General features: G+C 51.0%; 2 protein-coding genes across 4 annotated transcripts; one reads left to right on the forward strand and one right to left on the reverse strand.

Moving 5' to 3' along the window:
- Nucleotides 1–54,575: 54,575 nt before the first annotated feature.
- On the reverse strand, nucleotides 54,576–108,797 carry LOC122393400 (uncharacterized protein CG43867-like). Of its 3 annotated transcripts, none has more exons than XM_043389357.1 (23): nucleotides 108,675–108,797; nucleotides 106,098–106,193; nucleotides 102,360–102,482; nucleotides 99,597–100,106; nucleotides 98,965–99,090; nucleotides 95,577–95,772; nucleotides 94,051–94,166; nucleotides 92,917–93,030; nucleotides 92,369–92,536; nucleotides 88,865–89,026; nucleotides 88,293–88,463; nucleotides 86,368–86,583; nucleotides 85,200–85,373; nucleotides 82,140–82,378; nucleotides 81,735–81,912; nucleotides 81,254–81,409; nucleotides 80,401–80,640; nucleotides 76,599–76,732; nucleotides 67,749–67,878; nucleotides 62,491–62,579; nucleotides 59,664–59,790; nucleotides 56,999–57,177; nucleotides 54,576–55,147 (listed from the first exon to the last, which is right to left on the reverse strand). In XM_043389357.1, the coding sequence occupies exons 2-23, from the start codon at nucleotides 106,176–106,178 to the stop codon at nucleotides 55,105–55,107; spliced, it is 3,672 nt and encodes a 1,223-aa protein (XP_043245292.1). In that variant the 5' UTR covers nucleotides 106,179–106,193; nucleotides 108,675–108,797; the 3' UTR covers nucleotides 54,576–55,104. The 3 variants fall into 3 exon arrangements, with proteins under 3 accessions (XP_043245292.1, XP_043245290.1, XP_043245291.1); XM_043389355.1 differs by having other exon boundaries at nucleotides 85,164–85,373; XM_043389356.1 differs by lacking the exon at nucleotides 108,675–108,797 and adding an exon at nucleotides 108,566–108,587 and having other exon boundaries at nucleotides 85,164–85,373.
- Nucleotides 108,798–109,633: 836 nt separating this feature from the next.
- On the forward strand, nucleotides 109,634–111,510 carry LOC122393402 (beta-1,3-glucan-binding protein-like). The gene is made up of 2 exons (XM_043389358.1): nucleotides 109,634–109,989; nucleotides 110,420–111,510. Exons 1-2 carry the CDS (start codon nucleotides 109,813–109,815, stop codon nucleotides 111,365–111,367), a joined length of 1,125 nt encoding a protein of 374 aa, XP_043245293.1. The 5' UTR covers nucleotides 109,634–109,812; the 3' UTR covers nucleotides 111,368–111,510.
- Nucleotides 111,511–133,523: the final 22,013 nt, after the last annotated feature.

The raw sequence follows: 133,523 nt of genomic DNA on the forward strand, positions 1-133,523 counted from the left end.
GTCGTCGCCACTCCGGCAGCCTTCAAAAGACGTCGCCGTGAGTCTCTCGCCACTGACGAACAGATGAGACCTGTCGGCGGGTCGATATGGGCCCCATTCACCGGTGCACCCTGGCTCAGATCTGCAGCGTCGCGTGCAGAGGCACGGTGGTCAGACCGCCGGACTACTGATTGATTCAGTCGGACGATCCATTTGAGGCCGGAACACGGCCGGCGCTATGTCAGACGGTCCAACGACCGGCACTGCAGGCCGTCCGTGCAAGCTTCAGCAGCTGAAGCGGTTCGGTTAAGCCGGAGATTCTCCGAATAGCATCAAAGTGCGCTCGGCTGTGGCGATACATTTAAACGGCGGATTCGGACGCTTTGAAGAGAGCTCGCTGAAGCGACGCGCTTTCCGTCGGTGGATCGACCGGAAACAGATTTCGAATGCAGCTCCGCCATTAAGGATTCTTCGACAGCACTAGTCGGCCATTAAGAGATTAGGCCCGCTTACGGCGAACTGTCTCTCAGAAAAGAGACATTGTCATTGTCGGACTGAAGTACCTTTATCTTCCTGAGAACGCGCCGGCGCGGCTCTTCGCTTGTGGCGTGAAGGGGACGACGCCGCTCACCACTCGGAAAAAAGTGGCGCCACTCAGCCTGCTGCCATGACGGGCGTCATCGGCAGGCGCGCGGACGCCATCGGCTGTCAATGGCAGCAGTGGCGGCTGAAGGGACGGCAGCGGCGTCACTCCTGACGCTGCAGTGTCGGCTGTAACGAGTCTACATCTGGTTCCTATACGAGTGTATAGGAACCAGTCGGCGCTGTCACGATTCTCGGCAAGGGAAGCGACACAGCCGCAGCGTCACGTGGACACTTGAGTTATAATGACACAACGTGACGTGAGGTATTTACAGCCTTTCTGAGACCCTCAACCAAAAATGGCTCATCATAAAAGCAGCCATATGTGGCGTTTTATGTGCGGCGAGGAGCCGCGAGGTGTGTGCGTGTTTGTGGTGGGGTTTTACGACGTCTCCACTTGTGCCAGCAGGGAAGGCGACGGAGCGAGGCCGAGGCCTCTCCACCGCAGCCTGACTCCGCCAGCCAACCCACCGCCACCTCCGGACATCGTATTTCTGCCTCTGTCTCGCCCTATTCCGAAAATGTTGTTTGCTGCCTACCGTCGCTCACTCTAAAACCCGTCTGGGCTAATCACGCCGCGGAAAAACGATGCCATTTATCAAAGCCGGACGGCTTTTTCAATTTCCCGCTGTCGCGCCCGCCGATATGTAATTTATAAGGCATTAGCCCGCCGGCTGCCGAGGGCGCGGTGCTCCGGGGCGGCGGCGGAGGCGGGGGCGGGGGGCGGCTGTCCCTCCATCGGGCCTGCTCCGCGGCACGTAATGAGAACAGTCTCCGCCGGTCGGCCGGCCGAGTCTGACCACTCCCGCACATCGACCACTGCGCTGGAGCCATCGGCAGCAGGCCGCGCCTGATTAATGTCGACCGGACTCGGGCGCGGCCGGCGCGGTGAGCTCACAATGCTCGCAGTTGTTACTCGTCGCGCGCCGGCCGTGGGTGACGTGCGACCACAAAGGACCACCTCCTGGCCGGCGGCCTGTAGGTATCTGGCAGCCTGGCGGCAGGGACGGCGGGCGGGGCTGGCCGCCACAGCCCCCCGACCGCCGCCTGCATCCCAATGGACACAGAGAATGGGATAAATGAAGCGTTTTCATGGCTCTGATGGAGCTGTCGGTCGGCCGGCGATAGGCAGCGTTCCGGCCGCGCCCTCCTGTCCAGATAGGCGGCCGAGCGAACCGGATCGGCATTCGGCCAACGGTGTCACCGCGTCCTTATGTGGATTAGCAAACCAAAACAATTCGTATTCATGACAAGCTTTGAAATTAGAAAGACATGAATACCAATGCGGCAACGCAAATCTACCATCCATCACGAGAAATGGCATTAGGGAAAAAGGAAGGGCTAGAATTTATTCCGACATGGCGGGGCGAATAATAACGCAACACTGCTGCGTAGAAAACGCCATTAGCGTGTATGGAAATACCGCCACTTATCGCGGTCTTTCTAAGCGAAAACACCCACACGTAAAACGCTATATACGACGAGGCCCAAAGTGCATAGGTTCAATTTAGCGCCCAATTAGGCGCAGCCCATTAACCGGGAATGATGGCGATTGGTGGCGAGTGTGCGGCGATATTGGCGCCCGTCGGGTCACGTGACGCGTCTCATTTGTGCCAGGGCGCCACATTCACCAGCGGGCGGCGAATTCGGCGCGCCGGGGCTAACAGGGCCCGCCGGCGGAGGTGAAGCTCTTAGCGCCAGTCTCTCAGACTTGCAGTCGCTGCGATGACTGTTAGCGAGGCGGATAGGATGGTCCTCTTGGAAAGAAGGCGAGGACAGCAAGGGGTAGCGAAGCAGCTAGAGCTGGAAAGCAGCGGCACTGGTTCGTCAAGCTGCCCGTTGCAGATTGACCGGTGCAAAAAAAAACGGTTGCCGGAGAGGTGGCACTGAAGCCGCCGACGCGGCGATATTCTCCATTCCATTGATCTATCTATAGTGCATAGGTGAGGTCTAATCCGTCTAATCTACAGAGCTGCTCGGGGTTTGGGGAAGGTATTGAATTTCACTTCTGCTAGAGAGCATCGGTATCCATTTCCGTGATGCATGCCTGTGGCATGTCTATTGTCTATGTGCTCTGAGATGTTCGTTGGCTTGCATAATGTTCAATCGTGCATAGGAGGAAATGCATTTCTGATCATTTCACATTATGCAATGCATTATGTGTTATGGGAGCGAAAAATAAATCTGAAAACCCACGCATGCATCTGGCATGCATCTGCGTGCATGCCAGCAGAAGTTTACTATCTAAATAATAAACATGTTGACATCCCCCACCCCAGCCAAGCTGGATAAAAACCGATCTCATTCTGACCTCATTCTGACCTCATTCTGACCTCATTCTGACCTCATTATGATAAGTTTTCCAGAGATTTTCTCGGGCAGCCGACAGAGATGCTCGTAATATTCGGCAATTCTTTTTTCTGCAGTTCTAGCCGCAGTCCTTCCGGTTGCTTGTCATGTGGCTTCTGTCTGTGATCGCAGCTGTGCAGACCACGTGACTGCAGTCCGCGGTCGGCAATGGGGCAGACCACCATGTCACGTGACTGTAGCTCGTGGTCGGCAGCTGTGCAGACCGATGTATCACGTGACATCCGGTGGCGACCGTGGCCGTCCGGTCAGTCTGGTCTGCTTCCGACCATCTGTCCGCTTTGGCCAGGACGCTGCGGGAGAGAACAGTGGGATCTGTGGTTCCCACTGTGAGTTCTGTGGAGGAAACTGTGGTTGAACCTGTGGTAGTGGTTCCAACTGTGGAATCTGTGGAGGAAGCTGTGGGACTTGGGAGCTGTGGTTCCAACTTCCAAGTTCCAACTTATGTGACAGTTAGATCAGCAGGGTATTTCCCTGTTCATAAAACTGATAAAACCTAAGTGCTCCATTTTTACCCGTTCAACTTCGGCCAGATCCGCCCCGGCCCTGGCACATCTTATAATTTCTGCTGCTCTCCCTGGCCCCTGGCGCGTCCCACATATTCAGCCGTCCACCCCGGCTGATTACAGCAAGATGACCGACAGATGTATTCTGTGCACAGCACAAGCTGCGCAACAAACGGTATAAGTGGCGCAGTTTCATTAAGTCCGACAATAACACAGAGTGAGGCTGTTTTACGTGCGTCTCCGCCCGGACCATTTGGACGAGAGATAAACCGGACTCCGTTGGGCCATGGCTCGCCAAAAGTAATCCCCAGGCAAAGTGCCGATTGTATCTCTTGCACAACTCCCAGCATGCTGCCCGAGTGTAACTCTATACAGTATCGATAAACAAGACTTGCTATCGAAAAACGAAATGGGATAAAGTTTTGCTGTGGCGGCAACCTACGGACGGGGCCCGTCTCTATGGGATAGCTGACAGTATGGCTCGTATAGTCCATCCCTGTCAAACAGCTGACAGTATGGTCCATCCCTGTCGAACACAGCGGCCGCCCGGCCCGTAAAACCAGAGTACCGGCTCGGCGGCGCTGGCCTCCGCCCGTCTCGGCCGTTCCAGCCGGTCCGCTCGCGTCGATCGGTCTTCGGCAATCCAAACTCTCGTCGAAGAGTGTAGCTCGGCTGAAATGAAGCGGAGGCGCACTGCGAATTTACTGCCGCCGTAAAGTTTCATTACAGTCGATGCAATACGTTTTTATTCCCTCCGTAAAGCGATTTGGGATAAGCTTCAGTGTCACATAAAATTTCCAAGAGCAGGTAACAGCGCGAGTGGAATAGGACAATATAGCCCAGAGACAATGGCCCATTATTCTGGCTGCCCCGGGACGGATGGTGAATTTTCTGGTCGGGGAATGACCTGCTTTCGTGAGGAGGTAAATTGCTTGTGACTGGTCGGACAAATTGCACCGAACTAATAAAATTTCTATGGCGTGTGCGGCACGGAGCACGGCGCGGAAATGTCTGTCTAAAAAGTCTTACATTGTTGTCGTGTTTTTGTTGAGAATTCGTTCTGCTCGAAGCTGTCTTGAAGTCGCCCTTTGTTAAAGTTTGCGATGAAGTTTCTAGGAAAAAAGTTCCACCAACTGCAGGCACGGCGCAGAAGACGTGAGCAGCACTTGAAAGTGTCTGCAGCAGAGACGTTTTTACAGCATGTTGAGTGTGTACGAATCGCAAAATCTCTCAAAAGACGTTAATTCCCGCGACGCACAATCTTACATATTCCCCACGCTGCACAGTTCCTAAGTTAAGCACCCCGTCCAAGGCAATTTCAGCTGCATAAAAACCAAATTAATCCTTTTATATTGCGTTAGTTCGTCTGTAACAGCTCAACTAGTACGCCGTCTACGCATCCGTTCACGGAAATCTCGTTACGCCAGCAGTTCATGACTCTTTGGCGTCCGGTCGAAATTAGAAATACCCCATCCATACACACACACACGAATGGGCTGCCCCCCGGGCCGGCTGCCAATTAGTGTAATTCCAATTCAGAGCGGGTGCCGTGCCTGGCCCAGCGGCGTTCAAAGTCAAATTAACCGGCGCCGGCCGGGCCCCGAATACTAAGTCTTCTCCGGCCGACGGGCGGCGCGCACGATTCGTTATAATTCCAATCAAGGCCTGATTGTAGTATTCCTGTAAGGCTTCTCGTTACGGGCGCAGCCGATATTAAATGGCCACAGGGGAGGAACCGGGAGGGCGCGGGGAGTGGTGTACAGGCGCACGCCGCCCCCTCCGGCGAAGGATTGTTGTTTCTGAGCTCAGTTCATTGCAGACGCGGCGCGCCGATCTTGGCGCATCGGCGCGCTATTGTGCGCCACTATTAATCAAAGCTGCGCCGCAGCCGTCGCACTCCATTCTCCGGCGGACAAACGGCAATGAATCACCCACTCACTGCGACATGAAGATAGCAATGGGCAAAATTACAGTGTGAAACACCATTAGTTTTCCCAGATAAGACGAGTAATTACGGGGTAAAAAATTATAAGGTCCGCTCGGAATTACACTGTAAAATGCAGCATCAGCCGGTGGCGTCCCGCGGCGGGCCATTACAAGGCACGCACAGAGCCCGCGCCTAATTACAAAGGGGAGCAGCCGGCGCATTTAAAGCACGGTTCCCGTCGTGTTGCCGACCGCGGCAGGTCCGCTGAGGCGGTCGACTTCAAACCAACCGTGAGCAAACAGGCCCTGTCCGGTCAAACAGAGGTTTGAGGTGCCGACCGGCGAGGCTACGGCCGATCACAAAGGCAGCCGCCGAGATCGGCACGGCCGGCGGAGTGGGCAGAAATCAGACGGAGATCCAACACGGTGACACGTCATTATCGACTGAGTCATTGACTACACGGAGTCGGCGGGTGGTAACAGACACCGAGCGTGGGACCGAGTCAGCAGCTGTTGACAGACCTCTGACTATATGTACAGACGCTGACGCTGGGACGGTGGAGTTCAGACAGCTCCTGGTGAATAATTTGGTTGATGGAATAATGCTAACCATCCGCATAACCAAACCATCCGCATGGTGGATGGTTTGGTTGATGGAATAATGAAACTTTAGGTACTTCAAGCTAGGTTTCCTCCACACTGCTCGGCAAACCTAATCCCAACCGCAATTCCATCAATGCTTGTGACAGAGTTTGGCGTACTATGTTAGCCCACACCTCAATGCTGCACTCCATCTAAATCCCGTCCATCTTCGTCTCCGTCCATCTAAATCCGTCAGCTGGACCAGTCAGCATACCAAGTTCCGTCATCTGGATCCGTCACCTCACCCAGATCCGTCATCTGGATCCGCCAATTCACCATATCCGTCAGCTGGCAATGACGGGTCCGCCGCTCGCGTTCCGCCGCCTCGGCCCGTCATATATGGGGAATATTTGTTTCTGGTCCCTAAAAAGCTGTTTCTGGCACCTAATTGCTGATCAGCCCCAAAATGCTTATTCGGCCCTAATATCTGAATCTGGCACCTAATTGCTTCCACACAGCCTAAAGTTGCCAGATCGTCTAGTTGAACTCCGTATTTGCTGTTTGCTGATTCAGCACCAAAACCAAAACATCCAGCACCTATTTTATTCCAAGTTTGCTTACCTTATTCGCGTAATCTTCCTGATTTTATGTATCCTAACAACATGAACGTTGCATTCGGTGATGTCAAGTGCCATTTTCGCCAGTGGAGATAATGATTAATGCCATTTCTAGCCAAAAGAGAATCACTAGCCAGCTATGGTGCAGCATAGCAAGACGCTCCTATAGCCCGCTATGTAGAGAGACTAGAGATTATCGCACCCTCAGCCATTTTAACGTGAAAAGTTTGGATCCGTCACTTCCAGCCAGGCTCTCAGGTCATAAACTGGAGTAAAGTAAAATGTCAACTCTGAACAGACATGCCACGCAACCGGCCCTCTTTTCAATATTATTAGCTTTCTGCAATCATCGTCTGACTCCATCTCGATCAAACGCAGCATCCGGTTTCTACAGGGGCGTTTGACTGACCGGCCACACAATAACCAAAAACAAAATCAAAGCTTCATGCACACATATGACATAAGTAAGAAACGGATGAAAAAGGCACAACCAAGGCACAACTCTGCGCGGCAAACAACGGACAATGTCCCACGCAAGATCCCGCGTTTCTTCAGCGGCCTTGAACGGAATGAAAACATTACATTTCTTTTTTGGAGCTATTTGATGACGTCAAAAAATACAATACCCGTTTTAATGGTCAAAATCGAGACAATTACTCACAAAAATGTTTCCCTTTAAGCATTACAAATAAATACTTTTAAATATTTAAATGACATTGTTTTTCAAACAAATCAATATTATTTGCTTACTTAAACGTCATATACAATGCTGAGATCACTACGGGGCTGTCTTAGAGTGTAGCTGCACTGGCAACCTTTAGGCTAGACTCCAGGGGTCATTATACCAGAACAACATGATTCTACCAGCCAGTAGTTCATTTTTCTACTAGATTGGTGCTACGCTCAGCATTTAGAATTGAGGCACAACTATTTTCAAAATGTATTTATTTAGCCTCAATATGCCAAGTTGCCTTTAGAAACTCTGGTTCAAATTGAATATTTATAGCTATTTATGAATAGCTATAGGCGCCTATATCAGCCACAATTCCCTGAAAAGGTTTTTAGAACAAGCCTATTACCTTCACTTTGCATATTAGTTTTACAGCGCAGTGGAACCATAATGAAAGACGGGCCTCCATATAGCACAACGAGCTCCATTGTCACGTTATTGCCATAAAGAAGTTCACAAAGCACAAAGAGCGCAGAGATACACAGAATGAAAATGGGCCACCATGTCATTTCAGACTGTCAAACAAATGGACATACTGAAATCCCAGCCCAAGCACGACATGAAACAAAGGATTACCGTGTCATTCAGCCAGTAGAGCAAATGGACAGATATTAAGTAGTTCCAAGATGTTATAGGACGTCAGGCTATGGACTACCTCGGCCCATAACAAAACTAGCCCACTGAACAGATACGGGTATTGCAGAAGTCTTTTGCGAGCACGCGACAGTGACGTGAAGCATGCCATTGTGTAATGGTATTATTTCAGATGCTTCGTTCGCCGCTGCTCATGCGACGTTTATGATTCACCTACAATTGAGTTATTTATTTATTTGATGTGCAGAGACCGGACTAATGTTATTGTGATATTCCCATTGTATCAGACCAAGCTAACTAAGAAACGCTTTTTGTTTGATATAATTAGTACTATACGGTTCATGTTTGTGAAGATGAGTCAATTGCTGTCACTTCTTTACCCGCAATATGCATATATGTTATATGATTTGTTATTCAAGTTGCAATCAGCTGATTCACCTATTGTGCTGGAGGAGTGGAGCCGGTAATTAGCCCAGCATTATCCTGACTCGGAGCAACGCTTGAGATTTTATGCTGTTCAATCATTGCTTTCCGAAGCCATCCTTCCACACCTCTATTTATAACTTCCAGCCTGTAAGTCGCATTAAAAGGCAGGCTTGTGGCTTCCTGTAGCGGCTTAAATGCGCCTTTAGAAAACATTTCGCGTTAATCACGTCAGCTGAATGACTTTGATTGCCTGCTGGGTAGAGTTCTGCACGGCTGCAATTTTCCACAGCCTAGCCGCCCCGAAGCCGTGGCTCCACAGCCACAGCCGCCCACAGCCGTGGCAAACTGTGGGCAGCCAGCCGTCAGCCGGCCGTGGATACTTTCAATGAAATGCAACCAAATAGTATATAATATGTTGTTTTTAGTTGAAACATATAGCCAAAAGCACATTGCAATGGGCTATAGATTCTCAAGCTCATGAAGCATCATAGGTTAAGTGGTTGTGTATCTGGCTTTAGGCCGAAGGCCTGAAGCCTGATGCGCATTGCATGCCTACACAAGCCCTTGCAAGGGGTTAAGAAAGATGGGTAGGTAGGTACCTACATCAACAGAAAACATAAACAACGAACCAGAATAGAAGCACTAGCAGTGTAGACATCTAATGCCAAATCCTGAAGCATGAGTGTGGGACAGAACAACAGACCCTGATGCTTTTCATTATCAATGTTAGGTATGGAAAATGAAACTGAAGTTGATGGACTGTCAAACAGTGATTGTCTAGTCAAAACTCTTGCTTCTTTCTTACCTTGCATATTTTCTGGGGTGTGATATGCCAGGCTTGAAGCAGCCTTCTGAGCAAGTCTCAAACTAATTTGATATGCAAGGCATCAAAACACTAGTGAGCATCCAAGAAAGAAAAACATTCATCTATTTTGATTTTTCCAAATAATGATCTTCGCTCAAATCCCCAAGGACGTCCGAGCCACAATTGCCTCTTTCAATCAAAAATTTTACTTGAGTTTTCAATGACGTCAATAGCAAAGAAGTGGCAATAAATTGTTTTATGTCACTATAAACAGCCATAAAAATTATACTTTATTAAGAATAATAATATACAGTCAAAAACTTGCTCTCAAACAAAGATTAATTATCAAATTTTTACATTTTCAGAAGAAGACGTCATTTTATTAGTAAAGTCAACAGCTCGCGTAAGAAATATTGTGTTCAGGGTTTTCACCGTCATGTGAATTGCGTGTTCAGGGTTTTCACCATCATGTGAATTAACCGTAAGTAAGGTTCATGCTCACTTATAATCTAATTCCATTGGCTTCGTTGATCAGCATTTTCTGTTAGCGGTCACTCACACACCAGTTAGAACATAAAGCGCCAGTTTTATATTATGTAATTGGACTTGCCGAAAATCCAGAAATACATCTAAGAGTTATTTTAGATAATATTTTATGAAGCCTTTACCTGCCTTTACCTAGGCGTGATTTCTTTTTCTATTACCTGAAAGAATTATTGAACGCTCGTCTTCAATAGCTGTAAAGTGCTCTCCTAATGACCAGGTGAGATTGATTTGAGAGGGATGTGACAGTGCAACATGTTGCATTTTCTGAAACTGTCAAGCTCTTGATGATGAAGGAACAATTGGTACCTATAATTAGTATTCTGTACCAGAGTGCAAACTCCCCTACAGCAAATGGTAAAACCATTACAGGTTTTCAAAGGCTTAACCACTTTCAATGTTGCTGGGCATCCTTTGCATGATTTTTACAGGCTAGACTGCTTATCAGAATGTAAGATTAAGGATGTAAAATTTTATATTTGAGTACTTTAGATTGAGCTTGAAATCTCACAGCCGTGGCCACAGCCGTAGCCGTGTTCTTGGAGATATTTGCAGCCGCCCCGGCCCACAGCCGTGGGGCTGCAGCCAGCCGCGGCTGCAGCCGGCCGGTGCAGACCTCTACTGCTGGGGCTGCTCCTCAGTCCCACGACACATAGCAGCGCCTGATAATTACGAAAATTACAGACATTACTCGGGCGGTTCGGCGAAGCGTTGGTGAAATGGTGCTAGCAGGTACTCCGTAGAGAGGTGGCGGATCAAGGGCATACACGTCACGGTGTGAACATGACTCACCAAAGCGGTTCCTGTGTTCACGTGTGTGTTTGTTCGCCTTGTTATTAAACTGCAATTACTTTTAAGTCTTCGCTTGCTCTGCTACCGCCGCACAATAAGTGCTTTTTTATATTAAATACAACTGATATGAAAAAGTATGCTTTGTTTGCTGTGTATGACCTTATTCCTGCAACTTTTTTCGTACATATTTATATGCATCAACTAATGACTTTGGAGTTGTGAGGTTTCGTAAGGCGCGTTTGATGTCAAACGGCAGAGTTTTTAATTAAAACTCTGTGAATGGTACGACGCAGTGCACAGCTGAAAACATGCACAGCTTCGTGTTAGTAGCCTGTGTTTGCTTTCGATGTAAACTTAGATATGCACCTATGCAGTAACACCCGAGTTCTTATGCAATGTGCAGCGTACCTTCTGGACGTCCGTGATTGGAATTGCATTCAATGGCGCATGCACTTAGCCCATTCACACGTAATGTGGCGCATTAAACAACATGCGGAGAATGTTGCATTATCATCACTTGGAGGCGTCATTTCCATTCCTGCGTAGTTCCCTATAGTTTGCCGGCTTCTAGCAATTGCCAACAGCGCATAAAGTCGGTCGGACAGCCCAGTGATGTTGGCTTGCGTTGCTTGCGTTATAAGTAACACGGTATATGTGGGTTACATATTCTGGTATACTGACACTGGCATAGCCCTCGTCAATTCCCTCGGCCGTATACTGCGCCACAAAGCGATACAGTCGCCCTAACGAGCGACCACTGCGTGTGATGTCAACAGCGACCGATACCTGTGATACCATCGGCTGGCGGGATCATATATTCACCGGCAGGTATCACGGCATCTGACCGTACTCCGATTACCGCTGCAAAGAAAGCCTGATGAAATATTCACCGGCATGTTCCTATCTTATCCAGCGCATGCATTGTTCACTTTGAATTAAGAATGGCTCGGACAGGCTGGTAAAAAGCTGCTTACGGTGCCGGTCGGGGCTTAGCAGCTATCAAACGTTGATCCAAATCTGGGCGATAAGCACGACTACACGGTAAAAACGTCGGCCATTTGCAGATCTAGAGCCGGAAGTGACTGAGTGTCGGGCGGTTATCAGGACTGCTTTCTCGTCCAATTAACAAACCGGGCTGATTGGCGGCCCGCTGGCATGGGTTTAAAACATCACGAACGCCTACTTCTCTAGCAGTGCATGCAACTGCAGCTGCCCACTCATTGCACTGTGGACCGTCCACCCAAACTGGCCAACGAGCTGGGTTATCTGGCTGTGGACAATCAGGAGAGCGTCATATTTGTGAATAGTTACTGTAACTGTTTCCACCTACGTATTGTGCCGGGTATCGTAGAGCTTTACTTGGATCGTTTCTTGCTTTTGTATCAGGATTAAGTTAAATTAACGTCCCATCGTTATCAAATATACAATATAATCGTTCTTAGCTAATGCATGTTGACATGGTAAATGTTTATTATCAACACAGTGCTAGTAAGTGCCTGAATTATGGTGAGCAATGGGCGGTATTAGCGCTAAGTGCATCGTCACTCCACGGATTGCGGTTCGGATGTCCTTTCCATCGCGGTTTTTGGCGGAGATGTCGGCTCAGAACTCCGTGAAGTGTTCTCAGGCAAAGTGCAAATATTCCTCCACCCAGCTGTCCGAAGAAGCCTCTCGGGTTTTAGGGCTGGGCGGTCGGCTCCAAAACTTTCCCGTCCGTTGAATCAGAAAAGACCTGCTTATCGTCTTCTGTGCAGCGCTTCATGAAGCCTTTAACCCCGTGGGAGTCTACGAAGCGTTCATGCGTTCCTTGAACAGCCGTCTAGAGCATGCGCGCAGAGTCCGAATAACATCAAAGTCAGTCACGCAACGACTGACTAAGCCCAGCACAATCCCCATATATACTTATCTTTTGACGCCACAGGCAGCCTGTTTATCAGGCGACCTGTTCCGATTATGGGGCGGCTGTAATTCACCGGAGCGAGTGCCGACGGCGGCCGTCCGTTCGCGGCAGTCCGGCTTTCCCGCGGGGCACCGCGTAATCTGACCATCTACACTGGAACGAAATACATATTTGATGAAATCTCCTCGGACGCAGCTAGCCGTTTTTACAAACGGCTGGTTTCCCTTTGATGTGTAGATCAGACAGATGGGATTAATTTCAGAAACATATTATAGCGCTACGGAGCTCATTGTTATTCTGGCCAGGCTGCGAGGCTGTTTGGAATTTCTATTCACCTTTATCTTGTTGACTCAGTGCATGCAAAAGCTATGCTCGTTAAGCCTTTTGTGAGCAACTATCTAAATCAATCTTCAGCGGGAACCCTCATAATTCGGAAAAATGAAATGCGTTTCATTATGAATTATGCTGATTAAGAAGTTGTATAAATCGTGCCACATTTGGCAAACATGTTAAGTAGGTAACACGTTGAATAACATTATGATTACATTCAGCCTCCGCCGGCACACCCCGGTCCGTTCTACCCAGCTGCGTGATAGCGTTATGGTCAGAGGCGGTCGAGGCGCTGCACTGCGCAGCCATAGGAGACCCGTGTGAGAGGGGCCTGCCGGTCTCACAGGGCTCCATTTACCGGCCGACGGAAGGGTAAATAACCGGCACCGCAGGGGGAGGGGGGGCACAGTTGGCGCCGCCCCACGCTGCGACCACGGGGGGCCGGCCGACCAACACGGCTCTCCCCCCCTCTCTCTCTCTCTCTCTCTCTCTCTCTCTCTCTCTCTCTCTCTCTCTCTCTCTCTCTCTCTCTCTCACCCACTCACTCTATTGCTCTACAGTCTACATTGCAGTGGCATGGCCATTGGCCATTGGCCAGTGACAGTTGGTCGCAGGCCCTTACATTTAGGAACGGCTAAGTTGAACGCAATATAGGTAAGCAACGCAGTAGAAGTAGCCGTTTTCGTGGGAACTATCGCCGGCAAAGCAGCATTCAGGGCTGCGTGTCAGGCCAATGTCATTTCCCTTCCAGGAGGCCGGCGGCTGGTTCGGCGCGCCTGCGACGATCGTGACGCGATGGCGGCGACTGTGGCGCGACCCGCGCCATTCGCTACTCACCTCCGAGAACCATGGATTATTCAGTCATCGCCGAGTGCTAATCTGTGTTTGTCATGAGCCATCAGCGCGGCACAGCCGGTCATTTGGACCCTATTATTGAAGTCTCGCATGTTCAGCATGTGGTCCCTGTTCTACGAATGAGAGGTGAAGTAGGTGTGCGCACACTGCCATCTATCGGAGGTCGAATGAAACGGGACAGCACGGATGTCAGGCGCTATCTCAGAAATGCATTCATGCATGGCCATGACACATCACACAGCATCATGGTTACGAATGATCGAGCCACCGGCGCTGGACAATGTTCCTTCCCTAGCTGCCTCACGGAAATCAGACAAGTCTGTCCCTCATATCAGTGATGTAAGATGCACCCCTCCTCGTTCACCTGGCCCACTGACGCAATGATGCATTCGGCCGAACGAGCACACTCGTGTCCCCATATGCCAGTAGGTACAAACTACAGTCCCGCATCAGTGGCAGGCTTATGAAAATTTGTAATGTGATTCAAATGCGATTCATAAGTGCAGTGATTCATAACATCCAATATCTGCCCCTGCTGCTCATGTTATGTTAAAACCACACGTCATACTTTGATGAACCGAAGCTAAAATACTGTCACGGTCGAGTGAGTTAGGATGACGGATGAGTCGTAGCTTTAAAAAAAATCCTCGATCAAAGTCAATGGAATAAGTGATTTAGGAAACTTTGCGACATGGAGGAAACTCAAGCCAGCGCAAAGATGCAGTCAAATGCTGCAATATTGTGAAAACATCTTTTTTATATTTTTCTAGTTATCTGATGGTCTTTCAAATTTAGAGATAATGTGATTTATATTAATTTGTTTTGCTTTATTAAAAAATAATGCTTGCAATTCTTCTTGTAGTCTCTCCCTATCGTAAATTTGTTCTTGTTAGCCTTGTTAGTCTATTGCCTTGCTGTGAGCTGGCAATACCAGCTCCATATCCGGCTGGTAGCACTATATCACCCTGTTTCATGTCCCACCTGGTCCCATTCCCATCCATTCCCACGTCCCACTGTATCGCGTGTCCGCCGATCTGCGGCTTCCACGAACCCTATCGCACCATTCATGTTGAGCAGCTTGCCGGTCGTGCCCGGGTCACAACCCACCGGAAGTCGTGCTTCCCCCTCTCCTCCCCTTCCCTCCCCTGCCCAAAATGTCCCGGAACACCAGTCGTGAGCGGCTCTGATCGAAACGACACGACTATGACAGCCGTGACCCACGGCGACGTGATGTGAGGCCACGGGCTCGGCCGCTCAGGTCTGACGTGAGTGCTGAGTTTCGTTGACACTTGTGGAAGATCGTGACTTGCCGCAGCTCGTGACCTGTCACAGCTGGTGACCTGGGCAGCTGAAGCACCACTTTGGTGATCACTTATCAGTCACTGCTGGTGACCTGTCTAGCCTGATGACCTGTCACAGGTTATGAGTGGTGATTGTCTCACGCCCCTGGCACGCTGAGCAGCGATTGTGGTTGTAACCCTGTTCAGAACCGGACATCTGTTTCTTCCTGACTAGGCCTTGAACGTAGGTACAGCTGCCGGTCCCTCCACTGCAGTGTCGGGTGCCATCCCTCCCTGCCACCACAGCAGCAGTGCGTGCCGGCAGCGCTCCCTCGCAGCAGCTCGCGTGGGCCGACCCATCAGCGCGCAGGAAGTTCTGTCCGGCGCCAGCGTCCGCTGACGGGTCTGTTTCGAGATTAAAACCCCATTATCTGACGTCACAAACAATCCTTGAGGCGCGTCGTTAAGGACCATTTTCGTTGACTAATGACTTCATTTATGAACCTAGTGGGAGTCATTTATCACGATTATGATTTATCCGCGCGTGTGGCGTCGTGTCGGAAGACTGTGGCACGGAGTGAGCCGTGTCTTTGGAACGGAATGACACGGAATGAGCCGTGTCTTTGGAACGGAATGGCACAGAATGAGCAGTGTTTTTGGAATGGAATAGCACGGTGTGAGTTGTGCCTTTAGAACGGAATGGCACAGAATGAGCCGTGTCTTTGAAACTGGCACAGAGTGCGCCGTGAACAGCACGAAGTGAGCCGCATATGAGTATAACATTCAGCATCAGGACCGGTGGCTCGCAGTGAGGAATGAATGCCATCGAAAGGATGGACATTGATTGAATGCTAAATCACCAGTATGAGCCTTCAGCATTGGATGGGGAAGCAAACCTGTCTGCTTTCCTGATATGGATAGACGTTTTTAGCGTTTGGAAGGCTATATCATCCTGATTAGAATACGTCATTTTCATATTCATGATTGGAATCCCATGTCTCAAAATAAATCGCAAATGCATCGAACATGAAAGAATTTAATTTCTCCATGAATATCTCGCTGACATTTATTGCAGTCTCATGACTTGGAAGCCGTTTCGATCTGGCTTCCGATTAGATGTGCAATAAATCTTCAGAGGAAAGAACGCAGCTAGATTCCATATTGCAAATTAAAGTCGTGTCTGATGATAAAGCGACAATATTCTAGGAACTGATGAAACATCTATAAAAAAAAAATCGACAAAGCGCAGCCTCCCATTTATGTTTTGCCTTCATATTCTTTTCCTCTTCTTTTCGTTGAAATGATATAACTTGATACATTCCAATCCTTTCTTATTCTTTTCTTCTCTTCTCCACCTACCGTGCCTCTTTCCTTCCCTCCGTCCCTCCCTCCATCCCTCTCTCTCTCTCTCTCTCTCTCTCTCTCTCTCTCTCTCTCTCTCTCTCTCTCTCTCTCCCTCCCTCCCTCCCTCTCCCCCCACCGATCGATAGCTCGAAAACACTTGCCACGCCCCGGGCACGACCCGGTGAGCCCAGATGGGACGTTAATATTAATCAGCCGCCCGTGCAGCCCGAATGGAGATCAGCTTGTTAGCCGAAACGAAAGTCGTAATGCAATTTTGGCGCGGCGCGCGGCGCGCCACGTGCGCACAAACCATGTCTGAGTAAAGGAGGGAGGGTTAGAGGGAGGGGAGGGAGGGGAGCTCCGACACGACCTGTTTTGTTGGAAGTTAGAACAGACTGCACGGATGAAGCAGTCTGAATTCAGAAACACTGTTTTTTTAGGCTGCGTTGCTAGTAATGTTATGCTTACCGATAGTATTTCAATTCCATAAATACCTAAAAGCATTGTGTACCTATCTATCCGCTAAACGTTGTTAATAAATCATGATTAAAATTAATATAACAACTTTCTTAGAGCGGTACTTGATGCTGATTATTCAGGCCTGGCAAACCGTGCAGCTTTTGATGTCTGTAGGTACCTATATGAAGTTGAGTTTTCCACTTCCTCACGCCAAGCGCATGCTAACGCTTTGTTGCAGCAATAAATTATATAATCACATGCTACGCCTGCTTTCGCTAAGTCGTTTCATCCTTTCGTTAAATATTTCTTCACGTGCAAAGCTGGCTGATTCGTGACGCTTGATTATCAATGCCCAATCTCAACAATGATCTGCTCATAGGCTTCTTGCATGGTGGTAAGAAGTTAATGCTAGCTAATGGAGCGCCTTTCATGGCTTACTGACTAGCGGCTAATGTCTAATGACGGAGGGCGAGTGATGGGGCACTTCTTTCAACCTGCCGAGTCCTAAAACCCAACAGCGACTTTGCGTCACGGTTCATCAGCTGAGCTGAGTCACCTGTCATCGCGTGCCTTAACTCTCACAGCTGTCACCTTGCATACCTTACCACCTCCTAAACATCCCCATTGTCGCAACATCCTCCTTGGTATCCTGCGCCGTGCAGCGGTTGAACGCTCCAACATACTCCAGTCCTGCTCGTGACGTCACCGGTCCCGTTTGTGACGTCACCAGTCCGGTGTCTGTGACGTAACTGGTCCATGCGTGTGACGTCAGCGGTCCCTGACCCTGATACCCAGTCACCTGTAGGACCGGCCGGCCAGACTCGGAAATGGTGACTCATCCGCACCGTCCACGGTCGCGGCTCACTCTCACCTGTTCTGGCGGCGCGGAGGTGGTGAGGGTGGCGCGGCCCGGGGAATTGGTGACGGAAGTGGCGCGGCGCAGGGACGAACGAGACGGAAGTGGCGCAGTTAGACGGAAGAGCTAAATATGGCACGGTCTTGACAACAGGGCAGAAAGACTGGGCGGAGAGTAAGAATTATGAAGTAAGGAAGATGAATAACTTATATCTCTTGTTTCCGGTAGTCAGGCTACAATTATAAAGCACCACTTTCTCACCCCTAAGACATTGCAATTCATTTCTTGCTACCAAATATGCGGGGTTTCGAAGAAGCTTGTCGTAATAATCACATCACCTCATTGTGCAGCACTCCATCCGTCCCGTTTTCTCCGTATCTCGGGGAGCCCCGCTGCGGCGGTCGTCAGTATTCACTGGAACAGCGCCCCTCTATCCGAGAATTGAAAGTTGCAGAGGCCGGTCCGGTTTGGCCGACTGCCCGATGGGCCTCGGGTATACGAACAGCAGGTTATCTATCTAAATGAACAGCAACCCCAGGAGCCGGGGACTCCTAAGTCCTAACCGGGGAACTTGAAGCACAAGCGTACACAACGCGGTACCTGGAGTTCGACGAAGAGGAATGCATACGGTTGATATCACTTGGGTAGTAAACGTTTACGATTCTGAGACTCGATGCAAATAACTTGTGTTGTGCTTCATGCTATACGAAGATATATCGTCATGACAGTTGATATGATTGTCGTGAATCTGTATGATAAAGTAGACATGCGGGTCCCCGTGATATGCCAGTGAGGCCTGCTATTGATCATGTCTACAGTGAAGTCCTTTTTACAGATCGTAGAATCGTAACCGGTTATTGGTCCCACAAATGCAGCCCCGCTTGGTGAATCATCTAGCAGTCAAAGATGACTGCATTTATTGCCTTCCATATACGCTCTTGAATGACGTGCTGCATTTAAGTGTCAGTCAATGATTAAGCTGCTTATTTGATAGAGTTTCGATAGAGTTTTTCGATAGAATTTTGGTTTTTGTTCAAGGATCTAACCTTCATTCCTCGAAACTTTTCACCAGTCTCCCGCAGCCGATACTGACCGCTGCTATGAATACGATAAATTGCAAACATCTGAGGCCTGTTTCACTAACAAATAAAACTTGTATTTACAAAGAAAAAGCTTGAGTTTACAAGAAATAATTGCCAACATTTGAGATTTGGATTTCACGAAACCTTTGAACACGAATTTTGAGTTTAAAATTTGCAAACTTTTTTTACAAGAAAAAGTTTGCTAGAAAACATGGGAATTGCAAACTTTCTGTTTCACGAAGACCAGAAGCTTGAAAGAAAACATCGTAATTACAAACCTGAAATTCCAGTGGTCCTGACGTTCGGAATTTTGATACTTTTTGCGCAATAATGCAAAACAGTCATATATTTAGAACAACTATGCTTTGTTGAGTCGTTTCATGCTCAATTTTTACTTAGCACACACCCTAAGAAGCAAAATAATCGGTATTAAAATATCGTCATGTTTTGTCATTCGCGCGCCATAATTGCATTTAACAGTCTTCTGCTGTTAAATATTTTGCGTGTTATTTTCTTTCAATAATAGGACAATGTGAACTATCATTTATATCTTTTTCCAACAGCATCATTATTTATAATTTAATTAGGCAGCTTTTGACATGAATACTAGACAATATTTGATTTGAAGAAGCAATATCTTTAACATGCTATAGTTCTTGATTAAAAACAATTTTACTGTTTACAAGCTTATTTGCAAACATTTTCTTATCGGAGGTGCCACTGGCGATGAAGCTTAGTGAAATCGGTTTTTACGTAGTTGGTAAAAATCAGGGTAAAAATACTTATGAATCTACTATACTATTTGTGAAATGAAACTCTGTCTGTCTGTGTGTTTGCACCGTGCAGAGGGGTGCTTTGACGCCGTGCGCAGGTCAAACGGTGCGGTCGATGGGGCTGAAATTTTCACAGCGTGTTGATGACGTCACGCGCACGTGCAGTGTCGAGGTTCGAGTCTCGGGGGGTCGATGGTTCGCACGTGGCACGCCCTGGAAAAAGGTGCATTTTCTCCAAATTTGCTCGGTCTTCAAGTCATCGGCAGCCGGGTTCGACGAACTTTGCAACTAAAATGCATGACGATCGGCGGCGGGTGCCTCTCATTTGCAGATTGACAGCTTATTTATTTTGATAAACAGAGGCGAATGAAGATGTTGATTTTCGGTAAATAAAGACAGTTTTCAATGCGCTTACACAAATGCACCGCGTTTGACGCAATGCGCCACATTTGTCACGAGGCGCCATTTTTGTCATAAAACGCACAACTTTATCAAATATGGTCCGATAAACGTGCGATTCGGTGGAAGGATGCATGACAAACGGACAGGAAGAAATGCACCACTTTTGTCGCAATGCGCCACATTTGTCACAAGGCGCCATTTCCACCAAATAGGGCAAAGAATAATGGGGTGACACGAGTAGGAGCAGGGTTAGGAACTCTTTTTTTTAGTTTATCAGTTTATCTGATAGTCTGTGACCTCACATGACCCAGTGGTAGTGGTAGATGTAGTGGTAGTAGTATATGTAGGGGTAGTGGTAGTATTAGGGGTAGTGGTAGGGGTAGTGTTAGGGGTAGTAGGGGTAGTGGTAGGGGTAGTGGTAGGGGTAGTAGTAGAGGTAGTAGTAGGGGTAGTAGTAGGGATAGTGGTAGGGGTAGTGGTAGGGGTAGTAGTAGTGGTAGGGGTAGTAGTAGGGGTAGTGGTAGGGGTAGGGGTAGTGTTAGGGGTAGTGTTAGGGGTAGTGGTAGGGGTAGTGGTAGGGGTAGTGGTAGGGGTAGTGGTAGGGGTAGGGGTAGTGGTAGTGGTAGGGGTAGGTGTAGTGGTAGGGGTAGTGGTACGGGTAGTGGTACGGGTAGGGGTAGGGGTAGTGGTAGGGGTAGGGTAGTGGTAGGGGTAGGGTAGTGGTAGGGGTAGGGTAGTGGTAGGGGTAGGGGTAGTGGTAGAGGTAGTGGTAGGAGTTGTAGTATTGGTAGTGGTAGAGGTAGTGGTAGGAGTAGTGGTAGTGGTAGGGGTAGGGGTAGGGGTAGAAGTAGTAGAAGTGTGGTACAGGCCGATCTAATGTGACGTGGTGACCTATACGACCTGGCCTGACCCAGTGTGACCGGGGATGACCAACTTGACCTGACTTGATCCCGTATGACCCAAATTTCATCCAACTAAGTTATTATGCTCAAAATTTTCCTCTGCACGTTTCCGTGCGTATTTGGAAATTCCGACCTCGACGAGCATCTGTGGTAGAAAACCACCACTTTCGTAGGGGAAACTACTGCTGTCTGCTACCATTTGCACTGCATGTGTCGCTATAGTCGCGACATCTATGCAAATAAACCGCTTATAAACTGCTCACTGCGACATCTGTGTGCGCCGATTCTAGTTAGCGATTAGCTAGGGCACCAGGGTGGGATTCCCGGATGAAAAGTCAAAACGTTAAAAGTAAACGGATCATTTGACTTTTTGTCCGGAACCCCCAGGGTGGATCCATCCAGACTTTCGGTTTGGGGGTGGGGGGACTCATGTCATGGGTCACTCATGGCCGGCCCGATCCCCGGCAGTCAAAGCTGCTGAGCCGTGGGGGGGGGGAAGAGGAAGGTCCAATATGATGCCACAAAAGACATACCTCACGGTCTTGCCTATAGGTATACACGCATGCATTTAGCAGTGTGCCTCCTGAGATGTTAGTGATTTTTATCGATTCATCGAGTTGACGATTTGAGGATACCTTTCTCAAAGTGCCTATCAAGCAAGACAAAAATCAATGAAATGATTTCTACAAAAAATAGACAGGTGGGACTCCTCACTCCTCAAAGACCATTGTAGCTGCAGTTTAATAACTCAGAAGTTAAGTCACGCGTGAAGCCCTATCTAGTCAACTGGAAAGACCCAAAGTAGCCCGCCTAGGGCTCCCAGAGAATGGTGTAGGCCCCCAGGAGCCCGCCAGTGACCCCATGAGTGATAATTGAGGAATACCAAGTGCCTGAAAGTGCTAAACTAAAGAAATTACGCATACCAATTCCTAACATTATTCATATCAATCGCTGAACGTTTCAAGGCGATCGTGCCGTCGGTGTAGCTATGAGCCGAACATTTTAAGTTTTTTTCGAGGTGAGGTCAGTTGGACTGACCTGGTGGCGTGACAATTTTAACCTTGTTAACCTCAATTTCCGGAACCGACTGAGCTGAGCCGGTCCCGTAGCTCAGTCGGTAGAGCGTTGGACTCCGCGAGGTGAGATCTCGCGTCCCGGATAACATAACAGTCCGGGTTTGAAGCGCGAGGGGCACTCGATGTTTATGAGCCTCCTGACAGGTATGGTTGCGGTTGGTGGCAAGCCGTAGCCTGAGCTAATTAAGACAGTGAGGGGACCGGCCGTGCGCGGCTATGTGTACGACTTCGGACTCTAAATTCAGTCATATATCAAGAATTGCGCGATCGGAAGATGGAGGGCAGGGGCCGGCCAACGCAACAAGATCTGCTTAGCTCCTTGTGAATCCTACCATGCAAGAGGCCCGCAGCAGTGGACTAAATTTATAAGAAAACTTGCATATTTTCCGCACATGCTGTTAAAATTTCAGACCCAAGTTCTTAAAGTTAAAAAATAGCGACGCGGAACGCTGCCGTTACTACTTACATCACGTTACGACCTTCCAGACCAGTTGCACCTGAAGTAGTTATATGTACCTACTACCTATATTATCCCTCGCATGTGTAGGGGGGGTCGGATGGACCCCCCCCCATGGTTTTTCGCGAATAACTCGCGTAAAAAGCGGCCGATCGCGACGAAACTTTCAGTACCCTCGCATTGATCAATTTTACACCTACCCTGAAAATTTCATGACCCTGACCCAAATGACCTTTGACCTGTGACCTCTTTTCCGAGACCATGTTTGGCCGGAATCGCGATTTCGCGTATGTCGGCTCGCACTAGCCGCGTGTTTGCAAGCTTTTCGTGGTTTCAAACGTTCAAACATGTGATTTGATGTTACTCCCGTGTGTGTCAAGGTCACCTGAAGGTGAGGTCAGGTCATTGACCTTTGGTGACCTCGGGTGACCTCAGGTCACTTTTTCGAGTTTTACATGTTTCTAGGCTAGTTTTTGGAGCTGAATTCGATTTTAGCAACCATTTGAACATTTACGAAGTAGTTTTGGTGACTTCGTAACATGTTACGAAGCTGTCAGAGGCGGTTGACACGTACTACGAATACCCGTCACGACGCCTACTGGTTGACCTGACCTGACCTGACCCGACCTGGTCTAAATGCTTCAAGACATCATCTGTGATCAAAACTAACACGATATTCGTGATCAGCACCCCGAAAAACCCCTTAGCAGCCACACTTTACGACTTTCTAACAGGTCCCGATTTTCCCGACTTTGGGTCATTGACCTGACCTGGAAGGTCAACCAATGACCTAGGACCTTAAAATTGGGTATCATCGGCTTCCTCTCGTCACGGGCAACACGCTCGTTTTTTCCGCGAAGCTCTAGCTCGATCAGGGGCCAAACGGCAAGGGGGGGTCCAACCGACCCCCCCCCCTACACATTAGAAGCTGGCAAACGCCGCACACATGCGAGGGTTATGTTTATCCTATGATGTGCTATCCATAGATGTCGCAACTGTAGCGACACATGCAGTGCAAATTGTACCAGACAGCAGTAGTTTCCCCTACCAAAGTAGTGGTTTTCTACTACAGACGCTCGTCGAGGTCGGAATTTCCAAATACGCCGTTTCCGTCCATATCTCTGCTTCCAGACGACAGATCAATTTAAATCAAACACCGTTCGAAAGCAAATTGGCTGCTGCCGCATTTTATGGCTACGCCGCGAAGCAAGTGGCGCAGCCGCTTGTCTACTATACTATTTGTGAAATGAAACTCTGTCTGTCTGTGTTTCTGTTTGCACCGTGCAGAGGGGTGCTTTGACGCCGTGCGCAGGTCAAACGGTGCGGTCGATGGGGCTGAAATTTTCACAGCGTGTTGATGACGTCACGCGCACGTGCAGTGTCGAGGTTCGAGTCTCGGGGGGTCGATGGTTCGCACGTGGCACGCCCTGGAAAAAGGTGCATTTTCTCCAAATTTGCTCGGTCTTCAAGTCATCGGCAGCCGGGTTCGACGAACTTTGCAACTAAAATGCATGACGATCGGCGGCGGGTGCCTCTCATTTGCAGATTGACAGCTTATTTATTTTGATAAACAGAGGCGAATGAAGATGTTGATTTTCGGTAAATAAAGACAGTTTTCAATGCGCTTACACAAATGCACCGCGTTTGACGCAATGCGCCACATTTGTCACGAGGCGCCATTTTTGTCACAAAACGCACAACTTTATCAAATATGGTCCGATAAACGTGCGATTCGGTGGAAGGATGCATGACAAACGGACAGGAAGAAATGCACCACTTTTGTCGCAATGCGCCACATTTGTCACAAGGCGCCATTTCCACCAAATAGGGCAAAGAATAATGGGGTGACACGAGTAGGAGCAGGGTTAGGAACTCTTTTTTTTAGTTTATCAGTTTATCTGATAGTCTGTGACCTCACATGACCCAGTGGTAGTAGTAGATGTAGTGGTAGTAGTATATGTAGGGGTAGTGGTAGTATTAGGGGTAGTGGTAGGGGTAGTGTTAGGGGTAGTAGGGGTAGTGGTAGGGGTAGTGGTAGGGGTAGTAGTAGTGGTAGTAGTAGGGGTAGTAGTAGGGATAGTGGTAGGGGTAGTGGTAGGGGTAGTAGTAGTGGTAGGGGTAGTAGTAGGGGTAGTGGTAGGGGTAGGGGTAGTGTTAGGGGTAGTGGTAGGGGTAGGGGTAGTGGTAGGGGTAGTGGTAGGGGTAGTGGTAGGGGTAGGGGTAGTGGTAGGGGTAGGTGTAGTGGTAGGGGTAGTGGTACGGGTAGGGGTAGGGGTAGTGGTAGGGGTAGGGTAGTGGTAGGGGTAGGGGTAGTGGTAGAGGTAGTGGTAGGAGTTGTAGTAGTGGTAGTGGTAGAGGTAGTGGTAGGAGTAGTGGTAGTGGTAGGGGTAGGGGTAGGGGTAGAAGTAGTAGAAGTGTGGTACAGGCCGATCTAATGTGACGTGGTGACCTATACGACCTGGCCTGACCCAGTGTGACCGGGGATGACCAACTTGACCTGACTTGATCCCGTATGACCCAAATTTCATCCAACTAAGTTATTATGCTCAAAATTTTCCTCTGCACGTTTCCGTCCATATCTCTGCTTCCAGACGACAGATCAATTTAAATCAAACACCGTTCGAAAGCAAATTGGCTGCTGCCGCATTTTATGGCTACGCCGCGAAGCAAGTGGCGCAGCCGCTTGTCTATATTACTATTTGAGGAGGGTGCGTCTGTCCGTTACCGAGGTCCCGACTTGGTCGTGCTTTGCGTGGACTACAGGCCAGGCCGTTGCACCTAACCCGGTGAAATTTGCACAACTTATAGATCAAGGATGCGCGACGTGCCTTTGAGGGGTCTCAGCTCGATCGGATTGATAGGGAGCGCGTGGCGCGTGCTCAAAAAGTGCAAATTCGCGTCATAGACTTTACATGTATAAATCGACGTGCGAAATCGGGCGAAAACGGCTAATTTTGGCCGACACGGGTCCAGTTCCCGTGCAATATCTTGGTGACCAGGGGTCCGACCGGCACGGGGAAAACAGCATCGTGTACAGAATTGAACGGGCTATTGAATGGTGTGCAATGCAGAGGATAGCACGCGCCACGTGCACCGGAGAGGGCACTTTTATTTGAAAAATTGCGGTTTTTGAGGGATTTTGGAATTAATTTTATTTTTAGGTGACCGTTAAATGGAGCGAGTTGAATCAACGCCTATTTGCAAGAGAAAGGTACCGCCTCTCATATAAAAATTGTGAAAAGCTGATTGATCCAAATCAAGGTGGTGCAAATCACAGGAGAAAATGGTGTTTGTCAATTTTGTGCCACTTTATTAATCACACGGGGTTTGCTGCATAACCTGATACCTTTGGCAATTGAATATGGTATCATTGGATAGAGCATTCAATTCTGTCCAATATTCACTCTTCATTTTTGCATGATTAGCAACAGTATCCTTAAAAATGTAAATGTTCCAAACCATTAAATTATCATTTTTAGCGAAATTCATCGATGGCCCTCAAAAGACTTCACGCCAGTTTTCGAATCATTCTAAAGTAGAACGCATGATAATACGACACGGGCACCTCAATGCGATGTATCTTTTTGTTTTCTTACAAAATGCTTGGCCGTCAAAAAGCAATCGAACGAAATGGATATCTACCAACCAAATCGACACAGACCAACCCAATACCCACGGGTAAAAAAATCCCCCCTTCGCGTTGCGGAGCACGCGGGTAACCCTAGTTGTAAACTACAAACACTTGTAAATACAAGTTTTTAGTGAAACAGGCCTGGTGAAAGTCGGTGATACCTGGGAAAACCCCTGCTGAAAACTTCCCTAGCTTTGTAGAAGTATCCTTTTCTTTTTAAATTATTATCAATCAATATAAATTATAAATCGATATCAGTTGAATTATCAACGAGTTAAATTAAACCTACTCTATTTATTCGGTGGTGCGACGCTGTGGTCGGAACACCTTAGGCCTTTAAGTGTCGGTCCTCCTCGTCCCCGCACTGCACTGAGATGCCTGTGGCGCAGTGTGAGGCGGACGGACGACTTGATGCATCCTCAGACTCTCAGCGGCTGTCCTCCCTGTGAACACAGCCGGACGCAGTGGTTAGCGGGAGAGGTCTCTCAAGGCGGCCAGGTCCTGCAGCACATCGGGTCCAGTGGAGGTTGGAACAACTCATCAGCTCTCACTCTCAGCAACTCTCAACTCAACTCTCAACTCAGCAACGACTCTCATCCTCCCTATGAGTACAGCCGCGCCCCTGATGACATATCTCCACCTCCAGCCGTTCCGACAACCTCACTCAGCTGTGTGGACACCGACAGCCTCACTCAGCTGTGTGGACACAGCGGGGCGTCAGGGCCTGCGCCCGCCCCTCCCCGCCCCCTCCCCCTCCGTCTGTCAACCGACCACCCCCACTGTCAACAGTTCCGGGCGGCTCCGAAAACAGCGCCCAAGAAAAAACAACAGCGACTTCCACACGGAAAGAAGTGAGAAAATATTTGGGCTCATGATACGAGGAATAACAAACGGTGGATATTTGGAATGATCCGCCGTTGGAGGCTTTTAGCGAGCGTGCCCGTGCATAAAACATCTGTGGGAAGGATCTGTGAATATAAGGTCTATAGCGTTGTGTTAACAATGGATTTTGCTTCCCGTATGATTCAGAATTTGAATAATATTTCCTTAAAGTAGATCCACAATTGAGACTGAAGTTCACTCGTTCACAATGTGATAGGCTGGGACAAAATGAAGTTTGAATATGATGCATTATGCACAGTGCACACTGCACATCCACACACTCACACGACTGATCGAAGCGGGTCGTGATTCAGAGCGACACATATTCAAATTAGAGCCTAAACTAAAAGCAAACTTCCCGAAAATGTAATTTCGACTTACATAACTTCGCACACGCTCCTGCATATAATCATACACAAACATGCATAGCTGGTTTAATAGCCATGGCGCTTTGTCCGAGCCTAGATCCAATTATGTCCCGTCCTATAGCGCCACCCCCTCTCCCCCCCCGCTCCCACGCCCCGCCCCGCCGCAGCTGTTGGGCCGTTCGGGCGATAACACGCTCCGTTTATGACGTCCGTATAAAGTCGTTGGAGCCTTTTGCTGCGAGTGAAATGGCGGCCATTGCCGTTGGCTGGCGGCATTACGGCCCATCGGGTGCTGGGGCCGGGGGTCATTAGTTCCATTACACCATCGGGGACCGTTTGTCTTGGTCATAGGCACAGCGGCAGAGCTGACCGCGCCGGGCGGGTCTACAGGGGCTCACTGCGGGCAACTCTCTGCATTCTGTTCCTGTCCCGCCCTGAGCCCTCTCGGCCTTGTCTTTTAGGACCTTATTATGAGCCTTCTCCGTCCTGTGCTGTCCAACTAGCCACGTTTTTTCCTATCCTGCAGCATAATCTCTTCATTGTCGTCATTTATTCCCACCGTCACCGTCCTGACCCGTCATGTCTTTGTCCCGTCTCATGCTATTTTTGCCCTTTCCTTTTCTCTGCTTACTGCTTGTCCGTCCTCATCCTGTCGCCTTTCTCCTTTCATTATCTTCTAGCTAGGCCGCCCCTATCCCACGTCGCCTGCAGTTGACAGACCACGCTGTTTTTTTAGAGTATGCACCGTTCGAAGCGAACCGGCACTCCGGTGGAAGCGACCGGCAGAGACGGCACCGCTGCTCGGTTCGCTTGTTAACAGTCGGGCTCTGTCTCAAAACGTGCCCTAGAGCTTTGTAACACCGCTTGTCGGCTGTAAGAAAGGCCGTGCGAATAGACAGGCGGCTCTCATTGTGCTGCGCCTATTGATATTCTTCTGCACAAAACAATGTCAGAACGGGGCGCTGGCGCTGCATATGTGAATTTTCCTCCGCTCTTTTCAGGTAAAAGTGAAACGCACCACAATGGCCAACGTGCGCGTAGGCAAATGACCCTCAGCTGCACGACACGTCCGCCCAATGGAAAGGAAATAGTCGACACAATGCGCAGGTGACATAAATATTTCGTTAGGCCACGTTTCTTCCACCGAAACGGGTCGTGTCGACGCCTTTTTACGGCCAATTTAGATGGAACGACAACGCTATCGCTGTATGCTCCATTGGCGTCTAATGCTGCGCACGTGAAACTGGGCCAGGTAAACAGTACGTCGGTGCGGGCCGGGTCGGCCCGGGACGCGGCGTTTCCCGTTCCCACAATGGCCCGTATATGGGGAGCTGCAACGGCCTGCGTTGCCTTGAGCCGCTGTGTGTTGAACATGCGGGTGTGCGGTGGGTGGGTGTCGATTGCGGAATAAAAGCTGGTGGAACGGTATAACGTTTGATGAATATTGTATTACAAGATGCCGTGATATCACTTGACATACACGAATGAGCAGGAATCGCCCATTAGTAAATTGTTTTCAGCACGAATTATTCTAACATTTATGCCGTGCAGCAATTTAAATGCTCGGCCAAAACACATGCCTGAGGGACAACAAAGTCAGTCAGTATTCCTAGCGCTGCACCGTGATGGTTCGGACAGCCACATGTGGTTTCGCAGCTGTGAGGGCACCCCGACAAAGTCTGATGACTACCGCTCTGTCAGAGGGGCCATTCAGGCCAATGACAGAGCTACTGGCGGTGCTGACTTATTGAGTGGTGCCATTCAGGTGTTGGGAGGGGAGCTGGTAAGCCTGAGGAGGGATGGGGACAGAGGCGGCTCTGAAGGCACCACATGGCTCGAGCTAAGCACATGGCTCCTCGCAGGAAGACGACCGGGTCGTGGCGACATACCGGAGCAGTACGGTCGCTGACTGGTAAATGACCAGTGACCGTGCGCTGTTGACCGCAGGCTCTAATCAAGTCACTGACAACTGGTTACTGACTGTTGATTGCTGACTTCAGACTGCTGCCAATTTGAACTCAATACTGGTGGCTTACTGCAGATAGCAAAATTGCTAATGCTGGCCTATTATACCTATCCTGATGAGTGATTTCTGCTGTCTGCTGCCTGTCGATTGCCGACTGCTGACTGCTGCCTTCATTTCGACTCACTGACTACGGCCCAACGACAGCCAGCGGCCGAGACGCTGGCTGTCCTGGCTTCTGAGGCGTGCCGCCCATACCGGGCATTCTCTCGAGTCCCGCCGTCGTCCGCTAACGTACCGTACTTCCCTCCCCGCAGGCACGGCGAGCCGTCACGCCACATCCGTCATCCGTCATCCGTCATCCGTCAACGACCGACGCTGCGTCGACGGGACGACCTCTGGTCACTCCACGGGGCCCTGAGGGCGAGCGTCGGAGGCGGAATCTCGCCCCCTGTGAGTGAGTACCATTTATATGATTTACGTCGAATATAACACCGAGCGACTGAATGTCCATAAATTGTGCGGTATTTACGAGCGGCGTCAGCATGGTTCCCCTGCGCTGAACATCACTGAATGGCGGTCAAATGGGGTAACGTTCTGCGCCGGCGGCGGCTCGAAAGGCGGCCCCGAATAGTCGACATCAAAGGCGCTCCGGTGTCAGCAGTCACCGCGCCGCAGAGCAGGCGGAGACGGGAACAAAAGTTTGTCTCCGTCATCACGGAAGCGGTTGAGACGCGCCGGGCTTTTGTCTCCGCTCTGTGGGGCTGCGTCAGAGTATACAGAGCAAGGGATGCGGGTTTCGTTCTGTTTGACGGCGTCCCTTCAGAAGGGCGGGCCGCCCCATGCTGGCGGGGCGCCGTCGGGGGCGTCCAAAGGGCGCTCTGTGTCGGCGGCCCGGCCCGACGCGACGGGGCCCAGCGGGTCGTCCACCGCCCGTTTGGTATGCACAGGCGGCCGGTATTCGCGTCACCGTATCCTGATTACGGAGAGCCGAGCGGGCCGCCGCCGGCAGCGGCGATCCATTCAGGCTCGACTCGCCTTCATTATCCACCGCCGGCGCTGCAAGCGCAGATTGTATCCCCAGTGAAATATTGTTATGTTTACATTAGTATCAGCGCCACTCTGCCTAAATCTGTTTTTCATGCAGGATGCATACCATTAATAACAGTAATAGGTTTTACGTTACACTTGATCTCAATGGGCCATTCGAAGGCGGCGCATACATGATTGCCGTTCAATTTGGCCGGTCGTGTCTCGATCTTGGGCGATGCTCCTAATAGCCATGAGAACTCGGTGCTTCCACCGGCCAGCTTTCCCATTTCGGTCAGGAAACTCCCATGGAATTCTCTGCTAGATGTGGTGACTAAGCCCGTCTATAGCCCTATCTATTCCCGGAATAGCCACTGCTGGAATAGGTTATTGCCGCCCGTAAATTCGGCTTGCCCGCTCCCCGATGGCTTGTTATTTGAGGTTGGCTGGCCGTAGGCGCGCTGCGATAGCCAGCTCTGCGCAGCGCTCGCCGCCGCTGCATAATAGCTGAAATTTGTCTAATGGCCAACATTCAAGCAAAATACTCGTGAAATATGCGCTTAAAAGTGCCCATTGAGGCGCTATTTTACAAGGCAGAATAACAGTATTTAGGACGACAGAACCGCGGCATTAAACACCAGCATTAAGGTAGTTTATTACGTAAAAGATCTATGAAAAAATGACGAGCTGGATTGGACCATTATGTTCTTTCCTAGCGCTGCCCGCGTATGTAGGTTATGGTCTTCTGGCCGCAATTTCGGCACAAATTGCCCGCTCAGCCAGTGGGTTTGTTGCCGGCTGAGACCCGCATGCGGCATCGTAATACAACCCTGATATTGCACATATGTAGTGTAGCAGAGACCGATCGGAGCAGCGCAGGCTTACGAGAGAAATACCGCCTGCGCCAGCAATGCTTTGGAATTGAAAGTCGCAGCCTGCATCGCGATTAATACTATTCACTCGCTTTGCAACACCATACATTTCCATTAACTTATAGTCACATAACAATTCATCATTTCGTTGCGGTCGATCGACAGAGAAAATGAATGATAAATCTTTCGATGAATGAGAACTAGAAGATATCTTTCACACGCTGCATAAATAAGCCAACAACTTCACGGAACCAGTAGAGAGTCTCTGCGGGTATGCCAGCAAATTACACATAAAGTACACAAACCGTCACCAAACGCATGGGTAATTCTGCCTCAATTAGAGAAACTTAATTAGATTTGTAGACATAACTTAGGCTCGTGCCAAATATTTGTTATTTTAATTTCATGAGCTAGTCCAGCGCCTTGAAACTAACATTACGCAAAGTCAAATTACATAAACTGCTATGGCGAAGCGCAATAAAACAAGCTTAGCATGTTTTATTAGAAGTATGAATAACCTGTTGCTCATTTCTATCAGAAATAGAAAAAATAAACCAATATATATTCGGGCGTGGCCCTTCTTCAGTGGTACAAGATCACAATAAAACAAGAGAGACGTATGTGACACACATGAGGCAAAATACAATATTTTGAATCAAATCACTCACAGATATTTTGCATGCGCTTCCAAGATAGGCGTCGATCTAGATTTAGATAGTAATAAATAGCTAATAAATGGTGGCACAGTACATACATATGGCACATATATACATATATATAGGTACAGTTCAATACGATACAGGTAAGCTCGGTTTGCATAACAACGTTTATATGCCTAGATAGGTCATTTTAACGAATCATCGTCCTGTACATCGGGGCATGATATTCGCCATAGCTTATACTGTCACCATAGCCTATACCAAGAATAGCACTTTGTATAACATTGCTAACTATTCGACATCAGCCTCATCAGACATCAGACAGTATGGTCACTGTTATGTGTTTGTGAGTTCGAGTGCATGAGCGTAAGTGTAGGTGTGTGTGTGGGGGGGGGGGGGGCTATGTTTGTGTATGTGTTAATCGTGGATATGTAAGTGAATATGTAAGTGAAGATTGGGGGATGAATGGGTAAAAGCAAGAAAGAGTAAGGGAATTAGTCCCGACGATGTGTGAGTGAAGGCGTCAAATAATGTGATCTAATCAAAATCTAAGTATGTGTGGCTTGATAGTTTCCTCGCGTTGTGTCTTTTTCTTAATAAACTTAATGACTTAAATGAGAAACAACTAAGAACTTCAAATTCTCTGTCATTTCTGTATTTTCTTAACATTTTCACTGATAAGCCATTTTTATGACTCACGCGTCCTCACTCTGGGGCACCTCTCAGCCACTCACATAAAATAAGTTCATTCACCCGCCACACTTTCAATAAAAACAGTTCTTTTCTCATCAACATTTCCCCCCGACACTGAATGAGCACGTCATTCAGAACACTACGTGCCGGAACATCGACCGGCCATTCATGAGCTCTCAGTTACTTCAGTTGTCTAGCTCCAGTCGCACGATCTTGGTGACCGGTCGTTTGTACACACCCTTCCGCGTGTTCACCTCCACGACGCGGACGAGGCCGTCCTGACCGGGGAACGTTCTGGCGACTCTGCCCAGGGGCCACGAGCCTCGAGGCACCGATGAGTCTGCGATCAGCACCATCTCTCCTTCACGCAGATTGCGTGACATCTCCGTCCACTTCTGTCTTGTCTGAAGACTTGGTAAGTATTCTCTGATCCAGCGCCGCCAGAACTCTGTGTTCAGCTGCTGGAGTCGACGCCACCTTTTTCTGGCGTTCTCGGGCGTGTCAGCGTCTTCAGAGCAGATATCCAGCTGGGTGTGACCGAGCAGGAACGCTGCCGGGGTGAGCGGTGGCGCATCAGACGGGTCAGATGAGACCGCGGTCAGTGGCCTGGTGTTCAGAAGCGCCTCCGCGCGGCAGAACGCGGTCATCAGTTCTTCATCTGTCAGATGGGCGGCTTCTAAAGTTCTTCGTAGTGCCCGCTTCGCACTTTTTACCATCGCCTCGCAGCCACCATTGAAATGAGGCGCTCCCGGAGGAATGAACTTCCAGTCTATGTAGAAGTGAGCGGTTTGTCTCTTGATCACTTCTTGGTCCAGAGCTCCGACTAGCTTCCGTAGCTCGCGACTTGCTCCAACAAAATTCTTCCCGTTGTCGGAGATGATCTCAGACGGCCTCCCTCTTCGAGCGATGAATCTCAGGAATGCTCGCAGAAAACTGTCAGTGTCGAGTCCGCAGGCCATCTCCAGGTGCACCGCTCTACTCTGTAAGCACAGGAAGACGCAGAGGTAGCGTTTCAGCCGAGTCTTCCCTCTTCCCTGTCTGGTCTCGAACGGTCCTGCGAAGTCCAACGCGCAGTGACTGAACGCGCGGCAGGAATACATCACTTCAGCTCCAGTCTTCGGCGCAATCATCTGCTTCTCTGGCTTCTTGGATCTCTTGATGCACTCTGTACAAGATCTGATGCATTTCTTGACTTCTTCTCTGGCACTTATCACCCAGAACCGCTGGCGAAGTTCCGATATGGTGTGCTCAACGCCGAGCTCGTGTTCACCCTGCTCATGCACATGACGTACCAGGAGACGGGTCACTTGATGGCCCTTTGGGAGAAGCACTGGGTGCTTCACATCAAATGGCAAGTCGCTTCTCTGGAGGCGTCCGCCGACTCGCAGTAGTCCATGGTCATCTACAATCGGACACAGTCTGCGGATGCTGCTGCTTTTGAAGACTTGACCCTGTTTGCTTTCACCGGACGGGACTGCGACTTGTGCTTCCAGCTGTCTTCGCTCCTTGGCAAAACATTCCTGAGCTCGCAGGAGCCAGAATGTCTCTGCAGAAGACATCTCCCGCCTGTCCAGTGATGATGATGTGCCGTCGTTGTGTTCATCTGGGCACTCTCCTCTTGTTAGTCTCTTCAGTTTCTCGATAAACCTTAGAACCCACGCCGTCACCCTGACCAGCCTCATCCAGCTTGAGAAGTGACTTGGGTGTAGCCGGAGGTCATCTTGAGTTTCTTTGATCAGAGTGCTGTGTACTGTCTTCGTCTTCTTCATCTCGCTCCTGTCGAATGGCTCTGATTGTAGATCTCTTGGCATTGGCCAGTTTTCTCGCTCTTCCACAAGAAATGCAGGGCCCGACCACCACAGGTCACTGGACTTCAGAACTTCCAGTGTTACGCCTCTGCTGGGAAGATCTGCTGGGTTTTGATTTCCGGGAACATGCTGCCATTGCTCAGGATCTGTCACTTCCCGAATCTCTGATATCCGATGCGCCACGAACGACTGGAACTGCTTGACTTCATTTCTGATCCAACAGAGCACGTTGATGGAGTCAGACCAGAACAGCACATCTGATATCTGGATCCTGAATGCTGCACAGGCCTTCTTCGCCAGTCGCAGACCCAGGAGGGCAGCCATCAGCTCAAGACGAGGGATGCTGACCTTTCTAGAGCGTGGGGTGACTCTGACTCTTGCTAGAGCCAATCTTGCGGCAACGCCATCTTCACTTGTGGTCACGACGTAGACTGCGGCTGCATATGCCTGCTCAGAGGCATCTGAGAAGGCGTGTAGCTTCTGAGCTGTAGCCTTGGAGAAGGGGTGGATGCATCGGGGCACTAATAAAGAGCTCACGCGCTCCAGCTCCGTCACCCATTCCGCCCACTTGCGCTTCATGTCGGCGGGCAGCTCATCGTCCCATTGAAGACCTCGGGACCAAGTTTCCTGGAATAGGATCTTGCTTCGGACGGTAAATGGACTCATCAAGCATAGAGGATCGAAGATGGCTGCGAGCGTCTTGAGACAGATCCTCTTGGTAGGCTTTGGCGTCATGTTCTTCTGAATGGTAGCATTGCTGCTAATGCTCAGCTTGTCTTCATCCGCATTCCAAACGACTCCAAGTGCATTGGCACGAGTTTGAGGGCCATCTTCGATAGTGAAACTTGACTCTTTGGCTCGCTCTTCTTCTGGTATGCTGTCCGTCACTGAGCTGCTACTGCTTCTCCATTTTCTTATCTTCATGCCGGCCAACTGCATCAGCTCTGTGAGTTGCTTTCTGGCTTCCTTCGCTTCATCTTCACTTTCGAATGAGACGAGGGCATCGTCCATGTAGAACGAGTCCTTGATCGTGTTGGAAGCGAGAGGATATCGTGAAGCGTGCTGCTTGGCATTCTCCTTCATCGCGAACTGGGCTGCAAATGGTGCTGCAGCGTTTCCGAACAGCCACCTTTGTGCTTCATAGATATCTGGCTCTCTTCCAGCTTCGCAGTTGCGCCAGAGCACACGATGGAACTTCTGATCACCATCGGGTAGCTTCACCTGGAGAAACATCTCCGCGACGTCTCCAGTCAGAGCGATCGCATGACGGCGAAATCCCAGCAGGACTTCTATCAGGTCGTTACAGATGGATGGTCCAGGATAGAGTTCATCGTTCAGACTTCTCCCTTCAAATTTTGCAGCTGCATCGTACACTACCCGTATCTTCGTCGTGGCGCGATCTTCCTTTACTACCGGGAAGTGGGGCAAGAACCAGCCGTCTAAGGATGCAGCCTCTCTATCTTCAGGTACGATCTTCTTAAGGTATCCTTTAGATACGTAATCTTCAAAATTCGCATTGTACTTTTCTAGAAGAGACCTGTCTTCATTCTTTATCAGGCTCTGCTCAGTTTTTCTTAATCGGCTCACAGCGTATCCGAAGTTTCCACTCAACTCGGGCTGATCACGACGCCAAGGTACTGCTACCTCATATCGCTCGCCGTCGTACTTGAGTGAGTCTTGTGCCTTCTTAAGTGCGGACTTTTCCTCATACGAGAGAATCTTCTCATTCTCGTTTCTCACTCCGAGTAGTTCCAAGTCGGTCATAGCATGGATGGCGTCTATTTCATCCTGATTGTTCACTGATACGTGAGTCCGTAGCGTCTTGCTGAAGTTTTTCTTCTTCGCATCTTCCACAGGCCCGAAGGCTGTCCAGCCGAGCGGGGTTTTCACTCCCACAGGTTCATGTGCTTCGCCTTGTCTTGTCTCCAGAGGAAGGAACAGCGACGTCGTAGAAGCCGTCAGTCCGATCAGCATATCGATCCCCTGTCTTCGTGAAACGTTGGGGAAAGATATGTTCTTCAGATGGTTCCACTTGCTCTTCGTCATGTTCCAGTCAATTTTGGCTGAAGCGCTGGAGAGGTCATTAATGACGTACACGCCAATGCTGGTCTTGAACGGGCCGATTGTGGAACACATTTCCACCTCCGACTTCTTCATGTTCACTTGACTGCTGCCTTCCACTGTTCCCAGCTCAAACTGCTCTGGAACACCCTGGAGACCCAGCTCCTTAGAAGCGGCGTCCGTCAAGAAACTGGCATCCGAGCATGGATCCAGCAGGGCGTTGACGATAAGAGATCGTCCATTCGCCTTCACCTTCACGGGAACTGTCTGAAAAACGACGCGGCCTGAGTTCTGAGTCGCTGAAGCAGCGGTCCGATGAGTTAGCTCCCCTTCATGCTGTTCCTGAACTGGCAGTCTGGCAGTAGTATGACTTTGTGTCATCGCAGGGGTAGAATCACCGCGAGTCGCGTGGAGAAGACTATGATGGCTGCCACCGCATCCTGCCACTTGACATCCTGGGAACTTCCTGCAGCTTAATCCACGATGAGTGCCAGCCAGACAGCGAAAACATATTCGCTTCGTCTTGCAGTAGCTGTACCGGCTGCCGACTGTCCACTTCTGGAACAGTGGGCAATCTGGAAGTTGGTGTTCTTTCTCGCAATAGAGACAGCTTGATGCCCCATGTTGGCTCTGTCTCTCTGTCTTGGTACTCCAGGTCTTCTTCATTTTCCTGGGAGAGTTCGTCTCTTCCTTCTTCATTCGGGAGCTGCTTGACATTTCTAGAGCTTCTTGTTCGTATTGGGCTTCTTCTGTGAGCCAGGTGGCGAACATCTTCAGATTGTCCTTCGCTCTTTGTCCTTGGATCCATCTTCGGTAGTTCTTCAGAAATGTCACATGTAGCTTTTCTTTGACGAGGATGTAGTAGGCGGACACGTCGGCCAAATCGCCTGCTGAGCCATGCTCTTCAAGATTTGTCACCAGGCTTTGAACCCGATCAGCGAGTTCCTCCAAATCTCTCGTAGCGCCCGGACGGACTGGCCTGATGCTCCGAATCTCCTCCAGCTGATGCCTGATCCGTCTGCTGACGCCGCCGTACTTGCGTTCCAGCTCTGCCATGGCCTTCGTGAACCCAATGTCTGACGGTCTGTACCTGTCTACTAGTTTCAGAGCGTCACCTGCGAGACAGTTCTTGAGTTGCATCATTTTAAATTTTCCAGGAACGTTTTCGATGGTTACAAAGGCGTCAAACGTAGCTCGCCAGTCCTCGTATCTGTTTGTCTCGCCTGTAAAGACTGGAAGCTGTGGTCTCTTCAGTCCGTAGTTCGCCCAGTCGACCTTCACTCTCTCGTTATCTCGTGGCGACCGAGTGCTGTGACGTCGACCTTCGACTTCAGGTGAGGCTGCTTGCTCTTCTGGTTGCTGAAGCGCATCAGTTTCTTCAGTGACTGACTGATGCGACTCCGTTTCGTGCCTCAGGGCCTTCGTCTCGTTGCTACGCTTGTCTAGAGCTGCAGAAACTACAGTTCTCACTGATTTATTTGCCAGCCGCAGAGTCTTGGATATTTCTCGCTGAATATCGTCGTATTCTTCCCACGGATCTTCATCCTCCTCTTGTCCACTAGACATCTTGTTGGCCATCTCTTCCACTATGTTCAACAACTCATCGCTTGCCTTGTCTAGCTCAGAACCTATCTGCGAGATCTGCGAGACAGTTAGCTCACTGGTTTCAATCAGTGAATGCAGTCTGTTCTGTCCATCGCGTAGATCCCGAAGTAGTCTCGACTTCTTTCTTCTTAAATTCACTTCAGTTGTCCTCACATGGCTTTCTGTAGAAGTGGTAGTTGACATTGTCCCTTCAGTTCCATCCGTTACTTCTTCTTGATTCTGACTGGTTTCAGCTTCACCTTGCTGCGTCTTCTTGCGCCTGTTACCCATACTTAAATCTCGACTTAATATTACTTTAGAATTACATTACGTTACCTAATATCGTAACTCCGAATATCTGGGTCACTTTGCACTAAAATGTGGCTTGATAGTTTCCTCGCGTTGTGTCTTTTTCTTAATAAACTTAATGACTTAAATGAGAAACAACTAAGAACTTCAAATTCTCTGTCATTTCTGTATTTTCTTAACATTTTCACTGATAAGCCATTTTTATGACTCACGCGTCCTCACTCTGGGGCACCTCTCAGCCACTCACATAAAATAAGTTCATTCACCCGCCACACTTTCAATAAAAACAGTTCTTTTCTCATCAACAGTATGTACTATCTGGCGTGATCACTTAGCATGTTTTGCAAAATTACCGCTGCACGCTTCCAACTAGATGGATGGTTGGTCACAAAGTTACGATTTCAAAGCCAACATCCAGCTCCGGGTAACCTGTGTCTAGCCCGTGTATAGCGTCGGAGTCAGTGCTTAGAGTCGAAACCAAGATAGCCGTAAGTCTGGGGACTGGTGTTGGGTAAGTCGTGTCTTGAAACTAGCGTTTGGTCGCTGGGGGGTTTTGGCTTTCGATGAATAATTTTATCTGCCTAACGTGTTTATGACAATACGTACTTATGTATAGTAGACTATTCTTGCCAACGTTAGAGCAAATGTACCTGGTCCTGAATGCAAATTGCAAACCTCCTATAAACCTCCTATAACCTTATATACCTTATCGAAAATTGGAGTATAACATTTACGACCACCAGTCGCTAGCTTCAACGAAAGATAAAAAATATGGGGTCACGGAGGAAATTAATTGCTGTAAGTTTGGCTTGTAGCCGCAAAAGTTCTGGTACACATGTTTCCTCGTATCAGATTGACAGAAATCGCAAACGAACTGCTAGCCCGCCCCTTCAGCCTTAATGAAGGGAGTGTGTCGATTGAATTACAACCGGTTCTGCCGATGGCTTCCTGTCTTATTTCGATTAAACTAGTTTCGATGTTTTAGTGCTATAAAAAAGGATCTGGCCGGCAATCAGACCTCGGTCCATTGTGTTTTGAGATTGATGTTCGTTCTTCGCTTAACTGGAACCTTTCGTCTGATTAGTAGTTTTCGCTCTAACCTCTGCTGCACCCTAACCTATAGGTATCAGTTTCTAGTTTTCTGATGATTGTCTTTTTGTTAGTTATTGATTATGATTAATTTGTTAGTTTTAGTGTGACTTTCAAAGTGTCGCATCTAACGTAAAGCGAATGCCCTGACTCTATGGCCTGACTTATGTACACAAATGCAATCGAATGTTGTTGATTACCGTGTTGTGTATGTAATTGACTATATGTCTTTAGTATGCTCAAAATCTGTGGTAGGCATTTTACGTAAAAATGCATCCTTTAATCTCACTCGAACGGGCGCTCAAAACGAAGTATTTAAAACAAAGTATAGAAAGTGGTGTTTTGAAGAGGAATCGAATACGGTGCCAATGACACGGAACAATTGGCAGGAATAGCAGCTCATAAATGGATGTCTGAAGTAAAAGGATGTACATACGTAACTGAAGTACATGGATGTCTGTACACATCTGTAAGCATAAAAATGCATTGGTTACACACTTCACCAGATGCTGTTAATCTTGAGGATCAGGCGAAAGGCATGCATATTGCATAATGCATATGTGGGGGTAACCAGCTTATACACTACGCAGCTTATACTCAGACACTTGCTGATTGCATCCTATTAAGCGCTATGTTTGCTTGCGTATTGCATAATGCAGCCAATTAAGGTTGCGGTTAAATTAAATTAATATTTTGTGTCGCTAAAGTGATGCTAACATGACGTGATTAAGCGAAGGCTTTCTATGCGAAGTGAATTGCGCGGTTTCAATCAGCTTTATACCCCCGCAGCGTGGTGCAAAGCCCCAGAATGATAATCGGCTTATGATAAATCATCCTGCATGAATGAGCAGCTTTAACATTCTGATGATCCGAAGAAATGTGAAATATTTCCAGTCACAGTGCTATCCATCTCGCCGCTGCCTCACTATGTTGGCCATTCGCCACGGAGGCACTGGGCGGGTACTAATCGGGAAGCTGCATATCATGAGGTGATCGATGCCGACAGTTGGGTCGGAGACGCTTAAAAAATGTCTGCTGGGTGGGCTTTTATTGAGTGGATATGCATTATGCAGTCAGATTTCAAAGAAAGTAGTTCTTAGTGAATATGTCAATAAATGAAACCAACTGAATCGCTCTGTTTATAAATTATTTATCTGTTGAAATTTTTCAACTGAATGCGACGTGCCACTTAAATTTCTGAAAGGTGAGCCGTTTTTTCAGCTACGAAATGAAATGTTGTCTCCACGCAACGTATAGTGCAATCTAAGCCACCGAATTAGTTGCGCCCACTCGTAGAGCTCCACATGTGGGCCAGCTGGCTGGGAAGTCCATATGGCTGGTTTTCTGTGTCACACTACGGCTGACCGACCGGCCAAAGCTTATCTGCAGAATGGCCTGCTTACCCTCAGCCACCGGCGGCAGGTAGATGGATCACGCGAAATAAGCACGGCTGGGGTTTCCAGCTCAGTTAGGGGCATATTTTTAACGTCACGTATGTTGGAGTCTGCGGGTGTTGCATAATAATGATGAATCTACGGGGAAATCTTAGCTCCCGGTGACGCTGCCTAACCGGTAATGTCGGCTAATGGCCATTTCACCCGGGGACTGTGCGACTGATTGATAATTCATTAACTCTGGATCACGGCCATCCATCTTAACCACGCGATAATATCAACATTTACCAATGCGCCTGACTAAATAAGGTGATTGATGAACGTAAGCGAAAGATATAAAGGTGAAAAATGTCAGTGCCTGAGCGAAGTAGCTTTATATAAACGTTGAGTGCATGTCTCCTGCAGATTATACCCGTTTTCAGTAAAAAGCGTGACGGTATGTAAGAATTACGAAGAATGATAATGATAAAACAGCCTTGGCTAGGCTTTGTGCATACAAGCGTGCCGTATCGTTCAATCATGCTGATGTATTGTATTGTAAGAAAACAGTCATATAACCCACATACCACCGAGACCTTGCGCATGGTCGGTATCCGACGTACATCAGATCTATTCACTGCGTCACAATATCAGTTACTTTCAAGAGAACGATTTCGTGGAAGAGATATATCTACATACAATGCGAATTATTTGCGCAGTATCATGCAGCTGAATAATCCTTATCTGGCACGACATGCATAGATACTCTGAACAGCGAACAACCATTTTATCAGGCACGACTTAACAGTGACATTCATGGCATGTGCCATGGGGTTCGATCAAACGGGACAGAATGGTCGTACAGCAATACAGCTTTTTGGACAACCGAGCAAATCGAACACAGTCCTATCTGGGAGTCCCATTTGCTTAGAAAATTGCAGCATTACGGCCTACATTGTGTTCACATTGAGGTCTCTATTGTTCCGGCCTAAATGCTATGATTTTTTGCGTCCTGTCGCATCTTCAACCGTATACAAGTCGACATAACCAACTCAGGAGATATCTCAGTGATGCTCTCGTGTGTCCGTGCTTGGACTGGACCGGCGCGGCTTGGGCGCGGCGTGGTGCTGGATATTTGCTACTCCGGTGTCCCAGCCCTGCGCGGCCGCCCGACGCAGTCCGACGCAGCTTTCCACCCACTGAACCGTGCAGAAGGAAACGCATTGTACTCGACCCAGTGGAAACGGCCATCTGATTGGCCCACGCACAATACGGTCAATATCGAAAACAGCAGACGCAAGGTGGAATGGAAAGATTGCGAGATATTCACAGGGTGGCCAGTAAATGGCAACGCATCATCCCTGCAGTGATTATCCCCGTGGATAGAACAAAACCAGCGCAGTAGAGACGAGCGTCTTATCACCCCAGTCCATTCCATACACTGCTGACGAAGGTTTGAATAATTCCACATTGCCAGCGATGCACCGCACAGTTCAAGCGATGCATCGCTCTGTGCATTTGTATGCATATTAAAGTAACCCAGCACCCTTGTGTGGAGTATGAGTACCTGTGTGGGTGTAGGGCGCTGTGTAACTTCGTGACTGCGCGCCGTCGCTCTCATCTTTAGTCGTTTATTTTCCTCCCTTCGGACCCTGCATCTAAAGTCTCATCGCATCTTCAGCATCATCAATCTCCTGTTGGACCCTTCCCATCCTCTGCCGTCCACCTCCTCCCTCTCTCCAGCCAGGCCACCCACCCTGCAGCGGTGACCTGTGGCGCCCTGCCACCCGAGCCTTGCCCCGTCCCGTCCCGTGTAACTAATTACAGGACAGGTTGCGCCGTCTGTCTCGAAAGGAGACACTTTCAGTGGGGGACAACATGCTGGCGGTGACTGGACGCCGCTAGTGATGGACGGACGGCGTGGATACAGCACGGACACAGCGAATACAAGGAGGTACGAACACACAGACAGACGGATGGATGGACGGGAGGACAAACGGGGAATAAATATACGCTGTCTCCACAACCGCGGCCAGCACTTAGTTGTGCCGCGGCCGCAGGGAATCCTTTGTGACTCTCTTCCGACTCGTCATTAAACATAAGCGTTTCCCGCAGACTGCGTTTGGGTTTGTGAGATAACGAGGGACAGAGCCCATTTTTAGCTCGACTTGAATGCGTTCCCACACACATAAGTGGACACTGGACTGGCCTGAAGTTGGACCAGGGTAAAACTAGCGGCTAGAATAGTCGCAAGAATAACGACTAGAATACAGTGCCCGTTTGTTAGGAGCCGAGAACGATGCCGCATCGTGGTCAGAGTCGGCAGTCGGAACGATTTGTCCGGTGGCTGGTATGGCGCCAAAACCCTCAAGTGACTAATGAGTTTGCATGCTGAGAGATCAATGGTATGGAGGTGAATGAAAAGTGGGACGTCCGAGTCTGGATAGTCGTGATCTCAGCACGGCCCATGACGAGCTTTTGAGTCATGATCATGACGCAGGATGATATTTAATTCCGGCTCTGGCTACGACCTAATGAAGCCCCCCCCCCCCCCACCGCCCGTTCCACCGCCGCCGCCGCCGCCGCCGCCTATATGCGACCGCCCGTGGTCCGGCGGGCGGCAGCAGCAGCTCTGTTTTCCTTTCATTAGCAGTGGCCGGCGCGCCCCGGGACATTTTTTGCTCCAAACAGCGTGCGTGTCTCCCGGGTGGGTGTTTACCGACGTCGGGCCGGCGACCACCCCGAAATATTTTCATTGCGGTCTCGAGGGGCCTGTTTGTTTTAAATTCGCCGCCATCCTGTATTGGGTTACGCAGCACGCCGCGCGGCGGGGGCGCCGGCTCGCGGCGGCTGTGGGGGCGGGGCGGACAAACGCACCAGTCATGTCTGCCGGCTGTAGAAAAGGAAGCGTCAACACTGAACAGGCGGCCCAGTCAGCACAGCGGTCACACATGTTCCGCGGGCGGTTCTGGTGTTCGGTCCGCGGCAGCCGCGCCCAGTCAGCTCGCAGGCCACACTCCTGTGCCTGGGCTCCCGTTCCCGCACCCCACCCATCCCTCCGACAGGCGTTGACTCAGCCGGCCCACTCCCCACTTCCTGTGATGTCTTTCGAGCCTCTTCAGACTCCCCTAGAGCCTCTCCGGCAGCTGAGGGGTCTCCAGTTGACACGTTCAGCACCCCTCCCCGCTCTCCAGCAGCTGCTATCGTCACGTCGCGCCCAGTCACGGCCGCTTTGTGAGGGGACACTGCCTTCCGCCCGTGACAGTCACGACTCACGGCAGACGTTACTGGGAGGAGGCGTCACGGACCTCACCGTGACGAGCGCAGAGGAAGAGCCCTAATAGATGCTAATTTTGACGGGCCCGCAGAAGAAAGGCTTCAAAGAGCAGGGATTCTTCCCCGTCACGTACCCTCAGAATGTTGCCCGTTACGGTTGCCGTCGCCCTGCCACCAGCTGCCTTCATTCCTTGACAGGGCCTGCTAATATAGGTACCGCAGCGGCAGAAAGCTAGCTGCTAGCCGCGTCAATTAGTTGTCGAGCAGCTAGCTCTTGGCGCAAATCTCAGCGGAGTTTTATATTTGTAGTAGAAATGCTGACGCAAAATGCCTCTCGAATTGTCGAAGGCCTTGACAAAGTCTCTATACTTTCGTAGACAGAAGCTGCCTGAAGCTTCCAGGCCTGGGGGCTACTGTGCGGCGCCACGCCAGCCACATCAAACTTTATTTTCTCCAGAACCAATCCGTCGGAGCGAATGCAAACTTCCGTAATCCAATTTTCGTCTCAGCTCGTATATGGCACAGAGCTTCCGACGGCTCCGCTGGGGCCGACGGCCAGCATGTCGAAAACAGGCGGCACCACTGCGCGGCCCGTCACTGCCAGCGCCACAGCCGTCCTGAACGCGCCGCTGGCGTCTGTACCCGTCCGTCTGACCCCCGCCGCCGCACCTCCGCGCCGAGCCGCCCCCCCCCCCCCCCCCCAGCCACAGCTAGTTAAGGATCATGAAAAAATCCGGTGCCGCTAATTAGGCCCAGTGGGGGATATACGCAGTATTCTGGCGGACAGCAGTGGCCATCATAAATTACCACCGGCCATCACGACTCTAATCAGCGCTCCTTTCCTCACAGCAGCCGCCCGCCGCCCCAGAAACAAATGGTAATGAATAGTAAAAATATGAATATTCAACCGGACCATGAGTGTTCCGAGCGTGGCGAGTGATTGCTTCCCGAGACAGCCTTCCTCCTGAGAAACATAGTCTGAATAGCAATTGTTCGACGTGGTATTCACGGCTGTTTTTCATCTGAGCAGATTGTCTGCGTTTGGGCTCGGAGGCCCCATGTGGCGGGCGGCTCCTCAGAGCAGGATTAAACGAAGGCGGGGAGCGTGTCTGGGTATGGGCGGAAATTAATGTAACGAGTGGAGCATGAACGCGCCCGAGAAAAAGAGGAAACACGAGAGATACGAGATGCCGTGTGATAAAGGAACTGATGGAAAACTGATGGTGAAGTGATGAAAAACAAAACAAAAGACAGGCTGTTTGGAATTGGAAAAAACATGGAGCCTCTGAAAATAGATCCAAGAAAAGGACCAAAGCACTGTCCGTCGGAAACTTTTGCACTGCACTTAGTAGGTATCACTTATGACCAATATGCTGTCAGACCTGAGATTAGACGGCGTTGGAATGGGGGGGGGGGGCAGGACCGGTGGCGCGGCTTTGCGGCTGAGAGAACTGAGTGGGGCTGGGACTCATCATCTCCCTAATTAAAGTCATTAAGAACGGGGTGGTCTCTGGCGTGACAGCTGCCCGGAGGGAGGGGCGGGAGTGACTGATGATGGGATGATTGGTGAGTGATCGATGGGAGACGACGAGACACGCATTGATGCGATATTGAACTGCTTGAAATTGGCTTGGGATGAAGGTAAGCTGACGGATGGTATAGACGGAAGCGACCAGTCGTTCGACAGTTTCAGGTCTTAGCAGGAAGCCGCGGTAGACGGTAGAACCTATCTCTCTCTCTCGTAAGACTTCAGCCTCCTTTCACCACCTAAATTCGCATGTTGACGAGCCTACGCACGCCCGCATATACCCACCATTCCGCCTTTAGCCCGCGCACCCGGCCATGACCCAGCCGTTTTGGAGGGCGTCGTCTACTCAGAGGCTGATCCTCATTTCCGTTCACCGGAATATAACAGGATTAAACCCGGCGCTCTCAGCCCTTTGATGCTGCAGGCGCACGGACTCTCTGACGTTCCTAATCCCTTTTCTAAGTAGCTGGCACGACAAATGAGTGATGAGAGCGTAAGCCCTGGAGCGCGTACCCACTGTGCTATTATATTACCTGGAACGGTAATTTTAGTGCACATGAGCGGTGGGTAGAATTTCTCCCTGAGTTTGTGCGTCACCGGAGACCCTCCCCCCTTACCCCCCCTCCCCCCTCCCCCTGGGAGCTCCACCACCGACGCCCACTATCACATTCCCTGTGAAATGTTTTCCGAGCCGGCGCGGTGGGCTGGGCGCAGGGTGTTACCGCACTAGTATCGTGTTATGACAGGCGTGTGGTGGTGATCCTACGGCCGCGGCACGGCCCACACCGTCCGTACGGACGTATCACCCTGCATACGGTCCGTGCCGACAGCCGGCGGGGGCGGGGGCGGGGGCGGCGGCGGCGGCGGCGGCGGGTCGGGTAGCCAGCCCGAATTCCTGCGGTGGGCGGGCGGCAGGCGGGCATAACATTTCACGGGGGCCGCCCCACGCCGACTAGTCTCAAGTTCAGGAAGCTTGTGTACCTTGCTGAACAATTTGCTAATTTGAAAGTTAACTTATAATTCAGAGGACAATTCTCTGACCTCATTAGCGTACCTACGTGGCTAAACCATAAACCTATACATTTGAATATCAAGAGAAATGCTACTAGGCTATTTCATTATTTTATTCCACAAATCTGAAACTTCCTGGGCCCTGCATACATGAAACAGTTCTGATTTTATCCAACCCTTTGAGCTTTTGCGTCACATCCTTCGCCTAGAAATAGCCAGCATTCTAGCCCGGATGTATAACGACATGATCTATTTTAACGTCAATCTTCGTCAACCAACATCACCTCACGCCAGCTTCCCCAAATAACTCTCTTTGAGTCGCTATTCCTGCCCGCCTGTCCCGCTCTCCGCTCGTCCTATATCAGTCCCGTGCCTCCATCTCCATACGTGGGCCGGAGGCGCGGCAGCCCGGCCCTGTCGAACACCGCTGTGGCGCAGGCAGATATACGGTATCAGCCCCCATTACCGGCCGGTGGTGGTCCGCCCCGGGCGTGTTCCGATGGTCCGGCGCGGTCCGACACGGCGCCCGGCGGTCCGTTCGGTCCTGTAGGCGGTCGTCTCAGCCGTACTGATTCGGTCTGTCCTGTTTATAAGGCGCTGAGCGGGCGGCTGCGGCGGCCGAGTGCCGGAACAGCGCATAACTAGACGCTGCAGTATGTGAACCGCTCTCCATCTTCGGTACAAGTGCGCGTGCAGGCGTGCATGCAGCAGCGAACTTATACCGCCGGGTCGTGAAATTTGGTCAGAGCAGCGTCTGTCGATTTCATCTCGGCATGTTGCGAGCGTGTACGATTCTGTAAGTATGTACACTCGAGACCTGCAGCAGCGTCGTCTGTTGAATTTTCAATGTCCACTTCTAACGCCGCTGAAGCTGCGATTTTCCGTCTATTTAAAGTTCCGAATGGCTTGTAATGTCTAGAGATGTTTGTTCAGCGAAACCCGAGTTCCTACTCTGCGATTCAGCCAATCCCATTAGACCGTAATGGCCTGAGTGCAAGTTCCATCCCTCAGAAAAGTGGCGAGGTGAGTGGCGGCTCTCGGCTGGCTGCAACCCTTCGCCGGCACACACACTCACACAATTTAGTTTTAGAGTGTGGGGAGCACTGCGCGGCTGCCTGCGGCACTGCCACTCCCTCGAGTGGTAAATAAATTAACCGCAGTTCCTGAAGCCAACTTCTTTGAAGAGCGCAACACAGAAAAACACTTTCCGCCTCATACTGACATGCTCTGAGCGCTACATTTCACTTCAATGGGAGCGCGGAAAACGGTTATTAGCTTGTTTCGCATTTGCCGACGTCCGAAACATCATACAAGTGCCATAGCGACCGGCGCGATGGGCTTTAGAGTCATCATCTGAATCAGCGCCAGCGGCTGTTCAGGCCACTCAAACGGAACTGAACAAACTTGAGCTCGATTTACCGAAATGTACGGCGCTCACTCTGTCCACAGACGGCGGGACGTGCGGGCCGGCCGTGTGTCGTGAGGCGCCAGGCTTTATCCGTGCCCATTTCTCGGAACGCCGCCGTCCGGACTGTGTGTCCAATCGGGTTGGCATATTGGCTCTGTCGACTGCAGAGTATCGATGGATCGACCTCCGGCTGACGTCCGGTGCCGCTGATCGCGGAGATATCGGAGTCTGCCCGACCCGTCGGAACCCATGTGATGACCTCTGAGACGACCCGGTGACCACGCGGTGACCCGCCGGTTGCAATGGGACAGGCGAGGAGGAGCGGTGACTTGGTGACGCCGATAAATGGCAGCGAGGATAATACGAGTATGTTAGCGCTTTGGTTGCCGATGGTTGATGTGATTCGTCACATCATTCACATTATTCCAAATAAGGCTAATTTGGAGAAAGGCTTTGGTTTCATGCGCCCTTTGGATCGGCTGCTGCTAGCGTGCATGAAAACAAGTTTATTCCCAATACGGATGCCAAAAGTTCCCTATTTGTATTATATGATACAGTGACGTGTATTTGAGCATCAATTTCAAAGCTAACAGAGCGTTTCGTATTTTGTTGCGTGTTGTCAAAGGCCTGCGTGTACGCATTGTGTCTGATATCATCAGTGGTACCATTACCGGACGCCCTGGATATTTATACGACACGATGCTATCTTTTCCGTACATAACTTATGGCACACTACCAACGGCGCTGCGTCTCGGCTGAAAGCCATTTTCATAAATAGCCTTCTCACTGCTCGTGAAGGCCCATAGATGTTAGCGTCATAGTTCAGCGATAACGCCCTCACTGAATATTCGATTCGCGCCACCCCGGACCGACGGAGACTAATGCGCCAATAAAACATCCAACGCGCAAACAAATACACATTCCGGGCACAGAGGGAGTGGCGAGACTGGAAGCCTTCCGACGGAGTGGGGTTCTCTCCCATGGAGAGGCGGAAGGGGGGGGGGGCCTTATCTTCTGACCCGGCCGAGGTCAGCCTCCGCGTGCCGAATCTGCTGCCCCGGGGGTTGGCGCGATGCCAGCGGCGTCTTTGTGGCCAGTTGGGTAAATCGCTGACGGCATGGCTGGTCATCCCCTGACCCAAATCTTCTGCCCCTGTCCCTCGGCACGGGCCCGGCGGAACAGAGCTGAACCGAACCGTGCCGTGCTGAGCACGCAGACTGAGTCCGTGGGCAGGGCTGGGCCGGCAAAAACCGCACCGTCAGTTTTTCCCGTCATCGCTGAGTGCGACGAATGGGCGCTGGCAGTGAGCGCGGATGAGCCCGTGCAAGCCTGAAAGCCGAAATGGCGTGTCTTTGTGGTCAGAATTCCGGCGTGCGCAGTACTGTGATTATGACGGTGATTTATCACGGGGCCGTGACGCCACGGTCCGCGTGTGAACCGCACCCTAAGCAGAGACATACGTCACTGCCGGCAGACAAAACGCCACTCGCCACAAAACTCGCCAATCGCAACGAATGTTCACCAACAAAAGACAGTAATTTATGATCCAATGGCCTCGGGGGTTTTCCGGGCTTTTATGTTTTGAAACTAATGCCAGAATTTATAGCGTGTAATTTATTCGCCGCGTTGTTTTGGATTACGAGCTTGTCTCGATTCATCGTGACATTCTGCCCCACGGCCTGAAAATGGGCGACCACAGAGGGAAGACAAATCGCCTCTCACATTATCATTGTGAAAGCATGATGCTATCGTGACAATGCGTGGTTGAAAATTCCACCAGAGCACATTGGAGCTCTTATACCTGCTCTCCTGTATGTCTGTTCTGTCTGTCTGTCTGTCTGTCTGTCTGTCTGTCTGTCTGTCTCTTGTATCTGATGCATGTCTATCGGCCTCTCTCTCTCTCTCTCTCTCTCTCTCTCTCTCTCTCTCTCTCTCTCTCTCTCTCTCTCTCTCTCTCCCTCTCTCTCTCTCCCTCTCCCATGTGAACATCCTCCCCCTCGCTGTGTCCCTCGTCGTTCTGAAAAGCCGCCTGTTATCTCGTCTCCCAGCCACCTGCATCTTGTCGCTCTGTCCGGTCCACTGACAGTCTCCGCTCCATTCGATCGTACCCAGCTCTGTCTGAAACGATCTATCCACCCGACTCCGCGGGAGATCCCACCCCGCGGGGAACCTCTTCGTTCTCTGATGAGCGACCACCAACGGGCGGGCGTGGCGGCTGGTTTCTCAGGGATGTAATCACGCTTCTCTTACGAGCCGACCGGGGAGAGACAGACTCAGCGTGTCTCCGGGAGACGGTGAGAGACACACGAGGTGTGTCTCCGAGGATACGACGCTGTATCGTGGATAACATTCACCTTATTACGTGTCCTATTCCTGTCAGTATACGGGACGGGACATATGAAACCGGATTTGAGAAGGGGACGGGATGGGACAGAAAGGGGGACTGCACACGGGAGGAGAAAAGATGAGACCAGAGGCTGCACGGACTGAGACATAACGAGACATGATTAGATGGGGATTGGAACGGGAGGAGACGGGACAATACCTACAGACTAACCACTTGAGCTGAGCTAGAGCGGGTACAGATCTGGACGTGATGGGATAGACTGTAGCCGACCCACCCGCCGCCTAACGAGGCGAATATCGGTCCCCCGCCGACTGATGACGCCCGGTCACGTGACCGACCGCCGGCCGGGATTAGAGGGATCGGCGCCGCCACTGGCGGGCTCGTTAGCCGACCGACCGTCATCAGCAGCGGCGTGATCAGCGTCATCAGCGCCGGGATCAGCGTGACAGGCGTCATCAGCTCAGCAGGCTGCCGGCACGAATTAGCGTCAGCGGCAGCAGCGCAGCAGAGGATGGCGGAGACATGGGCTCGACGCCGCTGTGTAGGCGTTGCAGAGAAGATGACATATCAGAGGATGTCATCAGGGTCAGAGCCCGACCCGCATCTCATCATGACAGTCCATCGGTCGAGCCCGACAGACGGACGAGGGGCTTCATCACAGCCTGCTGCACATCAGTGACATCATGTCCCAGATCAGACCCACCCCGTGCTGCGTTTCTCTGAACGTGTTCGAACGTCACGTCACGCCGTCACGTAACGGCCGAGTGCCCTCCGACAGAGACCGTCACACACAGGGGAATACAGCTGCTGACCAGCCGAGCACAACATACCCCACCCGGGGCATTCCTAACTCACAGATACCGCTCCTGGCTCCAACACCGCGCTACTGGCATTTGGGGCGACATGGCCCAGGGGACCGAGACCGGAACCCCTGCCCCCCCCCCCCCCGGCGAGGTGACGAGTCACAGGTCCGGTGTCACAGCGGTCCATCACCGCCGGCTCCCCGCTGTTTTCCATTTCCGGTGCCACAGCCGACGTGTGTGTGGGGACCTGGTTCTTCCCTGTACCCCCGGAGTGATGCGCTCACATAAACCAGCCTCCCCTCACCAGTGGCCCAGGCTGGACTGATGAGACATTGGGGACTAGCCTGGTCGTCCATTGACCCAAATCGACGCTGCTCTCGGCACGAGCACGGCAGGGGAGAGCAATAAAGATCGCCCCCGAGACAAGGAAGCCATGAAGTCGAATCCATTGATTCTAATACAAACTTGAAGTCTGCTGCCGGCTTCGATCGCGTTCTTTTCAGCACCCAGTGATTTCATAGTCTGCGGTTTGGTCAAATGTCAAATGATGCTCCATTACTGAGAGAGCGATTTCTTGTTGAAATTATGCCTTAACCCTCGCCGGCACAGGCCATTTTGAGTCCTTCGACGGCACAAGGGGGGGGGGGGGTTGGTACGACCCCCCCCTCGCGTTTGGCCCCTGATCGAGCTAGAGCTTCGCGGAAAAAACGAGCGTGTTGCCCGTCACGAGAGGAAGCCGATGATACTCAATTTTAAGGTCCTAGGTCATCGGGTGACCTTCCAGGTCAGGTCAATGACCCGAAAACCGGGAAAATCGGGACCTGTTAGAAAGTCGTAAAGTGTGGCTGCCATGTGGTTTTCCGGGGTGCTGATCACGAATATCGTGTTAGTTTTGATTAAGCATTTAGACCAGGTCGGGTCAGGTCAGGTCAGGTCAACCGGTAGGGGTTGTGACGGGTATTCGTAATACGTGTCAACCGCCTCGGACAGCTTCGTAACATGTTACGAAGGCACCAAAACTACTTCGTAAATGTTCAAATGGTTGCTAAATTCGAATTCAGCTCCAAAAACTAGCCTAGAAACATGTAAAACTCGAAAAAGTGAACCGAGGTCACCCGAGGTCACCAAAGGTCAATGACCTGACCTGACCTTCAGGTGACCTTGACACCCACCCTAATGCATGGGAGCAACATCAAATCACATGTTTGAACGTTTGAAACCACGAAAAGCTTGCAAACGCGCGGCTAATGCGAGCCGACATGCGCCGAACCGCGATTTCGGCCAAACATGGTCACATAAAAGAGGTCACAGGTCAAAGGTCATTGGGGTCAGGGTCATGAAATTTTCAGGGTAGGTGTACAATTGATCAATGCGAAGGTACTGAAAGTTTCGTCGCGATCGGCCGCTTTTTACGCGAGTTATTCGCGAAAAACCTTAGGGGCGGGGGGTTGCATCAACCCCCCTGTGCCGGCGAGGGATAAACTGGGATTGAAATGAATGGTAAAGTCACGAATTCATTAAAAAATCAACTTTAATCCAGCCTTAGCCGTTCTGGTCGAATCAAACACGAACCGGCACCGTAAAGAACACACTCCATAACCAGCAAACATAACGGCCCGCAGCCTTTATCACGATTTAATCGGGCCCACGCTCTACAAAACCGTTACCCGTATCGACACCGTCTGTTTCCATACTAATGGAACAAGCCGTACCATCATCGATGACGAAACACGCGATACACGATCGCGCCAGCGCCGCGTATCCATTGTTAACCAGCTCGATAGAACCGCTAAAGGTGGCCAGGGTTCCAACAAGCCTGGGACTGCTAGCAGGTGCTCACAGATGCGAACAGTCGTTTGCCAATGCCCGGTCCTGTTCGATTCTCCATAAGGGTTAGATGAGATACGGGCTACAAATCACTCACTGGTGAATAAGTCGGATGTCAGCTAGCCTGCCGAGTGATGTGTTGACGGTGTTCAATAAAATAGGCAGACGACGTTCTCGCTGGAAGACTCATGTATGCCGACTACAGATGCCTTCTATGTGTCCCAAGTCTCCTTTTACTGAACGGTATGACGTCAATCGACTACCGCTGCCTACTGTCATCTCTAACGTTTCTCGGCGGCTAACCGTCCAAGTTCCCTTCCTGAACAACTCGCCACAGAAGTTCGACCCGCTCGCCTGCTAACTTTGTAACGACACGTGCACCGTTGTTCACGGCGTGACTCACGACTAAGCTTGACGAGTTGACGCCGTCAACCACAGCGGGTGACTCAGAGGTCAGGAAGGGTTACGGGGGTCGGGAATGGGTCGGCAGGGCCTAAGACAGTGTGGCAGTGACCAGGGAAGGACCGGAGGGTATAGGGAGGGGCCTCAAGCGCAGGGGTCGCAGAAGGAATAGAGAAGTCGTTGGGCTCAGGGGAGGGTTTCGGGGGTCGGTTGAATCACGGAGGGCGGGAAGGTGTCGTATGGGTCATGGCCACCCCTGCTGGCCACCTGCGCTGCCATGTTGTGCACTTCAAGATGCGCCCAGTGCTGGCTCAAATGGGACTTGAATACCGGTTAGCACCGCGTTTTGTGCCCAGCGCTAAACCTTTACGAGTGAAAACTCCGCGCGATCGGAGTCCTCGAGCCTTACAGCGGCGGCTCTCTCTGCGCTTTGTCCGCCCGTCTCAGCAGCGCGCGTTAGCAGCTCATTACCGAGGCGCCAACAGCCGCTGGCAAACGACGGGCGCCAACAGGCCGCGTCGGACAAGTGTCGTTAGCGATGCGACGACGAAATTCGGCTCACGATCCTGCCGAGTGTCCGGCGAGAAGTCTCGTCGTCCGCACCTGCCCGCTAAACTAATTAGGCGCATGGGACGGCCGCCGGAGGCCCTCGGAGTTCAGCGGGTCCCGTCCGTTACAGGCGAGCTATCCAGTCACCCGCCGCACCGCTGGAGGTTTTTGTACGGCGCGATGGTATCGCGGCGTTTTAAATGAGCTGCCCGCCTCTTTCATTCGCTGTCCGGTGCCGGCAAATCAGTCATGTCGGCTGTCGAGCGCAATTTATGTCGGCTGTAGCCGGCGAGGTGTGCCGATGTCGGGATATGTCCCGCTGTGGTCCGTCTCTGCGGTCTGAGCGCCCGCCGAGGCAGCCGTAAGAAGGTGCAGCCCCTCAGAGTCGCAGAGCTAGGTTGGACGGCGTGTTCCAGATGCAGTGAGGTTTCCCCAGCACCAGGAAGACGCACCGTCCGCACGTCTCGACCGACACAGAGTCGCGTCCATCCGGCCGGCGGAGACCGTAATGGAGGCGCCTTGTCGGCTTCCGTGCAGCGCTGTTCCGGGTCTGTCCGAGCCCTCCCCGGCCCCTACCCCTCCCCCGCACGCCATCCGCGTCCCCGGGCGCCCTCCCGAGATCCAGTTAGCTGTAATCCCCCTCCCAGTCCCCTGCAGTGCGCGCGAGCGCGGCCCAAATCCACCACGACAGCCATTAGTTGGGCAGAACCGCTCCCCGTGTGCCACTAAATTCCCGCCCATTTTATACCTCTATCTGCGGCACCAATCTACTTCGCCCCGGATCAGCTGTAGACCATAAACCGTCACATAAATAACCGACAGACGGGGCATCCATCTTTTTTACCTCGTCCCGGCTCGCCCACTGAAATACTCACGGCGGCATTAATACAAATTTTATTCCATCTCTGCAAAAGCTCTTTGGCCGTCGATCAGGCCATACAAAAGCGGCCATGCAGTCGAACGTCGTTAATACATACAGCAGGCGCGGCTGGTTACAGCAGCGGCATTCAGACGAGCCAGCAACACTGCCGACGGCGGACACCCACTGGGCACACACAGACACACACACACACGCGGCGCGGCAGGTCGACATACGTACACAGTACACAGAGTCACCGGCCGGCCGTCACGGGCCACCGTCACGGCCGTTACAGACCGACCGTCACATCGGCGGATAGAGATCAGACGGGCTGAGATCATACGGAGCGGCCCGCGGGCGGCCGTCGCCTACCACATGGAAGACCTACACGGACTGGTACACCGGCGCTGACACCCACCCACTCACACACAGACACAGTCACATCCTTAGGAGCGGCACACTGTGGTGACAATTGGCCTAGATCACAGGGAACGGAGCTATACGAGGGCTCGAGGAGGAGGCTGCGGCGGCTGCGGCAGCGGCAGCGACTAGACAGCCTCGTGACTGGTACGGATCTTGGTGCCCCCATTCCTGAAACGACAGACACGCGTCGTTCAGTTGCCAGTCGGCCAGAAGGCAGGCGGTTATGAGTGATATGAGGCGGGAGAGATGCCAGGGCTGGGAGCGTAGCAGCTGAAGCGGCGTAGCGCAAACTGCTTCAGAACAGGGCCAGAGAGCCAGTTGAGGCGGACAACGCCGGGCGGTTCATGTACTTTTTTGATATGTAGGAGCAGAGCTTCGTGTATCAGGCAGAACTAAAAACCCAAAGAACGACACCTACCCTCAAGAAAACATTTAACGGTCCGGTGTGGTATTTTACACACCTCCACAACAGACGATATTCATGAGAGGGTAAAATGACTGTACACAGCTGGATCGCGCGGCCAAGAAACGTCTTCTTCCCAGCCAACAGACGCCCATATGGAGTCCTCAGTTTGGTTAGTCTCAGCCTCAAACAATCTGGAACATGTTCCAGACCGGCCAACAACTTACATGAACCGGGATTCCGGAGACGGGTCTCAGTCTACCCCGACGCAGTCCAGATCCCGCCTGACCCGACTCGACACAGTCCAGCCAGATCATAGCTGACCCAAAGTGACCCCAGCTGAACAGCAGCCTGTGATGACATGCAGTGACTCTTAGTGACCTGAGGTCACATCTCCTCTATGCTAACAAACTGCCAGGAGGCGTCCATTAAAGATTACCGGTGTTCTTGGGGAGATGGTTATGCCCGATCGAAGTCGATTTTCTCATTCACCAGTAAATCTCCCTCAAGGAGACCAGCCATTACCGCAAACCAGAGAAATATCATCGTTAACAACCACACACCAAACTACAGAACCTAACCAAACCCCGTGCAGTTGAAGCCCTGACAAGCAGCTTACCGTCAACAATCTGCCATTTCGGACCATACTGGTGGCATTCGAGCGGACGTCGTAAAAACGGCGTGATAAGCGCCAACTAAATCCCCGCGCCGGTAATAGCCCGATAAAGCTGGCAACCAGCTGCGAGCCACGAATGTTTTCGATAAGAGCGGCTTTTGTTTGGCGCTTTTTGCGCCCGGCACTAGATACAGGTGGTCGGGGAATTTCGGCCGCAGCCGCTCGGAACCGTTGTTTTGTTGGAGGTGGTTTGTTACTCAGTTTGGGACCGTTGTTTTGTTGAAGGCGCCCTGTCAATTTGTCCAAAACTGAGCGGCCCAGACAATAGTCCTCGAGTAAACCACCACGCAGCTGCGCCCCCGCTATTTTAGAAGGTCGTCAATGGTTGCAGGAGCGGACGGAAATGCCGTCCTGGCTTGCCTTCATCGTATTTCAAAGTTTTCATTACGTAACTTTAAGTTGCCATGGCTAACTTTTCACCATCATCCTTTCGCTTACAACTCACTGGCATCCTTTATTGCCATCAATGCATGAGTAGAAACAGCTGGTGAGAACAACCAATCTTCCATTTTCGGTGGTCAATCAGTGGATAATTGTCATTCACTGCCATTCGTACCCCATCAGTGGGTATTAGTCAGTAATCACCAGCAATCACCAGCATCAGCTGTTAGGATATTGTCGCAACGCGACAGTGCAGTCCCCACCCCTAAGGAATTGCCACATAAATTTGTTTTCTGATATCGTTCCTATCGGAGGAGACCCAAGCAGCCCAAAGCTTCCCATCCCAGGGCCTGTGCCTCAGAACAACTATAACAGAAGAACACTACGTCACCGCCGCGATTAACCGGGCCAGCTTACACCTCTGTGACTCACCTGATTACAGCTTACCACACCACAACTCATCTAAGCACAACTCACAATCTGACTCTCCAACTCACCTGAGCAGCTCACCCCGACTCTCCAACTCACCTCAGCAGCTCACCCCGACTCTCCAACACACCTGAGTAGCTCGGCGCCCGCCTCGGAGCCCACACTGGGCATCCTGGTCCGCAGTCTCTCCGGCCGGGAGGCGTGGACCGAGCCGACCCTGGTCAGTGTGCCCATCTGAGGCGGACCGCCAGCCTGCATCCGACCCAGGGCGTTCATGTAGTCGGCGATCAGCAGTGTCAGCTCCAGAATCTGACGACAGGGGAGGGGTTACAGAGATGAGTGGGGAGGGGCGGGGTTGATGGGAGAATAAGAGTGATAGCGAATATAAATAGATGTGGGGCTGAGGTGTGGGTTAAAAGAGACAATATATGGGTGGACGATGGCGTATGGATTACGGATACGATGAAGGGTCGGCTACAGATTGGGTGAGCGAATGATAATGTCGAGAAGCAAGAGGATGGCAGGCTAGGACGATAAATCGAAAATCAAGCGATTATTCCAGAAAACGAGAGGGACGCAGTACAAGACTTCTGGTTTATCGCAGCTACTGAGAAATAATAATTTGAACGAAGGGGAGACGGAAGAAAAAGTGCCGATATCAGGAGCAGAGACAGAGACAGAGAAGACGCCCGACACAGAGGATTGTATCAGACCCTGACAACCGCGAGAGATGGCATGATGACAGAACGATGAGGGTTGTCGGTCTGGGACCTGAGCATACGCCGATTACTGGATATGTATCAGCACGGCGACCGAGGATAACCACACCGGAACAACTATGTAGACAGGACACTGCCACCGGCTCGGTTGGCCAGCATCCATGCAGATCCAAAAGCAGGCTAGCCCAGACCCGGCCATGTCGGCCGGGACAGGAGTGGGCCGTGGCCCGTGATAACATGTACCCGTGGCAGACAGCCCAGCGGCTGGCCGGCCCAAGCGAGAATCGTTAGTCCGCCGACCTCACCTCATTTATCAGACAGACATTTTAATGAGCTCGTGCACTAATTAAGCGTACAGACCAGGCGTGGAAGTTACCCCATAAAAACACATCAGATTTCGGGGAGCTCTGGGGCAACATCAGCCTGATGGACGGACAACAGGATCAGTGGGGGGAATCACGCAGATGCTATGTTACATGGAGGGTAATATCAGACCAGCGGAATAAGGGCGCCCCGGGGTGCCGCGTCATTAAGGGACGGACGGAACCACGATAGCAGAGCGCTACACAGACACATAGAATGAAAATACAGACACCGGGGTACTAAACCCACAGATACAGACCAGTGTACGGGTTGCTCAGCAAGTCGTGCCAACCATTTACTCGGGTCTCGGTAAGTGCGTCGAGCCGTGATGGGAAGATTGTGATTATCCAGTATAAAGAGCGATCGGAACCGTTCCGCGCCGATCCACCTATCATAGATTGGACCCTGGCCTGCCGGCCGGCTAAATGGGATTATAACGAGCGCCCGCGTGGGTATCAGCCGCGCCGGAATGGGTGGACCGGGAGTGTTTGATCAGCTTGGAGCGCGTTCCGCCGGCGCGGCTGATGGCGACCAGCGGTCTATAATCGGCCCATATCATTACCGTCAGGGGCGCGGTCCGTCTAACCATTAACTACGGACGCCGGCGGCGCTGTGGAATGATGGAATTCCGATGGGTTCTTGTCATTCAAACCGCTCTGCGGATGACTGAATAGAACTCTCCGAGCCAAGAGTACAACTGGAGCGTATAATAAAGGAGGACACAGAGCCCAATCTATCGGCACACAAGAAACACATCAATCCTCATGCTATCTATCGCACTTAACGAGCACATAAAAATCCCATCAAGCCGGGATAGGGCGGGCTGAGCGGGGAGAGTTCTCTCCCTAGCCCTCCGTTGTCATCTCCCCCTCCCCTCCCTCCCCCGCTAATGACACAAAGCCGGCCGTCCGGCGGAGGTTCGTCAGTGTGCCGGACGCGTGCCGGGCGCGGCGGTAGCGGTCCCTCGGACACCTGTTCCCCCACATACGGTCCACAGGGGCGGCGGCACCTGACGCCTGACGCCACGGGGTGCCATGGGAGAGGGGCGAAGGAAGGGGAAGGGAAGGATGGACGAATACGCCGTGGGTTGCAAAGTAGAATTGCAGTGCGTTTAGCGGGCACTGGTGTGAAACTATCGAGAGAATAAAACACGGAATAATGACGGGGTGGACGGATAAGATACCGATAAATACACAAGAATGCATGGATGGATGCATAAGCGAATGGTGCCAGATGAGCACCCAGGACACAGTCAGACCCGCAGCAACACACAGTTAAAAGCGGATATACTGCCGCCACAGGGCCGCGACATCGGCATCCTGGCGTGACGCTTCTCCGGGGGCAACACCTCACGTGTATCGGCCGTCTCCCGACCTTTTCACAGACGGAAACAGACGGACAGACTGCCGGCGACCGGACGATGAGGTGCTCCGACCCCGGTAGTGGCGGGGTCCGGCGACCTCTTCAAGGGTACCCACGATGCCCGGTCATTGCCCGACGGGCGGCTGACCACCTCGGGCCATGTGAGGAAGGGATTAGAGAAGGATAGGGTGGAACAGAGATAATGAATTGAGAAGAAAAATAGAATAAGAAATTGATAAGAGAAAACAACAAATATTTCCGAGGAAAAGGACAATAACGAAGATACTTATGCACGGATAAGTTAAACAAACAGAAAGCAGTTTTCTTGCTGCTGTGACCCGCGTTACTCACCTTGGGTTTGGGCATGTTGAAGAGCAGCTTCTGGGTGGTGGCCGCGTCTGAGCTGCCGTTCTCCGAGACGACCAGCATGAAGTCGTCCTGGCAGCCGCCGAACGTCACCACGCTGGTGTACTGGTACCTGAAGAGGGGGGAGACGTGGTTACTGACGTGGTTTCTGACGTTATCACATTATTACGTACGTGATTAGTGACTATTGACGTGTGGACATGAAAGGGTGTTGTGGCAAGTAGCGTTGTTAATGATGTGGTTACTGAAAAATGTCGAGGGTTGACGCGGTTACTGAAGAAATGACGTTAATAATGCCGTAGTTACTGACTAATAACGTATATACTAAAGCATCTACCGAGAAAGATAACTACAGCGTTTTAATGGCAGCTGCTAAGGAGTGACGTGATTGCCGATCACGTAGTTCGTCATAACTGCCGAGTGCTGGGCGTTGTAAAAGTAACGCCATCAATGACGTATATCAATCCAGGAAAGGATTGACAGAGATGACATGGATTAGTACCCGCCAAGCCACTAACATTGTGTAACCTGAATGATTCACAATTCCGGTAGCATGTATCTTGCAGACGGTCCGACCACAATCTGCACTATTCAGCCACTTGACAATTCCCGGCGCCTGCATTTTAACCCATCGCATGCTTGAATGACTGCAAATGGGAGTGTGAGTCAGGATGAATGTCGGATTGTCGGGCCCTTTCCTGCCGCATGACACGGCACATCGCAGCGCCTGGCGCCGCGAGTCGGATGTGGATGATAGTTACTTAATCCAGTGTCACAGTGTACCGCTGCCGGAACTGCGGCCAGTACCGGTCCATGACCTGCCTCCCGGTCATCTCCGGAATGGGGTGAGCTTTGACATGGATGCAGGCACACGGATACGGACACGGGAGAGGAAACGGATCTGGTGCTGGCCAAAATGCCAGAAAAGCATCCAAACATAGCGACACCCAGCTATGGCTTGGCCGAACATAAGTGCATTCACTATCTAACCATTCAAATAACAGCCCCCGAACACAAGCGCATTCTGGCCAGTCAACCTCAGCTGAATTAAACCATCCCCGCTCGTCTCGAAAACAGCTAAGGTATGACCCAAGGAGCCTACAGTTAACAAATTCCGGGCAGAGCTATTGCTCTAGACAAATGCCCGGGTTGTTGCGCTGGGCAAAGACCCCGTGCCTCACGACACCATCGTCCATAGGCATACAGCGGCGCACTTTGTACCCGATGACGTCATTGCCGGCGCTGGGCACTGCTCGCCAATGACAATACCGAACTAATTGAATTAGTCTATTGATTTTTCGAGCAGCCCCGTATTGACCGAGCAAATTTGCGGTCGGTGCTCGGAATACGGAGCGGTGTGCTGTTGGAAGTTGACACCCGGTATGCACTCAGCAAAGAGCCGCCCAAGAATGGGGGACCAAACTCCCTGGGTAAATACTGATGTTATACGTCGGACGAAGTGGAAAGGTCAGTGACACGGCATACGCTCCGAGGGCAGAGCGAGGGGCGACAGTTCGGGTGGCAATGACGATTCTTCACCACCACGATCGACCTATACGCCTTGAAAGGACGCATGTCGCGCAAGTATTGCTCCAGCCCGTCGCGGTCAGGGAAGTCTGCCACAACTTCAACCTTTAACTATACCTAACAGCGACTTCGGTCTAAGTCACCTCCCCGGGAAGGGTCAACATACCAACGTTCCGCGTGGACCCAGACCGCGGGCCAAGCCCACTCAGGCCCCAAACACTCTCCGAGCAGACAGCTGGTCTGTGCAATATACAAACCCCGCCGGCCAGCTGCGGTGTTAACATTGCACGCCTGCCGACGGTATATACAGTTACGCCGCCTGGCATGCAATTATGGTCAGAAGGTTATTAATCTTATGCTCGGCACTTCATCACTCAAAATGCATCAAATATTTTATGGAATGTAGCTGCATAATTGAACATGAGATCAGATGTTAACAGTCACTACACATCTCAAAAGTGTCCAAAAACTTCACAGACTTCACAAAATATCACATTTCAGGATATTGGTTAGATCCTATCCCTAATCATTAACATTATCCCAATAAGTGAAGCACATGACCAAATACCACAGGCGGTCATTACGGAGAGCATCTGCCGGGTGGATTCCCGTGTCAATTAACATAAAAATTAGCATCTTCTTCCAGCACACCGCTGGTAAATGATACCAGAGCACGGCACAGGCGGAGACACCTGACCTCAGCCGGCGGCCAAATCGCGGTTCCTTCTACCCGTATGAATGGCTGCAGCGCCGGGTATCGCATTGCCCATTAGACATAGAAGCCCGCCGTGCGAGAGGCAGGAGAAATCCCAGCTGGGAGTCCCGGAATAGCCACCTAATCAGAGCGGCGGCCCGTGCGGGAGCGACTGGGAAGGAGAGGTCAGAGCGGCAATCCTACGGCTCGTAATGCTGTATCATGGGGTATCTGGACTTGTTTACTTTCAAACTGTGCACTGTAAATCGTACCACATGCAGTTCTGTATCCTTCAGCACATTTTTCTGTGCCTTCTGTGGGCTGGTTCTGATCAGACTCTGACCGATTTCTGTCCCTTACCTAGAACTGTCCCTGAGTCTGACACAACCGCATCATTGTTCGTACTCCCTTGGTTGATCCTACCATGTCCCTCCCAGTTCCTCACCTAGCCGTTTCCTGCAGCGTTTTTACATTGAGCACACACAGCTCGCTCCCATCTTGGCTGACCATCCATGCCCCTCGCCGTCCCTTCCCTGTCCCTTGCCTGGCCATCCCTAGCTCTCCCTGTCCCTCCCTGTCTCTGTTCCTTACCTGGCCGTTTCCTGCAGGGTGTTGACGTTGAGCACACAGAGCGCTCCCTCTCCCGCCGCCAGGAACACGGACGTGCCCTCGCCAGATAGCTGAAAACAGACAGCGGAACTCAGGTCAGGTAAGTTCAGATACGGGACAGAGCAGCGGCTCAGTTGAGCTCGGAACTGACAGTTCAGCCAGTTTTGAGCACGGACCGGTCAGGGTCTGCCAGGGAAATTCACAAAGCGTTCACAAACAGCTCATTGCCGAGCGGTCCACGCATTACCTACCCTCTTTGTGCCGGGAAACGGTTGGTAGTTCGTGCCTGGCTCATGCGCCAGCGACAGAGGTGTACCAAGAGCAGAAACTAGCTTGTCCCCTAACTCGATGGAGCCGGTGATGAAATGCGATGACATGATTGCCTGATTATCGATAAGCGAGCTAAATTGTGGAGCCATCATATCATTGCAACCACAATTTGGAAGAATTCGGCCTTTGCAAAAATGACGGAATCATACTCACTCTAACTAGCTACGCTCTATGAACAGTTACGTACAGCGAAATATCAATACGGATTATTGCTAAGAACAGTTATTTTCCAAAAATGTCAATCTTTACTTGATGAGCAATTAGACGAATTAGCTAATTATCTTAATGGAACCGCGAATGACGTGGCGATTACAGGGAATAACAGGCGATAAAATCTGAGAGTATTATGAACCACGCTGGAATATCCATAATTATCCCATGATCACCGACCAGAATAACTATCCGCATGTTGGAAATGAACTGCGTTTAGTAAAGTTTTAACTATTTGCTTGCTCATTAGGTGCTCATGAGCTATAATAACTGTTTTTTCGATATAAGACAGCTAGTATCCAAAATACCTCTAAAATCATACCTTTAAGCGACTCTCCGGTCTATTTTTAATATTGCATCAGGCGCCTGCCGCCTGTGACCACCGGCGCCACGCAGCCGATACACCACTCTGCCCACTCCCCGGCCCGCGGCGGTCGGTCGCAGGAAGCACAGAATCAGCGGCGCGTGGCCGAGCCGCACCCCTTCCAGCTACACTCCCCTACCCGTCCATAAGTCTGACCGAGCCAATATCCGGCGGCTGAGGACCCTTCAGGGGCGTGCCCCCAGCGCCGCTCCCCACTCACACTGACCGGGACTGAGCCTCCCGACGGTCAGCCCGACTGGGGTCAGCTGGCGCCTGACTATGGCGGCCGCGGCGCGCGACGCTCCGTGTTTTTCTGGTGTTTTTCGCGTTTTGGCCGGGTGCTGAGCGCTGAACGAGTGCAGAGACCGAGTGAGAGACTGTTTTTACCGAGTGAAGTGACTTTTACCCATCGATCATTAGTATTTTAGCCATATCAATGTTTGTTTACATTGTCGCCCGGCACTGGATATGGGCCGCGAACCCTGGCCGGCCGCGCCACATTCTACCGGTCTGGGAAGAGGTGGAAAGACTGACCGCCAATCAGTGCGGCACAACACCCTTCACCGTATTCTACCGGACCTGGTCTGTGGTCAAGGCCACCCGCCCCTCTGGCTGGGGCCGCAGCGCCCGATCAGGGGCGATGCCAGGCCGTGGGCCTGGGGTGCGGCCGGGCCGGGGAGAGCGGCCGCCGTTCGCCGCCGTCCTGAGACCGCCGGTGGGCGGCGAGCTGGCCGCCGCCGCGGGGCCCGAGCTGGCCGCCGGGTGCAGGAGCGGCGGAGCAGGGGGAGACGTGACCCCAGCCGGACTGACGGCTCCGCGGGCTCCCGTGCACACTGTCCGTGTCCGGTCTCGCCCGCTCGCCTGACGGCCCAGCACTACCGCTGCCTCTCCTGCCCACCGCGACTCTCGGTGAAACAGACGGAGCGGGCCGGCAGACGGCCGTTGAACTCAGCGGCGGTTGACAGCAGATCCAACGCTGGCCAGCCCATCCGGTCACCACTGAAGATAGCACACCTCAACGTGCGCTCGCTAATATGCCATCCATAGATGATGTGAACTGCACTCTGCAAACGATGTCTATCGATATTCTGGGTCTTGTTGAAACATGGCTAAACGAGAATATCGACAGCAGCTTTTTGATCTTCCCTGGCTATAAGGTGCTGCGGTGTGACCGCCCTGCGCCCTCCGGTCGTGCGAGAGGAGGGGGAGTCTGTGTGGTCTACCGGGACTCGCTGCGAGTCGAGACATTATCGACACCGACCGGTGACTCCCAGCTTGAGTCTCTGTGGGTCAGTGTGCGCGGCGTCACCACGGTGGTGGTCGGAGTCATTTACCGCCCACCGAGTGTCCCAGTGACCGCCGCTATTGAGGACCTCCAGACCCAGCTGGCGCACGCTATTTGCACCGGAAAGCCTGTTTTCGTGCTCGGAGACACCAATTTCGACACACTCAAACCCGACAAGGCTGATGTTCATCGCTACCTGCAGATGATCAGCGCCATGGACATGAAGCAGCTGGTCAGCTGTCCAACTCGACCGGCTAGCGGAAGTCTGATCGACCACGTCCTAGTGCGGCAATCTGATGACATCACGGCGACCAGAGTGGAGCCGTGCAGCTGGTCGGATCACGATCTGGTGATCGCTGAGACCACCCTCCAGCGGGAGCGCCGCCGTCCCGCGGAGGTCACCATCAGGTCCACGCGAGACCTGGTGCCGGACGCTCTCTGTTTGGAGCTGCTAGTATCCGACTGGTCGGCCGTGTACAGCGCCACTGATCCTGCCGACAAGTGGAAGGCATGGCTGGCGGTGTGGTCGCCGGTCATTGACCGACACATGCCTGAGAAGAAGATCAGACCGAGACACTCGCCGGCGCCATGGATCACCGAAAACGACGAGCTGCAGACCATGATGAGAGAGCGTGACTTGGCCGACGCTGAGAGACGTGCTCAGCCGGCTGACGAGCAAGCGGCCCAGCGGTACAGACTCTGTCGGAACCGAGTGAAGAGCGCCCAGATCAGCGCCAAGTCAGACTTCTTTCTGACATCTTACCGCCGGTCGCGCCGTACCACGTGGAAGGACATCAGACGCTTCCTCATCTCACCTAGAGCCGGAGCGTCTTCTGCGTCTTCATCTCCGAGTGGCCCTCGCTGGGCTGACAGACTAAACGAGTACTTCGCGTCGGTCGGCCCGAGCGTGGCCGCCGCGCTGGAGGAGGCGCAGCGCGTGACCGAGCCGCTGCCGCCGCGGCCGCCTCGCGTGGTCAGCGGCGCTTTCCGCGTCCACCCCGTGACACTGTCAGAGCTGTCAGCTGCCGTGAAACGTATGTCAGCGTCTAATGCGAGTGGTGGTGACGGTATCACGATAGGTATGCTGCGCATGACTTTCCCAGTGATAGGCCCGCATCTGTTAAAGGTCATTAACTCGTCGCTGGTGTCTGGAAAGTTACCCGCCGACTGGAAAGTGGCTCATGTCATACCGTTGCACAAGTCTGGCTCGATGGATGACCCGTCTAACTATCGTCCGCTGTCGCTCCTGTCAACTGTTGCTAAGGTCGCTGAGAGTGTTGTTTGCGGTCAGCTGATGACTTACCTGCTCACGCACAATATTCTCTCCGAGGTGCAGCACGGCTTCCGGCCCGGCCGATCCACGGAGTCGGCGATGCTGGATACTGTCAGTTTTCTCATGGATGGTCTGGATGATGGTCTCATCGGTTCTCTCACGACCGCCGACACTAGCAAGGCTTTTGACAGTGTCCAGCATCCCCGGCTCCTGGAAAAGCTGGGCTGGTACGGTATTAGCGCACACTGGTTCCGTGACTGGCTGAGTGACAGGTGCCAGATGGTGCGGGGTGGTGAGGAGATGAAGCCAATCACCCACGGCGTGATACAGGGATCACTTTTGGGACCGATCTTATTTTTGCTGTTTTCAAACGAGCTTGCGTCCTATGTCGACTCCAAAATAGTGATGTACGCCGATGACGTTCAGTTTTTACATCTAGCATCATTGAAGCGAATTTTAGAGCTCAAGACAGATACCGAATGTACTTTAGACATTGCGAGTCATTGGTTTGTTCAAAACTGCCTAAAAATCAACCCCAAAAAGACCGAACTGTTAGTTGTAAAATCACGTAGGAGGCAGCTTGACTTTGATTTTAATGTACTGTTTGGAGATGATGTTATTCAAACTTCCGCTAGCATTAAGGTATTGGGTGTAATTGTCGACTCTGGCTTGACCTTTGAGCCACATGTGACGGAGGTGATTCGCCGATGCTACGCCACATTAGGAGGACTGTGTAAATCTTCGCGATGCTTACCGAAAGAAGTGAAGAAACTGATCGTTGAGATGCTGATCTTCCCCCACATCCGCTACTGTTTGTCGGTCTGGTCGGGCTGTGGCGTTGTTCAGCGTCGCCGCGTGCAGCGAGTTATTAATCACTGCGCACAGGTGGTTATGGGAGCGCGCCGCTCAGCACACGTGACTCCGCTGTTGGAGGAGCTCGGGTGGCCCCAGATAGACGAGCTTGTGGCGGAGAGTGACTGCGGTGTTGTTCACTACTTGGTTAACAATACCAGTGCGCCGAGGTGTCTCTCGGAGCGGCTCGAGCGCCGCAGTGACGTCTCTAGTAGGGAGACTCGTGCCACTGAGAGCGACCTGCTCCAGCTGCCGAAACCCCGCACCGAGCAGGCGCGGCGGTTCTTCCGGTACCGCGCCGTTGCACGCTGGAACTCACTGGCCCTGGATGTGCGTGACAGTAAAACGTCTGCTGGGTGTCGCAGGCGCTTTAGGAGGGCGCTTTAGGCTCTTATAATGTGTGATACCACGTCATACGTGCTGTACTTTTTTTCCTTTAACATCTTTACCATTCAGCGTATATGTATTTATGTATTGACACTTGGACAGAATAGCCGTGAATATGGAGTTCCAAACGAAATAAATGATGATGATGATGATGATGACTCCAGTGGCCTCTTGAGACGGGCCAGAGGCTATATCCGCCAACCGCGCTCACTCGAATACACACCAGATCAGAGAGAACCTGAGCCCTCTTATACACAAGATGGAACACGAAAATACTTACCGCGCTGCCTCTTATACAACTCACCGTCAAAAGTAAGAGCTATGCAAAGTAGTAGGAGCTCTCTCCCCCCTCTCTCTCTCTCTCTTTTCTCTCTCTCTTCCTTCCCTCCCTTCCATCCCATCCCATCCCATCCCATCCCATCCCATCCCATCCCATCCCATCCCATCCCATCCCTTCCCTTCCCTTCCCTCCCTCCCTCCCTCCGGTAGAATCACGCCAAACATTGTTCAAAACCAGACCAAGCTTTTAGCTTTCTCACCTTGGCTTTGAAGAGCGCCGACCCGAAGTGGGGCCACTTCCTGGTGCATGTTAGGTAGATGCGAACACAGTCGTGCGTGCTGCGGCCACGGAGGGAGCTCCACTTCTCAACGAGAGCGCCACTCAGCTGCCTGTAAATGAGACGGATACGAGTCAGACTTGGGGTCAAAGGGAGTGGGGTGCAGTCAGGCTCGTGAGGTCAGACTAGGTCAGACTAACGACTATCCTCTGGCTATATATCTCGAGGTCAGACTGGCGTACTACAAAGGTCACTGACAAGCGGTCAGTTGTCACTGGCTGACGCTTGCACTTTGCCGCTGACAAGCTCAGAAGCTGGCAGTGACAGATCAGAGGCCAGTTTTACCAACAGAAAAATAGCCGCCTGCTGGAATTTTTTGCATAAAGACCGCTTCACATACGGAGAGTATACGGTAAAGCCCTATCCGCTTACATGTCCATTGCGTTTACGCTCCGTATGTGAAGCGGTCTTTAGGCAAAAAATTCCCGCAGGCGGCTATTTTTTCTGTTGGTAAAACTGGCCTCAGGACCAAGTACGAGTATGGTCGCGGATCCCTCCCCCTTTAGATGCTTCAGAGGTAGCAAATTCCTCAAAGCCATCTCACAAAAATCGCCGCAACATGACCCACTTCTGTGCTGCGTCTCTTATACACCGCGCCCGTGCCGCATCCAAAAACGCCCCTCGGTATGTCGCGGGTCAGCGATTTCCAACAGAGACGCCGCGCTATCAGCACCATTGCCGGGCCTTCCGCCCGCTGAGATGCAGTAAAGACGCTGATGCGACTATAATTGCGCCGAGAATGCGTGCAAAAATGGTCACAAAAACGGGAAACGAGCTTTACGCCTCGCTGACTGCCGCATCTTTCTGCGGACAAAGAGCGAGCCGAGATGGGAGGAGGCCACAAAGCGGCGGTGATTGGAAAGGAGAATGGGATGGGCGCGGTGCGCGGTATACAGCTGAGAGCCGGCAGCGGGAGTTTTAGGGGATCAGATGAGCCTGGACAGGATGGCTCGCTGCGCTTAGTGTACACGGCGGCCTGCCAGCCGCTACGCAAAGCTAACTTTACTTCAAAAGCGGCCTGTCGTACCGCAGGCGACACATATTTGAAAGGCAGTTAGTTTGCCGGATCCGACTATGCACATTACACATACTTCAACGATGGACTGCCAGCGGTGCCGGGTACAGACTTCAATCGGCCGTGCCTCGACCTATATCCGACAGACAATCTCAGGCTTTATGTTGAAGTGCAGATAACAGTTTTCAATCTCTTCCAGATCTCGCCGGATAACAACAGGATATTGTGCGATGGAGCAACAAAAGCTTCCATAAAACTTCTCTGGCTTATCGAGAACTGGAAATTGAAGATCAAACCTTGCAATTCACGCATCATTGCGATGCAAACAAATCTTGGATCACATTTCAAAACATGGCGATACTGCGAGCGATGTTTGATTACAGCATGATCTCTGGATGTTTCAGCTCTATCAGTCATCCATGTTTGACAGAACCATTGTATGCCTACTCGGAAGGGATTATCTGACACGACATTGCCCGGTTCCGGCACGTTGTTGGGTCCGTCTGCCCATCTCCCCCTCTCACGTCTGTCGCTCAATGCCGCTTCTAACATACGAAATCCCAGTTTATCTTGTAGCAGCACAACCCCGGCGTAAATCCCAGCCGTCCTTCCATGTACCGACTCCGACACACGGGCACACCCCGTGTCCCGGTCCGCCGCCCCTGTCCCGACGCGCTGCAACCCGTGACAAGACTGCTGTGAGCGCACCGCGCCTCAGACTAAGCCCTGCCGCTCGGCCGCTCAGCCGCGATGCCCAGTCTCGTGTCGGCCTGTGCCCAAAGTCGACACAAACACCGACACACACCGACGCACACAGTCCTAGCCGGCTGGCGAGGCTCAGACTCCTTATCTGTGCGGCACACAGCCGCCGCGCCAGCCGGACGTGCTGATTATCACCAGAGCACCCCGCAGAACAACACAGCGAGCGCACGGCGGGGCGGCAGGACGGCCCAAAGCACCGGATTCTCCCCAACGGCGGACGTCAGAGAGGAGTGAGCACCGTACACAGCGCCGTCTTACGACACAAAGTCGCAGACAAACGGCCGTCTTACTTGCGCCGGAGCATTCCAGCGATGTTGAGCGGATCAGCAGCGAGCATAAAACGTGCTTAGTAAACGGACAGCGGTGAATGTGCTTATGATGCGGACTTATCCGTAACTAATGACTGCCGGCGGCAGCATCAGATAAGGCATCGTCCCACTGAGGATAATTGGAAAGCGCTGATAAGACGGATTGTCAAGAATGCCATGTGAGCTCAGGGATTTCTGAAGTCTCGATAGCAGCGACCTCATTGAATTCCTTTTAATTACCGAGGAAATCGTGACATTGCTTCGGCATGAAGTGCGCAATTCAATTTTTCCAGTTCCACTTTTTGTTGGTTTGTACAAAATACGTAAATGCGCTCGGCGCATCGCGTGATTTTTCGTCACAGTCTGCGGTGGCGACTCCGCGGAAGGCGAACGCTGATGGCAATCTAAACGAGTTCGTCAAACCTGTCGGGACATCGCTCGAAAAACTCCCGTCTTTCGCAGTAAAGTACGGCGCGACCGCAGGCGCGTCGCTGATGAAGTCACTGGGGCACCCCGTTCCGACATCCCGCCAGTGCTGCAGCCCATTCGTCTGTCCAATAACAGCGTCTTTGCGGTCTCATAGCTCGCGGATCATCGACCGAGTCACACGGACACGGCAGGGCAGCAGTTGCCGTTTTTACCCACCAGTAAACCCCGCCGTCAATCCGACATGACACATTCCCAGAGAGCCGAGAGCGCACAGAGTTCTCATCACATGGATCGGAGAAAAATCCGAGCACGTTCGAAGAACGCCAAACGACGCCCAGCCGACGGCGGTCACCGGCAGAGACTTTCTAATCCCGGCAATCGTCTGATGCCGTGTGCCTCGTACCGCAATCGTAAACCCAAGCTTTACCCCGACGCCAATCCCGGCTTTCACCGGATCGGCTCGATCGTCGATGCGGTCCTAATTGCGGTGGAATCTCGCCAATCCGCCTCTGTTTGATGTGGGAGTTGGAGGCGGTATTCCTAGAGGCGTGCAGCCTCTCCAATGCACTCAACACGGGGCGAATCTGCACCATCACCGGTCCAAACGGAGCTTGTTAGCGAGTCGACCACAGCACGAGTGGAGCCACTGGAGGCCAATCGCCGGCTCAATCACACCACTTGTCCAGTAGCCGACCGCAGAGCTGTTCTGTGAATCAACTCGTGCACGCCGCGGCCAGTCGGCACGCTCAGAGCCGCCGACATAATCGGCGTCACGAAGGAGGGTATACCCGCAGCGCCGCGTCAGTCGGACCAGCGCCGCCCGCTTATCACATGCAGCTCGGTATATCACCGTACATTGGAAACACGACACGCAAAGTAGCGCATACCATGTCGACAGGTCATTATACATAAACATTTATATCGTACATCTGCAGACCTTCTTGGGAAGCTGCTGATATCAGCCCAGCGCTACCAGTGTATTACACATTGCACAACTCTCCGGGGAATGGTCAATGCGAGTCCCGTCCGCCCCGAACATTTCCAGTGAGTCGTGTCTGGATGGCCGGCACGAGGAGGGAATGGGGCACGATTCCGGCCGGATGAGGGCAACTGCAGACGTGATTTAGACGAGCCTAACTAGGCCTGATACCGAATCTGAACACGACTGAAACACAGTCGAGGCCGGATGAGCTCAGTAAACAACAAGATGGCTGGAAAGTCGGGATCAAAAGAGGGGAATTGAACACGAAACAACCAAAGTTTAACAATGGGAAAACAGTATACTAGCCACAAAAGTTGGGCGGAAAAGGCAAAACAGCGAAAAAAACGACAGCGAGTCTTATCACCGGTCGCGTTATCTCCCTCGCGGTTTGTCATGTTTATCATCCTCCGGGCGCGGCAGACACGGCGCAGGACCGACAGATCCGGCGCAGCGCGGCGCCGGATGCGCAGTGCATCCCCCGGGGGAAACTGGGCCTGTCCGCCAGCTGGGTAGTGTCAGCACCGCTCAGATAGCCGGATAGCGCCCGTCGCCGGTCTGGACAGCCGTCCGAGGCGCCCCGCGCCCGCCGCCGGCTGCAGAGCGCCGATATGCGATCGGTGGGCAAATAGTGTCGGGCTACCGCCGCCGGCGCCGGCTGGAGAGGCTCCCAGAGCCACACCCGGCCCGCCCGGGGCACATCGAACGCAGCATATGACCGGAAGCAGGCAGGGAACGAACTAAGAGCAGCGCCCGGTCAATCAGCCAATGCACAGAGTGTGACGGACCGCAATGTCTGGGAGCATGTGTAGCTTAAAACAAACCGCTAATTCATGCAGTTGAAATCAGACTCGACACAAACCCATGACCGTGAGCAAGACGGAACAAAGTAGCTCTCTGGGTCGTGCAGGTATCCCATTCAGACTAGTTCCACTTTCTTACCCACCACTCGAACCACCAGAACCAGTAAAATCACCACCACTACCCCCCATGTCTCCCAAAGCCCGTTCTAAACCGACCCCAAATCACCGCCGGAACAATCTAACTCGACCACCTCCTCAACCGCGACAGCCATCGGCCATCCACGGCCAGAATACCTTCCCAGACCGCCTCTCGGCCCGGGGCACGCCCCTCCCAGGCGGCGGCGACCCCGGCAGACCGACGAGCGCCGTCGGCCGCCACAAAAACACCCACTAATGACGTCATTATAGTCCGAGAGGCCGGCGGCGTGCTATCGCACGGTGCCGTGACGACGCACGCAGCACGCACCGGACGCTCGCTGTGCAGGGGCACGCGGCGCCCGCTAATGCAGGGGAGGGTGGTGACATGAGGGCGCCTCTATTATTGCTCCGGTCCGTATTATTGGAGGCTGCCGAATGTCGATAGCAGGCGACACGCAATCAGCAATCGATTGAAACTATTTAGCAAACTAAGAACAACCAAATCGCAGATAATTTAGGTCAACACCCTCAAGGCAAGCTAGACCATCAGCAAACTAAACAAGAGATGACAGTTTCGTTCGGAGTTTCCAGGAAATCCATCGAGTTCCGGCTGCTGTTTGTTGAAACATATATTCAAAGTCATTCATCATGGAGATCCGACGTCGGTCCATTATTCAGATGCTACACTGTCGGACCCCATAGCCGAGCCATCACTACTCCATTGCAAATGCCCCGTACATCGTCGGCCGGGCGCTGCAGCATTCATAGCCCGCAGCGCGGACCGGGGCCGGCCCTTTGATATGGACAGCCTACGACACGGGACGGGTCTCTGTAGTACAGGGCCCGGCGGGACCGTCCCCACCCCCGACCCGTCACCGCCGGACCGCGAACGGGGGAGATGGGTGGATTGGAGACCGTCCAATGGCCATTCTCAGGGAATGGGAACATCAGAAACAGAGCGTGATAGTCGAGGGACACGAGAGGCGGGCCGAGATTACTGTGATGTATGTACGCGTTGCCAACCTTTCTACAGTGGAGCCTTTAAACGAGAAGGAACCCACTGTCACTAAAACAGCCGTTTCATTGTGCTCACAGCGCTAACTACGACTGAACACGACGCTGTGGTTTGTCCCTAACATCCTGCATAAGTGCATACTGCATAGTGTATAACCCGCTGGGTTCCGCCCCACACACAGGCATTCGTATTCACATTCACAGACAAGCACAAACGGATGCCCAGGGCGCACACAGCCAATGTTCTCTATGCAGCGGCAAAACAGGGCCCAATTACAGCCCACAAAGGCCCAACCAGAGACTGAGGGACGCAAACTGCATTGCAACAACGGCTGCACTGGCTTCATTGTCGCAGAATAGAGTCGGCAACAAAGGATTTAGTGCTAATGTGAGCGGACAGGACGGTGTGGCGGACAGAACTCAGGCAGACAGGCGGACACACGGGCTGGCATCAGAGGCAGCACCGTGAAAGGCACCGTAGGGTAAGAAAGAACTCTGAACATCTGCCTCTGAACATCTGAACAAGACACATTTACCGTGTGTCATGGCAACTAATGTTTCCATCCTGCTCTATCCAAATGTTCTTCAGCTTGTCCATCAACTTGTATTGGAGAAAAGTCACGTTTATCAAGCTGCATAAAAGTTATGGAATGTAGCAAGCCTACTATTTCTGCCAAAACTTCAGCGAAGCATGGCATCAGTCAACCATCCAACAAACGATAAATTACTGCTATCTCAGTTGCAGGCAGACGTTCATCAATTCAGCATTAGGAAAGCCCAGAGATGAGATGTCTGATGTGGCAGTCAGCTCGTCCCGGCGAGGTCGAGAAAAATCAACATACGTCATCCGTTCGCAAACAAGACAGTGGTCTCATCAAACCATCACTTTTATACGGCTGGGGGATGCACATGATAAGTCTCCCCTGGGCCCTGGAGCGCCTGCAGTCTCCCCTCCGCCTGACCCGACCGCCGGGGTCACCGCCACTTCCGACCATCACCGGTTGTGTGCCGCATCTCAAGACGATGTTTCGTCATTGTCATGGCCACATCCCAGGAAATTCCCAGCTCTAACATGCCACACACACCACATCAGCCTGCAAACGAGCATCTCAGAGCCGGCAGGCCCCCCGGATTCCAGTGGGGTGGAGTTTTATACACAGCTTTCCAATCGGTTTACATATGTGGCCAGGGCGGGTGACGGGGCAGTGGGGTCGGATCGACTGACAGGGCCTCGGGGATGATTGGCGATCGGTGTAAAATTAGCCGATAAGGTGCGGCTTAGCTTCCAGGAAAGATGACTGGTACAGCATAATTTGACGGCTACAGAAGCCACTGGGAGCTCTCGGATTACCGCGAATCCCGGCACAGCGGCTTAATAACAATCGGATAAGAGCCGATGGAATGGTAATGCCACCTGCTTAGAGCTGAGTGGGCTGGCCGTAAGAGCTGAAATCCAATCCCCAATAGCGATCAGAGTGCCTGCCTAGGGGCAGAATAGTAAACGATGACCGAAATTTAATATCACAATAAATGTGGCATATGCTATATTTTTGTGTCGTAGGTACCAAAGTTGCCGTACCCAAGTTGCTTAAAACGTGCACTTAACCTCCGCTGTAGAAACGTGCGTGTTGTATGTACGTACACAAAGTCTCATAAATGCAAAACAGCCTTACCACTGCAAGTTTCTTAGCTATTACGACGTCATAGCAAGTATTAATTCTTTGAATTGCTGGACAACAAACCGCACAATCCAATAATAAATGCCGCATTGTTCTGCCTATGTTCAGCATGACTGTAGCATACTGCGTCCATTATATAAGCATGTCTGAGGCATGTAACAGAGGGTTAGCCATATATCACCTCACCACGAACATAACAATTCGGCATATGATTGCAGGAAGAACAATCCTCGCTCCACCGCAACTCCTTATCCGCCGGCAAGGCAGTCGACATTCCAATCGCAAACGGATGTCGTCATTAATTGACACTGCCCCTATCGCGGCTGAAGGCGACTTAGCCGCAGCAATACCGCACGTGCAAAAACTCCGTATCTGGAAGAACCGATCACCATCCATACGCTCCCCACTTTGACTCGCTCGAACTCACCCTTCTGACCCATCAGCGACTCTTCCTTAGTCCCCTATGAGTGACCTTTCTGACCCTTCCCACTGTGACTCGTTACCTATCATCACACAGTGACCAACTTGGTTTCGGCTGACACTAAAATGGATCAGACCAAACCAAAAATGACCCGTCTAACCCTACCGTGACCCGTTTGACCCTACCATGACCCCTATACGACCCTTAACCCTATTCCTGGCGGGCTCCGCCGGGACAAGAAACTGGCGGGGGGGGGGCCGATTCGGCCCCCCCCCCAGAGATCTCGAGAACGAAGCAAGATAGCGACAAGCGGTAAACGGCATCGGATACGCACGGCCAAGATCTACAATTTTTACTAAGGTCATTTTCAGGTCAGGTCAAAGATGACGTCACAGGGGTCGAAAAAGTCAAAATGGCGGCACTAGATATGGAGAGAGTTTTTCTCGAATAACTTTCGAATTAGTCAAGATAGGAACAAACTAAGGGCATCATCGTGATCCTCTCGTCAATCCGCATCGAATGATATATATGTTGACCTCGAAAGGTCAAGGTCAAAGGTTGACCTCAGGTCACGTGACCTCGAGGTCATCATGTATATCATTCGATGCGTCTTGACGAGCTGAACACAATGAGACCATCCACGCGTCTGTATCTTGTTCCTGTACGGAGTTATTGGCCAAAAACCTTTGGTGACCTTTGATGACGTCACATGACCTCACAGCTGCCCAACAGCAAAACAGACCTCAAGGTAGTGAAGGTTGATCGTATATGAAGTCATGTATGGTATATGGGGCCATTCCGACCCGCTTTAGTGGTAAAAACAGGGAGTTGATTTTTCCCCCATTGACTTATAATGGGCAGGTCGCGAAATTGACCTGACCTTAGGTCACCGATATCAAAATTCCGAGATATACAAATTGCACATAATGGTACCCTAACTAAACCCTGAAGAGAAGAAATTGATCGGTCAAAAACTCTAGCTCTGGCGTGATTGCAAACTTTTCTGAGGTAGCGTCACCAAACCGCCTCTGGTGACCTGACCTGAGGTCAGATCAACTCAAAATTTTCAGACATGTTGCGTAGAAGCCTTTTAGGAAAAGTCAGAAAATTTGAGCTTCCTAGCTCAACGCGTTTGGGAGATATAACCAAAAAACCTCAGGGGGGGGGCTCCTGAGGCCCCCCCGCCAGGAATAGGGTTAAGTGACCCCACTGTTGGCGACTGACCTGCGCTCGTCCTGGCTGCACCTCTCGCGGTACCGATGCGGGAAGAATCTCTCCAGGCACCTCTCCACCTGGTGATGGTTGACCGAGGCTGCCGAGCCGCGGGCGCGCTCAGCCGTGTAGTCGCCCAGGTCAATCTGAAAACAGAGGATTAAATGTTAGCCTGAGGGTTAGTCAGGGGGATGATAGATTGATCTGGGTTACAGGAAGCTGTGAATACTGAAGAGTCATGGGTGAAACAAAAAAGGACACGATAACCCGTCATTACATGCTTTTTCCTGTGCTCGCGAAATTCTGCCGATGAATATGAGGTCATAGTACTCAGAAACCAGAAGCGGTAAAAACAACGGATGCTTCTCAAACCGAGACAAAGTCAGATAAACGGAGGATACGAATACTCGGTCCGTAACCCAACATCTCCAAACCAGAAACAGGCCGTCTGGTTCCGGCCAGAAAACCGCACACAATACTCCGCTCACCGGCACACAATGCACAGTTGGTCTCACAATGCGGGCGGCTGTAAACAATACTCCATTCAGGGGGTCTGTCTCGGCCGCATACAGCGGGTGGACACGGTCGCTAAAGGAGCCATCGGAGCCAATCGGGCGGAACAGTTCCACAATTGATCGACGGGTAGGAATGAGTGATCGCTGGGGAAAACGCGTCCATCACTCCTTCGCCGAATGTATAATGAATAATCATCCAGCGACGTACGGAAAATGAGCGGCCGATTGGAACAAGGCACGCCCAAGGGCAGCTTTACCGAACAGGCAGCCGGGGGTTCCAGATAAACATTGATTTACCTCGCAGCTGATTAACATAGACCGACGTTTTTGGGGAGGAGAGTTCCTCGACGACTGAATAATGGCCACCAACACGACCACAATGGCTCATTATCATCAGCATAAAGACATTCGCATCACTCACTTTTAAAATAAGAATATCTTTGTCAATTAAGGAAGAGGAACAGACATCACAATAGCTATCTTTGTATCTATTCTTATCAGCCACACAAAACAAAATTAAGCATAAAAATTGGAAAAATATCCCTCAAGACAATCATCGCTTCCAGCTGCGAAAAGTTCTTCTCCGTATCCAGCGCTGTGTTTACTGTCTATAATAGCGTCGTTAGTTCGGCATAGTTCCCTTCACATACTCACGCGACACGCAGTCACGTTTTCGGACACGCACGAAAAAAAAAAAACGCGAAGCCCCACGGTGGCCACAATCGGCTTTGGCCACCACAAGGGGGCGAGCGAAGCCCAGCCGGGTGCGGGAACAGGCTGCCTAAGCCGACGGGGCCTCAGGGGCGGTCCGCGGGCGGTGTTTTGAAGCCCCACCACCGCAAGCCGCCGTCACTGTGACTCCCGATAAAAAGAAAAAAAAAAGAAGAAGAAAACACCAACAAGCTGCGTCTGTAGATTAGATTAGTCACAAATTAGTCACCATCTTCCGTAATTAAGACCTGTGTATTCAGCGCCCCTCACAATGCATAATGGAACAGGGAGAATCCCCTGACCTTCCTTGAAGCGCATATTTTGACAGATGCCAAAACTTATCAACCTTAATCACCTGCTCTATCAGCCGGCGGCAGAGTCTGTTTTCCCATGTATTGTTCCGATAACACAAACACACAAAAACGATGCCAATCGCCTCAGACACCAGTCGTTTACGGAAACATGAATTATCACTCAGGCACACGTACAATTCTTTTGGCTCTGTTCAGAAGAAAGAGCGATTGTTGTTTGATTGAATGCCCAGAGAGGAAGGTGAATGGGAAGAGGAAGAGAACGAACAGCAAATTTCCTCGGCCAATCAGGTGAGCCATGTCCTATGAATGGCTTCGTATAGCGCCCAGGAACAATGTGTCATTATTGTAGCACAAACCCGCGTGTGAAACGGACGACTCGGGAGGGGGGGGGGGGGGGGAATCACGTGACTCATAGAGCCAACCTACCTCATCAAGTGACCTCATGGTCCTCTGTTAATCCCCACCTTGACCTGACCCTGACCTGGCCCATAATTCGCACTGCCAACGAGGTAAAGATGAGCTTAACTCATCACCAACCACCCAATGCTGACATGAAGTCATGATTACCCTCGTTTCAACTGTAACGCAATGGGCGCAGTACCGATACAACCATCCCGCCCCGCCCCGGAACGCACAGTATACCGCCCCACTGACTGGCCCGGTTATAGGTGGGTCAGGTTCACGCTTCAGTCCCTGTCACAGCCGCGTCCCCGGAACCAGCGAGCGTGTGAAACCGGACGGGAGCGATCAGTGGCAGCCGACCACTGTGTCAGCCTAATTGACGCAGATCACTGAGCCGGTTCCCATGAATCGGCTAAGGTCGCTAGCGTCAGGGACGGGTTAGCGTTTAGCGCTGTTTTTGTCATTAACGGCCATAAAACAATTATAATACAAGGCAATGATATCAGCACAGAATGCCCGTTTTCTGAGAACCGAACGCATTACTAATTGCCATTACAAGGAAGATGACACGGATAACCGTAGAAGTGCTGTTAGTTGTATGTACGATGTACAATATACAATGTATAATGTACATGAATGTTAGCATCACCCTGCATATTACCGGCAACATGTGTCTGGTATACGCAGCGGCATTGTAAAAACATAATCCACTTCCGCCGCTGAAATCTAACCTATCACCAAACCGTTTACTGAAGGATAGGAAGAACATAGTCAAATTGTTGACGAGACAGCTGGACAGCTCTTGCTGATCCGTTCATGAGGGAATAGAAAGGACACCACCGAACCGCTCGCCAGAGGGCAGGGAGGGTCTAGACGAACACTAATTCGGCACCAAGGGATAAAACCAGCCACCTACACCAGCTCAGATCCCCAGTGCACGCCATTTCTTACTTCAACTGACATCCATTTCCAGGGAAGAGCCTTGGGAATTCGACCTCCCACCTCGCCTGCTCTCATGGCAGCGCGCAGTTTCCACTAGCGAACGCTGTCAACTACGTTGGAACCGGGGGAACCGGTCACTACTACCTACATCAGGGTCGGATAACCGAGGTTCACCGCAGTGTCAACCTTCGTACCTCATTACACGGGCTATAGAGCAATGCGATACTAACTTTAAAAAAAAAAACGACATTGACCTGAATAGAGCGGACAATAGACGGAGTGAAATTATCTGTAAGCGAATGTTTAATCACCGGGAAGTTTTATACCATACCATTTGCCACATTTGCTGTAAATCCACGCCGTGACTGTGTCAAACTGTGATAAACGCCCGCAAAAGACCTGTACTTACTCCCATTCCCAGACTGGGTGACGTTAGCTTTTCCTGCCACACCCTACTAACTTCTACCGCTGCCGAGTCCGCAATCGCTTCCGCCATTCCCACCTCCCCTCTCGCTGCCTCGTACCCCTTAACTGGGCCAAGAAAATATCAAGCTTCAAGTCCCTTTCCCTCTCATTTCCTCTACAGGGTAACCACTAATGGCCAGCTCCCCCTCCCATACTCTACCTTACATCATGAGGGTCACTCCCCTACTCTCATTCCCCCTTTTTGTGCCTGGACACTGAGAACGATCTGCTCCCCTTTCCTATCCCTCCCCTGTCTACCTAAGTCACAAGGGCGGTCAGCTCCCCATTGCTCTCCTCCCTCCCATCTCCTTTCCAGTCATGGGGTCCGCAAGCTCCCTCCCATCCTCTCCCCTCCCATCCCCCTACCTGAGCCATGAGGGCGGCCAGCTCCCCACCCCTTCCCTCCCCTTACCTGAGCCATGAGGGCGGCCAGCACCCTTGCTCTCCCCTCCCTCGACCCCTTACCTGAGCCATGAGGGCGGCCAGCTCCAGCGCCAGTTCGGTGGTCAGCGGGAACAGACCGCTGGAGACCATCTGACTGGTCTGGTAGACGTGCAGCAGACGCTCCCGGTCCGTCTCCCCCTTCACTGACTGACGCCAGTACAGCCGAGACCGGTAGGACAGCTGGATCACCCGGGTGTTCTCGAACTTTCCGGAGCCCTTCTCGCGCAGGGCTGTCTCCCAGCGAGATATGACGTCACAGAGCTGTCGAGGAGGGGGGGGGGGGGGGTCAGTGTAGAAGCTAAGGTGCTCTATTTTCAATCGGTTGGATACCAGAACATGGGAGCTGAAAGTCGCGGCTGTAGCTTATGACAACTAGCAATGGCATTTCTTTTTTTAACTAACAAGAGCTCAAAGAGCTGGGTCGTCACTTGGCCAAATGAGCTTCCGTTACATGTTAAACTTGAGGAAAACACATGAGCACTGAGGAACAGAAAAAGTACATGCGATAGATAGCGCGGCCTGTCCAAAGCGAAGTAGCTAATAAACTAGCTTGACATTAGCTCGATTTTGGACCTAGGTGGCGCCATAAATACCGAAAGGTGGCAAACTGTGTGCCTACTCCCTGCTTAGCACTACAAATACACAAACCACGATTCAGAACCTAAAATCAGCGCTGCACAAACAAGAGAAACACAATATTCCTTATACCATTCAGTGAATCAGCTCAAACCATCTGACTACGCCATGAATGTCACTCCATTTGAGTGTCTGGCGCCCGAGTGCCCGACAGACACCGAGTGGCCATCGAGACTGTTCAGTAGACGCGAATACCCAGTGAACAGCGTTCGGCAGTCCCACTGCCCGGTGTCCGCACCTTGGCATCTGTCTGCAGGAGGTGTCGCTGATCAGGCTGAAACGGATCGTCCGAGTAGAGCGCCATACCCGACTGGGACACGTCCCGGCAGCCGATCTCTTGGTTCAGCGTCTGGACGAACTCGCCGACCGTCGTCGAGCCGTCGAAACCCACCACCTGGCGGCGGGGGAGGGAAGTAGTGGTTAAAGGGTGGCGCTGAGGTCGAACTCAAATGAAACTTGATGCTAGTGCTAAGATCACCACAAATGTAGTGCCATTGATGCGTAAACTCAAGTTTCTTTCACTGGAGATAAGCACGACAATGGTGAACTGGCCTGGCTAGCCATAAAGTCAAATTTTATGTAAAACATTCCTAAATTTGACACTGCTTTACTGACATACACGGTCTCTACAGTCCCACCGCACGCCCTCGCATTATCACAACTCACCACTCCACTCAACATGCATTCCCTCTACTCCCTTTCGCCACCGGGTCAGTCACCTGGTACGTGTTGTTGAGGAAGTGCACCGGGATGGCGTGCGGCAGCGAGTGGTGGTACGGGTTCTTCAGCAGTATCGACAGCACCTCCATGCGACTGGGCCGCGCCTGCCGGCCGCCCTTCTCTAAGGACCGCTCCAGTGCCCGCTGACAGTAGGCGGCGTACTTGCCCGTCTCGGTCCTGTAGAAAAGTCAGGCGGGTAAGCAAAACGTAACATGTCGAGGTCAAGGTCAATATACGTCAGTGAGACATGACCTGTAGTCAGAATCAGAAGAAGTTCGCGAAGGTCAGCATACAACTCGAGCTACCACTTTCAGACAACATGACGGAATGCATCGACAAGAAGGAGGCGTAAAAGCTGTGGCGAAAATTATATAACCAGCATGTATCTTCTCTCCCCGACTCACTTTGGATCGGCGTGCCGCTGCAGATGCAGTTTCAGATACCAGAGCAGTTTGTTGTTTTTGGGCACGAACAGGCTGACGGCCAGCGCCAGGAGCTGCCACGTCTGTACGAAGACGTGCGGCGCAGGGTTGGACTTGCTGTCAGCCGCCGCCAGCATGGCGGCCTGGGTCTGGGCCGCCGACGGCTTGCCGCCCGACGAGTCGCACAGGAACAGAGACTGGGTGGCGCACAGCAGCAGGTTCTGTGTAAACGGGGAGAGATAGAGTGAGAGATGAGGAGGGAAAGTGTTGACGCCGAACTTTAGACGAGAGCCCCCTATAATTATTTCTGGCCACAGCACAAGACGAATGGATAAACATCCGCAAGAGGAAGCACGGACACGTGACGCCGGAGTCCCGGACACTACATAATCCAGAGGAATGATGAAACCTAATACCTAACGTCCTTCCTGAAGTGCAGAATAGCTACACGGCAGTACTTTTGGCCCTACAGGTCAATTCTTAAAACACAAAACCGCACACGGCTCCGTCTTACATCAAACCACACTCACCCAAATGAATCGCCATTGTCAGCTCCCCTGTCCCCGAAACGAGTACATACAGCTCGTCTGAGGACTGAACACTGACCAGGGAGGGTCAGCATCCAGTCCCGTCCATTGAACCGACCGAGTCCCCAGACGCTGGCTCAATTGATGATGGACCGGCCAACGACTGTCCACTAACGTTCATAACAGTGGCTATCCAATTTCCGTGTGTTTTATGAATGTGACAATTTGGCACGACACTCAAGGCTGTCAAACTGTGTGTGTGTGTCTAGAAGTTCGCATTGCCCGTTGTGTTACAGTACTCGATAACCTGTACTAAACTGGATTATTGGCACCAGTTGTTCTGAACTATGAAGTACTGTGTTATCGTGACCTGTGTGTTACCGTGTTCGATACTGTCCAGTCAGGACGAGACGACAGTCTCCACCAAACCCGGGCAGCAGCAGTGGTCTGTAGGTCTGAGAGGTACAGCTGAACGACCTCTATATACATACAGCGCAGCCCAACCGCAGCATAGAGCACATCTATAGCACATATCGCGCACATACGGAGCAGCACATACAGGGTGGCAGCGCAATCCGCAACTACCGACTGCTAAACATCGGCCCAAGAGCGAACAAAGGAAACATTGAGCTGAGGCAAATCATACCATTTCACATAGCAATGGTAAAAAGGCGACTGGAGACTTTTCTGGAGAAAATAAGCGACAAACCCATTGATTAGGCAGCCATAAATATATCTCAATTTTAGGATGTACATATATTTGCGAATGAAAATGTCTCCAGTCGCCTAAACACAGAAAAGGGGCGCCAATCGTCGAGAAATGAGTGCAAAATTGCAGAGGGAACAAGCATACTGTAGCTGAGAAATGAAACCAAATATAACGCCCCATCAACTACATTCAACATTCAGCATTACATAGAAGCCCAAGGCGACAACAATGAGGGGAAATCTAGAAATGAGAGCACTGACTGTCGGGTATTCAAACAGTCTGTGCATCACAATACAATGGGAGAGCTTCGTAAATAACTGTAAAGCTGCTATGCGGTCGGTGTATATGCCATTGCACACCTGCAGCTACGAGACATGAAAATGAGGCAGGGCCTTGGGCTGGGCAGCACAGCTAAATAACAAAACAGCTGTGATGCAAAGAAAATAAAATACATCTACCTGGGTCGTACTTCTATCGCCAGTCTAACCTCGCATGCACGATAACTGATAAGAGCGATAGAAAGCAGAAGAATAAAAGTATTCAAACGATGAAATGGCTGAATGAGAGCATATTTGTATTTCGACCCGGGTATTCTCGAATGAATTAACCCTCGCCCGCACATGGGGGGGGGGGGTGGTTGCCACCCCCCCCAGGCAGTCTTTCTGCTCTGCACTCAACATTTTTAGAGCTAGAAGGCTGATTTTTCGTATAGCTGCTCGTCTATCCTTTCTTGATGTCCACTGAAAATTTCAAGTTTCTGTGATTTTTGGTTTCGGAGATATGACCTTGTTTTTCAGGTCATGTCATGACCCAAATGGCCAATTCTCAACATCTTGCGTTTGCCATGGGCCTTGTGAGCTTTTGACACCCTGATTTCGGCCTTTTTTGCCAGTCTTACCTCCCACCTATCATGGAACATGTTGTTCGACGATGTACAGGGGTCAAGGTCAGGGTCAAGGTCAACCTAGGTCATCTAAGATAATTGCGTTTTAGGCAAGCTAAATTTACTTTTTGTGAAGTTTTTTGACTGCATTTTTGGTAAAAGCTTCTCAGATCATGATTTCATGTGATATGAACCCAAAAACAATCGGTGCACACATCAGTATACACACAGACACACACAGACATACAAACACATATAATTGACCTTGACCTAACTTGACCTGAAATGACCTCAGCAGCAAAATTATGGTCGGATAGTGTGTCAAAGAGATTCTAGCTGGCTTGGCACCAGAAAACAGCATCGTCATCGGTATTTGATACGCAGCGCACTTGATATCCAACAATGACCCAAAACAGCAACATTTTTTAGTTTGACCTGACCTGGAAGGTCAATGACTGACCTGAGAAGGTAAAACTGGGTATCATTGGATTCGTCTCTTCCCAAAGAATCTTTTTGGTCTTTACTGCTAAGCTCTATCTCCAACAGGAACGAAATGGCGCGGGGGGGGGGGGGGTGGCAACCACCCCCCCCCCCCATGTGCGTTCTAGGATGGGAAAATGGCATGTGCGGGCGAGGGTTAAAGTTTATATAACTATAGGCGGTATTTTTGGATAGGCAATGCATTAAAAACGTAATAGGTCAAAATTCAGTCACGTTGTTTTGGAGTGAGCAAAAGTCGACATGGGCAGTAGGCACTGACCATGATGAGGCAGCGTTCAGTACGGTTAAGTGCTTAGACTCCGCCAATTTCGACGGTGTCACCCCATCCTCCCCCGGGCCCAGTTCGACGATTGGCGCCCCGGCTCTCCACCCTCCCCCACACTTACGCTCGAGTGTTTTATCTTGGTGACGGCGCGTCCTACCTGCACGCCCAGTCGCTGGTGGACGTGACGTGCCGTCTGCCGGGCCAGCACTGCCAGCAGCTCGTCCTGCAGCTCCGTGCGCTCGCAGCAGAGCTGCAGGGCGTTCTGCGCCAGCGCCACGTGGTAGTCGATACCGGCCGAGTCGACCAGCACAGAGGCAAACAGCTGAACAGACTGTGGAGACAAGGGGAGGGCGTTAGGTGTTTAAAGAGGCACTGCCACTGACTGACGAGACAAGGGGAGGGCGTGAGGTGTTAGATGAGACATTGGCTGTCGAGAGCGAGATAATAGAAAGGGAAGGTTATGTAGCATTAACACCGACTGCCTGGACAGGCCGGGGGAGGTCTCCTAGAGGGTAGACTCAGCTCAGACTGTCGGAGGGATCAGAGAAGCTGGCAAAAACGGCGCAACATTGTGGTAGCGACACACATGTGGCTATCAGTTTCGCTGACAATGGGCCAGAGCTGACACGAACAGTTTCAGACTGTTGATTATTTTGGCAAATGGGTGTTGATCTATGTGAGCATGGGTGGCTTTTTAAACCAACCGGAGATTTTCGACGAAAACAGTGGCTTCCATAAGAAACTATAAGAAATATCTCATAGAAATGATGACCGTCATACCAGCCCGTCAGAAATATCTCACAAAATTAATGACAGCAATGTCCTAAATCGCATTTCGCGCCCCGCAGTACTGTGCTCGAAGTTCTGTTGACGCCAGTAGGGTCTGGTCGCCACTAACTCAGCAGACAAAGTCGGTCTGGTCAGTCGGCCCCAAGTTGGCACCAACAAAGTAGCAAGTTAGACACAAATGTTACTCTGCACACCACTCCCACAACGCAGAAAGAACGTAAAAACAGCGCCGCCAAAACGTAAACAAGAAATTAGCGATGAAGTTTGGTAAAAAAGAACAAGACACTATGTGGTCGAAATACTAAGCTCTACGAAAAAAGCGTGGTAAGAACATCGCGGGTTGAACTTAGCTATCTTTCTGCGGAATCTAACAAAAAGAGTAAATAGGACATTAACAAGGCCACTGATGCACTCAATCATATCGAGCTTCTAATTGATTTCGTAAACAGTAAACTTGATCGAAACCCTACCTAATCATTTTTCATCAGCAACCATCCAATACTCCAAGCGGGCATCAGACTCGCGACACCTCCTACCTTGAACAGTTTGGCGGCCTCGGCGTGCAGCGCCTCCGGCATGGTGGTGTGTGGCTGCTGGGGCGGCTCCTTGGCGTGTAGCAGCAGCGGGTGTCGCCACAGCACACACTCCGAGTCCCCGTCCAGCTCCATCAGCCGCTGAACCATCTGTTCGAACTGGGTACCGGCCGCGCCTCCGCCGCCCGAGACCACGGTCAGGTGGTACAGCCACTGGTCCTGTAACAGGGGGACGGGGGTTAGGGTGGTGGGTACTGCTACCCTCCGCCGCCCGAGACCACGGTCAGGTGGTACATACAGCCACTGGTCCTGTAACAGGGGGACGGGGGTTAGGGTAGTGGGTACTTCTACCCTCCGCCGCCCGAAGCTACCGTCAGATGGTACAGCCACTGGTCCTGTAATAAGGGGGACGGGGGTTAGGGTAGTGGGTACTTCTACCCTCCGCCGCCCGAAGCTACCGTCAGGTGGTACAGCCACTGGTCCTGTAATAAGGGGGACGGGGGTTAGGGTGGTGGGTACTACTACCCTCCGCCACCCGATACCACAGTGAGGTGGTACAGCCACTGGTCCTGTAATAGAGAAACGGTGAGAACATGGCGGTAGATGGGGACGAAAGACAGCCACTAGTCCTACTGCGGGAGGGACAGAGAAGTCACTGATAGTGGCGGGGAACAGCTGCTAGTCAAGTACAGCTAGACGAGGGCATGAGAGAGGTGAGGTACACTTAGACAGTTTAACTTGACAGTAAACACAAAGCAGAAGATATTGCAAGACCGCTGATTCTAAGGTGTCTAAGGATCCTGAAACAACTCTGAGACACGTCTTCAGACACAGCCCGAGACACCCCGGTCCACACAATATTCCACGGAGGAACCCAGCAGACACTGCAGGGAAAGCCCGGCTCTGCGGCGGGAGAGCCATCACTCTCCGATGGAGACTATTAAGGCCGCCGTCCACTGTGCGGAACGCGTGCGGTCCGTACGGAATTTAACACAGAACCCTATGGGCGCATCCGGTCCGTACGGAAATCGTGTGCGCTCCGTCCGGACCGCATCCGAACGGCAATCAGCTGTTGATTTTCCGTCAGCTCTCCGCATGCGTTTCGGATGCGGTTGCTACGGAGACGGAAGAGTGATGTCCGACGCGTTGAACTTTTCTGCGGAAAACGCATCCGGAACGTCCGGAACAGACGTGGTTTGGGGCCGTATCGGAGTCAAACATTGTGAATTGTACGAAGAATTGGAACTCGATCATCATGAAGTTAGTGAACATTATTTCCTTAGAATGGCAAGAGTATTCGCTGCTGGTTACTTGCAATATTTTATTTGGTAATGAGTGATAGGAAACATTTATTAGCTCTCCGCATCCGGACCGCATCCGGACCGGATGCGGCCAGCGTGCGGCGACATTCCGGACGGACTCCGGACGGAATTCCGTCGCAGTGGACGGCGGCCTTTACGGGTCGGCGGGAGGGAGGGAGTGTCGTCACACGTTCCGCAGGCCGGGAGACGGAGAGATGAGATGATGTAACCACACTGAGAGAGACGTAGGAGCACGGCGGCGAGTATGAACTACCGCTCCTGCTGGAGGTGTTCAGCTGTTCACAACACTGCTAGATGACACGCACGGACATGCCGAGAGCAGTTCACAAGACCGTTGAGCATACTGGGGTGACTGTTGACCGTTGACAGGGTGACCGTTGAGCATACTGTAAGCGTTAGCGTCTAGACTTACTCTGAAAAAATCACAAACAAAAACCTGTTTCAGTACAATATTCTTGAACGATTTGCAATGCAATTGTAGGCCTAATCCACTGGTTTGGTTGGTTCTAAAAGTACTTCCCTTATCAATCCAAATCCAGTACCAGACCAAGGAAGTGTTCCACGACAACTCCTCATACCGACCTCCGTCCCCCGTCGATGACTTGCCTTGTCTCCCTTGTTGGCCATGATGAAGTAGGTGGGACTCTGGTGGCTGGGGAACACGCCCACAGTCAGGTCAGCAGTCTGCGGCGGCGTGTCAGAGTCTTCGTCCGAGTCGGTGATGTGAGACACCTCCTCAACGCGGCAGTCGCGCATGTTGATCTGGCCGGACGCCACCTGAGAGTGGGGAGAGGTCGGAGCTCAAGGTAAGATGTAGCTGCGCGACTGAGGTCACACAGTCAGGCCGGGTCACAGAGGTCGCGTTATACCTAATGGTTAAATGATCACATAATCGCTAAGCGGATACTACTTCAATCAAATTTCAATTAAAGCTTGAGCTAAGTCAAACTTCCATTTTGCAAATGCAAAGCCCTTTCTCTGCACATTTGTGATGCTAAACATAGCATAGACAATAAGTAAAAGAGAACACTCTGACAAACTATCGATGATCATATCATATGGAGAAGAGGACACCTGCAGCCCAACCCTAAACCACCCACGTCTCGGTCTCCAATCAATAAATAGAACATTCTATGTAATCGGTATTCCAGCCGGCACAAATTTCGCTCGATTCTCACCGTGTCGTTGGGAGTTTTGAAGTAGAGCAGCATCTTTCCCACGAGGACGCACCAGCAGCGCTTAGAGTGGCCGTTTTTCACCTTTGTCAGCCAGCCTTGGATTGTAGAGCTGCAGTCTTCGCGGCTGAGCAGCAGATGAGCGGCGTTTCGGCGCAGGACGTTCTGGAGACACGAGTACAGCGGGAGGTCACAGTCAGGTCAGGTCACGCCGCGAAGCGTATCTACGGGTGAAGCATGTTGAGCATGACATATTTAAGGTAGGATATCGCTTACTAGCCCATGTGGGAATCATATTGCATATCAATGCCTAACAGAGATAACCGAATATCTATTATGTCGGTATCCATAATACAAATTCGGTAATCCCTGATTGAGAGTGATTATCGCATTAATGGAACCCATCCGGAAAACACCTGAATCCTAATGCGATTTCAGCCAAACACCATCTCCGTTTGCCATCGATTAATGTCATCGATTGGTATACCTAGCAGAGCCATTATTGGAATTCAGCAACAGCGTTTAGTTTCGACTCGCGGCAAATAGCACTTGACGGAAACCAATACAAGTGATATTTCCCAGGCCCATTCTCTTCGGGACAAACATGTCGACTTCAGTTTTGTGACGAATGCTGCTAGGCCTGCTACCCAGCCCGCAAAAAATGACGTGTTCAGATAAATGTTCCTTTCCAAGTTCCTTCCAGCGAGACACTGAGAAATTCAACATGTGCAGCTGCTTGGCAATCAATTATGCTGTAAAATGTACTTAACTACGCTAATCAACTCTTCAAATTGCATCATTTTTATATGGCTTTCATTTGACAACCAATAACCGAAGGCTTAGAGCATCAATCTAAGACAGTTTTCATTTCCGCTGGTTTCCAAGATACAACATGCAACCATTTCACGATGGTCCATACATCTAATTCGTACCGAAAAACTAGGTGACACATAGCAAACATAGCCCAACTTAGCAACCGATAATGTTAGATCTTGAAACATTCCCACCGATTACGAAATGCCAGCATCCGTTTGACTCAAAAGCACGGGACATGACCATCTGTGGAAAACTACTTGACAAGCACAGCAACATAATTCACATAATGAACGTGGGTTAGCAGTCACTTTCCCAGCAGAGGTCTCCTTGGCCCTCTCGAAACATCAGGAAACGTACGAAACTGACGGCACATCAGCTGCTGCTAACCAGTGAAGACCTGACGCAGATATCAATGACGTAATATCAGCTGCTGGTAACTCGCCGACATCAGTTGACGTGATCGTCCTACGTCACATACCAGCTGTATTGGAGGCCCGTGGGCGTAACGACACGACACGACCACGCCGATCGATCATCTCAATGCATCGGAGAGGGTGGAGAAAGCGAGGGCGAGGAGAGGGGGAAGGACAAGCCGGAAGGGGAGGAGGGCATGGGAGAGGAAGCGATGGGATGGGATGGGTGGGAACGCGAGGAGAGGCGATGGGAGAAGAGGGGAGTGAGCACGGAAGTGAGATATCTTTTCCTAATCTTCTAGCCAAAAAAAAAAAAACAACTGATGTCATGGCATCGGTGACCGAAGCCGAGACGTTCTCACTAAACATCTTAAATCGATCTGATGAAGCTGAGAACGAGAATAGCCATTCAGCGAAAGGACTCAAATGCGGAGAATAGCGCCATTCAGCGAGAAGATGCCACATGAAGCCCGTCAATAGACTAATGAGCCAAATGGAATTGGAAGGTGACTAATGAGCACACCCGACAAAAGTCAGAGACGCCATCGCCGCCGGACGTGGACTCCGATATGGTGCCAGATGAAAGTTTGAGTAGGCGGTGCTCAGATGCGGGGAATGGGAACAAAAAATGTGCCAAAGATTTGCAACTGAATCGCAAGCGATGCCAAATGAGACCAACGAAGTGACGTAAAAGATGCTTGTCTAAAAATACGAGCACCACTCATAGCAGCCTCTCAAAGTTTCTTTGACAGACTTCTGCAACTTTGCAAGTCCAGAAATACACCGGAGCTTTCACAGGAACATCAAGTTCCTCATATGGATTATGTTTGCCAGAAACCTTACTAACAACTCCGGAACTTCCCACAACTTCCTACCTCTTCCAGTACTCAGATCGGCTCTGAGGACCCTCACCGGTCGGATCGTGCCGAGGCGAGAAAGAGGAAACGTTGTAGTATTTCTGTGGCGCCTCTCGACACAGCATCAGTACCATCATAATCACCAACATCAGCACCATCATGTTAAGCACCAACAGGGCCATCACCAGTGGCAGCTTTAGAGAAGTCCGGACAGCGACAGAGTCGGCGGCCAGCCGGCGGGAATATTAACAGCGCTGCAGCGCCGCTGAACATATGGGCCCGTTCCGACGACGGCCGGCCCAAACCGAATGTCATGAATACAAATGTGTCATTTGTCATGGGGCGGCGGCGCCGCCTCCCACCCCCACGGCCACCCGTCCGCAGCCGGCAGGGCTGAGGAAGCCATGGTGCTTTACCATGGTGAGTCGCGGACTTGAGGTAGGGAGACTAGACAACTAAATCCGAGATAAGAAGCCTGCAGATATCAGAAGGAGAAACTCCTATGGATATCGGAATAGCAAACTATAGCCCCCTTGGATAGGGAAGACACTACTGAAACCTCTCCATCAAGCTGTCCCACAGATTGGAGACACTCTACAGCCACTCTTTAACTAAGGTAGACTCTGTAACCCCTCCACAGTCGCTGACGAGCCAGTAGCGGCATCCAGTCTGATTTGATGGCTCCATTCGACGATCGACCCATTGGGGCCATAACGCTTACGCGAGGCTCAGCCAGCGCCATACCGGTCGCCGCTCGATAACCCGTTATTGACGCCTATGAGCGCGCGACCATTCATTTCGAGCAACTAGTGACCCATCCGACCAGACTGCGGCGGTTTGAATTGCGGCAGAATTAGTGGTCTTGTGGTGCTTACAGTGCATGCAATGTTAGGATGGATATAATATGGCACAGGGACATGCGCCCAAGGATAGGAAGGTACTAGCTGAACATAACCCTGTATGTGGCCGTCCAGCAAAAGCAGGTCACGGCACATAAGCTGCGAGGAAAAGCACTCACGATCGAACAATCGCAATGGGAATAAAGCAGGCAATGGGCATGAATGTCAAGTTATCCTAGCACTTCAAATACGTTCTTCCGCCGCCAAGCAACTATTTGGTTGCGTTGTTTACCATTCGCTATTCCATCACTTATTTCTTTTTTATCCACAAAACTTATTTGCACACCTTCAATCCATCAGCCATCGAGTTCAGACGTCATAACTAGACTCAGCACAGGTGGCAGACCATTCTCACTGTCTCTAAACTTTGAGCAGAGCACCCTCCTGCCCACAATATCACCTTCCCAGGCGCCCCCCCCCCCCTAGCATCCATGCCACTCCCAACATATCGGCAGCACTCTTCCCACCCTATCCCCCCACCCAGCACCCATTCTGCACCCATGCTGCACCCGTGAATCTCACCTGCAGCACCCGCACCCATTCGTCCACTGTACTCGTGTTGTCCGCCGTCAGGTAGATGGTCTTTTTGGCCGTGCCGACCTCGAAGGTGTGCGCTCCCTCCTGGCGGGTGACGCGACACCGCTCGTCCAGGCTGATCTCGCCCTGCGGAGCCTTACGAGACACGTCGTGCTGGCGGCGGGGGTCATGGGTTAAGAACTGGGAGACAGTGTCAGAAGTAAGAAATCAGAAATCCTATGGTTCATAGATCCGTTAAAGTAGGGAAGCTTTTGCTAACAAAGTAAGATTAAAATGGCAAGCGAAGTGTTAAATGGAAGATTTATGATTTGTTGATGAGTTTAGCAAGCAAAATAGACAGCATTGTGATCTATAGAAATGTTGACCTGTCGGTCTATTTTAGATGGAGTGTGCTTTTAGTTTTCCATTTCAGGTCACCACATGGGAGCTGCAGAACCAATAACAGCACCGACCGAGACATTGATACGCTGAGCAAAACACAGGTAAAGCTAAGCGGAAGGCCACAGCCGAAGATCACAGCACACTGAGCTTGCCTTGGACTTCCAGTACATCAGGCTGCCGTCCTTAAGGACGAACCAGCGCTTCCGCCACGTCTTCAGCTTGCCGCTGAGCTTCGTCAGGTAGCCGGAACGCTCCAGAGCCTTGGCCTGGTGGAAAAGAGAAGCAGTTAGTGTTGTAAGAAGAGACCGTTGAAGCTGACAGTGGGGGAGGGGCGAGTCGAGACGATTTTATGAAAAGGGACGAGACACCTATGGGCGATTTGATTCCAAAAGAAAAACAGCTGCAAAATGAAAAAGGAAAAAGCTGACAAAATGGCAACAGAACGAAGTTCTGCTCATCGAGTCATGGAATTGTTTTTTTTTTTTCAAGCATGCCTACAAATCCAGCCTTCATTCCTACAACCCAGGCCAGGACGAAGCATTCAAAGTGATGCGCCTCCTGAACTGCTAAGCACCAAAAGCATGGCTCGACACCACTAAGTAGATGTAAATTAACGATCCCTCATTAACTGGAAGCGCCCTAATCTTCATACGTAAGCAGCCTCGTAACTAAAAGTCAGCCCTGCGTTCTCACGAATATCAACGGTACTTTGCATTCCGCCACGCATAAATCGGATTAAGACAGACAAAATGATCATGATTTTCGCCAAACCCATCCAAATCATCGCTAATTCTAATGAAATTAATTTCGATTTTTAATAACACTGGCAAGAATCGTGTCTCTCTCGCATAAATTGCTTCCCACGTCGATCTTGCCTGTTAAGCATAGCGCTGGGCGCATAAATTGTTGAACAGTTCCCTAGGGTGGCATTATCTGGGTCGCCAGGCGAACATCAGCCCAGATGGAGCACACGCTGAGGCTCGTCCGTCAGAGCGGAGGTCCATTAGAGCAAACGGCGCCTACGTTACCGTTAACACAGAACACAGCGGGCCTAAGCAGCTTACTAAACGTATTTAACCAAGCTCGCCCACCACAAACAGGATAGCACTTGATGGCTCGAAGGATTTCATATAACGAAACTCACCCGGCCGTCCTACCGACAGGCCTTAGTCTCATCACCAACAACACTGAGCAGAGCGCGCGGAGCTTCCGAACAACACACCTAACCCGCCTACCCCGCGTAACAACCACCCAGTCCTTAGCCTCGCCAGTCCTTCACAACTAACCTTCTTGAGTGAGCCGGCTGCGTACGAGCCTCTTGTCATGGCAGAGTCCACACTAGCGGCGTCGGCGTCCGGGGGCAGCGCGTAGTCGGCCGTGGTGTCTGCCTCGACACTGTGTTCTGTAGGAGGAGAGGTAAATGTGGGGTCAGTAGGGGGTCATCTGGGGCCGAAGGGGTCACCCAGGGGTCAGGGGTGTAAATGACACGTTGCACGGTGCACAAGAGGATGAAAAGGGAAAACCACTCATAGTATCTAGAAGAAAAGCCGTCCTAGAAACAAGCTGAAAAATGTGCCAGCAAAGGCCAGGGAAGTTCGCAATGCTGGTAGTTTAAAATGCATGGTCATTGCACAAAATTGCAGATGAAATGCCACAAACACAATAAGCCAAGAAGGTCAGCACGACATTCTCAGAAACGACAATGGGCGAAGGAAACAGAATATGCCGATCGTCTCGTATCAACCAAGAAGGTCGTTGGCTATCTCCAGTCCTGCCACATTATGAGACAGAGCACAATTGTGAGGCACAAAGCGACAATAGCACAATGGCCACAACTGACAATGGTGATAATCCGATGTTATTACAGAACGCCGCCCCATGGGAAACCAATGTGCGCCCCAGAGTATCCGTCCTGTAGAAAAGGGGACGTGGACATTGGGCATTGGGGCAACTAGCCAGACGACAACAAACAGTAGACTGTAGGACTTGGGAGGGAAACAAATGTTCACAATCTACTCGTCATATCAACCAGCGAGCAAAAAGTGAGCATCCCAGCATCCCAGCAAGTGACCACAGCAACCATCGACTGATCCAACAGGCCTGGGAATCAAACCCACCAGCGACTGAAAATTGCCCATATCGCCACACACACCACCGCACCCCCGGTGGCAGTGCGCACTCCCGGACCGATCATTATCGACGTAAGCGGCGCCGCCGCCGCACCGCCGCAACATCGGTCATTGCAAACAGCTGCTCGCGACGGGGGGAGTGGGAGGAAGGAGGGGGTAAGCAATATGGAAAGAAGTCGCCGTGCGTGCAAGCCAGAACTCTCGAATATTGAGCAAAGCGGAGAGAACAGGAAGAGTGAACTCGAACCAGAGTCATAATCCGACAGGCAAAGCCTAACGGCGCATTAAATACCATAACACCCTGGGCATTGTGGTAGAGTGAAGCTGGAAATGAGCTTGAACGCTCAGTATAAACAAGTCGATTCGAGTGGTACGCACTATAATCGACTGGTGTTTTGGACTAACGCGGCTAATGCAATGTCAGGCGCTACCATAGTAATTGAGGGACGGTGTTTTCACGCAGGCTCAAAACAGCATCAAGCTCAATAATGGGATTAGGTACATAATATTGCCTATAATACGATCTGTGACTGTGCCAATTATTCGAGCTAGGGCGAGCAGCAGAATTTTGACACAAGTATTCACCTAAAAATAACGATGGTAAATTAGCGACAACATTGAAGGTAAGACCCAACTAGTACCGAAAACATCTAAGAAGTTAATTACTTCTGTTCGACGCTCACCTCTGCGTGGGCTGCGTGACGGGCTGACGGTTTTGGCCGGACTGGACTTGGACTTTGAGGGCGAGCTGACGGTATCGTCCGAGGACCCGGTGTGGCTGTGTCGACCGGCACGTGCCGCTCCGACCGGCTCCTCCTCGCCCTCCGAGCTGTCAGAGCTGTCCCCGGTGAACGGCACAGAGCGGATCTGAGAGGCGCGCTGAAACAGAGAGTAAGGGGAAGATAACACGCAGAGCGGATCTGAGAGGCGCGCTGAAACATACAGAGGGGGCACGGTGAACCAGGGTAATGTCTTGTGAACGACACAGAGTGGATCTGAGAGACGCGCTGAAACGGACAGAGGTGGCGCGGTGAACGACATAGAGCGGATCTGAGAGGCGCGCTGAAACAGACAGAGGTGGCACGTTAAACCAGGGTAATAATGGTAAACGGTACAGAGCGGATCTGAGAACCGCTATGACAGAGTGTATATAGAGGAGGTACAGTGAACGGCACAGAGCAAATCTGAGAGGCGCGCTGAAAAATACATACAGAAATGAGGCAAGGCAACGTGAGGCACGGAGCGGAGTGAGGCGGAGGAAGAGACAAGTGGAATAATAATCAATATACAACTTTACCACACGGTATCCATGCGTAGCAATATTCATTCACGAATTGCCAATGCAGGTGCACCATCTGAACTATTCTGTAATATGCTTTATATCCAAGAGCTTTTTTATCGGGGCTTTACGGCGCTCCGACACCAATAGCCATTTTCAGCCCATTGTCTATCTCTTGCTGTCACACTGAAAACAGTTTAACCCAGGGCCGGCGAGTAAACCGGTGTTTCGCGGGTACCCCTATCCGCAACCATTTTTAACCACCCTCCCAGGAGTACATACTAAGGTCCCATTGCAGTGTAGCCGTATCTGCCTCAGCGGTTATATCCGCTCAGAGCAGGTATGACTAAAAGGGGTTACCCTCCACGCCTACCCTTCGCTGACCAAGTCACGAGGTCCAAAAAAACTCCCACGCTTGACCATATTTGAGGGAAATCATCGATATCATGACAATCTCGCACCTAGAAAACATCGGTGAGAAAGTTTCACGTCGGTGGGAACGGTCATATCGAATTCCCATAGAAAATTCGACATGACCCATGGTCACCGGTATAGTCGTACAGACCGCCCGAGATCAAGAAGATATCTCGCGACTGCTTTCGTGTTCTTTATAAGAATCAAAATGGTCTCACTTGGTAGTTTCGGAAGAAAAGGCGTTGCCAATCGTCCCGTGATGAATATTGCAGAGGTTTTATAGATGCATCCTAACAATTGTGCTTTCGCCCCCACTTGAAACCGCCAAACAATGTGCCAATATATCATTGGTGCAAAAAAGTTAAAAAATTGCTGTAATTCAAAACTGTATGAGACAACGCCATCTAGTTGTGCCAGTAGATCCAACTCCTTCAGGGCAGGTTATGTGAAGGTTCGCCATCCATGGATACGCGTTTACGATATCTCGAGTAGTTCCAACTCTTTCAGTGAGGGCTATGCCAATGACTCGACACCCGCGGGGACAATATCTTAGTAGCTACCTTACTGCAGACTGTTGGTACGGTGCATATTTACGAGTAATAAGGCAGGCAAGTCTGCTTACCCTCTAGCTAGAATCTGGACATGGCGAGTTAATACACATATACCACCCGCAGAGCAACGCTTAATTCGCCAGCTTCGGGTAAAATTGCTTTCAGTGCACCCAGTTTCCTTTGGAAACCGACCGCAGCCCAAACTTGTCTCCTTTCAGTATTGTCTACTCCTCTTCGTCTCCCAGAGTCTAGATATACGAGTGTCTCGGTCCGCCCAATAGCCACCATTCTCTCCAATCTTTCTCCCTCCGTAATCCACCGATGCTTCCCGCCTTCGCGTCGCAGCGGTCTGCGGCAGGGATAGAAGCCAGACGGGTACGATACTGGACACTTCAGGATACTATAGGTGTCTCGATTAAACACTAACCAAAACACACGGTCTGTTAGGACCTTGACACATTGGAGAGCCGCACAGTTACGGGCTCCATTTCGGAGAGTAATCAGTAGCCGGGCCTATCTGGCATCCCAGACGGCTCGGCGCTGCGCCGACCATCGCTCATCCGGCCGCCGACGGCAACCATAGCCGCCGGCGTTCCGGGCCGGGTCGTTCGGCAACCGTCACAAATATCCAATCAATAAAACTACGAGCTTGTGATTCAACTCCAAGCAATGCGACTAACCATAAAAGTAGCTAGAAGTTGACTGATGTTCATCTGTGTCAAGATTCCTCGCCTCTGCTGGCCCGTATACTGGAAGCCCACACATCAAAAAAATCGATATAGAAATTTGAGACGTCCATGGATCCGTAAAATGCGTGAATATACGGGGACCCGTCCATAGATGCGGCTCCAGATATGTGCGTAGAAGCCTTGATTCAGTAATATGACACCTTCCCGTGGAAAGGGTGCCCGGTCATCCGATCGACAGAAGACGAAGCTTTTCCCGGCGGCGGCCGGCCGTCCGGCGTCCTCCGTCTTGGCTACCATTGGACACAGCCGGAGCCGCCTCAATAATGTACCAGCCCATCCACACCCAGACCGACAGCGTCGAACTCGATATCTGCCGAGCTGAGCCAATAAGAGACGGGAGAGTGGACAGGATGGGAGGTACGGGATATGACAGAGCGAGTGGAAACGGGACGGAGAGGAGCGGGATGTGACCGGACGGGACAGGGCAGGGAGGATTGTGACAGGACAGAACAGGACAGGACAGGAAGAAAAGAAGCAGTCATGGCCGGAGAGGGTCAGGACAGAGCCGGTCGAGTCGAGATGAGGAGGGCACGCCGGGATAAAACGGGAGTCGAGACAAATTATGACGGGCTGGGGCGGGCAGGGCGGGACGAAGCGCATTTGGACGGAGCGGGTCAGGCAGTGTTATGGGCCTGACAGTTGAGGCCCGATCGAGGGGCGGGCGGCCGGCAGAGATATAGGTCTCCATCTGACTGAAGGGGCGGGAGCCGGGGCAGGATTTAACTAAGAGGGAGGGCTGGAAATCGGGCCTGGTCCACGTGATAAAGAGTGGACGGATTTCTTAGAAGCGATTCCGATGTCCCTTGCCTCCATGAATAAGAAAATGAGATTAGGCTATCATTGATTGATCACTATAATTTAAGGAATCCCTGAAAATGACCTTCCGTTTAGACCGTCCTTGGTGTGCATCTGCTTCTTGGTAATTGGGCTTCAAGCATGCCTACAGAACTGGGTAATAAGTCCCATAGCAGTCACTAATCGAAGGTTACACAATGACAGCAGGCGTTTGTCCTTCCGGTACTCAGCATTCGGGCCTTTTACCCTTTGACTGTGGCGTAGATGGGTACTCAGCACTTACCCCTTTGACGGTGGCGTAGACTGGCACTGATACGTCCGAGTAGTTGGAAACGGTGGAAAGTCGCGAGCCAGCGCCATTGGTGGTCGTCCCCAGTGCCGCTGGCGATGCGATGCCCTTCTGGGCCACCTGGAGACACAAGTTGGGAGTCAGGGTCAGCCAGAGAAGTGAAGAGAATGATACAGTGAGGTGAGGTGAGACAGACGCTTTTATTTTGTACCATCTTTACCTCAGATAGGGAACCTAACAGATTAAGAGCTCCTAACAGATTAAGAGCTGAGAGCAGATATAAGTCTAATGGGGCTGTTGAGCCTCGATTCCAGAGAGCGGAATCGGTCTAATCCATTCCACTTACGCAGTGCCACCGGGAAGCACTTCAACACGGGTACATTCTCGGTACATGCTACCGTTCCAGTTAACTGTCCAACAGGTCCGCTCTCATTTCCCGGTACATGGTCTCATTCCAGCCTTACTGCCCCCCCCCCCCCCCCTGTGGCCAGTGACATCGCGTCTCGTCGGTCCCATTTGGGGCGGCTCCGCTCGAAAGACCGTCCGCCACTCGTCGGTACTACTCCACCGGCTACCCACCTTTCCACGAATGCCCCACCCCCAGCCCGCCCCGCGCAGTCGCTCACCTGGTAGATCTTGGCCTCCCACGACGGAAACCGGTGCAGCGGCGGGGTGGGCGGCTTGCTGTCTCCGCCCGCCCCCTCCTCCCGCAGCCATCGGTAGCCGTCAGCGCTCGGTGTGTAGATCTCACTGTAGTCGTGCATCTCATCCTCGGCGGCTGTGGGCGGCGGCGGCCGGCCGCGAGGCGGAGGAGCCGGCGCCAGCTCCGGAGGAGTGTTCGGTGACAGGTCGTGCGGCGTCTCCAGATCCACCGAGCCAGAGTCGACGCGAGAGTCGCGTGACGCCCGCATACCGCCGCCGCTGCCGGCAGCGTCACTCGGCGCGTAGCGTTTGCGCTCCACGGTCAGTGGCGGTGGCCCGGCAGGTGGAGGCGCGGCGCGACCCTTCCGCGACCGGTCTACCTCTGCGTAGAGTGCGTGGGGGTCGAGAGGTGGCACGCGTCGTGCAGGGAGCTCCGGCGGGATGCTCTCGTCACTGCCGGGTCGGTCACCTTCGTAGCTGCCGCGTGATGAGTCCTGCCGGCAAAAGAGAGCAGCGTTAGAGACGAGGGAACCGTCCCCTGACAACGTAACTGTTACTCCATTCGTAACATCTACAGCGTATAATGCCAGTCATAATATAGGTATTAGGTAGTCCAACTGTGAATCATCGGTTTGTTTTCACGCTTGAGGATTGCTCGCCCCGTGGGCTTTTACTGTATATCTCCATGTGGATGGCCCGCTCATGGGCCTCCATTGTGTCCCCGAGTATAGTCGACCCGCCCAGCCCGCGACCTTCTATTGTCCCCGGCGGGTGGACCTCCCTGGGGAGACGGCGGCCGCCTCGCGGCCGGCCGCCGTCTGTAGACCTCCCTGGGGATGTGACCCGGTCACCGCGGTCTGCCACTCGGTAATGGGATGAGAGGCGGTCGGCCCGCGGGTCGATCACACCACAGCGACCACCGACAGCCACCGACGGCTGGTGACCGGCCGGCGGGCCACGAGGAGCGGCGGTACCAACGGCGATAACGACCGGCACACTCGGCGGGCGTTCGGACTGTGTGAATGCTGGCTTACTCGGTAGTGTATCGGGTTGGTGTCTTGATTTAGCTCCAAACGTAGTCTAGCTGCTTATTTTTAGAACATATTACAAGACGCTTATGATTTATACCGTCCAGCACGATCAGCTAGATTTATATCGAACTTCCCAATTCAAAGGTTAGCTATATTCTCGTGACACTCACGCGACACCGATAGCTCGCCTTAAAACCACGCAAAGTTGCTCGCAGCGAGCCATCCATATGCAATATGTCCCCCGCCTGTCCTATAACAGACCTGCGTGGCGCACCGGTCATCTATTCTGAAACTGACCGCAGCAGACTCGGCTGCACCAGCTTATGAGAAGCTTCAATCTCAACTCGACGAAACATATTTTAGCCAAATATAAGCAGGAAAACAGCGTTCAATTCTTTCAACCCACTCTGGACTGACGGAGCTATCTCACTCGGCTGACTCTGCCAACTAGGCCCGGTACCCGACTTCTAAATCACCCGGACACAATTCAGCACACGTCAGCTGCTCAATAAAGGCGACCACCGCGGCGCGTCCGCCGCCCGCGCACCACGTCTGCCGCCCCCGCGCCACGTTCGGGCCAAGTCCGCCTCCCACGCATGGCATTGCCGTCCAGCGCTTTATGCAGCAAAGGGAACGCCGGTGTGAGGATTGAACTCAGTGTAGCGGTGTGGTGAGATCAAACAGAACAGGCGCCGCCGGGTAATGAGTAGCACGGAGCAAGAGCGTTTCATCCTGCGGCTGAACACTTCCGTGTTGGGTTACGCGACAGAAGTAACTACAGACAAACAATGTCATTACCTGGTGTCTGCTCTGCAGCAAAAACAGCACGCCTTTACACGCAAAAAAGGAGCCAACAGACATCACCACTGAGCAAAGGGTTAGCAAAAACGCCTTAGCGAGGGCACGTCAAACAAAAGAAGCAAACTAATTGTATGGGTGAACCTTACTTATTATTTCCCAAAGGAGGGTTCCGGGTACCTATATGATAAACAGTTCACATTATCAAGCTACAAAGAAGCTTGAACGTTTTGCTAGAAGCGAGTGTTCACAATTCCACTTCACATCGGCTTTGGCCTTGTTTTGGGTCAAGTAAGACCGCACCCGAGAAATAATTGTCGTGGATCCTTACACAGAGCCCGCCGCTGTCTGTCCTACGGCGTAAAACCCGAAATTGGCTTATCGCCTGCGCAGTACCTACCCCCAGTCCGACCGAGCGCACCGACCGAGCACCGCACCACGGCGAGACCCCAAACATTTGACCCAACTACCGCAGTGCAGTATCAGCGTACAAAACTAACGACGGCTCATTCAATAGAGCGAAATCAGAGTGAGTGCCGTGACAGCACCCGGGCATTAGTCGACCCCGGCGCAGTTGTCGCGACAAATTGAATTAGGGCAAACTACCGCTTTGGTTCGCGCATTGCGCGACAACGTCCAGTGACGTCAGAAAGGGCCAATGACGTCACTAATGCCCGTTCCGAAACCGACAACACATCAGCCAACGGGCAATGCTCGACATAGTGGGGACATTCCACAGTCAAGTATGTAAGAGCAATTGCAAGTTATTACCATCCACACCAAGCATCTATATGTTGCGCGACAAAACTAAAAGACAAAGCGAAAGAGATCCTCGGAGACAAAAAAAAAAAAACACAAACACACACAATACCACACACGCGCACACAGGTCACAGCAGCGGCGCCTATGTATCCTTACCTCTGTGCTGGCTCGCTGTTTGGCCTTGAACTCGTTGAGCTGGGTGAGCCGGTTCCGAAGAAGCTGCAGCTGCTCGTTACACCGCTGATTCTGCTCCCGGAGGTACTGGTTCTGCTCCTCCAGCTGTTGAACAATACAGAGAGCACATCGTAAGCGGGTGTATGACTGAGAGGCGATCGTGGACTGGAGGACGATGACTTTATCCACATACTCGTATACCAGTGAAAAAAGGCTGAATCGTTTTGAGAAACGTCGAAATGAAGAGTAATTATTTTCTAAAAGCAAATTAGTTCAAGAATGTAACATTTTTAATCTACCGGCCAATGGCCATCGAAAAGGACAATGTATTAGATCTTTTCGAATTAAGGAACGGTATATGACAGTATGTCTTAAACACAGTGATCTTACTCCGAAGCATTTAAAACGAAGGAATCAATGTCTCCAAAAACAAATCATTCCTACGCATTCGTCAGCGTATTCATCAAACAAACATCCATTCTGTCAGATCTCCCAGTATTTCACTGGGACAGAAGGGCGTCCCTCCGTCCTCTCATTCCAACATCAAACAGAGACAAAAGAATACGGGGCCCTCATTTGCAGTGCACACAGTAACCGAGGAAGCCGGTCGCGGCGACCAGCGAATCGTGCTGACGCATAACAAAGAGCCAACCCCCGGGCCCGACGGTAGCTCCCTACAGAAGCGGATCGTGCCTGGTTCACATCGAGGTCACCCGGCCGCAGGGAGGTAGCGCTGGGTCTCTGAGGTCATTCGTTCGTCGCCCCAGGGCACACCGTTTAACTCGCAGCAGGGTGCGCACTACACGAGCCGGTGACAAATTAACGGCCTCGTTAAGGACAGGCCGGCGGCCATTAGTGGCGACAATGGTGTTAGGACGGTCCGGAAACGGCGGCGGTTGTACGTGATCGTGGTAAGACGCGCTCCGCCTGGGGGTAGGGAGGGGGCAGGCTACCCACGGCGGGAGGTTTTGGTGTGCAGAATGTAATTGCACCCAAAGGGCAATACCGGAGGCTGTGGACTGTTGGTTGTGAAGTAGGTATGATAAATAAACGGACCCACAGGGTTAGGTTAGGAAGGGAAACTGCGGTGTGATTGATACGCAAGAGCAAGAGAGCTAACGGGCCAGAATGGAAGACAGAATGGCGCGACGGTCCCCAAAACCCGCTCGGAAACTCGCCTAGTGAGAGATTCCGCTGCGGCGTAACGTACGGTCTCATTAGACCCGATAATTAATGTTCATAAGTGGAATGGTCGGCCCGGCTTTGTCGAATACAACGGCCGATGATTAATGGTAGGCCATTATTCAACGACCTCATTTCCTCCGTGTGGCAGCTTTCAATGCCGCTGTTTGACGACCCCTTTCAAGGACCGCGGCAGCTAGGCCAAACGTCCGACCGCACGCGGCCGAGCGCCGCGCGGGCGCGGGCGACTGAGCTATGCGGCACAGCCTAACTGCAGGCGTTCACCATCACTGCCATCTATCGGCGAGATTGGTAACTCGTCTGAAAGCTGGAAGCGTTGCAGCTTTTTGGGAAATTCAGCAAATTAAAATGATAGTTTTCTATGGTATCAAAAGAAGCACAATGAACTAAATGAAAGCACTGAAGAATGCGATAAGCATAACGACATTTTTCAAAAACCGCAGGGCGACTATTATAGGCAATCATAAGACATCGACAGCACCGTATCTATGAATTTCTCGCTAACGTAATGCCGATGCACAGCCATCTCCACGTAAAAGTCAGACAGAGAAGGAACAGCATTTAAATAAGCCCCGATCTTTCTGAATCCACCCCAGACTGAGCCTATTCAATCACACGTACCGTGAACCGAGATTTGTTCTGAATATGATGATCCTAGAAGTCCACATAAAACTCAGAGACCGCGGGCTGTTCAGTTAGCATTCAAGACGAGAACGCCATTTTGATGGCATAAATGAAACGAGGGCGTTAAATTTTGAAATAGAATAGCCTCTGACTAATTTCTTGCCAAACTGGCAGTTCATAAGCCATTCATATTGCATTATTGCAGCAGTTACTGGAAAAATAATAATTCAAAGTCAGCATAAGGTTTATTGTCCAGAACAAGCTTATACAATTACATTGTACATTTTGTCTCAATAGTGGCCAGCAGACCAGTTTTCATGTCTGCAAATTTACCCTCTAGCTAGCCCCAGTGAGCTTTCGTATCACTTCCCAGCCAATCTTCGCGGCTCTCCAATAATCGGGGATGATTGGCTGACACCTAGCCGCTCCCCGCGCGGCCGGCCGGACCCATCGTGCCCCCGGGCGGTGGCCGGCCAAAGGTCACGGATCGCCGGATTACCAGCCAATCAGGAGCCGGGCAGCGCCGGAGAGCTATGGCGCCGCGATAACTGTGATAGCCGGCTCCGGGAGGTGAAGGAGGAGCGAGCTGTCTGAGCTGGAAGGTAGTTGCAGACTGGGCCAGGAGAGAGAGGCTGTTCTGTGTCTAAAGGCAAAGACCGAGGAGAAGGCCATTCGATATCCAAGGGTACGAAAGGGGGAAATAAGTTAGATATTTTATGGTACGGGAAGGGGAGGAGAGCTGCCCGATTCCTAAAGTACGAGGAAATAGGGACAACTTTTCTTTTTATGTTTTAAAATAGTTGGTTAAGGCTTCTTGGTATAATACGTAAAAAAGGCAGTAAAACAAGACAGTGAAAGCCAAAAGTGGAGCTATCACCTTAGGGCTTGTCTTGGCGCTTGCGCCTAGCCATTGGGTTTGTAAACGCGAACTCAACCACAAGCGTGAAACGATAAATTCGACACACAAAATAGAAATTTCCTACCATATCTCAGGAAAAAAGGGAGGACAACATTATGATGGTGATGATGATTATGACGAACCACATCGCCCATGAAAGGTAACAACTTCAGGCGCAGGCCTGACAGCCGCGACACTTTGACAGAGAAGAGCAGAGGTATGTAGTTAAAAGGACGAGGGAAAGCCGGAGCACGTGTCGTTTAAAGGGACTATCCCACCTTTAACATGGGGTTTGAGTTGAGATAGCCAAGTTTGCGGCGAGGTTCAGAAACCACTATCTATCTAGGTTGCAACCCCCGCGGCCTCTTGGTGTTGAAGAAATTCGTTCCCTTCATTTGAAAATGGGCCTTGTACAAGGCCCTATCTTCAACATGGAGCGACCGTTAGTGTGACGTCACCTCGTTTAGTCATTCTGATTTAAATGGGTTTGTTCATTGAAAAATCGCATAAAACTTGGTCTGAACTTTGTTGTGGTGCCTACAGAGTAAAAAGAATCAGCTTTATGACAGTAATGTGGCCTGGGGAAGGAGGTAATTTTGGGCTGTGACGTCACATATTTGAAAGTTTGTGTTTAGAATATGGGAAGCCTAAGATGTTTAATGAAAAATAAATGCCAGAACCGTGTTCCTGGTCATCCAATCTATAAAGTCGGGCACAATTTAACTGGTTTTAACAACATTTTAGAAGGTGGGATAGTCCCTTTAACGCTTTATCGCTTAGAGTAAAAACATGTCGGCCATTACGGCGAGAAGAGACCGACTCTGAAAGGTCCCCAGAGGCGCCATCATGTCACGCAAAATAAAACGGAAGAGTACGCCGAAACGTGCCGCAGTGGCGCAGAACAATGCCATCGCGCTGTCTCCTTTGTTCAGCGCCCCGGGCTGTCCTACGCTGTAGAGAGGGCAGCGTTAGGAGCTGTGCCACGCTGTACTCACGTCTCTCAGTTTGTTGGTGACCCAGTCTTTGATTCGGGCTGCCTTGGCCTCAACTTGCTTGGCCTCGTTCAGTCGCAACATGCGCTGCTCTTCCACCTGTGAGAAGGAACAAGAGGGTTAATGACATATGACAAGCACTGCACAGTGCCACTAACACCTTGGATCAGCGGTAAATTGTACAAGGTCACGGTCACTGGCACCTTGATCAGCGGAATTTAGTCACTGGCAACCAGTATCACTGATAAACCATCACAGACACCTTGGAATATGTATATTGTACATCATATATGTTTGGTCAGTGGTCACTGCACATTTTCAACTAACACAAGATTGGATCATTTACCCGAAGTGGAAGAGAAGAGTGATCTATGGCAAATGTGCCTGAGGACTGAAGCCGACGAGGTCAGCGTTTGGTCAATCAGGATTCAGGGATACGCGCACATAATTGACAGCTGCGATCCGTACGCGATCTATGAAAGGTTTCGTGCGCATAGGTGCTTCCAGCTCTGATCATTCAATGTCCACTGTTCAGCCTACCTCGAGTTTCAATTTAATCGAGCGGCGATAATCCACCAAATGCCTGCGAGCTCCACAGGCCGAACGCTACGATCAATTACATCACCTCCCTTCCGCCGCTCTCCATCAGAATTCGCAAACGATGTTACAATAGTTACTGTCAAATTAAATTTGTCAAGAAAGTACGTACTTATGTCAGGTCAACCATATCACGACATTCGATTGTTACCGTTATCCGTTCTCTTCTCCCTATCATTTTCCGCACCATTATCCATCTTCCGCCCACTTCCCGCCTAGTTCACTATCTCGCCCTTCTCCCCACCCATTCTGTTCCCCACTCCCGTCCTTCACTCCATCATGCTCTCCATCTTCGGTGCCGCTCGCCGGCCTGTCCTCCGTCCGTCCCGTTCTGGTGTGCGGCGCCGTGGAGGCTGCCTCCGGCCGTCCCAGGCGGTGGCGGCACGCAGACGGGACACACTCGACCATCGATCGACCAGCGGTGGTGGCAGCGGCACGACAGATCACCCCGTCCCGGGAACACCGCGCTGGGTGCAAACACCCGCAAAAATACCGCGGATGTGGAATGTGTGGTATTGAGAGAAAATCTAGTGATTTTAGATGCTGCGTAGTGGTTGGTATTTTTAGATGTTCGCATGCTGCACACTCAAGGTTGAAAATCATCTGATTACGTAAGACAGCTTGGGAAAATATCATCCTGACGCTTGCCGTGCTATGAGAAACTCGCATTTTTTCTTCAAAATTTATTATTTTTGCCCGTAACTACAGTCATTGCCTAACATCTAACACTAAAACATCTAGAAAAGCTTGCAGCGGCGTCTAACCGTTCCTCTTTGCTATCCCTCCTCAACCAGCTCACTCGTCGGCCTACCCCGTTGTTGACTGACATTATGTCGCCACGCTACTGACGCCACTCTTCTCGATTGATTTATTCCACTATCGACCAACCAATCCCACTATGAATGATTTCTCGAATTGGCCCGATTCTAGCCGCTGTCAGCCCTCTAGCTGTTCCCTCTCATACGTGAACAGCTGTCGTTCAGCGTCACGGCCTGCGACGCCATTGAGCCAATCAGACACGCGAATGAATATCGCCGAGCAGCGAAGGACAGTCTCCCAGAAAATTGCGCAGATTTCCCGGAGGGGCCGTAACCGAACCAGAGGTGGTAGTGTTCGATCGGAGAGAAAAGTACACGAGCAGACCTAGACACGCGGCGGAGAACGCAGTGAGAGCTCCGCGGAAACCAGACACTTGTCTTGGAGACAGGATGAACAGGGACGCCTCAGCAATGCGACGATCAGCTCAAATGGTGCAAGTTAGAACAGCGAGCGAGACATGTTCAAGTTAGTGCAAGTTAGTCGCAAGTTAGTGCAAGCGAGTGCAAGTTAAAAAATGCCCGAGTTATCCGGTGCAATTAATAACCACGGCCGTCACGAGGATGTGTGTTAGGACCACGACCACTTCGAGACTTCTGAGGGCATTCGTGACTTGTGAGTGTGCGAGTAAAGACGTCATCATTATGAATAAAGATACTACGCGTCGGCAGTTAGGCGCCCGCGGGCGACAGACAGTCGTGAGAAGGCCGACTACGACGCGCTGAGAAGATGAACGAGCTGCTCGCACGCATAAGGGAAAAGACTTCAGGTTCAGGTGGTTTAAATGGAGAGATAGCAGAGATCAACAGAGCACACCGGATCATCACTGAAATCTACGAAAAGTAACAACGAAACTTTACGAAAATATTCAACAGTCTTTGGAAACATTTTGAAACCGCCAAAGAGCCATTTCTATGGTCAATGGTCATGTGTACTGTGTAATGGGATACACAACAGCAGATCAGACATTCTATAAGCGATTAACATCGAGCGCTTGAACGGTTATCATGGCCATTGGCAGCTGCTCCAATTGGGCCTCTTTTTCTATGAATAGTTACCTGAGACTGGAGCTGGGTGATGGCGCTGCCCCAGATGGGGAAAAGTGAGACGGTCTAGTGCCATTCTACATACCAGGTACTGCAGCCTAATAATTTGTGTCCCACATACCTGCGACTGGAGCTGGGTGATGGCGCTGTCGCGCTCGTCCACCGTGGTCCGCAGGGCGTTAAGCCGCTCCGTGTTCTCACTCGGCGTCCAACCCACGTCCGATAACCTCTGCTCCAGGAGACGCGCCTGCAACGGACAGAACAGGGGCACGGCGTCAGTCAACACCGTTAGTTACTTCTATGTACGAGTAATAGCGGTAGACGTATCGTTTTATCTGCATGTGAACTTGGACATAAACTATGATAGGGAGATCGTAGCGATCTGTCGAAGCTAACCCCGAAGCTCCCCGAAATTAGTCGCACTAGGGAGCTAAGCCGGGAAGTTATTTAAACATAAAAGACATTTATGGTCTCTTGATGAGCCATAAATTTCCCGGAAAGCTTCAATAAAAGTCTGAATAGCCAACTGTCACCCAATCGTCATTATTGTGCTGGTGGAGTTCTGACTGACACTTCAGTCTTTTGACCGACACCTCTATCTCAAAGACACTTCCCAACAACAACAAAAGCACGAACAATGCAAATGAGACCGCTGATCATTAAGTACAAGCGTAGTGAGCTCAGGAGGAATAAAAAATAGTGAAAGATAACGCTAGCACATGTGATGACTTATCAGGCACGGATCAATGTTTTACACAAAAACATTCAACGAAAATCAGTGTGAATTGCAGCATAGTCGAATTTGGACGCGGTACAAACAGCTCAAATGATGAAAGGATGTGCTTGATAATTGTCCATGTCACGATGAATCATGTCCGAGGACCGAGAATATTCTGACAACTGACGATGACTCGGTATTCATCTAAGCAGCAAATACCGTCCCCGAGTCACCCCACCTCACTTCTTCCAATCGTGCACCAATGTCACGCGAGGTGTGCAGTGGGCCGCGAATTGCGAGTCAGCTTGCCGTTCCCACGGTGGTCCGTCTGCTCCCGTCACTGTTCCCGTCACGCTCCCGTCACTGTCCCGTCACAGCGACAACAGACACCTGGACCGCGCGCCGGACAGACGTCCGTTCCCACCGGCCGCGAGACCGTATCGCGACGATACAGAGTATAAAATAGCGGGGAGGTGGACACTCGACCACAACCACCCATCGCGACAGGTCAGCGGACAAGAGCTCCAGATCGCCTGCCGAGATGTTTGCCGCACTGTTGCTGAGTGCGGGGCTCGCCGCGACAGTCTCATCTGAGCTGAGCGTCACCACCTACAACGGAGGGAAGACGGCCGCGGCCGGCGAGCTCATCTTCGAGGACAACTTCGACGAGCTCGACCTGGTCACCTGGCAGCATGAGCTCACACTCTGGGGCGGCGGCGTAAGTAAAGTGCAGAGGAAGAGAGACATGGGGGATCCAAAAGCTTGGAATGGTATGAGGAAAAGGAGGATGAATAAGCTACCGAGTGCTTTGTTTTGTCGGGGAGTCCATGTACTCAAAAAGAAGTATAAATACTAGGTATCTCGCGGGCTCCCTACTAACATTCACAGCTCTCCATGATGTATTGCAGTAGAACCAATGGTACGTGATTTGCAATGTCTTTGACTAAATCTTGAAAAAGCTCGTCCTCGATTGTTCGCAAGAATTTAAGGACAGTTGAAAATTGAAACACAGAATAGATGTTTGACATTACATACATATATAGTTCTTTTTCCTATTAAAATTAATGCATTCTAAATGTCCCAGCGCTACACATCAATAATAGTGGTCTCGACTAAAATATGCAACAATGTCTTTCCACTGCCCTCAGAACAACGAGTTCGAGGGTTACAACAACAACCGAACCAACAGCTACATCCGCGACGGCGTCCTGTACCTGAGGCCAACCCTGACGGCCGAGCGCTACGGCGAGGACTACCTCTACACGGGCACCCTGGACATGAACGGCGGCGCGCCCTACGACCAGTGCACGTGCCCGCTCAACTACGGCTGCGTCCGCCAGGGCAACTCCGAGAACATCCTGAACCCCATCATGTCGGCGGCCATGCGCACGCCGCTCTCGTTCAGCTTCAAGTACGGCCGCGTGGAGGCGCGCGCCAAGATGCCTGCCGGCGACTGGATCTGGCCCGCCATCTGGATGATGCCCGTGAGGGAGGTGTACGGCAACTGGCCCACCTCCGGAGAGATCGACATCGTCGAGAGCCGCGGCAACCGCGACCTGCTGCGGCCCTCCGACAACGTGCAGGTCGGTGTCAAGCAGGTGGCCTCCACGATGCACTGGGGAGCCGACTTCCCCTCGAACCAGTGGCCGCGCACCCACTACGAGCTCAACGACGAGGCCGGCTTCGACGCCGACTTCCACGTGTACGGCGTCGAGTGGACGCCCGAGGGCATCACCTTCAGCGTCGACGGCGCCGACATCGGTAACGTCACTCCGCCGGAGGGCGGCTTCTGGGAGCTGGGCGAGTTTGACCAGGACACCTGGAGGGACAACCCGTGGCAGGGGCGCTCCAAGATGGCGCCCTTCGACCAGGAGTTCTACCTGAAACTGAACGTGGCCGTCGGCGGTACTGGTGTGGCCGGCTCCGGCACCTTCTTCGAGGACTCCTACATCAACGGCAACGGCGCCAAGCCGTGGAACAACACCTCGCCGACGGCTTTCCGCGACTTCTGGGAGGGTCGCGACCAGTGGCTGCCCTCCTGGACCGGCGACGACACCGCCATGCAGGTGGACTATGTGCGCGTCTACGCTCTCTAGAGTACGGTCTGTAGTCACAGTGATGTCAGACGCAGCGGCCTGCGGCCGTGGCGACCTGCTGATATCAAAAGTCGTAGGATATGAGGAAATGGTGATCTGTTTCAGTTGGGAGCAGGGAATACATACTTTAGTACTCATAAATACTGATGACAGATGAATGGTTTATTATAGCCTATTAGAAAGCATACAACATATAATTTAAATCACGACCACAAAAAGACGGACCTAGCCAGGCCGGATGGTTCGATCTTTCACAGGACATAACTATCATCGAGATAAGTGTAGGAATTGGCTGCGACGGTATATACCTCCATACATACACTGACAGCCAACTTTCACAGACTCGTCTGCCGAAACCAACAACCACTAAGGTCGCGCAGAAAACCACAGCTAGCCGCCTCACTGCGACCTCACGGCCAGCCCGGACGGGCCATCAGCTCAGTCCATCACACACCCGGCCAATCAGCTCAACCCATCCTGAGCACGTCCCACACTCGACCAATCAGCTTAGTCCATCCTAGATGACACATCCCTGTCTGGCCAATCAGCTCAGCCGGCGTTAAACATGTCCCTTGTCAGGCCAGTCAGCTCAGTCCGCTATGGACATACCTATCCCTCAGCCCTTCGAAGTTCTGGCTTCAGTGGAGGGGTTCAAGGGGCTATGCTTGATTCAGCTCATCGGCCGAGTGGATTGGAGCAGCAGCATCCCAACAGCAGTAGTCCGACAGCCCCCTCCTTCCACAAACACACTAGCCGTGGTCACACCGATTAGCCGCTGTGATCACTCAATGCTCAACGACAGCCGGCTCGTCACAGTCACACAGCACCAGACACCCATCAGTACGTCACGTAACGCCTGCAATCCGTCACGGGTCGAAATCACTACACATCTATCGGTCCGTCACGTCACCCCTCCAATCCGTCACGACCCGACAGCACCGGGCGCCTATCACCGACAGTGATGGACGACATATCTACATCAATACATCGCAAAAAATGACGGTTAACAGGCAATCACGCATAACGATGTAGACATCCATTACAATCAGCGTTTAATAATCCATCGCGCCCGACCGGCGATTGGCCAACGTGTATACGGATGGCCGTGAACAAATAGCAGACAGAGCGAGCGGTGATATCGTCAGCGGAGGTACGACAGAGCGGGGGGAATAATATCAGTGAGTCCCATATCACATTACGGTGATTACCGTGGCTACTTATATGGCGTGGCGGTTAGGTCACATATTACCAAATAATGTCAAAACACGAGTACGGGTGCACAGCGGACACCACTGCTCAGGCACGTGTATTGTGCAGTCTTTACAACCGGGTCATGACCTTACGACCGCCCCCCTACCACCCACCACGTCATATGCAGCTGAATGGAAGTTATTTATGGGACTCCTTGCAGTATTGCCGCCGCAAATTTACTGGAAAACCGGTACGGCGCTGCACTCTAATTAATCATATGCCGCAGTAAGGACCTACGATGTGACAAAGGCGCACGACGAAGGAGGCAGGAGCGCTACGAAATGGGCACGAGGGAACGCAGCAGGTGGTGTCTGGAACGCAGGGAGGCGCCACTTGAGTGTAGACGGGGTGAGAGCGTAGCGGAAAGCCGGGGCTGAGCTCGCAGTGCGAGGGAGAAGGAGAAGACGAACGATCAAACGTGATACAAACTGCTGCGTTCCCTGCAGGATCATACAAATGATATTCGTACATTCGTTCGCTCATTCAACGTTAAAAATTTATCAGCAACGTACATCATTGCGAATTACTTTCCAAGCAAATTTTGTAACATTGTTCGTACATGTACGGCTTTCTATGAGCGTAGGTTTAAACAAGAAATGCCAATAGCTGGCGTCACGAGTTTGACCTCATGACAGTTCGCAACAACAATTTGCAAGTTCATATGAGTTCGACATAACCTAGAATACCGACATCACTCCGATTCTAATAACATGCCTTTCGTGGCAGCAATCAGCGAGAGCCCATCAGGCTGTCTATTTGACGCGGCTGACCTTAGCATGGCCCCAGCACGACTCAGTTGACAGGGCACGTCCAACTGTCTCAGAAAGCACTATGGTTTCGCCGACATGTCCCGCGCGAATGACAACATGACATCGAGCTTCCAACGTTCCTAAATACACCACCAGTCCAACAAATCCTTTTATATTCCATCCAATCACATACGGATCGTATCGCTCCGCCCAATTCCTTCTCATATCAACCGGGCCCATCCATATCTATCCCGCTTCACCATATCACATCCGACATATCCCGCATTCCTTCGCCCCGTTATACCCCATGTCAACGCGTCCCCTTCCAAACCCGTAACATTCCATCTCATCCCGTATCATTCCCGTCTTATTTCGCCCCATACCGTCCTATATCCTGTCCCATTCTGTCCCATCCCATCTCGTTCACCTGTGACCGACCGAGCCCTTCAATCGATGTCTACCTCCTCTCGCAGAGGTCTGACGCCCCGGGTGGGCCTGGGCCGGCCTCCCGGGCAGAGGGGCAGAGCGGCGGCCGGCGGGAGGACCGGAGGTTCCGGCGGTGAGTCACCGCGGCCGGGTCGGTCGATGGCGGTCGGCCCGGCCCGAGGGGACGGTGGGGACGGGGGGGGGGTCAGCACGGCAGTCACCGGTCGCCACACCGTCGCAGCGGAGGTGTGGAGGGGTGTCCGCCCATCGGAGACAGAAACGACACGCACATAGGACACGGACAGGACAGTACAGCGGACAGGACCGTGGCGAACACGCACGCGAGGACAGCCGGGCTTCGGAAGCAGTAACAAAAAGGAACAGGTAGTGTATTGGGAAATTGTCTTAGGGATTGATGGTTGATTGGGGGCAATAAGACATTGGGATATTTTATCTGTCTGTTTTATCGAGCAGTGTCGCGAAATATTTGAATGGCATTGCTTGGTGTCATCAAACAAAGCTAACCTTGGGGCAATTTAGTCAGGCAATGAAAGGAATTAATGAGCCATTCTGGGTCACTGCCAGAGAAAAGACAGCAGAGCCTTGAATTAAGCAGGGCTTTCTCAATTCGGCCAGCCTGCTAAGTAAGAAAATCCCACAAATTTGTGTCTAGGATGTGTTACGTCAGTATTTATTCAGCAGCATGGGACTACCTCAATGACTCTATTGCCCATATATCAAAGAAGAACTCGTTTCGGGGACAAATGACCTCCCTTGCTGAAGCTACTCAGTAGAAGTATCTTTAACCCGGCAGTTGCTGGGGTATTTCGCCACCCACCGTTTGCTGGGGAGGGGCGTTAAACGCCCCCAGCCGATAACTCGAGAACCAATAGGCGCAGCGAAACGCACGAGGCGGCAAACGAAAGAACGCGACGAGACGCTTCAGATGAGTACTTTAAAGTTGAATTTTGAGGTCACAGGTCGGGTCAAGGTCAGGTCAAACACCTGAAATCGGGCTTTCAGTAGCATGGACTTCAGGACTTCGCAATGGGCGCACTCAAAACTTTTTTACTACCTCCTGGAGAGTTCATTTTCATCAAACCCGCAAGATAATAGTATATTGAAAGGGTAACTCGCTGCTACCATTATGTGCATAGTAACGGTACGTGGTTAATATGAACTTATTCGCCAGCGAAGAGTATTATTACCATGTAAATATCAATATTACTCTCGCGATCCAGAACATCACGAAAACTCTTTCCTCCTGGGTATCGTGACTCGGGTACAGATAGTCGTTTCATGCGTGGATCTTGTTTACCCTCGTGAAGATGATATTTGAAATGGAAACAATCAGCCAATCAGAAACGAGATCGGCCGTTTGCGGTTTGAAGGCCGCGCGCATCTGTCAGTTTTCGGCCGTTGGTCTCCGAGAGCGGATGTGAGCAGTGCATCGGTGCCGCGCGGCGTGGCCGTTGGTGATTGTGCTTGTGTGTTGTTCATCGCCTATAGAGCCTCTGTGGACATTTTATTGTAAGTACCGATGTGCTAGAGCATTGCGTGCCGTTGAGTGGTGCTAATTTGACCTGGTTAACAGGACCCCGTGCACGGCCACGTGGCCTAGTGTTGTGAGTACGTACATTAATTTTGTTGTGATGCTACAAGTTTATGCATTTTGTTGGTGACTTTGAAAAAGCCTTGCACTGTAGTGATCCAGTCTCATTATCTCACGCAGACGGGCGACCACCCAGGAACGCCGTCGCTCACTTCAAATATTGTGCGCTCTGCCTAATCCAATATGAGGGCGCTGAATGTCTTGTATTCATATTCAAATTGCATTCAAGTTGTATCGTGGTGTTTGTAACAGCTGGAAGCTGTGACATTTTTTTCTCCGTACATCAAAAAGGACATCTCTCACACTCTATACGTAAGGACGATCGCACTGCCTGCCGCGGCGCCGAGCCAGCGTGGGGAGGGAGTCGACTATACGATCCCCCGACCCGTCGGCCGGTCACCATTAGCGAAGATCAAAGGCTCGCCGAAGGGTGGAGTACAAACACACCCATCCGGGCCGGCGCAGTGGCCGCCGAAAAACGCAACGCAGCCGGAAAACACCTGCTCCCGGTGCTGGACCAGCCTCCCGACGCCTGGCGCCACGCACATCCTGCCGACGCAGCTGACAGGAAGATGGGAGGATGTCGTTGCGGTCAGCCGTCCGGCACAGGCAGGGACCGACATCCGGCGAAAATCGAGTGTGAAAACGTCATCCGGCAGGAGACAGCTGAGACGGATGAGCCGAGCAAGTGAGGATGACGTCACGTTCCGGCGGAATGGAGGAGGAGGGCGACGGTCTCGACTCCGGATGCGAGACGGGATGTCGCCAATTTTCTGCCCCGGTCAGGGAGGCCCGCCGACGCCCGGAACCTCCGGCCCGGAAATCACGGGAGAACAAAACTCAATGCAGAAGGAGAGAGGGGGACAGACTACGGGATCAGACCACGAGATTCAGACAGACCCGAGACCGACCACCGGAGGCCGACCACCAGAGACAGAACGCCCCGGGACTCGGCGCGGGACACCGCCCCGCCCGGCTTCGGCCGGAGCGGCCTCTCTGCTGATCGGATCATCACTGCACCGGACCTCAGCTGGAGTGGACAGCAATCATCAAACACTGTCAAGTGAGTCATCTCATCTGTCCGCCTCATCAAGACTGCCTCCCCGTCATGGACAATTCACCTCCCATTTACCCGTCGGATGTCTCTGATCTGGATTACAATTGCCACTCCCTGGGGTCTAACCTGAGCCACCATTAGAGGGTAATGGATTTAACATCGTGGGAGTGTTATTCGGCAGGGAAGGGAGGGCAGATGGTCGCTACATTCCGCTCCCGACCGAGCAGCGCGGCAGTGGTGCGTCTGTTTGTAAAGGCGGGAAGGGGCTAATGGGCCTGACTGGTCCGGCCTTGTCTATGGGATAGACAGAGGGGTTAGAGGGACAGCCGGGGCGGGTCAGTAATGGTCAGTGTAGGCTAATGGCTCACCATTACATTGGTGTTGGGGGGAGCGCTATCTGTCGGCCATCACGCGCGCGGTCCGGCCGCAGTGAGGTGTGGGATTCGAGGGGAGGGGTACAGGTCAGATGGTGTCACTTTGGGGGCGCTGGTCACTATTGACGCGTCAAACTACGTCAGATGACGTCATGACGGTTCAATTCGCGATGTTTTGTAAATATTTTTGCGGTTAGGGCGTTAGGATTAGGTTTAAGGTTAAGTTTGTATCAAGAATGGCGAGTTGAATATCTCGATCGCGCTACAACGGTGACAATGACCAGTATTGTATCGTCCGTTTGTAAATATAGCGTGAAAATTTAACAATCTGTCTGGGAAAGAAGGGGAGGGTTACTTCAGATATGTTGTTGATTCGGATTCACAGAGACCGCTAACGTAATTATCATTGAGTCGTCATCGTCGATCACACGGTCTCACGCCGGCCTAACAACACCACAGGTTCACCGGAGTTGAACTAGACTACGCCACGGCCGTCTGATCATCAATCAACGGAAATGCAATGATCACCCCTCACGACGCGACCATCACAGATACATTTTTTTTTGTTCGAAGCTAGTAGGTCAGCATAAGTTGTTTCATAATCTAACTAGTTTGAACTTGGTAGGCCAGCGTATCAATCCATTGTCAATCTAGTGTTAATTCCAAGTCTGTCAATCGATTCTTAATTCTTACAAGTACTATTCGAGATAAATCGACGGTCAGCGTAGGATCGCCACATTCCTGGGGCAGATTCATCATTTGGATAAGGTTTGATTCGAAGGCGGCCCAAGAAGTCGTAACGTGTTCAGTTACATTCGGATAGGGAGAGTAAACATTGTAAACGTCAAACATTATTCTGCTCCTTCGGCAGCTCAGCGCCAGAACAAGTTGAATTGCCTTCCGGGTTGTTATTAAATCAGTATTGAGTCGTTTCGTGATTCGCGTTCATATAACTGATACAAATCTGAATCACCATTTCAATCGTTTTAAATTTTTCGCTGTTCGTAACCTGTCAATCAATTCCCTTTCTCTCCTAGCATTATCAGTACCTAACTGATATTGATGCTAGCTCCCCCGTCGAGGTATATCAAAGATTAACGTAGAAATGTTACGGTTGTTAAATTGATGCATCATTTGAGACAATTAATCATAAACCTCAAGCGAGTTACCGTTCAATGTGACGTGAAAATGTCACCCTGTTTGTATACAACTAGAGTTGGTTACGGAGGGAAGCGAGAAATTATCACCGCCCATTAATCACCATTCAGGTATGATAAGGACCGTTTTGTTCAGATCGGATTACTGAGTAGTCTGCAGACCCCAATTAATTGACAGGAACCATGTAACGTGCACGGTCACACCACGCATTATGCCGCCGGGCAGCATTTGCCTACACTTCCAGCCCACTCAAGTTAGTTAACACCGGGATCGTGAACGTGACCACGCCCACCCGTTCCTTGAAGTAATTTGTGATTAATTTTGGGAGTATGTTGGGCCCCGTGAGTTTTACTAAAAACTGAGCGATTGTAGTCCGCGCGAAATGAAAAATGTATGACCCTTGACCTTAAACATGACCTTAAACAATTAACAGGTCAATTGACGCACCAACGGTAGCACCACTAGCGCCACCTTCAAGGTCCAATGCCTTCGGTGCAAACTCCGACAGCGCTCAGATGCAGCTGACAGTACTAGCAGTGCCGCCTAGCGTGAAATAGACCAAGCTGGTTCCCTAAACTGCCGCAAGAGGTCCCTCGTGTCGGCACGCAATTGCGTGTGACTGACTGAAATGAGTGGGTGAGTGAGAGGGCGAATGTGAATGATCCTAGTGAGAGAGAGAGAGAGAGTGAGCGAGAGAGAGAGAGAGAGAGAGAGAGAGAGAGAGAGAGAGAGAGAGAGAGAGAGAGAGAGAGAGAGAGAGAGCGAGAAGGTGAGTAAGCGAGAGAGTGAGTTAGCGAGAGAGAGAGAGAGAGAGAGAGAGAGAGAGAGAGAGAGAGAGAGAGAGAGAGAGAGAGAGAGAGAGAGAGAGAGAGAGAGAGAGAGAGAGAGAGAGAGAGAGAGAGAGAGAGAGAGAGAGAGAGAGAGAGAGAAAGAGGGAGGAGGATGTCGAAGCAAAACGTTTTAATTCAGTCTTTACAAAGATCGACCCCATAAATGAAAGGTTTTGGTACAAAGTAGATGCGTAGCACTCTACTGCCACCTAGCCAGTGTAGCCTACAACTACATCCACTAGGCGGCGCCAAAAGCGTCGATGAGTCGACGCTCGATGAGTCGATGAGTCGAGAATGGTCGCCGGTCAGGTGTGGAACAAGGTCATGTCCCCGCTAAGCTCATAATTACAAGCATTTAAGGATGCTTATCACCTAACCCTCCACGTTGGCTTAATTTACAAATCTTGTAATATGTAGATTCGATGAAATATCTTTTGTTTAAAGGACTCAGACCAACAACAAACCAAAGGTCTGAGTTTCAACTTCGTTTCAACAGCTAAACAAATGACTGAATCAAACAAAGATGGCTTTTGATCACAGGGCACCTTCTCAAATGATCTAAATAACATTTAGTGATCATTGCATTGGAATACGTTCAATTTGTCGAAACCTTTCAAGTAAGGCGTGATAACTCATTTAACCAGCAGGCAAAAGTGACCGTCGCGCTAATTCAACCCAGTTAGGCAAACGGCGAGGACAGTTGAACCTCACGAGTAGGTATGACCCGGTCCCTCGCCGCTGGATCGGAAAGAGCGCTGGTCACCGGCCCTCAGCTGCACCGCGAACAATGCACCGATATGGGCCTGCTGGGAGAACAAATTATCTGTTAAAGACAGCTGGACGAACCCTTCTTTCAACGATTGACCCATGCTGACTTTAGTAGAAAAGACGGACAAATTTGCGGGTGGTCAAAAGGGGGAGAAATAGACAGCAGTCGCATATCATCAAATTTTAGCAAATCTTGGTGAACAACTCTACGGTTTAATTCTGGGAGAAACTGGCTACCTTTGTCAGTTGAAACCAAACTCTACATCGTGAGGCATGCCACCAAATCAGATTAGCAGACAATTATAGGCTAAAAGGCAGGAATGGAGAATAACTTGTGTTATGATTGAGCGCACATCACTAAACTTAGAAATTGACAGAAAGAGGCCACGGCTGAGTCAGATGATACTAGATTATTGAGCCGCACTAGGGACTTATGAGGAAATTACACCCACCCCAGTCACATTTCTAGTGTCATTCCCTAACAAACATGTACAACAAAAGGTCAAAGATCATTGCCACCCCAAGCTAGGATGACATTCAATCTCATGTCATGCGCGGCGTGAAAAGCCACTGACAACTATACTTACAGAGTTTCGGAGGGATACGTTAAAATTAAGGAATGCAAAGATGATACCTACGAAGTTGTGGCAGATCACCTCATGGACCCAAATTACGGTTTGATACCAACATTTTGTTTTAAAGAATATATTTTTGCCTAAGTGTCAGTTAAGAAACAAGGTCGCATGACCCTTGAGTACTCACTGGCCAGTGGATTATGCCAGTTAATAAATTCAGATGATAAATCAGTAGCATGCATCAATTCGAGTCAGATTATTCCCAGTAACATCCAAGGTTATTTGACCCCTTTCTATTGACATGATCTGTTGAACATGGAATTTCAATGTCAATGATCATTGACCTCTCAAGTCACAACTGATCTCATATCTGGCCTTGGATGCTAGCACAACAGTTTCAGACCAGTGCAGTTTCACTTAACATCCTGGAATTGAAAATTTATAAGGCATCATTGAACATGACAAACTTTGTCAGGTGACGGAACAGATACAACGATGATTACACCAGTCTTTGCCGAGCCATCAATTTAGCTTGAATTAGTACCATTCTCCAATGGTTCGTTCCCCATTAGCTTATTGTAATTTACAGCCCCCCCCCTGATTTGATATAACCATTTCTCATTGCTAATGTTCCCACTCAATAATTGGATATCACATTTGCCAAAATTTGTATACCTTCAACAACATAGCAATCGGTAAACCGAGCTTCTTTAAATTAGAACACCACAAGTCGATTGTCAATTGCAATTGAATTGCAAGTTAAATAAATCATCTGGTCGAGTATGTCAATAAAAACCTGCATTATAAAATTGACTCTCATAAATTGGTTCAGTAAGATAACGTGAAATCACATGAGTTGGATTGTTTTTTTTTTTAATCGAAATGCCAAATTGAGACTAATCCGGCGCACTACCTTAGAATTCCCTTGATGCAAATACTTACGACCCCAGAGAAATTTGCGACAGCGCGGGGAGGGACGCCAGACAGCAATCCACAAATAAAATATTCATGATCACAAATGATTGGGCACTACCGAGAATTACTTCATTAAATCACAGGCCACACTCAGAATAATCAAGTTGAAATTCCGATCAAAGTTGGCGTGTCCAAGGTTAGACGATGAGAAGTCAGGATGCACCAAGGACCAACCCGCAGACGACACGATCTTATGACGTCATTACTGATCAACAAGCGTAAACACAGTCTGTTTCCTGGAATATGACGTCACTGAGTGAATATAGCAAGCTGCGGTGGAGACGTTTCGGCTGGTAGGCGTAAATATCGTGTAGATGAAAGGAGTAGTAGATGGTCTGAGTATTTGGCGGCGCAGATTTCTTTATCCAATGATTTTTTTTTTCATGTCGCGGGTAACAATTGACTCGTACCGCGCAGTGGTGCGCACATGGACTGAAGGGAATCTACGGATCAGACAGGTAAGGAGATACAGAAGGAGTGACTCTGAAGTGGTCGATAGATATTGAAACCGGAATTACACAAGGAGGAAAAGATCTAAGGATGGATGCTAGCCGAAGAGGAGGTATGTTGCAACACTTTCATGTGTTTTTGACTCTGTTGATACGTCTAAGTCTTCTAGGATTGGACTGTCTCACGTTACGGAGTAAGTAAGTAAATATGTTAGGCAGATATCAGAACAAAGAACGCCATAAGACGCCCAAGCTGAGAGGTGAGTCAGAGAGACAGGACGAGGGAGAACTCCGCCGAAGGTGAGTGACAAAATACGAAGGTGATAGATTGAGGCGAAGGGGTAATTCCGCCAGGATGAGGTGAGGTAAGTCCACCGTCGGAAAGGATCGCAGCATGTATCACTCATGACGCTAACGCGCTTGAACACACATCTGCAGGACAGGATTCCACGGCGTCGGATAAAATTGTAGGATAGATTCAGTCATGGAGTCTTCGAGTCACACCGGTCAATGATTCAAAGGCGCCACTTGCGGGTGCCATGACTGCATGAGAGTACGGAGTAGGTACCTGTCTATGAGCCCAGTGAGACTGCGGTCGCCGGGCAGCAGGATTGTGTCCACCGGTTCGTTAGGTGAAAACGCGTAAGACGGTCTCTCACAGAAGGGCTGCAAGGGTCAGTAACCAACGTCCGGCCGCGGGGTTTTAGTAGGGAAACAGAGATGTGCCGTGAGCGGCAGAGGTTGACGGACCAATCATAAGCCACTGAGGAACGCTAATAACTGACGCTACCCGCGTCGATCTTTAGACAAGTAATCGGGGTCAAATGATGTAGGTGTTCGAAGAGAGTGGGCCGGCAGAGATTGATTGAACCAATCACATCCATCGACGAACGCTAATAATGTAATCGCTACCTGCGTTGCACCTTTAGACAAGTAATCAGGGTCAGGTGATGTAGGTGTTCGAGGATATTGGGCCAGGGAGCCCAAGAGGTGCTAGGAAGAGCACACACGATTCCAATGCTGGAATGGGGCGCGATAAGTCGTTGGGAGGTAAGAGTAAGCTTAGATGAAATTTACACTAATCACGGAGTCTATTGAACAAATTGCGTTTATTGTCCCTGATATGTACCGCTGGAGGGAGTTAGAACAATTGCTGGGAGGGACTGAGAGGTCGACGCGGGATCAAATTTATTGTAGTGGGATGAGAGAGGTATGACAAAGAGCGTGAGTCTGAGGGAGATTGAGGTATGCGTCATATAGTGTAAGGACCAGCGGGAGATCTAATCTCAGCATTGAGGGCGACATTAAATGGGGATGTACTCGATTATCTTTGGGATGATAGGCATTAGAAAGGGAGAGAATGGTGGGTAGCTATCAGGTATCAGATGGTGGCTTCAGGTTATGTCCTCAAGGGAGGCATCAAAATTATATGCTTTGGGGAGACATCCGTGTCCTAAATTCCTTATGAGACAGATACCATCCTAGGCAGTGAAGACTATATGTTGACAAGCGACAAGCCAGCCTCATTATAAATATTGTTTGTGACGAGCCCCAGGCGCAAGGAACGGTGGCAGAAAGGAATCGGTCAGCTTGAAACCAACGGACCGATCAGCAATTGGAAATGGGTGTGTAAATTACGTTTGAACAGGAGAGAAATCAAACAGCAAGAAAATCAACTCATTAATCAACCATTTGAGGATCTACCAGCCGAAAACACTCACCTGAGGTCGTTCCAGAGCACGGCGCAGGTCGGCAACCATCTCGGACAGAAAACACCCCCGATGAACGAAATTTTATTAAACAATATTTTTTTTTGAAAACATACTCCCCACCGCTTCCGGACCCCAGGGGGGCATCATCACACTCTGGCGCCCAACGTGGGGCCATGGCTTTGTTGCATGCAACATGAAATCAGCAGAGTTGCACATACCCGAACCCAAAGAAAAAAAAAATCAAGTTCGAAGACTGGAGGAGCTATGGAGAGCAAACACGTTGTATCCACTAGCTATGAAGACGGGATATAATCCAGCAGTCCTGAGGAGTTACAGTCCAGAGGAGTTGCAGTCCAGTTGCATGCAACATGCAATCAGCAGAGTTGCGCATACCAGAGCCCAAGAAGAAAATAAGATCGACGACTGGAGGAGCTGCGGAGAAGAGACACGTTGTATCCACTGGCTATGAGACCAGGATGCCATCAACAGCCCAGAGGAGTTGCAGCCCAGTTGCATGCAACATGCAATCAGCAGAGTTGCACATACCCGAACCCAAGAAAAAAAAATCAAGACCGAAGACTGAACGAGCAATAGAGAAGAAACAGGTTGTACTCACTGACAGGACAGGACATCATCAAACAGTCCAGAGGAGGAAGAGGAGTTGCAGCCCAGTTGCATGCAACATGCAATCAGCAGAGTTGCACATACCCGAACCCAAGAAAAAAAAATCAAGACCGAAGACTGAACGAGCAATAGAGAAGAAACAGGTTGTACTCACTGACAGGACAGGACATCATCAAACAGTCCAGAGGAGGAAGAGGAGTTGCAGTCTAGTTGCATGCAACATGAAATCAGCAGAGTTGCGCATACCAGAGCCCAAGAAGAAAAATACGATCGACAAACTGGAGGAGCTACGGAGAAGAGACACGTTGTATCCACTGGCTATGAAAACAGGATGTCATCAACAGCCCAGAGGAGTTGCAACTCAGTTGCATGCAACATACAATCAGCCGAGTTGCACATATCCGAGCCCGAGAAAAACAGGATCGAAGACCGGAGGAGCTACGGAGAAGAACCACGTATCAACTGGGGCCATGGCTATGAACACAGGATATAACCCAACAGTACAGAGAAGTTGCAATCCGGTTGCACACAACGTGAAAATCAGCCATGTTGCACATACAGGGACCAATAAGAACGAAACCAAACGCTAGAAATCAAGGAGGATACCAAGCTACATTCAAGAACACTATTCAAGGAGGTGATAGTCAAGATGTCCGAAAGTACTTCAGCTGTTTCGAGGCGTTGCAAGTTCCGTTGCATGCAACACAATTTAGCAATGTGGCACATACCCGAAGCCAGAAACAGGACCGAAGACAGAAGAAATTCAAGAATACTTCATAACATCCAAGAAGGTCGAGGTTAAGAGGACACAATTGAATCCGGCTATCGAGAAAGGTTGCAGTTCTGTCGCATGCAATCAGTGAAGTTACGCATAGCCAAACCCAGAAGAACGAGGTCAAAACTTGAAATTTTAAGGAGGAACATTAACAATTACGGAGTTAGTGGTCAAGGAGACAGAAGCAGGTCCAGCTGTTCAGAGGCATTGCAATGCGGTTGCATGCAACACGGAACCAGCAATGTTGCACAAATCCAAATCCAGAAGAACGAGACCGAAGACCGGAGAAGTAAAAAGAAGTATTGGCGTTGGGTCCAAGAAATCTGCGGGCAAGAAGGAAAGACGGATCCAGTCGTACGGTGGCGTTGCAGTTCTATTGCATGCAACAGCAACATGGACTCAGCAATGTTGCACAAAATCCAAATCAAGGAAAGCGAAATCTAAGACGGGTAAAATTAAGAAAAGCATTGACGTTGCGTTCCAGGCATTGATAATCAAGAATGAAGAATCGTACCCAGCTGTTCAGATGCGTTTCAGTTATGTTGCACGGAACCTACAATCAACAGTGCTTCACCTAACCGAGCCAGGAAGGGGAGAAAGAAGACTGAAGAAGATGAAGAACCACCATGACATCTCAAGAAGTTTGCGATCAAAGGGACAAATTTGAACCCAGTTATTCAAAGGGAACTGCAGTCACAAAATGCAACATGCAATCAGCAGAGTCGCACCTATCGAGAAGCCGCCCAGAAAGAAACAAGATCGACGGTAAAGGAGATTAGAGGAGACACTGCACTACGAAGAAACAAAGACAAGATAACATCTAGAGGTTCGAGAGGAGCAGCAATCTGATCACAAGGATCCAACTCGTACATGCGCAAGCATATGTTACTGGTTTAGCCCAGATCACAACAAGATCAAGATCAAGAGTGCAGGAAATGCAAGACATTTGACAATAAAGTGAAATGGCAGATGAAGAAGAAGCAGTGGGAGCCAGCCACCGGGAAGGGGAGGTCCTGAGCTGCTACACAAGAAGGTTCCCGAATCCGCAGCAACAAGTAGTCGGAAAGATCGTGGCAGTTTTTTCCAAACGCGGGAGGAGGAACCTGAGAAGAAGCCTGCGCCGTCGGGACGACTGGAACGCGAAGAGCAAAGCCTGCCTCCAGCGAGCAACGGGAAAATCTGAGGGGGAATCAAGAGGAGCGGGAGGAAAACCAGCCATGCTACGCTAATCTTGCGGTTCCAAACTCCACAACAAAAACTGACCTGGCGTTGAGTACGGTAAAGGGAGAAGTCTACGTGCCAAGAGCAAGTCGATCAGAGCAAAGCCAAGCAATCGGACAGGAATGGCGACGTACCGGACCTCAAGACCGCAGGGGTTCAACAAATACGACAACCAAGCCAGGCGAGAGAGGGACTTACTCTGAAGTGCTACAATTACCACCACCCCCGCGCCCGAGCTTTCGAATGCCTCCCGAGAGATCAACAGCATCAGGGAAACTGACATCATCGTTCGCATGGGGATCAGCGTGACGAATGGACGCAACTTTCCTTCAACTTCCACAGGAAACAACACCAGGATCTACGGGAATCTCAATCAGAGATGATCGAAGACAGCCTGAGAAAAAACAGCTAACCTGGTCACGAAAGCCCACCACCTCGCTACAACATCAACATCATGAGACACCGACGTATAAAGTGTTCTCGTCGAAAGGAGGTCCAAAGGAAACCAGCACTGATTTTTGCGTCACTCGTCAGACATCATCAACAGCAAGCCTCCCAAGTCGCGGACGTGGCTCTTCGGTCCGCCTCAGGTCATGCGATAACCGGTTACCTGAGAAACAGCAGTAAAATTCCAGTTAGGAGTACAGAAGAAGACATGACGCCTCCCACACGCCGAATTTCACCGTGACGCCATCATCGGAGTTAGTTTCGTCCGAAAAAAAACAGCATCATCGTCGAGCGGTCAAAAGAAAGCTTTGAATCTCTGTAGCCAACAAAATCATCCTGGAGAACGGAAGGAGGCGACACTCTAAAAGAAAGCGGCGGCCTCTACCTAACCGGTGTCGGAGAAGGAGAGACCAAGATGGATTATTCCAGGAGGAAACATCACTCCGAGAAGTGGAGAAGTCGACCAAGCAGTAACGAAGGAATATCCAACCGAGCCTGAAGAGAAAACCAGCCGATCAGCAACGCCATCAGCATCTGAGTCGAGACAAGCCGTGGAAAAAGTCACCCACCAGCAGAAGACTCCCCTAAACTACCCACCCCAAGGAGGAGACGCCGAAGACCAAATATCAAGACCACCAACTGTTACGAAGTCAAGAAGTCGTGGTGTCAGCGAACAAAACACTCAGATGTCTGGCTAAGCGGGAAAGAGGATGAAGAAATATGGATCCGAAGATTCTGGGTACCAAGACGCTCGATTCGGATCAGAAGAAACAGCTGCAATACACATCGATGAACATCAAGAGCGCCTTCATGGACCTGAGGACGTGATGTCATTGAACCATCGAACATCGTGTTGAGCTGACCTGCAACAAACCAATTCGAAGACCGGTATAAGTCGCACTAACACCGAAAGGAATTCATGGAAACCAGAAGTTCGAGGCATGCGGGGCAGCTGAGTGAGTCGAACGAATGGGAACGCACAGAGCAGCTGGTGAAACAGAACAGGCCGCCCAGATAACTGCAATACAGAAACAAAGGCATGGTCACCAAGGAGAGGTACGGAGAGTTGATGTGCTCCATGGAGGACGAACAACAGACCCCAGTAAAACAATCCTGCTCAATACCATCCCAAACTCCATCCTACCCACTCCAAGGGTCATGTCCAACCACCTTATACTTTCCTTCTTCCCCCCTTCGACCCAAGAAGCATCCTCCCCCTTCTCTTTGTTCCAGGTACCAGAGCAAGCAACGTTACCACGGTGGCGTTGGGGCGTGCAGCTCCAGAGCACCCTCGCAGGTTACCGCCACCGGACTTCACGACAACAGCGCCCAACCATGGCAGCCAGATCGATCAGGGTGCTGGCAGAGGCGTTGCTCAAAGACCCAATGCCCTGGCGCCAACAAACCGGACTTCACGACAACAGCGCCCAACCATGGAGGGAACCAGATCGACAAGGCGTTGGCAGAGGCGTTGCTCTAAAAGCGCCCGATGCCCTAGCGCCAACAAAGCGGACTACACGACTACGACGACCGACCCCGGCCTGGACACGAGCAACCAAGGGGGTCACGCCAGGCGGCGATCGGTGGGAAGGCCCAAGACCTCTCATCCAAGTGGCTACCAAGGAGCCACCACGGGCCGTCGTACCAACATGGAGCGACGTATGTACCGATGTGACAATATGCGCGCGGTGTGTCATTAGGTTTTATGTAGGGGTAGATATCTGATGGTGTGTAGTACTTAAAACAGATGTGTTATACTTACTGGTTACTCGGCTTGTCAGGCAACCACCTTACGAATGTGGGGGGAAAACGATTAGGACATGAACTGCTGTAGTTAACTCGGGGGATGGAATACCGAAAGGGGGAGTGTCACTAATGGGATGGTTAGGGTGTAAGCTAGGTTAGGGCAAATGGTGGCAAGGGAACTGACCTCGGGGGGATGGCTACACCACAACCAGCTGTCGGAGGATCGAGGAGACGTTACCCATGGAGTCCAGAAACAGCACCCTCGCATCGCAGGGAGGCAGAGGACGTCAACGTCCTAGCCAAGGCAGACGAAGAAGGCCAGCCGACTACCATGCAGAACAAGCCCATCCTTAATTGTGGGGGCACAATTAAAAGAAGAAGCCTGAAAATGTAACAGCTGGAAGCTGTGACATTTTTTTCTCCGTACATCAAAAAGGACATCTCTCACACTCTATACGTAAGGACGATCGCACTGCCTGCCGCGGCGCCGAGCCGGCGTGGGGAGGGAGTCGACTATACGATCCCCCGACCCGTCGGCCGGTCACCATTAGCGAAGATCAAAGGCTCGCCGAAGGGTGGAGTACAAACACACCCATCCGGGCCGGCGCAGTGGCCGCCGAAAACGCAACGCAGCCGGAAAACCTGCTCCCGGTGCTGGACCAGCCTCCCGACGCCTGGCGCCACGCACATCCTGCCGACGCAGCTGACAGGAAGATGGGAGGATGTCGTTGCGGTCAGCCGTCCGGCACAGGCAGGGACCGACATCCGGCGAAAATCGAGTGTGAAAACGTCATCCGGCAGGAGACAGCTGAGACGGATGAGCCGAGCAAGTGAGGATGACGTCACGTTCCGGCGGAATGGAGGAGGAGGGCGACGGTCTCGACTCCGGATGCGAGACGGGATGTCGCCAATTTTCTGCCCCGGTCGGAGGCCCGCGACGCCCGGAACCTCCGGCCCGGAAATCACGGCGAACAAAACTCAGCGGAAGGAGAGAGGAGACTCGGGATCAGACCACGAGACAGACAGACCCGAGACCGACCACCGGGGCCGACCACCAGAGACAGAACGCCTCGGGACTCGGCGCGGGACACCGCCCCGCCCGGCTTCGGCCGAGCGGCCTCTCTGCTGATCGGATCATCACTGCACCGGACCTCAGCTGGAGTGGACAGCAATCATCAAACACTGTCAAGTGAGTCATCTCATCTGTCCGCCTCATCAAGACTGCCTCCCCGTCATGGACAATTCACCTCCCATTTACCCGTCGGATGTCTCTGATCTGGATTACAATTGCCACTCCCTGGGGTCTAACCTGAGCCACCATTAGAGGGTAATGGATTTAACATCGTGGGAGTGTTATTCGGCAGGGAAGGGAGGGCAGATGGTCGCTACATTCCGCTCCCGACCGAGCAGCGCGGCAGTGGTGCGTCTGTTTGTAAAGGCGGGAAGGGGCTAATGGGCCTGACTGGTCCGGCCTTGTCTATGGGATAGACAGAGGGGTTAGAGGGACAGCCGGGCGGGTCAGTAATGGTCAGTGTAGGCTAATGGCTCACCATTACATTGGTGTTGGGGGAGCGCTATCTGTCGGCCATCACGCGCGCGGTCCGGCCGCAGTGAGGTGTGGATTCGAGGGGAGGGGTACAGGTCAGATGGTGTCACTTTGGGGGCGCTGGTCACTATTGACGCGTCAAACTACGTCAGATGACGTCATGACGGTTCAATTCGCGATGTTTTGTAAATATTTTTGCGGTTAGGGCGTTAGGATTAGGTTTAGGTTAAGTTTGTATCAGAATGGCGAGTTGAATATCTCGATCGCGCTACAACGGTGACAATGACCAGTATTGTATCGTCCGTTTGTAAATATAGCGTGAAAATTTAACAATCTGTCTGGGAAAGAAGGGGAGGGTTACTTCAGATATGTTGTTGATTCGGATTCACAGAGACCGCTAACGTAATTATCATTGAGTCGTCATCGTCGATCACACGGTCTCACGCCGGCCTAACAACACCACAGGTTCACCGGAGTTGAACTAGACTACGCCACGGCCGTCTGATCATCAATCAACGGAAATGCAATGATCACCCCTCACGACGCGACCATCACAGATACATTTTTTTTTGTTCGAAGCTAGTAGGTCAGCATAAGTTGTTTCATAATCTAACTAGTTTGAACTTGGTAGGCCAGCGTATCAATCCATTGTCAATCTAGTGTTAATTCCAAGTCTGTCAATCGATTCTTAATTCTTACAAGTACTATTCGAGATAAATCGACGGTCAGCGTAGGATCGCCACATTCCTGGGGCAGATTCATCATTTGGATAAGGTTTGATTCGAAGGCGGCCCAAGAAGTCGTAACGTGTTCAGTTACATTCGGATAGGGAGAGTAAACATTGTAAACGTCAAACATTATTCTGCTCCTTCGGCAGCTCAGCGCCAGAACAAGTTGAATTGCCTTCCGGGTTGTTATTAAATCAGTATTGAGTCGTTTCGTGATTCGCGTTCATATAACTGATACAAATCTGAATCACCATTTCAATCGTTTTAAATTTTTCGCTGTTCGTAACCTGTCAATCAATTCCCTTTCTCTCCTAGCATTATCAGTACCTAACTGATATTGATGCTAGCTCCCCCGTCGAGGTATATCAAAGATTAACGTAGAAATGTTACGGTTGTTAAATTGATGCATCATTTGAACAATTAATCATAAACGTCAAGCGAGTTACCGTTCAATGTGACGTGAAAATGTCACCCTGTTTGTATACAACTAGAGTTGGTTACGGAGGGAAGCGAGAAATTATCACCGCCCATTAATCACCATTCAGGTATGATAAGGACCGTTTTGTTCAGATCGGATTACTGAGTAGTCTGCAGACCCCAATTAATTGACAGGAACCATGTAACGTGCACGGTCACACCACGCATTATGCCGCCGGGCAGCATTTGCCTACACTTCCAGCCCACTCAAGTTAGTTAACACCGGGATCGTGAACGTGACCACGCCCACCCGTTCCTTGAAGTAATTTGTGATTAATTTTGGGAGTATGTTGGGCCCCGTGAGTTTTACTAAAAACTGAGCGATTGTAGTCCGCGCGAAATGAAAAATGTATGACCCTTGACCTTAAACATGACCTTAAACAATTAACAGGTCAATTGACGCACCAACGGTAGCACCACTAGCGCCACCTTCAAGGTCCAATGCCTTCGGTGCAAACTCCGACAGCGCTCAGATGCAGCTGACAGTACTAGCAGTGCCGCCTAGCGTGAAATAGACCAAGCTGGTTCCCTAAACTGCCGCAAGAGGTCCCTCGTGTCGGCACGCAATTGCGTGTGACTGACTGAAATGAGTGGGTGAGTGAGAGGGCGAATGTGAATGATCCTAGTGAGAGAGAGAGAGAGTGAGCGAGAGAGAGAGAGAGAGAGAGAGAGAGAGAGAGAGAGAGAGAGAGAGAGAGAGAGAGAGAGAGCGAGAAGTGAGTACGAGAGAGTGAAGCGAGAGAGAGAGAGAGAGAGAGAGAAGAGAGAGAGAGAGAGAGAGAGAGAGAGAGAGAGAGAAGAGAGAGAGAGAGAGAGAGAGAGGAGAGAGAGAGAGAGAAGAGAGAGAGAGAGAGAGAGAGAGAGAGAGAGAGAGAGAGAGAGAGAGAGAGAGAGAAAGAGGGAGGAGGATGTCGAAGCAAAACGTTTTAATTCAGTCTTTACAAAGATCGACCCCATAAATGAAAGGTTTTGGTACAAAGTAGATGCGTAGCACTCTACTGCCACCTAGCCAGTGTAGCCTACAACTACATCCACTAGGCGGCGCCAAAAGCGTCGATGAGTCGACGCTCGATGAGTCGATGAGTCGAGAATGGTCGCCGGTCAGGTGTGGAACAAGGTCATGTCCCCGCTAAGCTCATAATTACAAGCATTTAAGGATGCTTATCACCTAACCCTCCACGTTGGCTTAATTTACAAATCTTGTAATATGTAGATTCGATGAAATATCTTTTGTTTAAAGGACTCAGACCAACAACAAACCAAAGGTCTGAGTTTCAACTTCGTTTCAACAGCTAAACAAATGACTGAATCAAACAAAGATGGCTTTTGATCACAGGGCACCTTCTCAAATGATCTAAATAACATTTAGTGATCATTGCATTGGAATACGTTCAATTTGTCGAAACCTTTCAAGTAAGGCGTGATAACTCATTTAACCAGCAGGCAAAAGTGACCGTCGCGCTAATTCAACCCAGTTAGGCAAACGGCGAGGACAGTTGAACCTCACGAGTAGGTATGACCCGGTCCCTCGCCGCTGGATCGGAAAGAGCGCTGGTCACCGGCCCTCAGCTGCACCGCGAACAATGCACCGATATGGGCCTGCTGGAGAACAAATTATCTGTTAAAGACAGCTGGACGAACCCTTCTTTCAACGATTGACCCATGCTGACTTTAGTAGAAAAGACGGACAAATTTGCGGGTGGTCAAAAGGGGGAGAAATAGACAGCAGTCGCATATCATCAAATTTTAGCAAATCTTGGTGAACAACTCTACGGTTTAATTCTGGGAGAAACTGGCTACCTTTGTCAGTTGAAACCAAACTCTACATCGTGCATGCCACCAAATCAGATTAGCAGACAATTATAGGCTAAAAGGCAGGAATGGAGAATAACTTGTGTTATGATTGAGCGCACATCACTAAACTTAGAAATTGACAGAAAGAGGCCACGGCTGAGTCAGATGATACTAGATTATTGAGCCGCACTAGGGACTTATGAGGAAATTACACCCACCCCAGTCACATTTCTAGTGTCATTCCCTAACAAACATGTACAACAAAAGGTCAAAGATCATTGCCACCCCAAGCTAGGATGACATTCAATCTCATGTCATGCGCGGCGTGAAAAGCCACTGACAACTATACTTACAGAGTTTCGGAGGGATACGTTAAAATTAAGGAATGCAAAGATGATACCTACGAAGTTGTGGCAGATCACCTCATGGACCCAAATTACGGTTTGATACCAACATTTTGTTTTAAAGAATATATTTTTGCCTAAGTGTCAGTTAAGAAAAGGTCGCATGACCCTTGAGTACTCACTGGCCAGTGGATTATGCCAGTTAATAAATTCAGATGATAAATCAGTAGCATGCATCAATTCGAGTCAGATTATTCCCAGTAACATCCAAGGTTATTTGACCCCTTTCTATTGACATGATCTGTTGAACATGGAATTTCAATGTCAATGATCATTGACCTCTCAAGTCACAACTGATCTCATATCTGGCCTTGGATGCTAGCACAACAGTTTCAGACCAGTGCAGTTTCACTTAACATCCTGGAATTGAAAATTTATAAGGCATCATTGAACATGACAAACTTTGTCAGGTGACGGAACAGATACAACGATGATTACCCATCTTTGCCGAGCCATCA

The sequence above is a fragment of the Amphibalanus amphitrite genome, unplaced genomic scaffold, assembly GCF_019059575.1.
Source record: "Amphibalanus amphitrite isolate SeventyFive unplaced genomic scaffold, NRLGWU_Aamphi_draft 000533F_arrow, whole genome shotgun sequence".
NCBI classification, from domain to species: domain Eukaryota; kingdom Metazoa; phylum Arthropoda; class Thecostraca; order Balanomorpha; family Balanidae; genus Amphibalanus; species Amphibalanus amphitrite.

Excerpts from the sequence above, each read along its gene's own strand:
- LOC122393400 (XM_043389355.1), bottom strand. The coding sequence starts at position 106,178 with ATGTTGCGACTGAACGAGGCCAAGCAAGTTGAGGCCAAGGCAGCCCGA. Across the intron at positions 89,027-92,368 it reads AATGGGTGCGGGTGCTGCAG|AACGTCCTGCGCCGAAACGC; the intron begins GTGAGATTCACG and ends TCGTGTCTCCAG. Across the intron at positions 86,584-88,292 it reads TGGCCAACAAGGGAGACAAG|GACCAGTGGCTGTACCACCT; the intron begins GCAAGTCATCGA and ends CCCCTGTTACAG.
- LOC122393402 (XM_043389358.1), top strand. The coding sequence starts at position 109,813 with ATGTTTGCCGCACTGTTGCTGAGTGCGGGGCTCGCCGCGACAGTCTCA. Across the intron at positions 109,990-110,419 it reads TCACACTCTGGGGCGGCGGC|AACAACGAGTTCGAGGGTTA; the intron begins GTAAGTAAAGTG and ends CACTGCCCTCAG.